General features: G+C 40.4%; 2 protein-coding genes across 3 annotated transcripts; one reads left to right on the forward strand and one right to left on the reverse strand.

Annotated features, from left to right (window-relative positions):
- Nucleotides 1-18,463: 18,463 nt before the first annotated feature.
- On the reverse strand, nt 18,464-91,731 carry LOC121319097 (guanine deaminase-like). Of its 2 annotated transcripts, XM_041256293.1 has the most exons (14): nt 91,472-91,731; nt 70,820-70,908; nt 69,679-69,850; nt 68,967-69,054; nt 68,101-68,206; nt 67,656-67,683; nt 66,492-66,599; nt 58,906-59,013; nt 58,354-58,451; nt 45,164-45,231; nt 44,622-44,768; nt 23,602-23,720; nt 19,720-19,747; nt 18,464-18,786 (listed from the first exon to the last, which is right to left on the reverse strand). In XM_041256293.1, exons 1-14 carry the CDS (start codon nt 91,598-91,600, stop codon nt 18,722-18,724), a joined length of 1,353 nt encoding a protein of 450 aa, XP_041112227.1. In that variant the 5' UTR covers nt 91,601-91,731; the 3' UTR covers nt 18,464-18,721. The 2 variants fall into 2 exon arrangements, with proteins under 2 accessions (XP_041112227.1, XP_041112230.1); XM_041256296.1 differs by lacking the exons at nt 18,464-18,786; nt 19,720-19,747; nt 23,602-23,720 and adding an exon at nt 25,217-25,257 and having other exon boundaries at nt 91,472-91,730.
- A 37,225-nt stretch (nt 91,732-128,956) lies between these two features.
- Nucleotides 128,957-129,376, forward strand: LOC121320378 (deoxyuridine 5'-triphosphate nucleotidohydrolase, mitochondrial-like). Its single transcript, XM_041258683.1, has one exon. It carries the CDS (start codon nt 128,957-128,959, stop codon nt 129,374-129,376), a length of 420 nt encoding a protein of 139 aa, XP_041114617.1.
- The last annotated feature ends 14,803 nt before the right edge of the window (nt 129,377-144,179 follow it).

Consider the following 144,179-nt stretch of genomic DNA (forward strand, 5'->3'; position numbering starts at 1 on the left):
TTTGACTTTTAACAGGTGCAAGCATCACGTTTCATGTTTTCCTCAGCAAGAGGCAAGCACAAGCCTTCTCATCACTCTAGAAGGGGTGGTCCTTGGTTCATTCTCACAAATTTGATTCACCGCCCTATAGCACTATTGATGTTTTAACCTCTATAAAGTTAGTCAACAACACAGAGACTCTGGCTTCAGAGTCCCTGCAGTTATTACATATTCTCAATATATAATCAGATTAAAAGTAACCAACCCACCTAAGAGCTATCTTTTTAAGTTTTAAAAGGATTGAAAGTCAGATGGCATTACATGTACCCATTAATACTGTACAACAAAAAGTTTGTAATTGGAAATCCTATTACTGTGTTTTCAGTTGCTTTGTTGTTATTTTGTCCAGTTTAAATGTATTTAGTTAGCAAAGTAATTGTGAGTTATTTTTATGTATCCAGTGTTCTATAGATTTAACTAGCCCTTACAGAAATTAAATACATTGAATTTTAGAATTGAGACATAGGGGCACATGTAAGTATAAGCGTAGTGCAAATAATTGTGGAAGCAAAATTCAAATTGCATTGCGGCCAGGCTATTATTTTGCACTGTGCCCTATGTAACCTTAAGAGCAATGCAAATTACTCAACACACACAAATAATGATCCACAGTTATGATAATGAGGGTCTCAATGAGAACATCGGTCTATATAGCGGTTGCACTTGCAGAGTTAGGAGTACAGAGATCAGTAGGCGCTGTATGACATTTGTGGAGCACTAAAATACAATCCAAAAAAAAATTAAAAATCAGTATGACATCCAAAAATTTGTTAGCACTCTGGAAAAGGTGGATTGGGCTATCCCTCCAGACATTCCAACTGTGGTCTGAAAGGAACCAGAGGCTATAGTGCAGAGAACACAGCACTTTCACATGTGCAGGGATAGCGGTCTCTAGCTCCTCCCTCAATTCAGCTATTAGGTCTAGGATGACCTGCAGAGTGAGACTACAACGCTTTAGCACAGCATCCTCCGGCATCCCAAACAAAGTGACCCTAGGCTTGAATATGCAGGGTCTGGCTAAGTATCACTGCATCAGGAAGTGTACCACAGCAGCCACCCTGAAGCCAGTGACAGGTTTCTGCAGGTGTGTGCTTTTATACTGGCTTTTACCATGGCAATGGAAGTAATTATAAGCGCATCAAAATGGGTAGTGGGAGGAGAGCGCTTGGCTTCTGGAATGCGACTATCACCAATTCGAGCATACATGGATGACGTGACAACAATGACTACAGCAGTAGCCTGCACTAATCGGTTATTGGGCAAATTAACCAATAACATTGAATGGGCACGAATGTAATTCAAGCCCATGAAATCAAGGAGCATCTCCATAATTAAAGTAGCAGATAAAAGGTTCTACATCAATGGTGAGACAATACCAACAGTGTCCGAGAAGCCAGTGAAAAGTCTAGGGAGATGGTAAGACGGGGATCTAAAGGACACAGTTCGTGTGGGAGAAGTTAGACAACAAGCAGTGGAAGGGTTGAAAAACATAGACAGCAGTGCTTTACCAGGCAAACTGAAACTCTGGTGCTTTCAGTTTGGTCTACTGCCAAGACTGCTGTGGCCACTGACTGTGTACAAGGTTTCCTCAGCTTTAATCAGTTCATACGTCAGGAAATGGTTGGGAGTTCCACGCTGCCTCAGCAGAGTGGGACTTTATGGTAAAGGAATACTGCAGCGACCAATCTCTGCTCTAATCAAGGAGTTTAAGTGTGCCAAAGTCTGACTGGAAATGACATTAGTAGATTGACGTGACAAATGCGTAAGGGAGGCAGTTCCTGTGTTGAAAACTGGAAGAAAATGGACGGCCTGTGGAAGATGCTAAGGCTGCCCTTCGAATCGGAGATATTATGGGGCAAGTTCAGCAAGGAAAAGGAGGTTCTGGTCTCAGTTCAGCTCCTCCTACATGGCACAAGGCAACCCCAGCTCAACGGGGGAAGCTGGCAGTCAATGAGGTGCAAAAGCAGGAGGAGAGGATCAGGTGTGCAAAGGCCATTTCCCAGGCCAAGCAGGGAGAATGGATGAGGTGGGTGAGTGTGGAACAATGCAAGATCGGCTGGCAAGACCTATGGATAAAGGAACAGAGCAGGATCAGTTTCCTCATCAGATCAGCATATGATGTTCTCCCATCACCACGGAACCTAAACCTCTAGGTGGGTGAGGATCCCTCATGTCCTTTGTGTTCATTACCAGCAACTTTAAGACACATTTTGACAGGATGTAAGGTGGGTCTTAGCCAAGGATGGTTTACTTGGCGCCATGACCAGGTGCTGCGATGTTTGGCCTTAGCATTGGAAGACAAGAGTAACCTGACCATTAAGTTGCCACCAGTTCCATCAAAGCATTACACACAAAAGACAATATTCCTCCATCCAGGAGAGCAACCACCAAGAAAAGGTGTTAAAACCAAGCCTCGCTCAGGACAACTGGAAGCCGCTAGAGACTGGAAGATGCTGGCAGATGTTGGTCAACAGCTAATATTTCCACCTGAGGTTGCCACCACTAACCTTCGACCAGACATTGTCTTGTGGTCTGGATCAGCTCGCCTTGTTTATCTGGTAGAGATAACAGTGCCATGGGAAGATGCTGTGGATGAAGTTGATCCCCGGAGCCAGCATTGCAGCCGTTGTGAGTGCTGATGCGCTGGGGAGGCAAAATGAGCTGATCCCTGGAGCCAGTATCACACTTCAGTAATCAACACCAGACAGAAGTATACCTAAAAAAACAGATGGAAAACAACGCAAATGGATGGAGATGCAGATGGATCACACTAGTTTACTGCAAAGCTAAGTCTTAGTTGGTGCTTATCTTGGCGAGAGCCGAGTTCAAATCAGCATGAAGTTCAACATCTACTCTTATGTAATGGAAATCAATCTTACAGCTCTTAATTACTCACTTCTGCAATTGTTTGCACTTTATAAGAAGAGGTGTACATTTTTTGGAGGGTCAGTAATTGCCTAAGTGTAAGGCAAAATCCTTACATCACATTATAATGTTAATGCCAGCTTAGTATCCAGATCCTGCTCAATTCCATGCTCTTTGAATGCATTTCAATATAACTTTAATGGATTCATGATGGGAAAGTGCAAATTTGATAGCAGGTGCAGAACACCGGGTGAACACCATTCTTTACATAACATTTTTGTCAGTTTTGGAAAACTGCAAAACTGTATGTAATTTAATATGTTATCATTATTCAGCAGGTTTCATTTAACTTTATGAAGCAAAATGTGTTAATTCTGTTGGGTGATGCAAGCTTTTGGCCTTAGCTGTCCTATACTGTATTTTAAAGAGTAAGTAACGGGGTTATGAAAAATATAGTGTTACACATCCCCACCCGGAATTATTATTATTATTATTTGTGTATTTAGCACACGCCTTTATTCAAGGTGACTTACAGAGACTAGGGTGTGTGAACTGTGCATCAGCTGCAGAGCCACTTACAACAACGTCTCATCTAAAAGACAGAGCACAAGGAGGTTAAATGACTTTCTCAAGGTCAAACAGTGAGTCAATGATTGAGCTGGGATTTGAACTGGGGACCTCTTGGTTACAAGGCCTTTTCTTTAACCCCAGGACCACCTCAAATGTTGGTTATACAGTTATAGGAGTTATATATATAGTTCAGAAAATATAGCATTATACATCCCCTCCACAGCTGCTACAACTATTCTAATAACTTACCTGTACTTTATCTTTTCAGTGTTAACATCCTGACAACTTTTTAGATATAACTTTAAATAATTTTATAAAACTCTTTTCAAAATGTGCACTCTAGTGGACAGACAGTGTAAGGATTATTGCTCACATTGTCAAACAGGTAACATAGGTAACAACGATCTATGATGTGGTACAGAACAGAAAAGCCAGAGCACTTGTTATGCTTTGTTTGTTTTTTAAATCGCTCTTTCTGCAGTGATTTAGAGCAGTGGTTTTCAACCTGTGGTACACGTATCATTACTGATATGCGACAGGCATTCCACTGGTACGCTCCGACAGCTTTTTTAGGATATGATTCCTCAAAAAACAATGCTCCCTCAGTCACACCATAGTAATGTATTAATCAGTTTGTAACACTGAATCCTAGAGAAATTAAAAAGAATGATAAACAGCTCCAGAACGCAACTAAAATGGTTACAAATGCAAAAGCAATTAAAAAAACATTTTGACAGCTGTTTTTTAAGGGTTAGGCACAAAAATGCTGCATCTCCCTTTAAGTGCCAATATTTACCAATGACATCAGTCTGTATAAAAACAAAAAACACATATCACATGTTTAAATAAACCGAAGTTTGAGAAGGATGGTAACAGTTTGATCGAATACAAATGCTTTTAAGTACAGAGAAGCTGCATTAACACCAGCAGATTATGGGAACCCCAGCTGCTTGCAGCTTTTTTAGGGGTTAGGCACAAAAATGCTGCACTCCCTTTAAGTGCCAATATTTACCAATGACATCAGTCTGTATAAAAACAAAAAACACATATCACATGTTTAAATAAACCGAAGTTTGAGAAGGATGGTAACAGTTTGATCGAATACAAATGCTTTTAAGTACAGAGAAGCTGCATTAACACCAGCAGATTATGGGAACCCCAGCTGCTTGCAAAAAGTTTTGATGCTGACCAAACCTGTGTGAGTACTGCTGTGTAAAAATGTAGCTTAAAATGAACAGCTGCATTTAAGAAATGTAGTACAAGAACAGCAACAAATACAAATACACTTAAAGTTTGTCTATTGCACACGTGCCATTAAAAAATGCCCTGGAAACTTAAAGAAAATAATTAATGAAGGGCTGTATGCAGCAAAAAGTGCAAGAATGAAAAAATCAAGGAAGTGAAAAGGTTACCGTACCAAGCTGAAAAAAGTTATCTTTGTGAACTCCAAGAAAACTGCATTATCTTTCACCAGTCAAATCGTAGAGCTTCAACGCGAGTGGATTTTTTTTGTCTGTTGCGTCTTTCATCCCAGATATAACAGATTCAGTTCCCTTTCAATTTGAAGATGACCACCAATGACATTATGTATGGGATATGCCTGCCCATTGGGTAGGTATCTCTAAGCTCTATATCAGAGCCCCTTCCTGGGATGACGAACTCGATCCTGCCCACCGAGGAATTAAAACCATCATAATGAGGAAGCCATTTCTCCTTTTCTTTCTCAAGATGGTATGGTAAGGACCTCTGTGTTCAGCTGAACATGTTGATAGAAAAGAGCTTCTTGAGTCGAATCAAGTTGATTGTATTTTGCTTGCATTCGTGCTGAAAGCTGGCTCGCCGCTTTCCCAGAATCAACAACTCTGAAAAAGATAGAGCCCTTTGCCTTTCTGTCTTTCAGCGGCCTCCTCGCTTGCGTTGTAGGCCGCTCTTTGTTCTTGGTCTGTCGTGTGTGAGCAACTGCCTGTGCAGCCACCCTCGCGAGTGGTTGTCTAGTTCTTCTTGGGAGAGCACAGTTCCTCCACAGGGCTAGGCCTTGCCGCATTCCAGCTGTCGAGTGACCCTTCCAGCCATGTGTTTCCTCCATGGTGCTAGGCCTTGCTGCATCCCTGCTGTCGAGTAGACCTTGCCGACATAGGCCCGTCCACCTTGGTGAGTCAGGCCTTGTAAACAAACAGTGTGCTTTGCCTATTTATATATTTCTACTGTGTTTTTTATTGCTGTCTGCTTCAACTCGCCCGCTGCGGCTTCAGCCCTTGTGCCTCCCTGGTTTATGTTACGCGCTGACCAGGTGTGTGACCATGCGGTTAGGATAGACACCATTGCATCGCAACCCCACCTCCCCTCCCTCCCCCCCAGTGCTTTGGTACCACGGTGCTCGCATAGCCCTAGGTACTTGGCATGAAGGGTACAAAACCACTTCATAGACATTGAACATCCCTCGGAGCTCAGTGCAGTCCATAGTACAGAAGTGGGAAAAATACGAAACTACCACCATACTGCCTAGATCAGGCCGCCCCTCTAAACTTAGTTGCCAGACAAGAAGGACACTTCTTAGTGAAGCTACTATGAGGCCAACTGTGACTCTGAATGAGTTAGAGAAGTCAATGGCTGAGATGGACGATGATGTTCATGTATCAACAATCTCTAAGGCATTCCACAAAAAGGGCCTTTATGGGAGAGTGGCAAGGAAGAAGCCCTGGCTGAAAAAAAGAGTTCGCAAAAAGTCACCTAGAAGATACTGCAGTTATGTGGCAGAACATCTTGATGAGACTAAAGTGGAACTTTTTGGCCTGAATGCTAAGCAGTATGTGTGGCGCAAATCAAACACTGCACACCAGCCAGATAACACCATCCCCACCGTAACGTATGGTGGTGGTAGCATCATGTTATGGGGATGCTTTTCAGCAGCAGGGACTGGCAATATTGTCAGGATTGATGGGAGGATGAATAGCGCACAATACAGAGAAATCCTGGATAAAAACCTGCTCCCCTCTGCCAAAAAACTCAAACTGCAGAAGAAGTTTGTCTTTCAACAGGACAATGATCCAAAGCACACTGCTAGAGCAACACTGGAGTGGCTTAAAATGAAGAAAATAGATGTCCTTGAGTGGCCTAGTCAGAGTCCTGACCTTAGTCCCATCGAAAATCTGTGGCAAGACCTCAAAATTGCTGTCCATCACCGTTCCCCATCTAACTTGACACAGCTTGAGCAATTTTTCAAGGAGGAATGGACAAATATTGCTCCATCATGGTGTGCAAAGTTAGTAGAGACTTATCCGAAAAGACTACTGGCTGTAATAGCTGCCAGAGGTGGTTCAACCAAGTATTGACCCAGGGGGATGAATACTTAAAAAATGATGGCATTTCAGTTTTTTAATTTTTATTATTTTATTCTTTACTATTTTCTTTCTTTTTTTTTTGGGGGGGGGGGGGGGGGGCTCTGAAGACGAATGTGTGACTCAAATAAAAATTCCAATCTAATGCATCAAAATCCCAGGCTGTGAGACTCTTAAATGTGAAAAAAGGGATGGGGGCTGAATACTTTTTCAAAGCATTGTTTTTTGAAATGCACAAATGATAATTATTGTTGATAAAAAATATATTGTCAAAATACATTTTTAAAAATATAAGTATTTCACAATATGCATATATACATGTATTAAACTGTTATAAAATCCTTAAAACACCATTAAGTGGCATGTTATACTTTGCACTGTAGATTTATAGTTTTTTTAGACAGTTAATAGTTTTTCAAACATACTGTACCCCTGTATATTTTTCAATATATTGCAATATATTTAATTTCCATAAGGGCTAAACAGGTTTTAATGATTTGGTGAAAGAGAAAACCACACTACATAATGATGCACATCTGTACACATGTTTTACATTGAACTTAATATCTGAACCATGTATTTATACACAAGTGCTCGACACAAGGAAACATGGACAGAAATGTTTCATCCAGGGAACTTGGTTGATTAAGTCTTCTTTACAAGGGGACATGAAAGAAGGAAACAGAGCTCTCCATTATGAAACATAACGACAGATACTGATTGCTTTTTAATAAACCTCCTGGGGTACAACTGAAGCATGTTCTTAAGTAAAGCTATGATCTACTGTAGGACAGTCGTAATCTCAGAGCAGTTCACAGAGACAATCAGTGGTGTAGTTGAGGGTATACGCAGGTAAACGACATTTACCCACATTGAATTTGGGGAATATATATCTTTTACGCACTTGTCATACAAGGGATTGAGACAGAAGCCCAATGAACCTTGGTTGTAAATCTCCCTCCCGACCTATGAGGGTACTAAGCGAGGGCAGAGTTCTTTGGATGGGCTGGCTTGACAGTTATTTCCCCGGGTCGGGAAGTCGGTCAGTCTGAAAAAAGGCGAGACTCTGTTACAAGAACATATTGACTTAGAAGGGAAACAATGTAGCAGCTGCAAATTGTAAAGGCAGCTGCATTCGTTTACCAAGGGGTCATGCGTGATTATATATAAGGAGGACAGAGAACTATAATCTGTTCTTTTGCATTTGGTTGGTAGTGAGTAAAAGCCAGAAGTACAGTAAAAGTGTATTGTTGCCAGAAATCATGAATGTTGTGTTTTTGTTTGTTTGTAATTGTCTCATTTTGTCTTGTACGTTAACAGACATTTAACACAGTTCCGAAGATGTTGCCAGGGGCCAGCACGAAACCGGACAACACTGCACCTGTGTCACAAATAAAACTGTATCTGCACCAATAGCACTAATTCACTCAATATCAGACTTGTGTATGTGTTTTGTGTTTTGGGTGGGTGTATAATAAAAACAAGATTATTATTTGCGGGGCAACACAGGGATTATAAATTAATTAATACACGCTGCTGTATTACTCACCTCCATTATTATTTACTGTTTGTTTTGCCGTTAAAAATAAATAAAACAAACCTTTTCACCTGGCTTACAATTGTCTGTCTGTTCTTTAATCACCTGCACTTGCACACTATCAACCACTTTGCCAAACACCCATAAGCAAAAAATCAATTTACTGATATTACACACCTAAATGTAGATTTCATTTATCTAAGCTAGGGAGGTATGCTTAAAATGTGGTCATTCCTCAAGGATTTTTTACAGACTTTTTTTTTTTAACATGCAACACAAAAGAAAAATTATTTAGATGTTGTTTTTATTGCTGTTGGGTTACAGTAAGCTGCAGGCTGGTAATAATAGTAATTATTTATAACTGAAAAATGTAGGTGGGAAGCCAAACCTTTTATCATAGCAGATTTTTTTAATAAATCAGTTGTTTTTCACATAAACAATTGTTCTTCCTCTCTTTTCTTCCCACTCTTTCTAGAAATATATGTGAAATGCATTCATAATTGAAACAAGTTTTATGTTAAATTCCATGTGGATGTCAAACGGGTCCCTTCCTGTAATTCCACCAGGACCTGGATGAATGTAGGCTTGCGAGCACATCTTATTAAAGGGGTAATAACCAAGACTTTCAAAACCCTTCTCTTACCATTTTGCTGAACTTTAGATAAAGCTAATATCCTACTATTGGGTTGACTCTGTAAGTCATGGTTTATTAATGAATTGAATATTTGAAGTCTTGTCCCAGCTTAATAGTTTAAACAAATGAGGACAGTTTAATTAAGTTTATGTCAGATCTTTCTGTCTACCAGTGATTTTCTGAAATTTAAACAATTACTTGTATGTAATTTACTCAACCATTCAAAATTAATGGCTTTGTTCCATTTGCCTTTCAGTTTTTTTACATTTTATCTGAAACTCATTTTACCACTGAAAACATTGAGAAATGCTTTGTCAAAATGTCAAAAAGAATTTACTCAGTTATTTTTAGCCTTATTATGTTTCACTGACACTGATCCTCCCTGGCTCCCTTTCAAGTAGTACCGGACCAAACAACTAAGGAACAACTTGAAATGGACATTCATCAGATATTTAATTTTAGATATATAGGCGACTCTTTTGAAAGTTTTAATCACACATCATGAGTCATAAATCAACTGGGCAACACATTTCTCAGCATGTACGCTGGAGTGTTCGACAGGACAAAATAAATGTAATCTAAGGATCGCAGGGTATCCAGATCACGCTCTCTCCTGCAACAACGCTGGTTCCCACAATACACCACTCATTTCAATCAGAGACAGCATTGTTGCGGAAGGGAGCATGAACAGGATGCACTGCAATGTTTAAAAGAACATTTATTTCCCCAAGTAAAAGTTGAAAAAAATATAATTCCCTCGTTCATGTGTGAATATCAAAATATAAATACCATCAGTAATATGTTAAAAAAAAAAAAAATGACTGCAATCTGGACAACACAGAATACATTAACGGTGATGTGTTTCCTGTAAACACTGCAGGGGATTCTGTAACTCTTTGAATCTGCCTTTATTTTCCACCTCAAAAACAAAGAAAAATGAAAACCTTTTGAAACTGCACAATTTTAATATCGACCCACGGACTCTGCGATCACTAAGTGCGTTAATTAAATGCTTTCATACATCAAGGTTAAGGAGCCACAGGGTGATAGTACAGTCAAATCACCTTTACCCTTTACTTCCCAAATGAATAAAACAAATTATAAAAGCTTGACTCAAACCGTTCATTCAGCTTTCACGTACACTAGGTCACAAATGCTTAAAGTAAAAGTAGATGCTTTTCTGGAAAAACTAGAGTGATTTGACATAATTACACATAAAGGTAAGTAGCCCTTGACACATGATGTCATATGATTTATGAGAGATTGTGAAAAGAAAGGGGACATCACCCACAACAATAACATTCAGCAGTATTCCCAGGGAAAGTTCCTGGCGCGTTGCCTTTTGCCTATGACATCAATTACTGGCACCCTGTGAGAGCAGTGCTGTACTTATGTAGAGTATCAGTTGCTTAGTATATCAAGCACTGTTTACTCACATTAGCGTTATCTTAGTATCCCTCTAAATTGGCACAAGCAGTGCCCTTGCTCTTTAATTTAGGAGAAAGTGCCAGTATTATTATTATTATTATTATTATTATTATTATTATTATTATTATTATTAGCGGTAGTAGCAGTTGTAGTATTAGTAGTATCATTATATCACAGTTTTGTATTGTGGTAACAAATACATGCTTACCTGTATATAGCTTTTTTTTATTATCATTATTCTGATATCTTGTGGTGATGACAGGAAGGACTTTATATCAGAATTTGAATTCATTTCCAGATAAATAATTTCACGTGTGACGTACAGTGTACAATACACTCTACCAGTATATTACTCTTTTTTCTTTCATAACAAGGGATCAGCATATTTCACATGAATTCAATGGATATGTTGACACATAAGGTTAATGTTAGTTTTAGGTAAATCAATGTAAATCACCTGGAGATACAGTAAAAACCAGTCTTTATAAAGACCCCAGAGTGGGTGATATAAGCATATTTGCATTATATGTATATAAATTAGATTTTAAGGATGAAGATGCCTTCTTGAGGCTACGTAAGTAATTGATTAAATCTATTTATCAAGCAGTGATACATCTTAATATATCTTTCACTAGCTTCATTGAGTCTATATATATATATATATAAACTGGTTTCCAGTGTCATGTATTGTTGGTTGTGTTTTTAGGAACTCTTTTTAACACCCAGCTTTGTGTACTGAAGCAACATGTTCCTGTATGCATTCTGGATTGCAGTTGCATAATGATTTGTGCATGTGTCAATGAGGTATGTGCTATGTACCCTATAAGTGATCAAGCTTACACATGGCCTGGTACTTGTAGGGACAAAAATAGATTTGTTTTTAGTCATGGCTGTACTTTTTAAAATAGCAAATTCAACATTTCAATGCAAATTATGCAGTAACCATGGATGCTATATTTGAGAAAAGGCTGAAATGCTGATCACAGAGACTTGACAAGAACAATTAGCTGTTATGCAACACAGTTATTCGATTCTAATTGTCTTTCATCGGATCCAGAACGTTAAATGAGTCCTTCACTAAATTTAGAAGACATATACAGAAAGACCAAATAAATAATTGATGACAATTTGAAAGAGAGTTATGAGGTAGCATTAATAAGTGGAGTTGGTCCATGTAGAAAAACATCATAGCTCCAATATATATATATATATAGTGTGTGTGTGTGTGTGTGTGTGTGTGTGTGTGTGTGTGTGTTTATATATATATATATATATATATATATATATATATATATATATATATATATCTTATGTTATTTTTTGCTCTAAAGAACCAACTTACCAACGTTTTGTTATGTTTAACAAACCTTTGTCAAGAGAAAGTGTGTTTGTAAACAATAGTAGTGGTATGAATAGGCTTTTTTATGTCACGGTAACCACAAGCACTTATTTCTATTTAAATCTGTGTTTGTAATGTAATTTACTACATCGTTAATGATGTAATGATCCACAATTCATTTCTATTTAAACCTTCAGGCATCGTGGTATCAAGTCTATTTATCCATTTACTCTTTCTTTATTATCTTTGTATTGTACATTATTTAATTGTATTTCTTCTAAAACTACAAAATGTTCCAACTGTTGATATTGTTTCATTAACTTTTTTTTATTTTTTATGTTTGATAGGTGATTCTGTATTATTCTTTTTAATGCCATACCTGTCTCTCCTAAAGATTTTATTTTGTAAATTTTTTGGCAAAATATACCATAAAACAAGGTTGCTAGTTTTGCACATCTATTTTCTCTATTCTTGATTACACTTTTATCTTTACAAATATATTTGCATACTTTAGAACCTGTAAGAGCACATGTAATGTCCTTTAATGTGTCTATGATCCGTTTGTGTTTTTACTGCAGAACAAAATGTCAGCTACTGCCACTTTTGAAAATATGTTTTCCATTTTTTTATTCAGTATACGTAAATGCTTCCAAACTATGTAATCAAGAATAGAGAAAATAGATGTGCAAAACTAGCAACCTTGTTTTATGGTATATTTTGCCAACAAATTTTCAAAATAAAATCTGTAGGAGAGACAGGTATGGCATTAAAAAGAATAATACAGAATCACCTATCAAACAGAAAAAATAAAAAAATTAATGAAACAATATCAACAATTGGAACATTTTGTGTCATCTATTTTGTAACATGCCCCTCGGGATCTCACATATATCATGACATAAAATTGTTGTTGTGCAATACCCACTTTCAACTTTTCACCTTGGAAAAGAGAGCAGCAGAAAATGTTTAGTACATTACTATATATCCAAGCCATACAGTAACAAAAGAATGCCCTTTATTTGTTGAATAAAATAAAATTAAACATTTTTTTTTTTCTGTATAATATTTATTTAAAGGGAAAACAAGCTGCTCATCGACAAGGAATTTACATGAGGGGTGTCAGCTGTCTTTCTCCATGCACTGTGAAACAGCTGAGATTGCATAACCAATGCTCTGTAAGAAAGATTTAGAACAGAGTTACACAAGTTGATGTTGTCTGGAAAATGTTATCCAGATCATCCCGCTGTAACTGGTTTATTCTACATATTGCTGGTAGTGTACCAGCACTCTGTGAGATAGCTGTTGTACTTAGTATAATTTGTTAAGTATTTCAAGCTCTGTTTTTGACCTCACCTTTGGCTTGGGGCGCATAACGCCAGTTGCAGTCAACTCCCACACAGTAGAGCCTTCATCAACAGGCAGTATCACTTGAGTTGTCTCTATTTCTTTCATGTGTGAAACGTCTTAACAAAGGGGAACATTTTAATGTGTGGTGTGGATAGTCAATGGGATGTGACTGCCTGATTTAACAGAGAACATCCTAATCGGCACAATAGATAATATTGCCTATGATGTCTGACATGGGTATTTCTGTAGTGGAGGGAATTTAAAAGGAAATTCAACATTATCTCTTTGCAGTTTCAAAAACATTCACTCTCCTTTGCTACAGTTTGCTATGCTTTCTTCATAACATTCTGCTGTCAGATTTTTTATGAAGATGGACCTCTGGTTATTCCACAAGACATGTATGTGTTCTTTCACAGATAGATTCCTATTGGCCTGTCTGAGTTTAGACAAATTATTCTCAAAGAAACAGTTTTCTCAAATGGACACCTACGCCAATTTTCAGCACAATTGGATGGCTCTAGATGCATACTGTAATAAGCTTCTGTAAAATATCCCTTTTGATAAAAAGTGTCATGAAAAGATTGCGCCATTTCTCGTCATGGGTAATCCTTCTAGGTACTGCTGGGAGTGAAGCCGATAACAATTTCTTAGCTTTACTCAGCACTTGGTTAATTCCAACAAAGGTCTACACTTGTATGCTTGAGACTCTATTGGTTCTCAGATGAGGCTGCATTTGAGTTCATCACCATACCCAGTAATATAACATAGTTAGTGAAAATCTACTTTGTGAACTTGCAATTCAGTTTTTTTTTTTCAACTCCAGTTTACCACTACTTGTCAGTTTCTCAAGGTCGGAATCATGAAAAGTTGCACCATTTCTCCACTGGCCTTCACCTCGGCAATGGAAGTCATTATTAGAGCCTCAAAATGGGTAGTGGGAGGAGAAAGGCTGGCTTCTGGCATGTGGCTGCCACTACTTACGAGCATGCATTGACGACATGACCACCATGACAACTGTAGATAGCACCCGTAGTGAGAACTGGGATAAAGTGGGCAGCAAAGGAGGTGGAAGATACATATCTGTGATATCATGTGGCAAGTTGGTAGTTACTAAATTCAAAAACAGGAGGAGAGGATGTGTGTCAGGGCGGTGTTCTAGGTTCAGCAAGGAGAATGAATGAGATGAGAGAACGTGGAATCAGGTCCATATATGGTGTTCTTCCATCACCGCAGAACCTGAATGTGTGGGTAGGAGAGAACCATGCATGTTCTTTGTGTTAATCACCTTCTACTCTGAAGCACGTTCTTACAGGATGTAAGGAGACCCTGATCCTCGGATCGCTTCACTTGGTGTCATGACCAGGTACTGCGATGATTGGCATTAGCACTGGAAGAATGTCAAAATAAGATTAGCAGCTTGCTGACAATATAATCAATAGCTGCACACAGAGAACAACATTCCTCCATCCAGGAGAGCAACCAACTGGAAAGGTTATTAGAACTAAAATTCACCTGGGACAATTGAAGACTGCTAGAGATTGGAGATTGCAGGCAGATGCTAACAGTGCCATGGGAGGATTCCTGTAGTGTCTACATATAGCCTGTGTAAAGACTAATTGATAGACAACTGAAAAACAATATTAGTGAAGTCAAAACTATGTTTATTGCTATAATACAAGAATATAACTATTTGAAGAAAGCACAGTGGATGAAATCTGTGCCACAGAAAATGGCTTTAATCACTTTTGAATAACATAGGACACACCCCTATAATGACATCATTTAAGACCCCTCCCCACTATACCTGGGTATGTGGCAAATTTCCAATCCTCATAAACATTCCTTTGCATCTGTTATCTCTGAGATTCTCCCATCTCCCCATGCAACCAAGCAGAGCAGTACCAAGGACCCCCTTCACCAATGCCCATAAATGGTCATATTTGCTCTCCCTCTAGTCAATCTACAATTTATTGAATTTATTCCAAAATACCCCACCTAAACTCTGTACTCAATATCTCTCCAAATATTCTAACAATATGAATATGAACTATCACATTTCCTTACAGTCGTGAACTCAAAAACCCTAAATACCACTCCCGGCTTCTTTGTTCAATTTGTAACAGAAAATAACAAAAGAATAATCAGTTCTAATACAAAAACTATTACAACATTCCTTACACCTGACTTGGTTTTCCAGGTGGAATTTCTTATTCAAGGATCCCATCTATCACTTGTATACTAGCCTGTACCTGTTGTTTGGCAGAACTATAAAGTACCCCTTTATAAACCCCTGATGCAGGACATGTTTGTAATTAGAGATCAGTACTGTTAAAACGATTCACTGACTATTGAGCAACACTTTTAACTTATAAGTTCCCAGTGTGACTTTTGCTACCTTTAAGAACAGGAACACATTTATTTGTTTATCTCGAATTCTATCTTACAGCACCTGATTTAGTCTGTAAGGTGTGGCTGGACTTACAGCTAAACAGTGCCAGACGTGGTAGAGAGGTGGTGGAACTAGATGAAAACAGGCTATAATATGTGACTAGTATAAAATGAAGCCACAAAAAATCACAAAAGCCACGTGGAGATAAACAAAGAGCAGCACAAATGTTTTATATATGCTTTACCAGAAAACTCCATACTTCATCCTTTAAAAAATGCTGCCAAAGCTACATTTCAACACTCCTGCTTTTTATCTACACTCCAGCGTCTAAGGAAAACAGGAAGTCCTGGAGAGCGTCGTCCTCTCCGGTGCATCGACTCAAGAAAAAAAAAAAGGAAGAGACTCAAAACAAGCTGCACCACTGAGCAAACTAGTCCACCTACTGGACAATCTGTAAAATTGTGCAACCAGCCATTTGTTTTAGTGAAATGAGCATTTAATGGCACAGTTCAATTAATCAATTAATGAATTACTGGAAATTATTATTTTTTTATTTATTTATTTAATTTATTAAGACTATTTTTCAGTTTAGTAATAGTTACATTGGAACTGTTTTTTGCAATGTAGTAATATATTGAAAAAATAAGTATATTTAATTTGAAATTAAAAAAATGTGTGTAGGGCCTATATCTTTATTTGAAAAAAATAGTAACCCATTTTATAAGTGCAGTAAGGCACTCCTGCGGCAGCCTTGTGCTTCACCCCTGGGTATGCAGTTATCTCAACACAACCAACACCAACTCGTGTCTTATTGCTCACGTAATCCTTGCCGGCACTGTGTAGGTCAGCGGTCTCCAATCCTGGTCCCGGAGGGCCAGTGTCCCTCTTGGTTTTTGTTTCAACTGTACCCTAAATTACTTAATTGGACTAATTGAATGCTTATTAGAAGCTTAATTGGTCCAATTAATTAATTTGTGTACAGTTAGAACAAAAACCAGGACAACGGTCTATAGTCTTTGTAGCCATTTACATCTTGATAAATGCCTACCAGATTCCCAGTGAAATTCAGCATCCTACACGTGAGGCTTAAGGTCTGTTATATTTACCAAATCTTACTCCTACACTTATTGTGGAAACAAAACATGACTTAAAAAAGGAGCAAAGCTTTAAATTTCTCCAGTATATCACATTTCAGGCCTCTGTCAGTAGTTCCATTGTAATAACTTCTAACATTTGTTTTTATTCTTTTTTTATTTTTAAAAAGTGAGGGTCAACACATTAGGCCTTTGGGAGTAGAGAAAAATGTATTGTACTGTCATTAATAGTTTGTTGAGGAATATGGTAATTGCAAAAGTTTTTTTTTTTTAGGAAAACCTGTACCAATGGGGTGCTTGAATGAGGAATGAAACCTAAATCTGGGTGTGTAGAGAAGGGTCCTGTTAGCTTTTTTTGTCCAGGCCCCCAAGGAAGCTCTTGGAAGTTCTTAAAATATATTTAAAGCTGCATAAATTCTGTGTTTAACTGCTGGCCCTTTTTTTCATGGGTTACAATCCCTTCAGGACCTAAACAGACTGCTGGCACTCATATAGATCATTACATTGTAAGACGGTGTGTAATTAAATACTGTGCATTGAGCTAAAGAGCCTGTTTCTGCCACAAGACCTTTACTGTACAGAAAAAAAAACTTAAGCTTTTTGTGGTCAGAACTAATCAATGTGAATAGGATTCACATGCACATTAAGTGAGCTTGGTGATAGTTAATTTAGCATTATTAACGATGTGATAACATGTATTGATCAAAATTCAGATTCTTCCGGTTTGTACTAATGCTTAGCACTGCTGGAGATAAAATGTCATTCTGCCTGCTTATAGTGCAATAGGCTATATGAAAATCTTAATACTGTATATTCCCTGGATATTCTTTAGACAAAAGCCTGCAAAGCAGTGCAGTACATTAGACACTCACAAAGGTGTTCAATGCACAGTCAGGAAAAATCATGTGATAGAGAATATATATTAAAGCTTAAAGAACAAATACTATTTTATATTATTTATTTTTTAGCAGATGCCCTTATATGTCTTTTCATTAAATCTTTGGCCTTGCCCTTCAATGTAACCCTCCCCAATTTAGTTTGCTGATAGTGGAGATTGAATGAGGTACTAGCCATTTGACTGCCGAATGTTCTGGTAATGAGTGTCTAACATGCTTGATGTTTACGATCTTAAATTATGGATTATACCGCCACCATGTGGATATTATGTATATAATTTGCAGTATGATCAGGGGACCGGCTGATTATCAGTCATTTAGATATACTTTCAGGAAGTGTCCTATTGCTTGTGCTTTGCATTTATTACCAGTGTTGTAATAAAAAAAAGATGACATAAATAACATAATGGATGCTCGGGATTAAGGGCACTGAAGACAGATGTCATCTACTTATGCAAATAGCATGTATAGCAGAAAGAGGCAGTGTAAGCAATCCCCATTGTGCCTTGTGTGTAGTAAAATTATGAATTGAGATTATGTAAATACTGTATTTATCTTTAGCCATGAATATGTCATGATGCAGTATTGGGCATTATTTTACTAATGATTACCGGTACATGGACTTCAGAACCTGGGACGCCAGTTTATATGATTTACATTTTCCTAATGTTTAATTTCTTCCTTGTTCATAGCCGATTGTGAGGCAGTAATGATACACAGTAGCATTGTTTGAGGCAACATTAACACTGGTAAGGTGATTCTTTCTAGTTTCCTTAATTATTTGTTTATTCTGCAGACATCTTTATCAAGGCGACTTACAGAGATTAGGTTGTGTGAACTATGCATCAGCTGCAGAGTCACTTACAACAACGTTTCACCTGAAAGCACAAGCTTAAATGACTTGCTCAGGGTCACACAATGAGTCTGATTTGAACCAAGGACCTCCTGGTTACAAGCCCTTTTCTTTAACCACACAGACTACTTACATTGGTGGAAAACATACTTTATTGGAACAAAAAGTAAGGCAATCTGGAGCACAAAACAAACTGAACAAGTGCATTGTATTATATTTCTAATAATTAGAGCTTTGTCTGTAAAAATGCAGCAGTAAGATTATAAAAGATAAACAGAAGAGCCCTTAAAAGCAGTTTAAAATATTAATCAGCACATGATAAAATACAGTTTATACTTGTAATGAAGGTTTTTATATAGCAAGTTTCATGTACAGTGAGTCAAAAGGACTCGTCACTCCTTAAAAGGAACCACCTTCTTGCCAGCAACATAAACTTCCACCATATTCCGGTCATCGCCTAAAAAAAAAAATATATATATATATATATATATATATATATATATATATATATATATATATATATATATATATATATGAGAAGTGAATGTAAATAATTTCACAATAGAGGGGGTTACTAAAATAATGACAGCATAGACAAAACAGATTTCTTTATTTCACAGGCTTTGGGATTTTATATTAATAAGAGTATAATAGTTTGTAAAATAGTGATGATTACTTGATACACAATTAATAAATAATTTCTAAGATTACATTTGAGTTTCCACAACTCGCCACAAGTATAATGTATCCTACTGTAGTTAATTATACACAAGCACAATATTTTTTTCCAGAGAAAAGAACAAATTGATCAAGGCAAAGTTAAGATGTGCTTCTAAAACACATGTATACTGTATTTTGCAACAAAATATCCTTTCACAAATTCAGATGACTCAGCAGAGAATTCATACAGCAGGTCAATGACTGCCAAAATTACTGTTGATCTTTCTGTCAGCATGTTAGCCAAATATATATTTCTGGGAATGATACACCCAAAAGAATATAGAGAAGTTGACTGTTTCTTATAAAAAGAGCTATATATTAATTCTGAAACAATGCATTAAACTCTATATTTCTTAAAATATTAATATCTCTGAAGTAACTCTTTCAATACTAAGTAACTTTGCAAACAGACAACTCTACAATAACTAATGAAACAGATTATTATATAGAAAGAAGCCTATAAAAAGTATACAAGTGCATACCCAAGACTGAAGTTGGATGACTGGTCTTATGTGTTTTGTGGTTTATTTTTTCTGAACTGAACTAGCAGTAGTCCTAGAACTTGGAATTCAGCAGCATTTAAAAAAGTTACCTGCAGTGACCCTATGGGCACAAAGTGAATAAATGAGAAAAATGTGTGCGCCAATCTTAGGAATTAAATCATACTCACCCAAGTTTAAGAACTTTTCAACAACAACCTGAAAGGTAAACACATTGCAATTAATCAATAGTAGACACACATTTGCCTCTATATATATATATATATATATATATATATATATATATATATATATATATATATATATATATATATATATATATACATACAGTGCCTTGCAAAAGTATTCAGACCCCTGACCAATTCTCTCATATTACCAAATTACAAATGGTACATTGAAATTTCGTTCTGTTTGATATTTTATTTTTAAACACTGAAACTCAGAATCAATTATTGTAAGGTGACACTGGTTTTATGCTGGGAAATATTTTTAAGAAAAATAAAAAACTGAAATATCTTGCTTGCATAAGTATTCAACCCCTGTGCTGTGGAAGCTCCCAGTTTGCACCGATGAAAGAAATTGCCCTAACAAGGACACAATTGCCTTACCATTGGCCTCCACCTGTGAACCATTAAAGTTGCTGTCACATTTTCTGGATAAAAACCACACTGTTGAAGGATCATTGGTAAGGCTGTGAATCTGAAGGAAAATGAAGACCAAAGAGCATTCTACAGAAGTTAGAGATAAAGTAATGCAAATGAATAGATTAGGGAAAGGGTACAAAATAATATCCAAGTGTATGGATATCCCAGTGAGCACAGTTGGATCAATAATTAGGAAGTGGAAGTTGCATCACACCACCCAGGCACTGCCAAGAAAAGGCAGTCTCTCAAAACTCAGCGCTCAAACAAGAAGGAGACTTGTGAGAGAAGCCACAGAGAGGCCAACAATCACTTTGAAGGAGCTACAGAGTTCAGTGGCTGGGAGTGGAGTAATGGTGACCCGGTCAACATTATCAAGAGCTCTGCATAACAATGGCATGTATGGGAGGGTGGCAAGAAAGAAGCCATTACTCAAAAAGTACCATCTGAAAGCACGTCTGGAGTTTGCCAGAAAGCATGAGAGTGACCCAGCTGCGATGTGGGAAAAGGTTTTGTGGTCAGATGAGACCAAGATAGAGGTTTTTGGCCAAAACTCAAAGCGCTGTGTGTGGCGCAAACCTAACACTGCCCATGCTTCAAGACACAGCATCCTTACAGTGAAGTATGGTAGTGGCAGCATCATGCTGTGGGGATGCTTCTCATCAGCAGGGACTGGGCATCTTGTTACAATTGAAGGAATAATGGATGGCGCAAAATACAGGAAAATACTGCAAGAGAATCTGCTTCAGTCTGCTAAAAAACTGAAGCTTGGGAGGAAATTCACCTTTCAGCAGGACAATGATCCCAAGCACAAGGCCAAAGCAACATAGGAGTGGCTCAAGAACAAAAAGGTGAATGTCCTACAGTAGCCCAGTCAAAGTATTGATCTCAATCCCATTGAGAATCTGTAGCACTATTTGAAAATTGCGGTCCACAAGCGTCGTCCAACCAACCTGAACAACCTGGAGCAAATCTGCTAAGAAGAATAGGCCAAAATCACTCCATCACTGTGTGCAAAGCTGGTACATACTTACCCCAAAAGACTTAAAGCTGTTATTGCAGCGAAAGGTGGCTCTACCAAATATTAATGTGTGGGGGTCGATACTTATGCAAACAAGATATTTCAGTTTTTTATTTTTCTTAAAAATATTTCCCAACATAAAACCAATGTCACCTTACAATAATTGATTCTGAGTTTAATTATTTTAAAATAAAATATTGAAAGGAACGAAATTTCTATGTACCATTTGTAATTCAGTAATATGAGAGAATTGGTCAGGGGTCTGAATACTTTTGCAAGGCACTGTGTGTATGTATATATATATATATATATATATATATATATATATATATATATATACACACACACACACACACACACACACACTGTGCAAAAGTTTTAGGCAGGTGTGAAAAAATGCTGTAAAGTAAGAATGCTTTCAAAAATAGACATGTTAATAGTTTAGATTTATCAATTAACAAAATGCAAAGAGAGTGAACAGAAGAAAAATCTACAACAAATCAATATTTGGTGTGACCACCCTTTGCCTTCAAAACAGCATCAATTCTTCTAGGTACACTTGCACACAGTTTTTGAAGGAACTCAGCAGGTAGGTTGGCCCAAACATCTTGGAGAACTAACCACAGTTCTTCTGTGGATTTAGGCATCCTCAGTTGCTTCTCTCTCTTCATGTAATCCCAGACAGATTCGATGATATTGAGATCAGGGCTCTGTGGGGGCCATACCATCACTTCCAGGACTCCTTGTTCTTCTTTATGCTGAAGATAGTTCTTAATGACTTTCGCTGTATGTTTGGCTCGTTGTCATGCTGCAGAATAAATTTGGGGCCAATCAGATGCCTCCCTGATGGTATTGCATGATGGATAAGTATCAGCCTGTACTTCTCAGCACTGAGGAGACCAGTAATTCTGACCAAATCCCCAACTCCATTTGCAGAAATGCAGCCCCAAACTTGCAAGGAACCTCCACCATGCTTCACTGTTGCCTGCAGACACTCATTCGTGTACCGCTCTCCAGCCCTTCGGCGAACAAACTGTCTTCTGCTACAGCCAAATATTTCAAATTTTGACTCATCAGTCCAGAGCACCTGCTGCCATTTTTCTGCACCCCAGTTCCTGTGTTTTTGTGCATAGTTGAGTCTCTTGGCCTTGTTTCCACGTCGGAGGTATGGCTTTTTGGCCACAAGTCTTCCATGAAGGCCACTTCTGACCAGGCTTCTCCGGACAGTAGATGGGTGTACCAGGGTCCCACTGTTTTCTGCCAATTCTGAGCTGATGGCATTGCTGGACATCTTCCGATTGTGAAGGAAAGTAAGCATGATGTGTCTTTCATCAGCTGCATTAAGTTTCCTTGGCCGACCACTGCGTCTACGGACCTTGCTGATGCAGTATAACTACCTTGTATCTTGTTGCTGTGCTCAGTCTTGCCATGGTGTATGACTTTTGACAGTAAACTGTCTTCAGCAACCTCACCTTGTTAACTGAATTTGGCCTTCTTCACCCAGTTTTATTCCTCCTACACAGCTATTTCTGTTTCAGTTAGTAATTGTGTTTCAGCCTACATATTGAATTGATGATCATTAGCACCTGTTTGGTATAATTGTTTAATCATACACCTGACAATATGCCTACAAAATCCCTGACTTTGTGCAAGTGTACCTAGAAGAATTGATGCTGTTTTGAAGGCAAAGGATGGTCACACCAAATATGGATTTGATTTAAATTTTTCTTCTGTTGACTCACTTTGCATTTAGTTAATTGATAAATATAATCTATTAACATGTTTGTTTTTGAAAACATTCTTACTTTACAGCATTTTTTTTTTTCACACCTGCCTGAAACTTTTGCACAGTACTGCAAACTGTAAGGCCATTTTTACCACTTTACACATCCCTTTTGACACCATGGTACAAATGTGTAGGGATAGATTATATATATATATATATATATCTAATATATATATATATATTGATAATATTATATATATATATATATTATTATAACTTTTTACTTTAAAGATACATTTCTATGTAACATTAAGTATTATATCTCTTAACCAGTCCCCAGGACTCTGAAAACGTTCCGTGACATATATGCCATACGTATCAATATATATATATATATATATATATATATATATATATATATATATATATATATATTAATTGTACTGTAGAAGAAGCTGCCAAATTCAGCTAACAAGGTGAGGTTGCTGAAGACAGTTTACTGTCAAAAGTCATACACCATGGCAAGACTGAGCACAACAACATTAGGACCTAATAACCTACAGCAGAAACAGCAATTCAGTTATGTTGCTTGATAAATAGCAATGGATTGTTTGACTGTTAATCAATGTGAATAGATGTAAATGATTGATCAATCAATAAATACCTCAAAAGGTTCACCAGCAAAAACATCAAAAGGCCCATCTGGGATTGAAGGATTTACAAGCACTGCATCAAAGTCCTTGCCCACTTCAAAGTTTCCAATGGTGTCTTCCAAAGCCAATGCTGTTAAAACACATATTCTGTATTTAATGCATTAATTTCAGCAAAATGTGTTCTTAATCAAGGATACACATTAATCCCTATTATGAGTTATAGGAAAGGTCATTAAAAGGTTACATTTGATTATTTTATTTTTTATGCAAGGCTTGGTTTAGCAATATTTTTTACTTCGAAAAATTAACTGTTTCACCTTCTAGAATACTGTACATTCTTTTGGGGGAGGTCAACTAAAAATGTTAACCACTGTGGCATACTCAGCAATAAAGCATTGATAATAACTTGCTAATCCCAGTAGCGACCTCAATCTTGGTTTTGGGTATCGCTGTGTCTACCAAATCCGTTTTCACCAAAGATTTAGGTGACAATGGATTTCACCCTTCCATTCTCCATAAAAAAATCCCAAATATTGAGTCTCTGATTTGGCAAACACACATTTTCGCAAGTTAGCGGTCGACCAGGCTACCCTTAGAGACTGAAGGACGGCTGTAACCCTAGCCAAATACTCTTGCCAGGTGGAGCTGTAAATCACCAACCACATCATCAATATACGCTGCTGCATAGTCATGATGTGGGTGTAAAACCTAGTCCGTCAGTCTCTGAAAGGCAGCGGGTGCATCATGTAGCCCAAATGGCATGGTTTTGAAGTGAAACAGTCTTTCTGGTGTTGAAAATGCAGTTTTCTCTCTAGAGCTGCAGTTAAGGGGTTCTGAGATAAACTTTGCCTTTCCCAGTCTAACTAGAAGTTCGTTGACCCGAGGCATAGGGTGCGCATTGAACTTGGCAATAACGTTTACTTTCCGGAAGTCTACACAGAAGCGATTGGTGCCTTCTTTCTTGGACAATATGACAGTTGGACTGCACAGGCTCAATCATCCCAAGTTCAAGCATGTCCCATACCTCTTTGTGAACGCCACTTCGTCGACTTTCTGGGATCTGGTTATTTAAAATGATCACTAAACTATGAGATTTTAATTATATTATCACTTGCACGCTATGTTTGTTGTATGGTACAAGGCAATAAAGGCCTGCACAGTTTAACAAGCCTCCAACCAATGAAAACACGTACAAGTTGGAAATGGTTCTTTATTGGCTGATCTCTACAGATCAACAAAAATTATGTGGGAGGGAGCATGGAGCATGATGGAGGGAGTTTCAGAGGAGGGCGCACATGACGACTCCTTTTTGCCTGATGTACAAAGACGTCCTAATATGGACACCATATCAATGGAACTTTCACTGACTGCACCTGACTCTTCATTGCTGGTAGATTCTGTGCTTGCTTAAATGACCTAAGAAATCATTGATTTTGCTACTTTTCCGTTCATGTCATAACTTTCATTTGCTTGAAATGTAATTGTGAGGCGAGAGTGTATTAAATGGAATGTCCAGACAGTAATTTATGTGTACAGAAATAAAATAATTTATTTTTATTATCTATACACAACAAAATAATTAAATAACAAAAGAAAACAAAATGGTGTGAGGGAAGGAGTGCAGGGGTGAAATCCAAAACAGACCGTGATAACACGTCTTTAATCATCTTCGTGGCGAACCATACATAAACAAAAAAAGACAAAAGAAATGTTAGTGTTTTTTTTAAAAAATCCCGCCGCACCAACCTAGTCTCTCTCTCCACCCGTTACTCCTCCTATTTGACTTTCGGCCCAACCCCGAACACAGTAGTACGTTCCCTTTAGTATGTAATGTTCCGCCTCTGTAGTCAGTGGAACACCAATCCCCAACTGACAAGTGTCCTTATCCTTGACTTGACTCCAGTGGCTGGAATTTACATACTCGTACTTCCGCCCCTCACCAAGGTGCCGCCCCTCAAAAGATGACCTTTGCCATGGTCACGAGATCTTGGTAAGGGAAGTCCCGAGTTGGTTTGATGCCATCTACTGTCGGGAGGCTGAATCACAGACCGAAATCCCTTTGACTCATCACAGTAATGTTTAACATTAAAATGAACTACATGGAAGTAAATTTATAAAAAAGTAAATTATGTAATTTAATATAAAATGTGATTAATACAACTTAATTTAATATAAAATCTCATAAAACTAACCAAAAATATTTAACTTAAACCTCTACTGCTGATGAAGTACATAAAAGAAAAACTTAACAACTTGAAATACATAATTATTTTTCAGCTGGAGGATTTAATGATCAACAGTTTTGGTTGCTTCCTCTCTACTTCTGCCCTTTTATTTGGTGCTTTGCGCTTCCAAGCACCTGACGGGCATAAGTGACCACTCATTGTACACCTTTCTAGCCAAATACCAGAGAGCAGACAGACAGAGAATAAAGACATATGAGACACATTATAATAATCATGCACTTCTCAAAACATTATAATTTGCAATGCATTTGAATCAACAGTTGATCCACTAAATGTAACAGACATTTGAAAGTTAAAGAACTCCATACAGATTCAGGGACTCTTTCCTAAAGGGACCTCTATTGCAATAACTATTTGATTCATCTTACCAATTTTTCAGAAAGTTTTATGAACTTAATAACTATTTGTGTTAAATAAGATGTTGCATTGTATACAATGTTTTAAAGTCACTGCTGCAATATTTTGGACAGTTAGTATTATTGATCTAATATAATCGCAGTCTCCAATCTCTAAGCTAAACACTTACTGCCAAGTTCGCAAAACACATCATAAACACCTGAACAGAATTATTAGTGAAACGTACCTTTCTTTTCAGCTTTTTTAATACAAAGTACTGTTACCTGCTACCATTAATTTTGAACTGCAACAAATGCAAATTATTGTGACAACTTGAGAGAAGCTGAACAATTTAAAAAACATAGTAGCACTGTTGCTTTTGACAAAAAAAAAAAGAGAATGTTTCATTCAACAATGTTATAGGTCAGGCTAGTCGCTGCACTTTTGATGTCCCGAAGCAGGAATACTTTCTTTTAAGCCTTTCAACTTCTCACAGAAACTGGCGTTTTGGACCTTGCCCCCACACACACAAATGAAGGTGGTTGAAGTCACGACACCTACTCCAAAAAACCTGCGACTCTCAACCAAATCAAACCCAATTCTGCTTATTATAAAAATAATCTAAAATATTCACTAAAAACTACATCTCCCAGAATAACATGTCGTCAGTTAGTTTTATTCAACGGTTGCTCTAACGGTTAGCCTCTGTGCTCACTGAACTGTTGTTAAAGTCAATAGGTGGAGCTCAACTAATGAAAGGTTACGGACGTAACCCTGGTTCCCTGAAAGAGAAGATGACCGCCAAAATGATACTTTTGGGATATGTATGCTTGGCATCAAAGCTGCCGCTAGGCCCCTCAGTGGAGTGATTTCCTCGGTCCATCTGTCATCACCACTTAATGGTAATCACACTCATCCTTACACCTTCACTCAAGTGAGGGGCTTGCCTCCACCAGCTTAATGTTTTCCAGCATAAGCGAGACACTGTCAGCCAATGGTGTCTGTTGTGCTTAGGGTGTAGCCAAAAGGTACTGAGCCACACTTGAAGCGGGCACATAGGAAGTAACCCCAGTTGGATGGCTGATGACGCTGCAGCCATCAGACCCAGTAACTTTTGGCACAACGCGAATTGTACTATGGACCCTTGATCAACAGGGACAGACAAGTGCGAATGGCAGCTACTCTATCGTCTGACAGGTAGGCTTGCATCATAAGGGAATCCAGCCGGAGACCTGAGTAGATTGTACTTTGCACCGGTATTAACTGGCATTTTGCATCGTGTTTGGTGAGACCCGGCCTCAACAGATGTTCCGTCACAATCGCTGTGTGGACCACTGCTCCTTCCTGGGATGGTAAGAAATCAACCAGTCATCCAAGTAAACAAAATTGTATCATGGTCCTCATCAGCAATGCTGACATCCGGTTCTGTAACATCTGGGGCAACCACCAAGGCAGGCGGGGTCAGATCCGTGGCCGGCGTTTTTGGCTGAGCTGGGGCCAGGGTAAGGGCTTGAACCTGCTGCCTGGCCAGGGGCACACAATGCAGCGTATGGTTCAGCCATGCTTGCAGGAGACATTGTGCACATAAGAACATAAGAAAGGTTACAAACGAGAGGAGGCCATTCGGGCCATCTTGCTCGTTTGGTTGTCAGTAGTTTATTGATCCCAGACTCTCATCAAGCAGCTTCTTAAAGGATCCCAGGGTGTCGGCTTCAACAACATTACTGGAGAGTTGATTCCAGACCCTCACGATTCTCTGTGTAAAAAAGTGCCTCCTATTTTCTGTTCTGATTGCCTCTTTGTCTATTCTCCATTTATGACCCCTGGTCCTTGTTTCTTTTTTCTGGTTGAAAAAGTCCCTTGGGTCGACATTGTCAGTACCTTTTAAAATTTTGAATGCTTGAATTAGGTCGCCGCGTAGTCTTCTTTGTTCAAGACTGAATAGATTCAGTTCTTTTAGCCTGTCTGCATATGACATGCCTTTTAAACCCAGAATAATTCAGGTCGCTCTTCTTTGCTCTCTTTCTAGAGCAGCAATATCCTTTTCGTAGCGAGGTGACCAGAACTGAACACAATATTCAAGATGAGGTTATACTTACTAATGCATTGTACAGTTTTAACATTACTTCCCTTGATTTAAATTCAACACTTTTCACAACGTATCCGAGCACCTTGTTGGCCTTTTTTTATAGCTTCCCCACATTGCCTAGATGAAGACATTTCTGAGTCAACAAAAACTCCTAGGTCTTTTTCATAGAGTCTTTCTTTAATTTTAGTATCTCCCATATGATATTTATAAAGCACATTTTTATTTCCAGCATGCAGTACCTTACACTTTTCTCTATTAAATGCTATTTGCCATGTGTCTGCCCAGTTCTGAATCTTGTCTAGATCATTTTGAATGACGTTTGCTGCTGAAAAAGTGTTTGCCACTCCTCCTATTTTTGTGTTGTCTGCGAATTTAACAAGTTTGCTTACTATACCAGAATCTACGTCATTAATGTAGATTAGGAATAGCAGAGGACCTAATACTGATCCCTGTGGTACTCCACTGGTTACCACACTCCATTCTGAGGTTTCTCCTCTAATCAGTACTTTCTGTTTTTACATGATAACCACTCCCTAATCCATGTACATGAGTTTCCTTGAATCCCTACTGAGTTCAGTTTGAGAATTAATCTTTTATGCAGGACTGTCAAAAGCTTTCTGGAAATCTAAATAAACCATGTCATATGCTTTGCAATTATCCATTATCGATGTTGCATCCTCAAAAAAATCAAGCAGGTTAGTTAGACATGATCTCCTTTTCCTAAAACCATGTTGACTGTCTCCCAGGATACTGTTACCATATAGGTAATTTTCCATTTTGGATCTTATTATAGTTTCCATAAGTTTTCATATAATAGAAGTCAGGCTTATTGGTCTGTAGTTACCTGGTATGGGGCATGACATATAAACATGGAATTTAGCCATGCTTGATGTCTGCACAGCCCCAAGGGTGTTGTTAAAATACCGGAGGGTGTAGAGTAGACCTGTGTAGTGGGGCACTCAGGCACCAAGGGTGCAGAAGCACCGAGGACACTGAGGCCCAGATTTATAAAAGGATTGCACATGTTTTACATTCGTAAAACGGACGCTGAGGGTCCTGAATTCTTGGATGGGATTTATAAAACACACGCAATGGCATAAATATTTAATATGTGATTTGCAGGGCCAATGTCTATGTGTCAATGGCTATGTGCTTTAGCCCTTTATGCATATGCAATTCTGTATATGCATATGTAAATCTGGGGCGTTTCTGAACAAAACCGTTAAAATTGGGAGGGGATTCTGCAAATGAGGTTGGATTAAATATTGATTTTAAGAAGGCATTAATTTGCTGCAGTCAAACCGTAGGCTATTTAAAAGGCAAGGTGATGTGGGAGACGTGTCTGCAGCAAAAAGAAGACATCGTTTTCAAGTACAAAAACATTTGATAACATTTTGCAAAGAGCTCATTTTTTAACCCTTCTGATCAAGTCAATTTGTAAATTATGTTTTACAATACCGGTCTGGTATTGTTTTGCAAACTCCAATTTTTAAAACATGTTTCATAGCTTACATGACAAAACAAAAAGTCTGCAAATAGGGAATATATAATCTATGTAAAAAAAAAAGGTTCTTAGAAGCACCTAAAAGGGTGTCCCCACAGTGGCAATTAAAAGAATGGCGGAGGAGATTAAGAAAAGATGATATTCCGAGGTGCATGAAAAAAAAAAGAGGATACAATGAGGATCCTCCACTATTTTTTCTGGTCCAGGCAGTATTGTTAATTTTCGAGTTGGAAAGAAGGTGGTAAAGAAAAAAAAAAGGACAGAGGGCAGATGACGCAGTTAGTTTATAGCTAGAGGAAGTACAGTTTTTCAACCATATATAATATACACAGAGTAAGAAATACAGACAAACATATGAAATAGGAGAGTTGTAACTGCACTACACTAAGAAGGTATAAGTTGTAGTTAAACTGAAGACTGTTTGTACGCAGCTGTATTGTTGCTGAACATATTGCTGTACAACAATGAAAGGATTATCCATCTGTTTGACTGCCATGGATGTAAATAAATAAAACTTATTGTTTCTGAAGTTTGAAAAGTCTATATCCCTGGAATTACTCTACACAAAATAAGAAAATGAACAAATATACGAAGCACAATAACTAGATGATGTGTCTTAATGTATAAGCAACCTACTACAAACTCTGAAATGGTTCATTTGTCCTGGTGATGTATTACGAGCTTGTAACAAATCTTCATGTGTTACAAGTACTGCTTATACAAAAATCTCCAATTCCATACTGATAAATTTTAGTTTTCACTTCTGAGCATCCTCATCACCATGGCTAGTAACAGGCTGAGATATTTGTGTGCCATTCATTTTCTTTTGGAATGTGTAGCCTACACACACAGGATAGACCCAAACCTGCTATTTACTGTAAGAGGTGTGTAATTCTCCATTGATAATTGCGGGGAGAGGTATTTAAATTGGTTGATTGCGGAATCACCTTCTTTACCTAATTAGTCTTATAAAATAGGTCGTAATTTGGCGATGAGTGAGGCAGTACTGAACACGCACAGTATGTGGCTTTGCGGTCAGTTTTTTCCTTTTATAACTTTGGGCCTGAGTGAGGTAGAATACAGTACTGGTGCGCCGAAGAATCGGGGCACCGAGTGCAGGTGTTATTGACATGCTGTGGTGCTAAGCACTGAGGGCACCGAAGCACCGAGGTCTTGACCACTTGAAATCAACACAACCCGGGGTAGTGCATATCATATATTGGGGTGGACACGAGTGGCTGTGGTAGGCAATCAGGAGAGCAGTACAGGGGAACGCATAGTGTTGCATGGCGATAACCTGGCACTGGACCACATGCAGTCACACAACAGGGCAGAGCGAAGTTTATGTCGGAGTAGAGCACAGGCTCAAGGAGTTGTGGTGTGTTAGACAAAAAGTATTTATTTATTTATTTTACTGCAAAAGGCAAGAGGAAAAAATAGAGGCTTACACACGCAGCAATTCAGCTATGGGAGAAATACATTCACCATGCCAGGTGGGTGACCAAGCTTGCCGAGTACAGGGGGCTGAAACAAGCCGGCTGACTCAACTCAACAGTGGGTCCCGGTGGAGGAATCACGCTTGTATTATTCTTTATTTATTTATTTAAATTGCATGGCAATAAAGAAAAAAATACATTCACACCACATCAAGCTGTGAGGGTAAAAATATAGTCACCATGGCAACACTGGTAACTGATTTTGTTTGGTTTGTTTTTATCAGCCTGGTAAGTAGACGGGCTGAAACAATCCAGCGGATTCACCTCAACAGGGGGGCACAGCAGAGCTGGGTCCCGGTGGAAGAATCACACCGTTATTATTTTTATTTTTATTTTTATTTTTTAAAACTGCAAGGCAGTAAAAGAAAACACATACACGCACACAATAGCAAAGCAGTGAGGGTAAATAGAACAGTCACGACGCCGGGTGAACTGAATTTCTAAGTGCACTGAGAGGACTGGCCAAGACAATCCAGCAGAGTCAATTGATTCCAGGGAAATGGCAAGCCGTCTTCCAGTAATAAAATTGCAGGGGAACTCCAGAAAACTCGAGAGAGATTTTAAACAGGCTAGCTCCCAGCAACTGGACAAGGGTGTCTAGCCTGGACTGCGTGCCGTCACACAAAGGGGACAGCACAAAGCCTACTGCGGAGTGGAGCACTGTCTACAGGCAGAGGGTATCAAGGTGCCGGGGTATTGGCAAGGGTGCCTAGTCTGGATCACATGCAGTCACATGACCGGGGCAGCGCGTAGCTTGCAATGATGTGGGGCAATGCCCACAGATAGGCAGCAGTGAGGGCACCGATGCAGTGTGTTTAAGCATTGAAGGATAGGCACCAAGGCTCTGAGGCTTCAGGAGCATCAAAAGAGGATGCCAAATCACCGAGGCAATGGAGCACCGTGGGGCACGAAGGCCACCGATGCAGGGGAGCACTTGAGCAGCTAGGCTGTAGGTCACCGAGGACTTAAGGGTACCAAGGGCAACGAGGCAGAGACATTGGGGTGCCGAAGCACTGAGCACCAAGTACTGAGGGCTTCAAGCACCGAGAGTACTGAGCTGTGTGTCTAGTCTGTGGCTTATGCAAATCACACAACCAGAACAGTGCGTAGCATGCAAAGTTGTGGTGCCTACAGACAGTGCAGTGCATGCAGTCACACAGCCGGTGCACTGATGTTTGATAGTGATTTTTATTTTTTATTTTTTAAACTACAAGGCAGTAGCACGCAGACACTCAACAGCAAGCTGGAGTGTAAGGGTCTTCTTTTTTCTGTAAGCAGTAATGAAAAAACAATAGTAACAAATAAACAACCTGTCGGGGCTCTAGGCCGCACACAGTGAGTGGGAGTGCCGAGGTCTCCCACAGTCTTCCAGTCCACAGCGGTGCGCAGCCAAGCTGGGTCTCGCTGGAGGATAACATTCTCCTTTCTCAATTTTACTTTCAAAACAGCTAACAGGAAAAGATAGAAACACATGCAGCAAGCTGCAAGGTTGCAACAGACTTCAAATAGCCAAGCAATGTAGGCCGTTAAATTGTCAACCTACCAAATTCCATTAATTTAGGAACTTTTCAGCCTTTAAATTAAGTATTCAAATTATACAGTAAAGAAGTTAAGTTGATGCTATTTTTATGATCTTATTTAATACAATGAAAATATTCATATTCATTCATATTTAAAAAAAAAAAAAAAAAACACAATGCGTGCACACACACACTAGACTATGAATTCCGAGCTTTGTTTATTTTTTCAACAGATACCAGTACTGCAGTATAAGAACTATATTATTATATAGTGTTTTTTATGTAAAACATCTCAGAGCCCTTCACATAACTAAATATTGTACATAAATACGTAAAAAAAAACTAAAATAAATTACATTTGAGCAATTCTAGTACTATCGCCATATTTAATGTCACCAAACTGTTTTAATCCAACCACCGGTGGATGTACTTCCAGTTCACCGATAAATCTGCAGCAATGAATAAAACAACGCGCCCTTACTAAGCAATAGTACATGAGAAAACTCCACCTAACAAACCTTTATCCAGTCTATGATTTGCCTTGTTATCTTACAGACAATCAGAGTAAGAATTAACATTTGAAAGCTAGGCTGCGTTGTTTTATTTATCAGTGCACTGAATCGCTGAATTGGATTTGACATCACTTGGTGCTCATCGGTGTGGGGGACTTAACAACAGTTTGGTGAAGCAACATGGCTGATATTGCTGCCTCTGCTGCTTGCAATGCTGTAGTTGACTTGTATGAGGATGATCCCATGCTATTAGACTATAGGGAAGGTGATGATGGAGTTGATATGCCAAATGACAAAGTATATTGAAATTAAATTGTGCAAGAAATCGAAAGGCCTAATCATTTTTACAGCAGACAGGAGGAAAGAGACCCCATTGGGGCTGGCAAGGGTTAGCTACCCTAGTCGGCAGTATCCAGCTCTATGTTTTCAAAGGTAAACAGGATGCTGGAGCCACCCACCCAAGGCTTTTAAGAATTTAAAGAGAAAAACACCCCTAGAGTCTTAAGATGACTCAATGTTGGACAACACGATTAACGACTTAGGAACAGAAACGGATATGAGAATGGAGAGTACTTCACAAAAGACTAGTTCAAGATCTGTAGTTAGCAAAGACTTGGAACTCCAGGTTTGTGTCTGTGGCTGGAGCAAGGAGACAACAGTCAGGGGGTTGAAGATTCCTCAAGGGAGAATGAAATGCTTGAGGGAGAAGGGACAACAGCCTCGAATTGATCAGTACATCTTACGAAGTCAGTCAAATGAAATTCAGTGACAGGAAGCAAAACACAGTTCGCAGGATGTAAGAAAGAAAAGAACCTCAACGGGCACAAGCCTGGAGTTAAATGGCCAAGAGCTTGTGAGAAAACTGTGTGGAACACAGTAAACACATATTTTTGTTTTGCATTGGAAAGGTTAAGTGGAACAGTTGAAAAGAAGCTGGATAAATTTGGGTACATCATCTATGCTTATGGAAGTGAGAGATTTGGAGTTGAAAAAAAGAAAGAAAAAGTACAAACTATTCCTGGAAAGTCTAGATGGCAGCAGGAGATTGAATGCTTAGTTAGAGAAAGGAGGCAGCTGAGGAAGCAATAGAGCAGAGCAGAAGAAAGTGAGGAGGGACTCAGAACTGAACACCTAGAAACACTACAAAAAGGAGTGTGCGAGAACTAACTTTTATAAAGATCTACTGCTATTCAAAAGCAATGGCTTCATCATCTCCAGGGCCTAATGGAGTTTCGTACAGAGTCTACAAGAGTGCTCCTGGAGTTCTACTAATCTTGTGGAAATTGATGAAAGTGGCATGGGGGAAAAACAGGTTGTACCAAAAGCATGGCGCCGAGCAGGTGGAGTCTTTATATCAAAAGAAAGATTGTACAAGCATCAGTCTGTTTTCCCCTATTTCCCTATTAAACGTAGAAGGTAAGATTTTCTTAAGTACTATTGCTCAGAGATTGTCAACTCACCTATTAAAGAACTGCTTCATTCATTCTGGCAATAAATTCAATCAGCAAAAAAGGAGAGGAAGGGAGCTCCATGTGACATTCCTGGATTTGGCTAATGCATATGGTTCAGTGCCACATGAACTTCTTTGGGCAGCATTCAATTTTTTCAGTGTACCGATAACAACAACAAATTTAGTGAAAGCCTAATTTGGAGATTTACAATTTTGTTTTTCAACTTCAGAATTCACCACTACATGGCAATGCCTAGAGGTTGGAATAAATGAGAAGTCAGCGAAAATATTTAAGAGATGGTACAACAGAGATATAAAGGACACAGTTTGTGTGGGAGAAGTTAGACAACAAACAGTGGAAGGATTGAAGAGCATAGACAGCAGAGTTTTACAGGGCAAACTGAAAGTGCTTTCAGTTTGGTCTACTGCCAAGGCTGCTGTGGCCACTGACTGTGTACAAGGTTTCTTTGACAACAGTTGAGAAGCTGGAAGCTTAATCAGTTCATACGTCAGGAAATCGTTGGAGCCGTTGTGTGTTAATGAGCTGGGGAGGCAAAATAAGCTGATACCTGGAGCCAGCATTGGACTTCAGCCATCAACACCAGGCAGAAGGATAATTACTTCCTCAGATGGAAAGAAATTAAAATGGATGGAAATGCTATATATTAGTTGGTGCTTATCTAGACGAGAGCCGAGTTCAAATCAGCATGAAGTTTTAACATCTACTCATGTAATGGAAATCATTTTATACTGTTTTTAATTGTTTGTAAAAATGCCTGTGAAATGTTATGTGTTATTAATAAATGCTTGCAAAAATAGCATTAATGTGTTACTTTTTTGGTACCACTCATCCTTAACCCTTATACTGGCTCATCAATTGACAGACCACTGCTCTCTAACTGACCTGGCTCACTTGATGTGCTGCTCTTTCTGCAGCTGCTTGTGCAAAATATCTATGTGAAGTAAATCATTGTTAATGTGTAAATCTAGTTTCTTTAAAAAAAAAAAGTGTCATTTTTTCTACATTTCCGCGACCGACTTATACCCAGCACCAGGGGCAACAGCGTTGGAGACACAGAGCTGCTGCTTCACAGACCATTGTGTGCACTGTCCTGGTGGCTGCTCCACCTGGGCCAAGCAGGCAGTAACCCCGCAACCGACCCTCGGCAGCAATGGGCAGTACCTGGCAGAGATCCCAGCAGCAAGAAGTAAACAGTCTGTTTTGTAATGGATGCATAAATTTAAAACTGTAAATAAATATAAAGTTATGGTCACATGCTGTAGTATTTTTATTATGTTAAAGATAGGACTGTTAAATGCTTATTCTCATAGTTTTTCTATCTCTGCACAGTTATTTTTTTTAATTATTATTATTAATTTAATTATTATTATAAATATTACAATTACTATTAAAATAAAACATGACATAGACTACCTCGAATGTTACTCGCTCCATCCGAAAATGAGCTTAAATGCAACATCAGTCTAGTAGGCTATATCACAACATTCTCATCGTAATTTTCTAACCTCAACAGACTATTTGAGTTCTCTGATGTCACAGCCACTAACACTGCAATATTCGTTGCTGAATATACTGTCATGTAGGCATGATGCTGTCTATCTTCCAGAAACTCCTGCAAAACTAACCTCAAAGCAACTTTGTCAACCATTTTTAAAACATTCGCTAACATGCCATTCTCTTTCAATCTCGAAATGTCAACCATTACGAGTTGGGAAATGACCTTCATGTCACATGACCTGAGCACATATTTTAAAAGCTGCCCAATAGGCACGGTGTGGCCACGTGTCTGGTACCCCATGCCCTATGCATTACCTGGTGCATAGCTCCGGTACACTCAGCACCCCTGTGCATTCTACTACTGTACATAGCACCCTCGGTACCCCGTGCACATACCTGGATTAACCCTGTGCACAGCTCCTCCGTGCATAGCCCCAGTACACATAGCACTCCCGTGCATCCCTGTGCACTTCCACAGTATCCCGTGCCCGGTACACCTCGGTACTTAGCACCCCCATGCATAGCACCAGTGTCTTACCCTGTGCTCGGTACAGCAATGTCTTTTCACGATTGTGTGAGATGTGGGGCCAGCCTCCCCCCAGAGGATGGCCATAATTTCTGTGTCCAATGCCTGGGTGCCGATCATGCCCGGCGAGCGCTGGCAGAACCCATCTTTTGTGCTGTGTGCACCAGATTTTAAAAGCGGTCCAGGGCTAAGAGGGCAGACCGTGCTGAAGATCATTTCACCTCCTCTAGCTAGCCGTGGATTTTGCTGACACTCTCGAGGAGCCCCTCGCATGAACCATCTGCAAACCGCAGTGCTCAGTCTGTGTCTCGTTCTACGGAACACAAGACCAAGAAAGCTAAGAAGTGCAGTCACTCACCCAATGAAGATGTGTCAGCCTTACGGGCACAAATGATGCAGCTAGCAAGCACTGTTGCAAATCTCCTGCAGTCTCAGTTGATTGAGGAGGAGAAGGACGATGTTTTGTCCCTGGTCGCCTCTATGGAAGAAGGCAAATTCGAAGGGGGAAAGGAGGACCCCTCCTGTTTAGAGGGCTCCCCGTCTGAGACATATATGGCTCCTAGCGGTTCACTGGTGGACCAGCTAGCAGCCCTTGTGAGCAGAGCTACTGCCTGGGTAATGATCCCTTGGACTCGTGAGACCCAGGTCCGCCGATTGGTTTGGAAGCTGGGGCTCCAGCATTTCCCACCTGTTGATTCTGCTGTGGCTGCCTTAGTGCAGACACTGGCTATTTCAATGCTCTCCCGTGAATTCTCCTGCCCAAATAAACAGTGTAGGGTCACGGAGCCGCACTTAAAAAGGTCATACTGCGTGGGGGAACTGGCAGCAAGACTAGCAAACATCACGGGTCTGCTGACTGTGTACCAATCGCAGCTGTTGCTCAGCCTTCTCCTCATATTAATGAGCTGAAGCTGGTGAATGACCAGCTGCTCCGTATAGCTCGGCACAGTGGTCAAGCTATCGGAGGTAACCTGGGAGCCCTTGTGTTAGCGTGACGCCAGGGTCCTGGACGCGGACAAAGCATCCCTGCTCAATGTGCCAATCTACACCTTCTGGCCAGCCGTGGAAGAGATGCTGCAACGGTCTCACCGCGTGAGGGAGTCAAAGCAGCTCAGAGCTGCTTCCATGACCCACTCATACCCAGCACCAGGGACAACAGCAATGGACACCCAGAGCTGGTGCTCCACAGACCATTGTGCACACTGTCCTGGTGGCTACTCCACCTGGGCCAAGCAGACAGTACCCCCGCAACCAACCCTCAGCAATAGCGTTCAGTGCCCGGCAGAGACCCCAGCAGTGCCCTCACCAGAGGCAGCGCCAGCCGAACACAGTCCGGCAGGCTCAGCAGAAGCAGCAGCAACCCTGATGTGCTCCGGGCCCTGGCCCTACACCCATTCAGCCAGCACCACCTTCTAACATGGAGGCAATACACCACTGACATGTGGGTGCTTGCAACTGTCCACACCGGGCTACTCAATCTAGTTTCGAGCCAGACCTCCTCCCTTCCAAGGGCTCATGAAGGACCCCACACAGGCTTCTGTTCTCACGCAAGAATTGAACGCTTTACTCACAAAGCATGCAATTCACCTTGTAGAACCCCCCATGTCAACAGGAGGGTATTTTCTGGTACCAAAGCAGGACGGCAGACTCAGTTCCATTTTGAATCTCATAGGCCTAAACTTATTCCTGAAGGAGATGGAAGTAAATGCTAACTACCCGTCACATTCTCCAGTCTGTCAGGCCGAGCGACTGGTTTGCGACCGTGGACGTCCTCGCCACAGAAAGTACCTCTGCTTTGCCTTTCAGGGCATGTACAAGTTCTGTGTTCTGCCATTCGGTCTGTCTCTTGCTCCCAGGACTTTCTCAAAGTGCATGGAGGCAGTTCTGGCACCCCTGTAGCTGCAGGGGGTCAGGGTCCTCAATTACTTAGATGACTGGCTCATCTGTGGCCATTCGGGGAAGCAAGCCGTGTCTCACACGGCTTTAGTGACGGAGCATCTTACCCGGCTCGGGCTCACACTCAATCTGGAGAAGAGCTCCCTGCTGCTGGCGCAAGTGATGGTTTTCCTGGGGACCTGGCTAGATTCCTGCTCCATGCTCGCTTCCCTGTCGGCCGACAGGGTAAGCACATTGCAAGCCTGTCTGTCCCTTTTCCATCTCAGACAGTCACTGCAGCTGGTGCTGTGCCAACGGTTGCTAGGTCTGTTGGCCGCAGCCTCCTCTGTCCTCCCTCTCAGTCTCCTCCATATGCGCCCCTTGCAGGCATGGCTCCTTCACCCAGCTCGAGACAGACAATGCCGGCTGGCAGTGTCTCAGTCAAACTGGTGGAAGAATCCTTGCCACCTCAGCGAGGGAGTAGCTATGGATGTAATATACGGAAGAGAGGTGCTGACCACGGACACTTCCAGCCTCGGTTGGGGGGCAATTTGGAATGGCAGGGGGCTGTCCACCCACATCAATGCTCTGAAATTGAGCGCAGTGCATCTAGCTCTGCTTCATTTTCAATCAGTGCTGCAGGGCAGGCATGTACTACTGAGCACGGACAATATCACTGTCATGGCATATGCCCAGTTGCTTACCTGGGCACAACAGCTTTTTCTGTCCCTCAGGGCAGTCCACATGCCGGGGGTTTCGAACCAGGCAGCAGACCTGCTGTCAAGGGGGGTTCATCAACACAGTGAGTGGCACCTGCATCCCCAAGTGGTAGTCATGATTTGGCACAAGTTCGGCAGCGCGACAGCCGACCTCTTTGCCTCAGAGGAGTCCACACATTTCCCCCTGTGGTTCTCGAAGCAGGGACCCTCTGGCCTCAGGGCTTGCTGTATGCATTACCCCCGCTAGAGCTGATCCCATCCTTCTTGGAGAAAGTACAGAACGAGGGCACTAGGGTCCTCCTCGTTGCGTCGTACTGGCCCAGGAGGATATGGTTTACCGCTCTGAGCCAGCTCATTCATGGACAGTCGTGGCGGATCCCACTGCACAGGGACCTTCTCAGTCAGGCTCAGAGCTGTCTGTGGCACCCGGACCCCGGGTCAGTCCAGCTGTGGGTCTGGCCCCTGAACAGGAGCATCTGAGTGCCCTCGGACTCTCAGACGCCGTTATAGCCACAGTACAGAATGCTAGAGCCTTTTCAATGAGGTCTCAGTATTCTTATAGGATTTTCCAAGAGTGGTGCTTGGAGAGAGACCATGACCCCACCTCCTGCCCTGTGTCGGTTATTTTACAGTTTCTGCAGGACCTCCTAGAGGAGGGTAAATCCCCCTCTACGCTGAAGGTGTACCTGGCTGTTATATCTGTGTGCCATGTCAAAATTGTCTCTGTGTCTCCCGGAGCTCATTTTTTGGCAGTGCAGTTTTTAAAAGGGGCTAATCAGCTCCACCCTTCCCTTAGACCAATGGTTCCTTACATGTGTCTGGACTTAGTTCTAGAGGCTCTTACGAAGGCTCCCTTCGAGCCTTTGCGTTAGTGGATCCTAAATACTTGTCTTTTAAGACAGCCTTTCTTCTGGCTGTCACATCAGCCAAATGTGTCAGTGAGTTACAGGTCCATTCCATAGAGGGTTCCTGTTTGTGCTTTGCCAGCAGAGGTGATAACATTACTTTACACACTAACACGGCTTTCCTGCCTAAGGTTGTTTCAGTTTCACCTGAACCAGTTGTTGAATTGAGGCGTTCCACCCACCCCCCTTCTCTTCTGAAGCAGATCAAAGACTTAAAACACTCTGCCCTGTAAGGGCGCTGAGGTGTTACATTGATAGGTCTCAATCATGGCATCAAATAACCCAGTTTTTGGTGTGTTATGTGTCACGTACTAAAGGTCAGGCACTTTCCAAGCAGCGTTTTTAGCATTGGATAGTGGATACGATCTAGCTGGTTTATGAGCTGGCTAACCTACCCTTTTCAAGTGATGTGACGGCTCACTCCACTTGGGCAGTGTTTCATGGGGCATCCCTACCTGACATGTAACGCTGCGGCATGGACCACGCCGCATATGTTTATAAGGTTTTACCGACTGAATGTGGCTACTTCAGCGGCGCCTTCTGTGGGATCAACAGTCCGTGATGCAGCTTGCCCTCTTGCACAGCAGCTTTCCAGTTAGGCTCATGGCAGGGCAAGGCTTGTTGCTGCTTTGCCTCACTGCGACAGCTTGGGTACTCATTTCCCAACTCATAATGGTTGACATTTCGAGATTGAAAGGGAACGTTAGGTTACTTACCGTAATCCTGGTTCCCTGAAAATGAAATGTCAACCATTAAATTTGCGAGGGTCGCTAGCTCGCCTTCATTGCCATACGGAATCAAATGGCGAAGGTTGCTGTGTGAGGTAACGTCTTGTTCCAGAATGCAACAGAGACATGGTCACACTGGGCCTATCAGGCAGCTTTTTAAATATGTGCTCAGGTCATGTGACACGAGGGTCATTTCCCAACTCGTAATGTGACACCAGGGTTACGGTAAGTAACCTAACACTCAATAAGACCTAACTTTCGCAATAAGACCTAAGCACAACAAAAAACCACTCTACTTATTGAACGCAGCCCTGGTGAATTTAACAATGGCTTGGTGAATCTGCTTTACATCGGTGCATGCAGCAGTGAATAAAACAACGCGGCCCTATTCGCATTGTCAGTGCTGACAGCATTTAGTTTAACTAGCTCAAAGACTTGTTTGAGAAGCAAATGAAACTGGACCCATGACCCGTACCTACTGCAATAAGAAAGGTGCCTATACTATTAAACTAAACTGTGTTATAAGATATATATTTTCGAATTTATGCATTTCCTTATTTTATTTCGCTGTATTGTGAACTTGTAATCTATATGTTGTACATTTAAACAGGTTAACTGACATGAAGAATGAAATGTTAAATACAGGACCCACGTAACGTAATTTCCAGAGTCGGTGTCAAACCTCAAAAATGTACCGCCGAGCTGATAAAGAACCTTGTGCTGAACACACACACACACACGGTTGAAAGGAGCCCAGCTGCTTTATGTGGTTTGTATTAATGCTTATGAATGTATGCAAGGAAAAGAGGCTGATAAAAAAAATGCTGAAGATGATATACCAGTATAAAGGTAAATATTTATTAAATTTGTCTAGTTTCGTTTCCAATGCAGAGACCAAACTTTCTCCTTTAACATAGGACAGCATGTTACTGTGTGACGGTTAACGAAGAGCACATGTTCTCTATTGCTTGGAAATAAGTAAACATGTTAATTGAAAAAAAAAAAAGAATGCTATTTGAAAAACAATAAACAGATGAATGTATTGTCTTGGAAAACTGCATTGCTGTAATGTGCACGCAGAGTTTGAAAACTATTTGTTCGATGTGTTTCTGGTGAGTATTGAGTTACTGGAGATGAAACGGCACCTGGATTCATGGTATTTAGACACTTACATTGCATTCAAATGTAACACTGTCACGATAATACAATGTTCCCTATGATTTACATGTAAATAACACTGTAGTTTTTAAACAAGCCTTACCCTTTACTTCTTTTTTCAGGCACTGTAGAAACAGATTTATTGAAGTGTGCATTTTGGCAAAATATGTCATTTGGTTTTGCTGAGCCCCCTGAAATGTATTTGCATGTAGACTTTAGAATACTGTACATGTCAAATGTTCAGGCTAAGTTTTGAAAGGAGGGTATGTTAAATAATAAAAAATAAAAATAAAAAAGACAAACTTTAAAAGACTAATAAATGCAGGCTAATTCAGTTTAATATTTAAAACAATTGTTCATATAAATAGATTTAACTTAAAGAGCTATGGCTTGCCCATTCTTGACAATGTGGATGCCCCTTGAGTGCGTTTAAAAGAAAGGCATGGATGGATAATGTTCTATTTCAGACTGCAGTGTTTTTAGAGACGTTCTGGTTATCTGTAAGGTGAAACTATTTTAAAAGTGTATTTCATTGCATTGATTAGATTTTATTGTACACATTACAGTAAGTAATAGAGCTAGGTAGGGCTGCAAGTGACGGGTACATTTTGACCTTCGATGGTACTAATTTGCATAATTTACTGCTGACGTCGTCATAGCTACTTATTTACATTTGATTGAAAAGCCTACTTTACAGGTAAACATTGTTATGTAATTTAAAAATATGTTATATAGAACAGTAATCATGTTTATCATTTAAATAAATACACGCAATTTGCATGTAATTGATGCTGCTTGCGAGTCAGCTTGCATTGTAGCAGCACTAACTGCAGCAGACTTGGGCAAAAAAAGTTAATTTAACAGTCACCGTTCCAAGCAGGTATCAGTCACAGTTACATTTTACTACTACTATCACTACGACTACTACGACTAATATTAATAATAATAATATAATAATAATAATAATAATAATAATAATAATAATAATAATAATAATATGAACTTACGATTGTAAAGTGACCACAGATGTGCCTCAACGATACATCAACAAATGCTTACATAGTTTGCATTCAACTTTTTATTTTGGTTGCCTGGGCATTTCACAAAAAAAAAAAAAAACAGCTAGCAGAGGGGTTTCGACACATTTCTTTCAATACAGCTTACTCTATACAGCGCTTTGCTGTCGAGATGGTCAATGAAGAAATTTGCCTCTGGTTAACACGAGCTGTTAGTGTTAGCGTATATTTTGTATGTTTCAAAAATATTCTACCATAGCACTTCTCTTACACTGTCTTGAACACTAGGTTCAATACATATTTTACTAAAGCACTACAACCACTATAGGTACCCCCCACCCTACCCCATCAAAAGATTGAATGTTGCATGCGAGACATTTAACGTGTGATTTATAGTATTCTCACATTGTCAAACGGTTTCTGCTGAGAAAAAAACAAAAAAAACATACAGTCCGTGAATGGGGAAGGACGAACCTAAAAACAGCACTTAAAACAATCTTCCAATTTCCGGTGAACAAACCTAATACAGCCCTAGAGCTACATATCATACAGAAATATGTTTGTCTAGTAAACATCCAGGCGACATTTCATCCCTGAAGATGTATTTCATTATATTGTGTATGTGACAGTCTCCCTGTGTGTGTGCTGGATTAGGGTTAATTAAAAAAAAAAAAATTCCAAAAACACACACAGCCCCCCACGCTGGTCTGTCTGCCACTAATTATGGTTTGAAACAAACAAATTTAATGGTTACCATGCACAGTGGCACAGGCATGATGGAAAATACTGTAAAGTGACTGCATCTGTATTTGTCGCCTTCTCTTTTTGAATTGTCTGTGCAAACTACATGGACGGACATGTTTAATAAAACAATGCTCAGTTCTTCTCAGTGCTGTAAAAGAGCGGGCTAGAAATGTCTGCTCTGCTCCAGCAACTACCTCGCTCCGCTCCCCTGCTCCATGTACTGTTGGCTCGCCCTGCTCACTCTGTCCCCGACCATTCGCCATAATATGCATAGAGCCCCCCAAATATAGGTTACCGTAGGGCCCCCACATCCTTTAATCCTGCCCTGAAAAGGGTAGTACTGCAAAAACAACTTTCCGTAGAATACGGAACTGGTGAAGAGACTGTTAGTGATTTAAATAAAGAAACTATAAAGTAAGTACAGTATGCCATATATGTTTTTTTTATAGGTTTTGCATTATCCATGTTTTTGTTTTATCCAGGGCACCCCTCTCTTCCATTACCCCAGATAAAACTGAGAGTTGACTGTATCTGCTTTTTGTGTTCACTTATATTGTCCCCAATTTTCTTACCAACTTTACACCCAGGAACTAGTGAGCAGATGTCGGTGAGCCGAGAATTCCAGTTTAGGTGGATATTAATTGTTGTTTCCTCAGACTGCAAGGTTTGGTACTGTTTAAATACCCACCTTGGCTTCCTCCGAGGGTAGCTAAGCGGAAGACTTCCTTGTAGGTCAGCGTCTCATACCCGGAGTTTTGAATAGTAAGAGCCTTGGAGGTGTCCAGAGCTCTCCTCATAGCATCAAGCATGGAAGGAGAATACCCACCAGCAACATCTAGCCAAAAAAAACCCCAAAAAACACTTTAGCAAATATTTCATGTTCACATTTTAACCGAATTTAAACAAAAATATGTTATATTTTCAATTACAAAGGCTTATTTTCTGGGTGGAATTAAATAATGAAATGGTATAATGCTAACAACAAACAGCTTGCTTGCAGGAGTGAGTGGTTTTGTGCAAGCAAAAAACGCCTTTGTACTTGTTTCAGACCAACATGGGTTTCTACATGTTTCTCATATTTAAAGTATAAGAAAGAATCAAAGAAGATTTTAATAGTCACACTAGTTTTTTTTTTTTTGTTTGTTTGTTTTTTTAAAGACCAAAACTGAATTTTTGAATGCAACTGAAAAGTAGCAGAATTATTATACCACTTTCATAAACAAAACTCACCTGTGCCCAGCCCAATTTTCACTTTGTGCTTTAAAACATTACGTACATCCAGCAACCCACTGCAAAGCCTAAATAAACCAGAATATACAAGTAAAGATCTTTTTGGGAAAAAAAAAAAAAAAAAAACAGCAAAAAACTATGAACTCCAAATGCAGGTTTTCAGAGAATCATGACAAGGAGTAATATGGGCTTTAAATATTATCACAGAGGCTTGTGTTGTAATGGATATTGAACTGTAGAAGTCATACTGTACTTTATATACTGAGAAAGTGACACCACAAAAACGACACCACAATATGTAAAATGATGTACAGCCAAAACAGGGCCAGTGGTGACAACACTCACTGATGGGGTTTTCATGGAAAAAAAAAAAGAAAGTCTTACCTTTTTCTCATGGTATTTTTGGTATGGTATGGTACAGTTCATGTAATTTGGCTTTCTATGTAGTTTTCTTATAGGAAGAAAGATACCCCTTCCGAATGTAAATAACCTAATTCATACTAAAATATGGGAGGGTGTATTTAAATGTTTCTGTGCGAGTTCCAGTTTCGCTCGACTATTAATAATTCTGCACCTTTCTTAAACTGGGTTTTCACAAACATTTTAGTTTGTGTTGAAGCACTGCAAGTGCAGACAGTTTCATGTGACCACCAAAAAAATATTTAAAAAAAAAGCGCAGGAAAACAAAAACCCAGGACATGGCATTACACACATAAAAAACAAATTCCATAAGAAAGCGTTGTGTACTATCTTGTATTATTTGCTAAACATCTGACTGTAGTCATTGTGGTAGTGAGGGGTAAAATAATCGATAGAAGGTACGTTAGCTCAGGAGTTCAGCAAGGCATGTTTCTCTTGAAATCTGGGTAGAGGGAAATTTAGTCCTGATTTTAAACTGGGGGTACATCATTTCCCATCAGGCATTACGCAGACTCTGGGCTGTTCAATTACCAGCACCTGTATACACTTAGCCTCTGTATAAAAGGAAGGGAAACCCTGCACACAAGTGGGTTGTTGGAGAACATGAATTAACCATTAAATAAGTATTGTGTAGCAGTTTTCTATGCGTCTGGACTGGCAGAGCTGTACTCGTGTAATTTTCTGAAAAGCGATTGACAGAGTATGGTAAACTGTTAGTTCAGTAGGAGATAGCAATACTACTAGACTAGCAGGACCCCAAGTAGGGAAAAGAATGACAGATGATTCACTTTACAGTGATAACAGAGCTTGGGCCAGAAGGAGACAAGGCTACAGCAGGCAGTAAAAGGATAACAGGGCCCCCATTACTTTACAGACAACTGAATAAGAGGCCTGTCTAAAACCATAATTTATGTAGACTGACCAGTCAAAAAAGTTATTGTGAGTTCAGAGTTAGACGCACACAAACTTTGGTACCCAGTAACGAGGCATAGCCACAGGACGTTGTCTCTTTATCATTGATTACGTGCCAGAAATAGGGGAGGGAAACTACTTTAAGAGGTATTTAACATCTTGTAAAGTTGTAAGAACTTTGGAAAATCTGTCTGTTCTGTAGTTGGGACTGGATATACCCCTGCATTTATTTTAACAAACAGTTAATGATTGAAGAAAAGGACTTTGTGCATTTTCTTGAATCTACATACTCACTGACGAACATTCTTAAAAAAAAAAAAACAACAAAAAAAAACACTACATCAGGTGAGCCAACGAAACCTGAAGGTACTCGACAACTTTAACCTTGTACTTTGTGGTGGATTGGTAAACAGCTTAGCCACCCGACTATTAGCTTGGACTAATTATTGTTTAGTTTAGTGTAGTTAATGCTCAAGAGTGAGCTAGGTTTTTGTTTTGTGTTTTGATTTGTTGACAAGGTGTATAGGCACCTTCCTATTTTCAAACCCCTGCAAAGCTATTGTCTACACTAAAAGACAGTAATCAGACCTCGGTAAAAGTGAGGAGTGCCATAAAAACACCACACACTCTATATTTATCATAACCCTATTATACTGTGGCACCTGCCGCATAAATTAAATTAAATATTTTATATGGTGTAATAACCATGTGTTGTTGCTTAATTGGACAGCACTAAAACCTGGCCAGGTTTCCGTTTCCTATTTTTCTATTCATCCGTTCTCAATAATTCAGATAATTATTCCGCATCTCTTCAATTGGAGATTTCGTTTGTTTCTTCCTATAAATGGTTGCGCCAGAAAGGGAGCTCATTACTTTTTTCCATGGCGTTTCCGCAGGCTCTTTGACGAGCTACACACCCGTGCACTCTATGGTCTTTGTGAGCATTTGTTATGCTGTGAGCGTAACAGAGAGGGAGACCTTGCTCAAATTAGTAAAACTTATTCTTTTTTGTTCTGTTTTGCTAAAGTCAGGATGTTTATCACCAGCACCAATCTGTTGGCTCATTTTACTACCAAACTCAATGCATTCGAATGAATGCAAATGTTTGGATGTGATTGAATAAATGGTCTGACAAAAGTTTCGGGTATCATTCTCACGCACCTCGGGATCAAGGATCTACAAGCAAACGGGTACCCAGGAATAGTGAAATCGTTTCAATTTATTCTTATTTTTTATTTTTATTTTATTTGTTACCTTATTTTGAAGCAGAGGTTTTGTTTATTTGTGCTTTCACTCTGTTCAGGACATGGCCTTACTGGCTGAATTTGTATGTTTATTTTGACTGGGACTGAAGCGCTCATTGTCTGTGTGGACATACTTTTTGTGCATTTGCATATGAAGAATCAGTAAATTTATTGTCTGGTTTAAATAATTGGTGCATCTCTCTACTATTTTTTCAGTAATTATAACTTAAAAAGGATCCTGCGTCTTTCCCCCTTTATTAAATGTTTTTATGCAATTGGTTGAGGGAGGTAACACTTCTTTAGAGTTTGGCGTTTCCACTAAAGGTGGTTGTTATAATACACGTTATGGCAAAGTGGGCATGCTTTGCCACTTTCAGGACCTTCATCACTGTCATCACAAAAGAAAAGTCTAACTCAACCAAGAAGCATTATTTAAACTTTTACATTGTAACTAATAATCGGACGTCTAAGCCGTTTACAAAACACTTGCATACAGTACAATACCAAACCAGAGGCAGACAGACCTCAACCCACATTTCAGACCTGTTTCTATCTGCCTGCTTAATTACAGGCAGGTACATCTCATTATATTAGAGCCAGGTGATTCTGCTACTGGCTATAATTCCAACCCAAACTATTCTATCTCCAGGACTATATTTCCATTTGCCTCCCCCTACTCTGTCACAGCGTACATATTATATATACAAATTTTCCTACAGAACCATAGCTTGAGCTGTTCTGATTCTCATGGAGCTGAAATACCAGTACTTTAGATTATTGATATATGCAGAGGTGGAGTTTATTCAGGAACAAGAAAACAAAGGACATTTCAACTTTGCAATGAATGTTTATAAAAACAAACAATAATAATACTTCTAAAGCTTTACAACATTTGTGTTGTGTGCGGTCAATTACAACTCTCCATATATAATAAAGAATTAAATATAGTTTTGTGTGTGTAATCAAGCCTGCAAGGGGTTCTTGGGGTTCTGATGGCCTGCACCCCCTCAAAGCACTTACACATACCTATAGTTAATACTCTATTATAATAAATGAATCTGAATTTCACAGGGCCAGTGCAAGGCTCTTGCCAGAAACAGTCTATAGTTTCTTTTACGGGATTGTAACTCTACAAAAGTTAATTTTGTATACTAAAAATATTTTTTGTAGTCTTAGTTAAAACATGCCACTGTTAAACACACGACTTAAAGAACATAAGAACTGAAATATATTTCTTGCATAAGTATTCAACCCCTGTGGAAGCTTTACAAAAATTGCCCTAGAGGAGGCCATTCGGCCATTCGGCCCATCTTGCTCGTTTGGTTGTTAGTAGCTTATTGATCCCAAAATCTCATCAAGCAGCTTCTTGAAGGATCCCAGGGTGTCAGCTTCAACAACATTACTGGGGAGTTGATTCCAGACCCTCACAATTCTCTGTGTAAAAAAGTGTCTCCTATTTTCTGTTCTGAATGCCCCTTTTTCTAAACTCCATTTGTGACCCCTGGTCCTTGTTTCTTTTTTCAGGCTGAAAAAGTCCCTTGGGTCGACACTGTCAATACCTTTTAGAATTTTGAATGCTTGAATTAGGTCGCCACGTAGTCTTCTTTGTTCAAGACTGAACAGATTCAATTCTTTTAGCCTGTCTGCATATGACATGCCTTTTAAGCCCGGAATAATTCTGGTCGCTCTTCTTTGCACTCTTTCTAGAGCAGCAATATCTTTTTTATAGCGAGGTGACCAGAACTGCACACAATATTCAAGATGAGGTCTTACAAGTGCATTGTACAGTTTTAACATTACTTCCCTTGATTTAAATTCAACACTTTTCACAATGTATCCGAGTATCTTGTTAGCCTTTTTTATAGCTTCCCCACATTGCCTAGATGAAGACATTTCTGAGTCAACAAAAACTCCTAGGTCTTTTTCATAGATTCCTTCTCCAATTTCAATATCTCCCATATGATATTTATAATGTACATTTTTATTTCCTGCGTGCAGTACCTTACACTTTTCTCTATTAAATGTCATTTGCCATGTATCTGCCCAGTTCTGAATCTTGTCTAGATCATTTTGAATGACCTTTGCTGCTGCAACAGTGTTACCATTGGCCTCTACCTGTGAACCATTAAAGCTGCTGTCATATTTTCTGGATAAAAACCCCACTGTTGAAGGATCATTGGTAAGGCTGTGAATCTGAAGGAAAATGAAGACCAAAGAGCATTCTACAGAAGTTAGAGATAAAGCAATACAAATGCATAGATTAGGGAAAGGGTACAAAATAATATCTAAGTGTTTAGATATCCCAGTGAGCACAGTTGGATCAATAATCAGGAAGTGGAAGGTGCATCACACCACCCAGGCACTGTCAAGGAAAGGCCGTCCCTCAAAACTCAACGCTCAAACATGAAGGAGACTTGTGAGAGAAGCCACAGAGGTCAACAATCACTTTGAAGGAACTACAGAGTTTAGTGGCTATGAGTGGAGTAATGGTGCACCAGTCAACCATATCAAGAGCTCTGCATAACACTGGCCTGTATGGGAGGGTGGCAAGAAAGAAGCCGTTACTCAAAAAGTATCATCTGAAAGCACGTCTGGAGTTTGCCAGAAAGCATGAGAGCGACCCAGCTGCAATGTGGGAAAAGGTTTTGTGGTCAGATGAGACCAAGATAGAGCTTTTTGGTCAAAACTCAAAGCGCTATGTGCGGCGCAAACCTAACATTGCCCATGCCTCAAGACACAGCATCCCTACAGAGAAGTATGGTGGTGGCAGCATGATGCTGTGGGGATGCTTCTCATCAGTATGTGAACCTTTAGATTCAGTAACTGGTGGCACCCGCTGAGCAGCAATGACTTCAACTAAGCATTTCCTATAACTGTTGGTCAGTCTCTCACATCAGTTTTGAGGAATTTTGGCCCATTCCTCCTTACAGAAATGCTTCAACTCGGTGACAGTTGAGGTTTCCTTGAATGGCTACCTCGGTTCAGGTCCTGCCACAACATTTCAATGGGGTTTAGGTCCGGACTTTGACTAGGCCATTCTAAAATGCGAAATTTCCTCTTCTGCAGCCATTCTTTTGTAGCTCTGCTTGTATGTTTAGGATCATTGTTTGGCTGCATGACCCACTTACGGTTCAGCTTCAGCTCACAGACAGATGGTCTTACATTCTCCTCTAGAATCTTCTGATACAATGCAGAATTCATGGTTGTGTCAGTGGTGGCAAGCCATCCAGGTCATGAGGCAGTAAAGCAGCCCCAAACCATTACACTCCCACCACCATGCTTGACGGTTGGGATGAAGTTCTTCTGTTCGAACGCAGTGTTTGGTTTTTGCCAAATACAACGTTTCTCATCGAGGCCAAAAGGTGCTACTTTTGAGTCATCGGTCCAGAGAACATTGTTCCAGAAGTCTTGTGGATCATTTATGTGCTCTTTGGCGAACTTGTGATGGGCAGCAATGTTCTTTTTAGAGAGCAGTGGTTTCCTCATAGCTATCCTTCCATGAACACCATTCTTGTTCAGTCTTTTTCTGAAAGTTGATTCATGAACACTCACATTAGCCGAGACGTGAGTGGCCTGCAGATCCTTGGATGTTACTCGGGGGTTCTTTGTGACTTCCTTGATGATTTTCCGGTTTGTTCTTGGACTATCTGTCTAACAGTGGATTGGTGAAGCCACAAATCTTTATAAATGGTTTTGTAACCCTTTTTAGACTGATGAGCATCAATAATTGTTTTTTCTGCGGTCCTCAGAGATTTCTTTTGATCACTGCATTATGTGTTTCCACACACCTGTATGGTGAAGACCAAACTCAAAAAGTTTCTGATCTTTATATAGGGTGTGGCCTCCCCAAATCACCCTAATTACCTAATTATTTAAACACCTGAATCTAATTGTCCCCTTAACTGGGCTGATAAAACCAGGCATTCACTTACTTTTTTACCTACCCTGAATCTTAATTACTCATTGTTTGTGTGATTCATACATCATTTTGTTTCAAAACACACGGAATTGGTTAATATAAATATTTTGATTCAAGAAGGCTATCATGGTAAAGCTATGGAATTTCCAGAATTATCATTGGGGTTCACAGACTTTCCCAGCACTGTATAACCAATGCAGGTGATTAAGGAAAAAAAGTGGTTGTGTTAACGCAAAATTGTGTCCTAGGCACAAAATTAATTAATTGGAAGGAAAAACATTTTGTCTTGCGATCACAAGATGCATAAAATGGGAAAGGGATGCAGACATGGATATAACCAATCCAAGTGATTAAGAAAAAAAAAAACACAGAAAAACAAAATATATAAAAGTTGATTTTCAAAAAAAAAAAACTCCAGTAGCAGAAAAAAAGAGTAAATTGTTTTGATCTCATGAGCTTTCAGGAAACGATACAGCAGCAAAATCAACCTGGTTTGGAAATGTCCGTCCAACAAATAATCCATATTATGGACATACAAATGGACATAAAGACTTCAATAAATCTCTATTAATTTGCTGAAGCAAAGTTTAAACTCAGCTAAAGAAGTTAATTGTAGCACTGATTCCGCTTTTTGATATAAACTTTTTCCTAAGTGTTTTTTTTTTTATTCTTCAAAAGTAGTAGTTAGAAAACACTTTTTCTAACAAATACAGGCAGCCACCACACCCTTCTCTCTCCCCTCTACACAAAAACTGACTCCCTCTTAACCAGGTGCCTGAAATAAAGAAATTGCCAAGTGGCTTAGTGAGACAAAGATAATCAATTAAAGTTGAACCAGGCCATGGCTATAATGACACTTAAAAACAATTAACTAGATAAATAGGAGAACTGATGCAGGGATAATAATTAATATGTTATATATGGAAAACAGAATATATGAAGATTTCAATAACTTTCAACATTTACCAGGAAACCTCTGAAAAAAATACATTTGTGGTTTTAATATATACATTTTTATAAGCTTTCATTACATTTTGATAATCTGGCCAGGTTTTCTGCCATCCAATTAAGTAGAGCAGGTAGCAAACTGCTTATTGGTGCATGAATTAGGATAGTAAGTTTTAAATTACAAATTAGCATTTGTTACAATAAGTAAATTGAAAACACAAATTGAAAAATTAAAAATGAGGAGGGTAACATTTCAGGCATGGATGTTATGGGAACAAGAGGTTACACAATCGATCTCAGAGCTAGAATGATCTACAAAGATTTCAACTCTGCAGCAGCAGAGTGAGTTGGGTGCATCAGCTGAAAGACAGAAGCAGCAACAGAGTAACAAGTACTTCTGATGTGGTTTAGAATATACACGTTGGTGTCAGATCCCTTGGAACATTAGGATACAAGACGTTTTATATTTATCACAGTTAATGTTTTACGGAGTTTCTTGTGAGTTTGTTTTTCAGCCGGTCAAATACAGTATCTGCATACATAACAGAGGTGATGCCAACTAGATAGATGTGACGATTGAACCATAAATAAGATTGGAAATGAAATAGGTGTTAGTGCAAGGGACTAACAGGGCAATACAGAATAGACGCTGAGTTAATGGCAACACCAGGGCGGTAAGTCAAAGGGTGGCCAAAGTGGGGCCAAGCAATGCTCTAATTATGGTTGTAGAGGACATGCAAAAGGAACTTGCTGGACTAAGGGAGGCGATGCTGCGGGAAAAATAATTTTAAGATATTAAATGTTGTAAGATGTTGGTTTTTATGCTGCAGTAATGAGTTCTTTTGTAGCAAAATGTGTTGAAGGGTAGGATAATTTCATTTACCAGTGTATTGCAGTACCTCCTTTTGCAAGAGCTGCATACCGCAGAGAAAGAGACAATGCTTATTGTCACTGATTGGCTACTGGCACATCAGGAGTTACTTTTATTAATCTAATATAACATATTCTGCTTTCAATATGATTAAGTGTTTTTTATAAAACTAAAATATCTTTGTAAACTTCAGGTTGATATTATGTCTAGATACAAATGACAGTTATGACTTGAATAACGTTGACTGATCATGCTTGTTAATATCATAAGGGTATAATGCTTTTGCTAATTTGTCTTTGTACAATGCTATGCTAAGCTATAACCAGGCTGTGAAAGTAGGAGTGCATGAGCAGATTTGGTTCCTCTCCCTGTACTGTGGGTGTATATCCTTTCAGGGTCGGGGTGAGCAGAATTCTGCTTAACGTGCAAAATTATGACATGGACACAGAATGGTACAGTGTTTTATAACCATGAGGTAAGCAACTCATTTATGGCTGTTTGCCAAAGGGTGCGGTCTTTCTTTATTGGATATTAACCCTTTGCGGTGCTGTGTTGGAACAGGTTCGACATTACAATTTTCCCTTTCCAGTCCAATGTCAGACCTTGTCCGACATCATCAAAAAGACATAACGCACAGGTCTCTAGTTGTTTTTTCTCTGGAAAAAAGCTGAGAAAACCTTTCAATGGCCGAGTGAGACCTATAGGAGCCGAATGAAACCGAAAAAAAGGGCGTATCTCATAGCCCCAATACTTTCTCCAGTTCTTGAGCATAGAGTTTTGCAGCGGTAGGGTAACATGGTTTAAGATGAGATACATGTACGGTCCTTGAGTCTTCATCTGTCTTTTCCATAACAACTTGATAATTTACTGTATAGGTCCCATCTGCTGCACAATGTGACATGGGTCTGTGACAGACAGAATGATTCTTGATGATAAATCTTCCTGCCGGTCGGTGAGGTTGCAGTATAAAGAGAACAGAGTGCCCTGGACTGGATGGCCCGGCAAATCATTCGCAGGTTTAGGTGGAAGTAGGCCATCTAGAAAGGGGGCACAACCTTGGTACATTAAGTCATTTCCCCAGAGGGAAAGCGATGTGGCAACTGTGGATTGGAGGCGAAACGATTGCACTTGCTAACCAAGGGGGCGTGACTGAAGGTACAAATAGTGGATGTGGCTAGATGATCTGTTCCCTTGTTTATGGTTAAGAGAACGCTAAAGAATGAGCAAAATATAACTGAGTGTTTAGTGCTTGTTTTGTCGAGTATAATTGTACTGTTTGTTATTTATTAAGGAGGCTAACACAATCCGAAGCTGTCGCTTAAGACGGCGCAAACCCAGACAACTCTGCATCAATGTTCACAAATTCATTGCATATTCACCACTTGCACCTTAGCACTCACTGTAACCTTGTGATCATGTGTCTTTTATGTGTTTAATAACTGTGTTTATTATTTTGGGACTTTAACCCGTAGATAAAGCTGTATTGCTTCTTATCAAGAAGAATGTGTATCGCCTTGTTGGGTTGAACTTTTCCCTCTTCATAAAGCTACTGCAAAAGTCATTTCTCATCTTTTAACCTGTTAAACCCCCAGACTTCCACAGGCAATTTCCGCCAGGAGGGCTATGGCCTTAAATAAATCACATTATCTTCCAAAGTATAGACAGCACAGGCATGGTTCAGGGTTTTAATTCAAAGTAACACCCTGGACTACTTATATCAAATCTGAGGTTTTAGTCCTAATGAGAACAGTAATTGTAAGTGCCTATGTATATAGCAGCTAAGGCATATGCAGTTAAACAGTAAAAATGGGGAGACAACTCCACGACCGCAATATATCCGAATCCGCAGCATATCGAGGAGCGAAATAATGAGGGGTGTGTCTATTACTATTGTATAAACTGTACTCCTTTATGCTGAATTGGATTAAGACATCAGGCAAATACATTAAAAATAATGATAATAAAACATAACGTTCACTAATGTTGGTGTTGATTAATCAATAAATTAATGTTTGTTGTATGAAAATTTATTTAAAATGAATTTGGAATATTTAGTCACTTATGTCCATTTCTATTTAGTTCTGGTGGTGGAAGTATTCACATTTGAATTTAGTTTTTCAATAAAAAGCAAAAAATGATTTGAATGTTCATCTATTAAACAGTAATAATGTTAACTTCTTAAACAGTTTGTTAGTTACCCCAGAAATAGATTCACTGAAACTGATTTTCCAGTCATTTTTTTTAAGGGTTTTGTTTAGGTATAGTAAAAAGTTGCATGGGGTTGCATTGCAAACAGGATCTTCACTGTTGAAATCTCTGGAACATAAGATACGGCTTTCAGACATATTTCCATGCAAAAAAAACAAGACAGATGAAATTGAAATGGTGGAAATGAAAAATGACTGCTTCCTAACACAATTTGTCAAGGCACCGACTAGAGGGGAGGCATGCCTTGATTTAGTCTTTTCAAATAATGAAGACAGAATAACTAAAACAGAGGTCAGAGAACCACTAGCAAACTCAAACCACAACATTGGCTCATTTGAAGTGTTTTTTAAAACCCCAAAAGTAAGGACTAAAGCTAAGGTTTACAATTTTAGAAAAGCAAACTATGAAGGTATGAAACTATAATATTGGAAAATATTGGAGTAAAATAGAGAAAGCATCCACAGAAAAAGGATGGCTGTTCTTCAAAAATGTAGTACTAGAGGCGCAAAACAATTACATCCCTAAAGTAGACAAATCTAAATGTAAAACTAAATTGCCAAAATGGTTTAATAGATAAATTAAAAAAAAAATATTCAGCGAGAAAAGGCACTTTACAGAGCATTAAAAAGGGACCAAAAAGAAAGTACACAGAAAGAGTTCATGGAACTGCAAACGCAAATCAAAAAGGAAGTTAGAAAGGCCAAGAGAGAAATAGAAATGAACATTGCTAAGGGGTCTAAAACCAATTCCAAAATGTTTTTCCAACACTACAACAGCAAGAGAACATTCAAAGAGGAGGTTAAATGTTTAAGAGATACAAATGGCAAAATCGTAGATGAAGAAAAAAAAAAAAAAAGCAAATATATTAAATGATTACTTTTCACAAGTTTTTACAAAGGAAGATACGGACAACATGCCCCACATGTCATCCAGTTCCTATCCAGTTTTAAATAACTTTAGCATAACTGAGGCAGAAGTGTTAAAGGGACTAGGAGCTCTTAAAATAAATAAATCCCCTGGGCCGGATGAGATCCTCCCAATAGTACTCAAAGAAATGAAAGAAGTTATTTACAAACCACTAACCAAGATCATGCAGCAGTCTCTTGACACAGGGGTGGTACCGACAGACTGGAAAATTGCAAACGTAATACCGATCCACAAAAAGGGAAACAAAACTGAACCAGGTAACTACAGACCAGTAAGCCTGACTTCTATTATATGCAAACTTATGGAAACTATAATAAGATCCAAAATGGAAAATTACCTATATGGTAACAGGGTCCTGGGAAACAGTCAACATGGTTTTAGGAAAGGGAGATCGTGTCTAACTAACTTGCTTGATTTTTTTGAGGATGCAACATCGATAATGGATAATTGCAAAGCATATGACATGGTTTATGCAGATTTCCGGAAAGCTTTTGTGTCCCGCACAAAAGATTAATTCTCAAACTGAACGCAGTTGGGATTCAAGGAAACACATGTACATGGATTAGGGAGTGGTTAACAGGTAGAAAACAGAAAGTACTGATTAGAGGAAAAACCTCAGAATGGAGTGTGGTAACCAGTGGTGTACCACAGGGATCAGTATTAGGTCCTCTGCTATTCCTAATCTACATTAATGATTTAGATTCTGGTATAGTAAGCAAACTTGTTAAATTTGCAGACGACACAAAAGTAGGAGGAGTGGCAAACACTGTTGCAGCAGCAAAGGTCATTCAAAATGATCTAGACAAGATTCAGAACTGGGCAGACACATGGAAAATGACATTTAATAGAGAAAAATGTAAGGTACTGCACGCAGGAAATAAAAATGTACATTATAAATATCAAATGGGAGATACTGAAATTGGAGAAGGAATCTATGAAAAAGACCTAGGAGTTTTTGTTGACTCAGAAATGTCTTCATCTAGACAATGTGGGGAAGCTATAAAAAAGGCTAACAAGATGCTCAGCTACATTGTGAAAAGTGTTGAATTTATATCAAGGGAAGTAATGTTAAAACTGTACAATGCACTAGTAAGACCTCATCTTGAATATTGTGTTCAGTTCTGGTCACCTCGCTATAAAAAAGATATTGCTGCTCTAGAAAGAGTGCAAAGAAGAGCGACCAGAATTATTCCGGGCTTAAAAGGCATGTCATATGCAGACAGGCTAAAAGAATTGAATCTGTTCAGTTTTGAACAAAGAAGACTACGCGGCGACCTAATTCAAGCATTCAAATTCTAAAAAGTATTGACAATGTCGACCCAAGGGGCTTTTTCGACCTGAAAAAAGAAACAAGGACCAGGGGTCACAAATGGAGATTAGAGAAAGGGGCATTCAGAACAGAAAATAGGAGGCACTTTTTTACACAGAGAATTGTGAGGGTCTGGAATCAACTTCCCAGTAATGTTGTTGAAACTGACACCCTGGGATCCTTCAAGAAGCTGCTTGATGAGATTCTGGGATCAATAAGCTACTAACAATCAAACGAGCAAGATGGGCCGAATGGCCTCCTCTCGTTTGTAAACTTTCTTATGTTCTTATGTTCTTATTAAAGGCTATTTGTTAGCACAGGTATAACGATGATTGTTCTCTTGTGATTGACACAAACCTGCCCAAAGAGATTCTTTCACAGAATTCCAACATGATGTAACAGGTTTAAATTACCAATAACAGCTATACTCACGAGAGGTTTGAATTAGGGCAGTGAGAGATTGCAGCACCTCTCTGATTGAAAATGTCCAGTTCTTTATCAGTGAGATGGCAACCATGTGCCATCACAGTCTGTAAAAAATATATTGATATTTAGAAAAGATACAGTACTGGAAAAAAAAAAAAAAAATTGAATCAACAAATGATTTCCAACTATGGTTAGGGATTTTAATGCCCATTTCCTTCTTACTCAGACCTTTACATTAGACAGAATAATTAACTTTATTTGTATTATTAAAAAGCTTAATCATTTATTTAAAAACTCAACAGAGCTACATTTTTTTGAAACTGTTACCTGTTTAATAAGGACATTGAGAGCTGGTTACATAGAGCCATATTAGCACTAATCTTTAACCAAAGTAATATTGCAACTAGGACTACATTAACCAAGCTAAAATTACATAGTTGAAGATTAGTGATAATAGGTGTCAAGTAAAACCAGCCATCACTTACAACAAACTCAAAATGTGCAGAACAGGGAGAGAGAAAGGGAAGCACATTTTAGATAGTGCTTTAGTCTGCTTACCTTGTTAGTCAGAAGGTTGCATTTGTTATATACATCTGTGTAAGACTTGCAGTCGGGAAACATTTCCTTTACAAGTTGCACCTCCTCTGTGTTTTCACTTATGTGGCTCTAAGTAAAATACAATCAAACATCATATTTAAAATTCATATGTTTAGAAAATTGCACTACAGTTTCTATACAGCGTTCTTTATTAAACACATTGGGGGTTCAATGGTGGTAGGGGCCGTTACCATCACGATGCACTTTTTTCCTATTCATAAATAGGGTTTACTGTCATGGTAGTTACATTATCATGACGGAAGGCAGTACCGTCAAAACCGCCCCTTTTCCTCATTTGCATACACTTAAACTGATTCATAAAACAATTTGATGATGGTAAATGGCTTTTACTGGCATGAAAAATACCACACACTCAATTGCTGGCAATAACAATAGAGGCTTATCAATGGGAAAAGTTTAATGTTTTATTCTGTTTTCATTTGCTTGATGTTCTGGTGTCTGACATGATAATTTTGTTTATCAATGTTCATTTAATCTGAAACAAAAGCACATTGGAAATGTGAAAAAACGGTAAGTTATCAATAATGCCCAGCCATTTAAATTAGAGATATCAAAAACACCTTGCCCAGCACAAAGCAAATAGACACAACTGTCAAAGTAGTGGGGGCCAAGGTTGCCCCAATTGTTTCTTGAAACTTGGCTTATGTCTTTCAGGCACAATAAAAGTGGATCAAACTTGCATCAAAAACACAAGCCAAGTTAGTAGAAACAATTGGGGACCCCCATCAGTTTTACAGTTGTGCCTATTTGCTTTGTGTTGGGCAAGGTTGCCCTAATGTTTTCTTGAAACTTGGTTTGTGTTTTTGATATCTCTACTTCAAGTGATTGGGTACTTTTGATAACTTTTTTTCACATTTTCAATGTGTTTTTGTTTCAGATATCACTTCTTTTTTCACATAATACATGATTTTGACTTTGGTTCAAAAGTATAAAAGCATAGCAATGGGATAAAAAGAATGTACATTTCCCAAAATATTTATTTATATACCTGGCTACAAACTTATGGAGTCAATCATCCATATGCACAACAATCATAAAGTGAATGACATGAACATGTCAATGCTAGAAATTATGTATTTTTTTCCTTTTAATCTTCTGATTTTCTCAACTTACTCCAATGTACTCCAATCGTAAATCATTAGATCTGTTGATAAAAGGCCACATACACAACCTTTGCATTTTTTGGCCATGGTTTCAGTTCAATAAGAGTGTCATTTGCATGCACCCATTTTGTAGTGTCAGGCACTGAGAGGACACACACGTATCGTGAACAGACATCTGGATAGCCAATAAACAGCGAAAAACACCAGAAAAACTATGGAAATGGATAATCAATTCACATTGCCGTTACCCTTTTTCCATTAAAAAATAAACCTACTACAAAAATAATAATAAATACATTTCCTGGTGCTGCTAGGCAATGTCCCGCCTTCCTGACTTGCATCTATCATTGATTCGTTCTGAATATTTTAAACCCGCCCCAACTACTGAGTGACAGCACATTCCTACATTTCTATTGGAGACTCAACTTGCGAGATTTAAAATGAAATTACAATCAGGATTTAAAGCTGTATTACAGTTAAGATATAGAAGATTTAAAATAGAATTGTGGCGAAATGTACAAAAATGCATACACACAAAAACCCCAGAAGAATGTGCCCTTGACCATAGAGATTTTGTTGTGGAAGACAGCAAAGAAAAGAAAGTACCACTTAACACTAGCACCACCACAGCCGCTTTTTGAATGGCTTTTGCAGCGAAGAATGTTGTGGATATACGGGATCAAATGGCACAGCTGTATTCTGTCAAAGGTGATACTTGCAGGTGGCCTCGGAGGGACTTCATTTTGCAGCTAGCTCTGGAGCTACGGCAGAAACATTTTAATAAGAGAAACGAAAGCCGGCTAGCAAATGTCCCTCAACCTTCAGCTAGCACTGCACCCACTGGCACAAGGAATAAAAGACAATACCAGGTTGCTAAATGCAATAAAAACAGAACTTTTGATGTCTGCGCCCGTTGTGAGAAGGCAGTCTGTGGCAAATTCACTGGTACAGTTAAAAAGCGTGTTTTCTGCATCGATTGTACTAGGAAAGCTGTGATAGAACTCTGAACAGACAGACAGAGCCTTTGAACTTCACTCAAAGCGCTTTCACGTTGCATAAGGTATATGTTTGTTTTATGCTATTTTTATATTAGTTATTTACGTTTTACAATTTTATATGTGCATACAGCTTTCTACACCTGTTTACACAGAGGTTTATTGTGTATTATTTTATTACTAGTTTTTCATGTTTATGTATTTGTGCTTGTTTTGTAAAAAGTTTGATTTTCAATTTAAATATGGTGTTTTTGCTCTGAAAATGTTATGTATGATGTTCATAAATAAAAATACTAAGTTGTATGTGATTGTTTGTTTTTCATTTTTATATCAAAGCCGTTTTAAAATGGAGCCACACATTTTGTGGGTGTGGCTATTCTATGTAGTCCGAAATCTCAGCAGTTCTAGTGTAAATGTGTAAGTACTGTAAAGTTAAAAATAAGCACCGAAAATTACAATTAATAAAACCTGAAAAACAGAAGCCCTAGTTATATGCAACAGTAAGTTATCGCTTTCAGCACCTGACTGTAAATTTACTTGTATTAAATTATAGTTGATCTTAAATGCAACAGAGTCACTTCCAATGGGACCTTTTTTTTTTTTTTTTTTTTAAATAAATTTAGTAGTCAGCAATTGATTTTACCCGTTTTACTCCCAATTTGAAATAGCCAATTGTATTTTAGGCTCAGCTCACTGCTATCACCCCCTCGCTAACTCGGGAGCGACAAAGACAAACACACAATGTCGTCTGAAACGTGTGCCGTCAGCTGACCGCTTCTTTTCACTCTTCAGGCCTGTCACGCAGCTAACCCAGAGCTACAGCGTCAGAGGACAACGCAGCTCTGGGCAGTTTATAGGCAAGCCCGCAGGCACCCGGCCAGTCTACACATGTTGGTGGTGCACGGTGAACCGAGGACTCCCTAGCCGACCTAAGCCCTCCCCCTGGGTGGTGCTCGGCCAATTGTGCACCGCCCCGAACTGCCGACCTCCAGGCTATAGGGTGCCACCCTGCACTCCAGATGGATTGCCTTTACCGGATACACCACCTGGGAGCAGAACTTCATTTGTTTTATGTCTCATCCAAAGGACAGAGCACAAGGAGGTTCAATGAGTTGCTGAGCTGCACCAACTATACATAAGTTCATTCCTAAGTTAGAACGTAAAGTATCTACTCAGTATTTAGTTGTTACTAATTACTTTATAACTAAGCATCTCTTATACACTATGTGTATGTGTGTGTCTTTTTGTCTGTCTGCGTGTGTGTGTGGCTTATCTTTCTCATTATCAGTGACACTGTGTGTGTGTGTGTGTGTGTGTGTGTCATGACAGTCAAGCTGACAAAACAGCCATGACAGTTCACATCAGATTAGAAATTATTCCTATAAGATTTTTATTATCGTATTAAATCCTATAAGAAAGTTTAGAATCTAATATGATTTAAAAGGATGTCCTATAATTAGCAAGAGGTATGTGGCCCTGAAGGATTCGATGACAACGAAAACTATGAACAAAATCATCTTCAAAGAGAAGCTCACGTAGCAAATGTTGTCGTTTCCCCTTGTATTTTATTCTATGAAGAGTTTACACCTCCCTAAAGGTATGAGTAAATTTTAAGCAACAACTAGTCTTACCTTATAACTGTCATAGTTGGTGTAACTTGTGAAAAGGTAGTAATGTGTAAAATCAACATTAAAGACTTACGTTTTAACTAAGCTATAAGTATAACAATAAGTGTAACAATTTACACACAGCTGGTGCAACGTGACCCTGGAGCACATACAATGTGGCTGAGCCGGGCTCCTGGTATAAAGCCCCTTTCTTTAAGCACTGTCCCTCGATGTTACAGAATGTTTAACAAAATGTTTTATAAAATGACATTGCCATAACAGATTAGAATGCAGCAAAGTAAAAAGTTATGATTAATTGTACAAAGTACAAAGAGAGAAGGGACTTAATAAACAATGTGAAATGAAGAAGCAATGGGCTGTTCTAACACGTTACTGATAACACTGTGTAACAAATATATATATATTTTTTTTGTTCCTGGGTAGTAAGTGTTATTTCCTAATTGCTTATGCCTCAAAAGTATAGAAAAATGGCTATTATTCCCCACAAACTTTGTTTTTTCAAAATATCACTGTTTCCAATGAGAAAACGGGCGAATTTGTGTCTTTTCGTTCACATAAAGTCAGAAAAAAACAACATATGAATCCAAATTAACATGTATTTATACTAAAGTAATACAAAAATGACTACAAAAGATTTAGAAGTCAGTAGTTTTTCGAGATTTACGATTATGTAAATGTAATATATTATATATATATATATATATATATATATATATATATATATATATATATATATACTGTGCAAAAGTTTTAGGCAGGTGTGAAAAAATGCTATAAAGTAAGAATGCTTTATATATATAGACATGTTAATAGTTTATATTTATCAATTAACTAAATGCAAAGTGAGTGAACAGAAGAAAAATCTAAATCAAATCCATATTTGGTGTGACCACCCTTTGCCTTCAAAACAGCATCAATTCTTCTAGGTACACTTGCACAAAGTCAGGGATTTTGTAGGCATATAGTCAGGTGTATGATTAAACAATTATACCAAACAGGTGCTAATGATCATCAATTCAATATGTAGGTTGAAACACAATCATTAACTGAAACAGAAACAGCTGTGTAGGAGGAATAAAACTGGGTGAGGAACAGCCAAACTCAGCTAACAAGGTGAGGTTGCTGAAGACAGTTTACTGTCAAAAGTCATACACCATGGCAAGACTGAGCACAGCAACAAGACACAAGGTAGTTATACTGCATCAGCAAGGTCTCTCCCAGGAAGAAATTTCAAGGCAGACAGGGGTTTCCAGATGTGCTGTCCAAGCTCTTTTGAAGAAGCACAAAGAAACGGGCAACGTTGAGGACCGTAGACGCAGTGGTCGGCCAAGGAAACTTAATGCAGCAGATGAAAGACACATCATGCTTACTTCCCTTCGCAATCGGAAGATTTCCAGCAATGCCATCAGCTCAGAATTGGCAGAAAACAGTGGGACCCTGGTACACCCATCTACTGTCCGGAGAAGTCTGGTCAGAAGTGGCCTTCATGGAAGACTTGCGGCCAAAAAGCCATACCTCCGACGTGGAAACAAGGCCAAGAGACTCAACTATGCACAAAAACACAGGAACTGGGGTGCAGAAAAATGGCACCAGGTGCTCTGGACTGATGAGTCAAAATTTGAAATATTTGGCTGTAGCAGAAGACAGTTTGTTCGCCGAAGGGCTGGAGAGCGGTACACAAATGAGTGTCTGCAGGCAACAGTGAAGCATGGTGGAGGTTCCTTGCAAGTTTGGGGCTGCATTTCTGCAAATGGAGTTGGGGATTTGGTCAGAATTAATGGTCTCCTCAATGCTGAGAAGTACAGGCAGATACTTATCCATCATGCAATACCATCAGGGAGGCATCTGATTGGCCCCAAATTTATTCTGCAGCATGACAATGAGCCAAACATACAGCGAAAGTCATTAAGAACTATCTTCAGCGTAAAGAACAACAAGGAGTCCTGGAAGTGATGGTATGGCCCCCACAGAGCCCTGATCTCAATATCATCGAGTCTGTCTGGGATTACATGAAGAGAGAGAAGCAACTGAGGCTGCCTAAATCCACAGAAGAACTGTGGTTAGTTCTCTAAGATGTTTGGGCCAACCTACCTGCCGAGTTCCTTCAAAAACTGTGTGCAAGTGTACCTAGAAGAATTGATGCTGTTTTGAAGGCAAAGGGTGGTCACACCAGATACTGATTTGATGTAGATTTTTCTTCTGTTCACTCACTTTGCATTTTGTTAATTGATAAATCTAAACTATTAACATGTCTATTTTTGAAAGCATACTTACTTTACAGCATTTTTTCACACCTGCCTAAAACTTTTGCACAGTACTTACTCTGCTGGAGCCACTGCTCGCTTCCCTCACTGCTGCTGCTGTGAGGGGAGGGGGGCATGGAGCATTGGGGAGCGTTCTCCTGGTTCACTCTGACTGTCAGCTAAGATCAGCCCGAGCGTTGTTGTTCACTCTATTTGCTAAAAAAAAATAGCTTTCTATTTTGGAAGTTGCACGTTTGGATTCTTACCAACGCTACACTCAGGTTTCGTTTCTGTCTGTAATATTATGCAATATACATATAATACCTGCAAAACTTGTATATTAAATCTATGTTTTCTTTTTCTTTCAGGATGCAATCCTAGCAATCCTAAAAACAGTGAGTAAATATTGTTTATATTGTACAACGCAGTCGTTTTAATGTGTGTTTTATTTGAAGTGTTTATTCAAGTTAAAAACCAATGCTATTACTTTACAAAAAAGCATCTAAGACCACTTTGTTTATTGCCAAGACAATGGCAGTGATTATTAAAAAAATTAAATTAAAGTGTTTTTGCTTGGAATACACACACAATTTAACTACTGTATTGCTTTTTTTGTTTTGTAGTTAATTCACGAGAGTAAAGTAAGGCCCCTCTTAATTCTGGAATATATATATATATATATATATATATATATATATATATATATATATATATATATATATATATATATAGATATATATATATAATGGCTTTGATAACGTTTTTAAAACTAATATCCAAACAAAATATAAATAGATACTGATCCATTTTTTTTTTTAGAGCAAAGATAAAGGCAAAGAACTTTAGTGACTGCTACTACTGCTCCTGATACCTGGAATCTTTGCTTGAACCAGCACAACAACATCTGGATCAAATAACTGGTCTGGAAATACTTGTTTGTCTGTTTTCATGAATAACGCCTATAGTGGTGTTTTTAATCCAAAAACACAGCACAGGAACAGCACATGAGCTTCTGACGCTTTTGCTAATTCAGTGTCTTTCTATGTCTTCAAGTTTGATTGAATGGCACCATAATAAAGGGAAGTATAGCGTAAGGTCGTAAGTGCTGTATTTTTATTTATTTTTGTCTTTCCCATAGTAAGAAATAAATTAAACTCTACAGCTTAAGACCATTAACATGTATATCACAGAGCTAAACCACTTAAAACATATGTAATTACATTTGCTATTTTATAACAGTATTGTTATTAAATAAATATTATATATATATATATATAATAATATATATATCTATATATCTATATATATAATATATATATAGTAATAAAATTTCAGAACTTCTTATCTCAAGATGTCTTAAAGCTGCTAAATACACTTAAGCTTTAGTCCCCCTGTACAACAAAATATAAAGATAATAAGATGGTCATGCCCATAATAAAGAATAAGGGTAGTAATTACAATGTGTAATAATGTACATAGCTAGGTAGCTGTAAGGAGACAAAACTAAGGTAATAAAACAAAAACATTGTCGTCAGTTAAGGAATCTACTTCACATACCTGAATGTGCAGATCATTCTTTTTTGCAATAAAACCTAGCTCTTTTAACAGCTTCTCAGAGCAGGACAGCACAAATCGTGGTGTTATGATGGGTTTTACCTGCGGATACTGAAAAGGGAATCAATGAGCAGCTGTTGTTACAGGCTAACATGCAATTATTGCAAACATTTTATTTAACTGTAATTATAGATATACCATACGTGTATAGTAACAATGTAATTACTTTTTAGTTACACATTAATTTACAAAATGACATTTTTTAAAGTTGTTAATGCTTCTTGTAATTGAAAATGTAATTACTAATATAGTTATGTAACTTATTACACCCACATTCAGTTTACAACCAGTGATGTAGTCGCGCCGGTAAACCGTTCCGGTACTTATCTCTATAGGCAGAACCTTGAATTAAGAATTAACTTAAGAATCTTTACCAGTTTATTATAAAATTGCTTATATGGCACCTGGCCGCTCTATTTTCGGTCCCTGGGCACCAACATCTCTTTTCAGTCTTTCTGCGCAATAACTGTTATACATTTCTTTAAAAAAAAAACACAGGTAAGTAACAATGTTATAAACTATTAATTTATTTCTCTGCTTTTCTTGGTTTTTTTAATTCTCACAATTAACATTACCAGAACCACTGTTTCTTGTCTGATGAGCTCAATGCTTTCTAAACAAGACAAATTTGCTGGAAAAAACGCTAATCTGGCAGCACTGATCAAAGGGGAGTAGCCTAAAAGCTGCATGCGAAATGCATGAATGGACTATTGAATGTTACCTTAAGTTCAGTGTACAAATATAATGCAAATTCATATAATTTGTTTAAGAAAAATCAATATTTTAATTGCCGTTCCCATACTTTCATATTTAGGACTACACCACTGTTTGCAACATCTAATACCTTTCCTGTCCAACTGTACATTTAAGGTTTTTAAAATCTCTCATTAACAGTCTGTTGAAGATATTTTGGTTCTTTCCCTGTTTTTTTTTTTTTTCATGTAATTTAAATAATTTTTTATTATTCATTAAAACTTCTTTGTAATTTTGTTTTAGGATTCTGTCAGAAATTGTTCATCAAAATGACACACTGGAACTAAAATAAAAAAGTGATTTCTGTTTCCAGTTTTATTTGGAAAGCATGTGTTTCTAACGTTGGAAACCTACCTTTCTTTGTAAAAGTGTTGAAATAAACCTGCAAGTGGAACATAGTCACAATAAGTCACAATAAGATATAAGGCTGTCAATTGCTTTTTTTTATATCAGTTGAACAGATGAGCTGTGCAAAATAAACAAGGTTATAGATAAATTGGCCAGTGTCACGGATTTAATTGAAACACAGACATCAATATGTCCCTGTACATTGTTGTTAAATTATGTACTAAATTATGCAACAGGCACATTCAAGAAACAAAATCAGCTATGTAGAAACTTTGTTGAAACAGTCTTGGAAACAGTGGTGTCATGGCTCCCCAAGGTTGCTCTATTGATGGTGTTATGGCTAATTTGTTGTCCAACGTGTGTACATATAATACTTACAGTACTTACAGTCTCTCCCTCTTGCCTAAAATGATGGAAGAAGGTTTCCTGCTGCAGCAGGTCCTAGTTATACCTTTTAGTTTCCTTAATAGATTCCTCTGTGGTTTCTTTGTACTTCTCTATAGCATCATTCATATCCATACACACTTTTCCAACCAAAGCCCGCTGTCCAATCTTATCTGAAAAAATGACACCTACAATTACTCCTTAATGCTGAGTCTTTCACACTAAGTCCTGTCAAAGTCTGTGCTGTTTGAGATTAACTTTGAGTCAAGATTAAATGGTCTTATAGTAAAAATATTAATTTAGCATCAAATACATATTTAAGTATAGCATAGTAATTGAATAAGACACGCCATGTGTAATTTATTTGATTTTTGCTTGTAGTATCTTCTCTACTGATCTCAAAACTGCCTCGAAAAATGTGTCAGCACCACGTGGCACAAAGTTTTTAGTTGCTACCCTTATTCAAGCTCCATATCTAGCTGTCTTTGTCTACTTTCATTTATGGCTAGTAATAAAAAGCAAAAGTCCAAGCTTGCTGCCTGTGTAGGCCCTAGTACGTAGGACATAGAAAGGGGGTAAAACGCATTTCCTTCCTTTACTCTGAGATTTCAAAATCTAAACCAATTAGGGCCGATGGAAGCATAAAGTCTGCCTGGTAGAAAAAAGTAGCTGAATTTGGTTTTATAGCTACATTTTACATGATTAAAACACATTTTTGGGCATTTTGATTTCACATATGTTTAAGTCTGGTAAAAACTAAATGTAATAATCTATTTTGTAGTTTGTTTCTTGAAATCAAAGATGTTGTTTGACCGCCCTACCTGTAGGGAATTAGAACAAAGTTAGTGCTACACAGCAGACACCACAGAATGCTAGACTGCAGAAGAACACAGTAAACAGACTAACACAGTATTTGACACTGCAGCTACCTACCTGCAATTTCTCCAAGTAACAAAGTAGAATCTGTGTGAATCGTTGCAAAGTAGCATGCAGTAGTTGTGCCATTTTTTAATGTTCTTTTCTAAATTTAAGAAAAGTTGTTAGTTCATTATGTATTATAATTAAATTCACCACATTGATAAAGGAGACCAAGGCTTTTATAATGCAGGTTGTTGTCACAAGTTTTCTATATAAAAAGGTATTGAAACAGCAGGAAAATACAGCAATTGTTTAAGTACATGAGATGAGTGGGTGTTGCCTACAAACACTTGTGTCAGAGAGACACGAGTGGTATAATTGTTACATACAATATACACATCATAGGTACACACTGTGACAACCTGACTCAGTACTGCTTGTGAATAAAAACATCCTGTTAATGGAAATATTGAGCCAAGCAAGTCTATTGTTAACATGTCACACTAATTCTGTACAAAATGAATCAACTATCTGGTGACACAAAGAAACAGATTTCAAAAATACAAAAAGGCTGGTATTTTGGTATAAAATCTGCAGCGTGCTTTTTGATTGTTACACTTGACATAACCTTTTCTAAATGGATATACTTAATGAAGTATTCATCTTGTAACCATTATGCAATATTACTGAAACAAAATGTTAATGAGGACAAGTCACAAAATGTAGTTTAATTGTTTCTTTACAAGTTTTGTAGGGGCTTTTCTACTTTTCTGGTAAAAATGCTTACCACAACTTTGTTGTAGACCTCTTCCGCAAACTCAGTTTTTTTGTACTTCAGTTCAGCTGGGAATGTGTATGTGTTTAACCACTGTAGAAGGGACATATCAAGACCTGTTCCCATATAGCTGTACTGGGATGCATGGATATGAGTATCAACCATACCCGGGATGAAAAATTCCCTGCAAGAAAGAATACATACTGTACAGTCCACCTTGGTTAACTCAACTGGTGGATAACTCGACGCCTTCGCTAAATTCGACAGCCAGTCTTGGTCCCGAATTTGCTCCATATAAAATATATGCATCCTGCCTCTTTCAATTCAACACCATGCTTTACTCGTAACTTGACACTTATTACCAGTACCGAAGGGATAAAAACTGTTAAAAAGATTAGTGGATAACTGAACACTGTCATTTCATGTGACTGACTGGAAATGGATCATTCATTCATTCGCAACTACCAAGTGCAGCTGGTTACAGTATCAGTTCAAAACAAGTGGGAAGTGAAAAAAAAAAGATTGTTCAGTTGGCTTTAAAGCTCAGGTTATCTGGGGTAACAGGTTTGTCAGGAGAACTTTCAAAGCGCATGTTTTTGAGTACGAAACAATCGACAATACTTGATTTCTCTGTGAAACTGTAAGTTGATTATTATTGTTTCTGTTTACAGAGTTAATTCTATATAATGTAAATTTGTTAACTTTTGCTATTTATGGCAAGCTGTCAAATTAGACACTACAAGCCAATAACTAAAAGTACAGTCAACTGTTTGTGCACAGTTTGTGGTTGGATTGTTTTCGTAAAAATAACACAGTAGTTATTTTATTAATTCTTATTTCAATCAAACTATATGAGTTGTACTGAGTTTGTACAGTACTGTATACTGTAATTGATTCATTCACTGCAGTTCTTTCAACCGTTTTCATAAGAACAATTAACTAAATAAACATGTAAATACTGTAATACTGTGACCGTGTGAGTTCTGTTACTTACATGCATGTTAATGTCATGGCTCATGTGCACCCGTGGTTAACTCGACACCTTGGATAAATCGACTCTAAATGGCATCCCCTTGGGTTATCGAGTTAACCAAGGTTGAATCAAAATGTATTTTAACATGCAAATTAAGCTGAACTGAAAATAATTACTGACCAGTCTTTCAGGTGTCTGATGTCTGTATTTCTGAATCCCCACATCTTGGCAAGATTCTCCTGCTCATGAGCATCTTCAATAAACACAATCTGAAAACAGAGTGAACAGAACAATAAAGACTAGAACAAGCAATGTGCTGGATTGTTTCAAGGCACTGACAGAAATGTCCTATATGAAGACTCCACATCCAATAAATGATCCATTTAGAATAAGTGTCCAATAACTAGCAAAACAACCCATTCGTCCTTCAATTATAAGATTGTGCTGTATTGCATTTCTTGATTTTGCTGTATACACAGCAAACGGAATTTCAATGGGAGACTGCAGGTTGGTTTCTATGACAATAGCTTAAATTAATTTCTATTTTGCCACTCTATATAGAACAAGATATTATATTTAAAATATGTTACTCATAGGGCTGTCAATGAGTTCCAGTATCACACACAAGTACATCTAGTGTGCTGCGTGATGAACGCGCCTTCACTTCTCAAAATACACCAGCAGCTCTTCCACTACAGATAACACCAATACAATAACAAATGAAACCCATCAGTTTAGACGAAAATTCAGGATTGCCACAAGCCCATAAATCAAGCTAAATAAAATAATATAAGGCCAGGGGCATACCCAGTTGGCACACAGGCCCACCCAAATCTGTGCCTATGTGATTGCCAAGTTTAAGTAAATTTACATATTTATTATTATTATTATTATTATTATTATTATTATTATTATTATTATTATTATTATTATTATTATTTAAACTGTGCACCACAAAGGCGGGAGCTCAAGTTTAGGACAAAAAGACATTTTAAAATGTCACAAGCTTTAGCCAATCAAAGAAAAGTAGTCATTGTGATGCTATGTTTATGTGGGATCTTCCTCTCAAACAACGAATTATGTGCAATACGCATTTCATTGACAGTTTGTGAGGCAGATGGAGCAAATCTTTTGAAAGTCCCAGACGCTTACATATTCCAACTTGTTTTACAGCGATGGAGGAAAACACAGCTCTGAGGAGCTTACAGGCAAGCCCGCAGGCACCCATTTTGAAACAAAATGTTAATGAGGACAATTCACAAAATGTAGTTTAATTGTTTCTTTACAAGTTTTTTGGGGGCATACACCTTCACTACTTTAAGACACAAATTAGAAACAGTTAACAAACAGCCCTTCCATGTGGTCTCCCCTCTCCCAGGCAATTTCCTCCCAATGGAGCTGTGTAGCTCCCTTATATACCCCAATTTCCTCCCAATGGAGCTGTGTAGCTCATATGGCCAGGGTTGATTGACAATGAATCATTCAGTCAACACCTGGACACATTTTCACATGTATCTGGCAGGGGCTCCTCCCCTTCTGGCTGTGAAGGCGGCAGGGGCTCCTCCCCTTCTGGCTGTGAGGCAGCAGGGGCTCCTCCCCTTCTGGCTGTGAGGCAGCAGGGGCTCCTCCCCTTCTGGCTGCGAAGGCAGCTGGGCCTCCTCCTCAGTGGCTGGAGACTGGTGCAGCGCACCATTTGTCGCAATCAACGCCTCGCCACATTTTCACATATATCTGGCAGGGATTGGAATTAACCTCATCCCTACCAACCACCACCACAAACACACCCAAAACAATATTATTTACAGGCAGGGGCCTGCACTGCCACACCCTTATACAAGCTGAACCTACATTTGCACAGTAAGTTTACAGTTTATCGCCCCTTTCCCATGATTATACTATGCATTTACAATGCTTTATTTTTTGCCGATTGACAATGTGGCTTTACCATGCTTCTCTGTTTACCATGCTTCTCAGTTTACCGTGCTTTCCTTTGCATTACCATGCTTCTTTGTTTACCGTGCTTCTCTATTTACTCTGCTTTCCTTTGCGTTACCATGCTTCTCTTTATCATGCTTCTTTTTACCATGCTTCTCTGTTTACCATGCTTCTCTTTTTACCATGCTTCTGTTTACTATGCTTCTGTTACCGTGCTTCTGTTTACCATGCTTCTCTGTTTACCATGCTTCCCTGCTTACCATGCTTCTGTTTACCATGCTTCTGTTTACCATGCTTCTCTGCTTACCATGCTTCTGTGTTTACCATGCTTCTCTGCTTACCATGCTTCTCTGTTTACCATGCTTCTGTTTACCATGCTTCTTTGTTTACCATGCTTCTGTTTACCAAGCTTCTGTTTTTACCATGCTTCTGTTTACCATACTATTCTGTTTACCATCCTTCTGTTTACCATGCTTCTGTTTACCATGCTTCTGTTTACCATGCTTCTCTGCTTACCATGCTTCTCTGTTTACCATGCTTCTGTTTACCATGCTTCTGTGTTTACCATGATTCTGTTTACCATGCTTCTGTTTAGCAATCTTCTCTGTTTACCGTGATTCTGTTTACCGTGCTTCTCTGTTTACCATGCTTCTCTGTTTACCAAGCTTCTCTTTTTACCGTGCTTTCCTTTGATTTACCATGCTTCTCTTTGCTTTAGCATGATTTTCTGTGCTTTTACTAATGCTTCGCCACACTTTTTCATACAACAAAGTTGTTGATCTTTGAAGTTTCCACATGTATGGGCATTTACTAAACATGACTATTGTGACCCTGTCATGCCACTATCCAGTTTTAAATAACTTTAGCATAACTGAGGCAGAAGTGTTAAAGGGACTAGGAGCTCTTAAAATAAACAAATCCCCTGGGCCGGATGTGATCCTCCCAGTAGTACTCAAAGAAATGAAAGAAGTAATTTACAAACTGCTAACCAAGATCATGCAGCAGTCTCATGACATAGGGGTGGTACCAACAGACTGGAAAATTGCAAACGTAATACCAATCCACAAAAAGGACAACAAAACTGAACCAGGTAACTACAGACCAGTAAGCCTGACTTCTATTATATGCAAACTTATGGAAACTATAATAAGATCCAAAATGGAAAATTACCTATATGGTAACAGGGTCCTGGGAGACAGTCAACATGGTTTTAGGAAAGGGAGATCGTGTCTAACTAACTTGCTTGATTTATTTGAGGATGCAACATCGATAATGGATAATTGCAAAGCATATGACATGGTTTATTTAGATTTCCAGAAAGCTTTTGACAAAGCCCCGCACAAAAGATTAATTCTCAAACTGAACGCAGTTGGGATTCAAGGAAACACATGTACATGGATTAGGGAGTGGTTAACAGGTAGAAAACAGAAAGTACTGATTAGAGGAAAAACCTCAGAATGGAGTGTGGTAACCAATGGTGTACCACAGGGATCAGTATTAGGTCCTCTGCTATTCCTAATCTACATTAATGATTTAGATTCTGGTATAGTAAGCAAACTTGTTAAATTTGCAGACGACACAAAAGTAGGAGGAGTGGCAAACACTGTTGCAGCAGCAAAGGTCATTCAAAATGATCTAGACAAGATTCAGAACTGGGCAGACACATGGCAAATGACATTTAATAGAGAAAAGTGTAAGGTACTGCATGCAGAAAATAAAAATGTAAATTATAAATATCATATGGGAGATACTGAAATTGGAGAAGGAATCTATGAAAAAGACCTAGGAGTTTTTGTTGACTCAGAAATGTCTTCATCTAGACAATGTGGGGAAGCTATAAAAAAGGCTAACAAGATGCTCGGATACATTGTGAAAAGTGTTGAATTTAAATCAAGGGAAGTAATGTTAAAACTGTACAATGCACTAGTAAGACCTCATCTTGAATATTGTGTGCAGTTCTGGTCACCTTGCTATAAAAAAGATATTGCTGCTCTAGAAAGAGTGCAAAGAAGAGCGACCAGAATTATTCCGGGCTTAAAAGGCATGTCATATGCAGACAGGCTAAAAGAATTGAATCTGTTCAGTCTTGAACAAAAAAGACTACACGGAGACCTAATTCAAGCATTCAAAATTCTAAAAGGTATTGACAATGTCGACCCAAGAGACTTTTTTGACCTGAAAAAAGAAACAAGGACCAGGGGTCACAAATGGAGATTAGACAAAGGGGCATTCAGAACAGAAAATAGGAGGCACTTTTTTACACAGAGAATTGTGAGGGTCTGGAATCAACTCTCCAGTAATGTTGTTGAAGCTGACACCCTGGGATCCTTCAAGAAGCTGCTTGATGAGATTTTGGGATCAATAAGCTACTAACAACCAAACGAGCAAGATGGGCCGAATGGCCTCCTCTCGTTTGTAAACTTTCTTATGTTCTTATGTTCTTATAAAAAATATAAAATGTAGAATAACGTTATTATCCTTATGAAAATATAACGTGGTACATGCATACATTGCTTGTCATTTTATCACTGTCTTCGCCTCACAAAGCTAATATAATTCATACCATGAAGGTCCTTACATATAGCTAGAAACTAGATAAGCTCAACAAACGTTTTTACTCGGCTTCTTTGGTGTATGAAAAAGACAAAAGTGGAATTTTATTTATTTTTTGTTTGTCTTTTTATCATGGGACTGTTGAAAGCTATACAATTTCTTTACACATTTTACTAGAAATTCTGTAACTGTACATCACTGCAGTTAGGTGTTTGTTTTTGTACTTTATAAAATTGTATCATTGATTGATTACCATATTGTACATCCCTGCAGTTGTACTTTATAAAATAAAATGTGTTATTGATTATGATAATTACCATATTGTACATCAGTGTAGTTGTTGTTGTATAAAATGTAATGTATTATTATTGATGATTGTTATTTCACACCTGTCTATAACTGTTTCCCTTTGTTGTACAGCTGGAATTTGCAGTGCACAGTCAGGTATCTCATGGAAGAAGAGGTAGAGGTCGTGGTAGGGCAAGTAAGAGAGGGAGAGTTGCATCCTCCAACTCCCGCGTAGTGTTGTACATGACACCTGGTGCTCCGATGAAAAGCAGCCCTATGCGTTCCCATTCACTGGTGTTCCTGCATCAATAAGAGAACAAGGCAGGATGCTATGGAACTGGAATGTTTAAAGCTGTTTCTGACCGATGATGTTATGGATAACATTCAGAAAAAGACAAATACATTTTCCCAGGAGCAAATAGAGAAAATACCAGCTGCCAAACCCCAAGCAAGAATGAGGAGCTGGAAAAATGTCACTTTAGATGGCCTGTGGCAGCTTTGGGGGCTTTCATTTTTGGTGGGGATAGTGAAAAAGCCATGTGTGAGGCGAGAGTGTATTAATGGAATGTCCAGACAGTAATTTGTGTGTAAAGAAATAAATTGATTTATTATTATTTTCTCTACACAAATAAAACAAATAACAAAGAAAACAAAACAGCATGAGGGAGGCGGTGCTAGAGTAATAATCCCAAAGAAAGGTAGTGAAAACGTCCTAAATCGTCTTCTCGGCGTCCCCCGGACATAAACCAAAGAAAGACAAAAAATATTAGTAAAAATTTCACTTCCTATCTCCACACTAATTCAAAAACCCCGCTGCTAAAATCTCGTCTCTCCCTCCGCCCGTTACTCTGCCTATTTTACCTTCGGACCAACCCCAAACACAGTAGTATGTTCCCTTTAGTATGTAACGTCCCACATCTGTAGTCAGTGGAACACCAATCCCCAACCGACAAGTGTCCTTATCCTTCACTTGACTCCAATGGCTGGAATTTACATACTCGTACTTCCGCCCGTAATAAAGATGACTTTCGTCATGGTCACGAGATCTTGGTAAGGGAAGTCCCGAGTTGGTTTGATGCCATCTACTGTCGGGAGGCTGAATCACAGACCGAAACCCCTTTGACTCATCACACCATGTCTCAACAGTTACTGGTCTGGGGACCTGTCACAGAGACGGCCGAAGTGGGCGGCGTCAGAACCAGGAAAGGTAATGCAATACACAAAACACAGGACGGATGAAATGAAGTGATGAAGACGCCTGTTGGCGCCGGTTTAATACCAAATAAAAGGTTTACACAAACACGAAAAACACAGGACACGGCACTCTACGCCAAAATAAATAGACAAACGAAAACAGACTAAACTTAACAAAACGGTGCACGCACAGACACTGACAAACACGGTGAGCGGATACTTTCTCCTCTTATCATTACTACTACTACTACTGCTGCTTATTTCCTCCGTCTCCAATCCCGTTCTCCGCTCACCGAACACCCAACCCCAGTATGTGACAACGTGCATCTATATATACTATTGTGCTGGGATTCAATTACCAATTAATTATTCACTTGAATCCCAGCACGTGAATTAATAAAGTGCAATTCCCCGTGCTCACATATTACTACATTTTACTTGCACGTGAAGTGCTGTGCAATCCTCGTGCCTAAATACACATATACATTTTTTAAACACTCGTGTTACACAGACCCGTTTATATCCCGTGTACCAATGTCTATACACCAACATTTAAACACACCACACGCAACACATAACAGATAATATACACAGGGGTGGGCACTTTGTTACAGGACCCCACCATCAACACTCCCTTCTTTGGTAGCATCATGATGCGTAATCGCTACATGCAGATTCTTCAGACACTGCACTTCCAGGACAACAAAGCTGGCAGGACTGAAAATGATCGCCTTTGGAGAATCCGCCCTTTTTGACATTTTTTTCTGCAACTCTGTACTATTTTACAGTTGACATTTTGACGTTCTGAATACTATAAATAATTTGAAAATAATTTTCTTCATATTCTAAGCTTTTAAATTATATATTGGATTTCATGGTAATTTAACAAGATTTGAATGAATTAAACAAGTATAGTGAATTTTCTTTCAGAATTCCAAAAATAAATCTGGCTCAGATTCCAGCTAGAAGTCTAAACTCGGCTAGTCATATGAAGAAAAAAATACTACTGTATCTCTTGTGAGGACATTCCTTTATTTGTAGGATCATGTTTTGGGACCTCAAACACTGGAATGGGGCTGTAGGATGATACAATGTTATTGGGTAAACTGGGTAAAAAAAAAAGATAACCTTTTTTAACCTTTTTTCTGCCAATCTGTACCATCTTACATTTTAAAAACAGTACAGACTGGCAGAATTCTTGTTCTGAATTCTGTAAATAGTTTGAAATATTATTATTCATGTTTTAAGCTTTTAAATTATATATGATTTTATGGTAATTTAATAACAATTACTATTTCGAGACCAACCAGTGGATTACAATAAAGCAATACACTCCATCTGTATTGCTTGTTACCATTATTATTTACTGTGTTTGTGTGTCATCAGACCATTGGATTAAAAAAAAAAATAACATTGCACCTGAATTATCGTTCTGTTCATTGATCACTGCTGCATTCCTGCACCTGTACACTGTTAACCACTTTGCCACAGTCAGTTACTGACTTTCATTTTATTTAATAATTGCATAAAAATGTAATATTAGTGTGTTAAGTAAATTTATTTTTTGTATACTGCAAACATTTTAAATGGATTTACAGAGGAAATATTTGAAGTTTTCAGGGTTTTGATTGATTTCAATCCATTTTAAATGTAAACTATTTCCTATGACGTCAGACCTTTGGTCATTGTCCGTCCAATTTATATTGGGACCCACCCAAATTTCCAAGCCTGGTTATGCCACTGGAGTAGGCTGCGTTCCATCTTTTTTTTTTCTTTTTTTTTTTTTTTGCGCGTAGTATGGAAAGCCTACCAATTTTTCTTGTTAGTTTGCAATTTTTGGATATGATGACAAACTTTTTTATGTTATCTTCACAATTAACAGTTCATTTAATAGAACTGCACACTGTAGCTGCATAGAAGTCATGCTCAAAAGCAATTCATCCCACTGTTTTGTACCATATGACAGTATAAGTTCTCTGGTCTAAAAATACACCACTTCCAACTGTCCCTGTCGACAACAGATGTCACTGGCCCCAGGAAGCTAAACATTTTATTTTATTATTAATGTATGACTTTTTTGGCTGTATAAGTACAAGTGTCTGTCTGTGCCCTGCACCGGGTCACTCTTGTAATAAATAAACAAAAAGCTGATTTTGATCTTTAGTCCTGACAACGTCTTTGTGGGGTTTTGTAGTGGCAGTAGAATTTGTACTGGTACCATGTGACAGAAATACAGTAAGTTTTGGTTGTAAATCTCCCTCTTAACCTTTTAGTAGTTTAAAAAAGAGGGGAGGGAGAGAATGGAGTTACTAACACCATGGCAAGTGTAGGTTATTTAAAAATAGCTCTTTTGTTTGTTTCTTGAAGATAGTTGGCAACAATTTGTCTGATAATTATACAGGCAGAAGGAGAAAGTCTTTGAGATTATTTTTTTTACTTTTCAAGCTCTGTGTAAAAGATGGAAGTCAAATATTACTGAAGCAGCAATTCTTAAACTTCTTCACAAGAATGTTAATCCTTTGCTGTCCATGTATTCCGCGCTCGTCAAGCATGTCAGGTCCAATTTATTTTCACATGCACTGTTTATTTTACACATGCTGTTTAAAATATTTTTTTACGGAGTAAAACAGGTTCAAAAGGCACTGAATCACAAAAAAACACGTAGTACTGTATCTACAGCCAAGCCCCACCCCTTGTCCACTGTATTTTTAGATGAGATGTTTAAAAGTAATTTTTTTCACAGTAAAACAGGTTTAAAAGGCACTACATATCACCAGGACATGCAGTACTGCATTTCCAGCCCCACCACACCCTTGTTTGCTGTATTTATCACATACCTCTTTATAGATGTGCATACTGATAAATCCTCTCCTGATCACTCGTTTTATCACCAAACTCCTCAATCCAATGTGATCCAAGTCATTATTTTATTACTATAACATCTCAAAAAGCTCTGCAAATGTCTATGATATTCTCTGAGTGCTGGATGCAGAAGCAGCTACCTACATTGTTATATCCGTGTGTCATTCGGCTCCTATCGGTCTCACTCGGCTATTGAATGGTTTTCTCGGCTTTTCCCATAGAAAAAACGACTAGAGACCTGTGCTTTACGTCTTTTTGATGATGTCAGACAGGGGTCGACATCGGACTGGAAAGGGATAATTGTAATGTCGGACCTGGTCTGACATAGGACTGCAAAGGGTTAATCCCCATCTGACCAGCCCACTGAGAAGCAGAGTGAACACAATTGATGAAATGGTGAGCCTTGGAAGGCAACTTGAAAATGTTAACAAAAGCACCATTAAAGGGTCCAGACGCTGGAATGGGTCCTCATTCAAGTATGCCAGCAGGGAAGTAGAATATATCTTTCTTTAAACGTAACTTTGATGTATTTTGTTGGAGGTGTAATGGAACACATCCACCTCAATCATGTCCACAGTACAGAGGGCCGTCAAAAAATGTGCACCAAGGACCATATAGTTCAACCCAAGGTGCCGTTGCAAGCAAGGCAGATGAAAGAGTCAATGTAAGAACTAAAGAAGAGAACATTGTCACAGTTGTTTCTAGTAATCTTTCCCAAGGTAAAACAGAAACTGTACCTGACTCTGATAGTAATAGATCTTTACAGCGAATAAAATCAACTGAATTTGCTCTTCGGCAATTGGTTGTACCAGTCAGTATCAGATATTACACTGGAAAAGCAATAGTAGACACTGGATCAACACTTACTTTGATTCATGAGCACTTATGGAATATGATCAAAGTCCACAAGGAAAAGCTGACACCTTGGACTGGTGAACCCCTCTATCTTGCAAATGGATTTATCCAATGGTAATGGTGAACCTTGAGTTGAGGTTGCACGGTCAAAGATGGGAGATCGTTACTGTGGTATTACCATCTGATAAATTAGCATTTGCATTAGTTCTTGGACTTGACTTCATATTTTAAGTTTTTCAACCAGGAGCTGTGCATGTAGCATCAAGGACTTCCGAACAACTGAATACACAAGATGAAATGTAAAATGGTGCTTCCTTGTACAGATCAGTTTCCCCAATAACAACTGCCAAATGGTTGATGTTACTGTAGAACAGAAAAGAAGGGATGTGATTGGAAAAGCTGTTGAGGAAAGGAGTTTACCTGCAAGTCCAGAGGATACTCTGCAAGCCTTGTTGGAAAACAACACTGAGGTCTGTACACCAGATATAGGGCGCACATCTATTTTGAGGCACAAGATCATAACTTGTAATGCGATTCCAATAAAACAAAGGCCATATAGAATGTCTTTTCATAAGCAACATATCATGAAGGAACAAATTGAAGAAATGTTGAGACATAGTGTAATTGAACCATTGCATTCTCCATAGTGAGTGTTCCTAAAAAGGATGGCACACAGATATTCTGTGTTGACTATTGAAGACTCAGTGCCTTGACTGAGAGTGATGCTTATCCATTGCCAACAACTGGTGAGATACTTGCATCAGTCTTAACAACTTTAGACCTCAACAGTGGATATTGGCAGGGTGAAACAGAAAAAACAAGCAAGAAGAAAACTGCTTCTCTTTCACCTTTTAGTTTGTACAATTTTAATGTCATGCCTCTTGGACAAAAAAATGCACCACCTACATTCCAGAGATTAATGGAGATCTGTGACAGAGAGCAAATGAATCCAAGTGAACAATCTCACTTCCGATTGTATAACAGGAACAGTGTGCCCCGTAGTGGACTGTTTGGCAGATCATTCCAGGGTCAGTCGGAAGCCGGCCATCCAGCAAGGGGATGGTCACAATACCAGAAGTCATCACCCCAATGCAGTACGTGATGTGTCAGTCATGGATTGGAGGATACGTGATTGAACTGGCTATCACAGGGGGTGTGACTAAGGGTATTTCAGGGGATGTGACAAGGCAATCTGTTCCTTTTGTTATGGTTATTGAAAGGACCCATAAGGAAACTGAAGTAAAAACAGATCGTGAGTGTTTAGTGTTTTGTTTGTTTGTCTGTCGAACTGTTACTGTTTACTCTTGTTAGGCAGCTAATACGTACTGGGATCTGTCGCTACAGGCCAGCACTAAGCCTAGACTACACTGCACTGCTGCACCACTATTGTTGTCTTTCACCACACCTGCACAAGAGCACACACTGTCTGGCGACGTGGCTGTGTCCATGTTGTGTGTAAAGCCAGTATTATTATTTAACGGTGCCAACCAGTGTTATGGAAAATTAAAGAACTGTTTGGACCGATAACTTTGATGTCTGCATCTCCTACACAGTTCAACAAGAAAGAGACTTTATGATGAAATCTTGGGTGCTGTAGAATGAACTGGCCATTGACTCTCCAGTTTTGTGATTTTGGAGGACAAAGTTTAGAAAGGTTAAATTATCAGGAGAAGGCTACAAATACCAGGTTTTTATGTTGTTTTTATGATGTTTTGTTAGCATATCACAATAACAATGATGTCTACCTAGGAGTTCAATGGGAAATACTCAAATTTTAGTTGTTGTAGACTACCTCACAAAATGGGTAGAACTATTCCTCCTTCATTTGGCTAAAGCTAAGACCATTGCTCGTATTTTGAAGAGAGAAGTTTTTACAAGATGGGGGTACTCCCGAATTCATTTTAACAGATCATGGACCTCAGTTTGTTTCTGAACTCATACAGCAAGTACTGTATGTCGGCAATGGCAGGTAGTGAGAAAACTGAAAACAGCTTCCACAGAATTATCAACAGACTAATTTTACAGAAAGAATCAATAAGATTCTGAAACCCTTGATTACTTCCTATCTTGCTGACCAACATTGGGATAAATATTTGTTAGAGTTCAACTCAGCCAAACAATAGTCCTTAGGACTTACTCCAGCCGAGCTCAATTTGGGGCATCTGTTAAGACTGCCTATGAAACAGTGACCCAGTTGAAAGACATGCAGGTGAAAATACAGGAAAATCTGGGAAAGCAAGAACACATCAACAAAGCAATTACAACAAAAATCATAGAGAAGTAGCACACCAGCTAAAAGACTGAGTGTGGGTGAGAACACACCCTTTATTCAAAAGTCAAGAGTGCTATACAGCCAAATTTGCCACATGCTGGAATGGACCATACAGGAATGTGAAGCAACTTAGTCCCCTGAATTACCACATTGTCTTGGAAGAAACAGGCCAATCATTCATGTGGCAAATTTGAAGCCATTTCTTCCTACAGCCTCTGAACTTGATAGCTATGAAAGAAAAAAAGTACTGGATTTTATTCAGGATGATGGATCTGATGAAAATTGCAAAGTGTAAACCTCTGTACTGTCTGTAGTGTATTGCACTGTAAACAATCGAGAAAGTATATTTGTAGGTGCAGTTTTGCTTTCATTCAATTGCATATTGTATTCCCACCTGTCAACATTCCATCCATTTTTTTAATTGAAAGAAAACTTCCTTCTGGTGGCAGAGGATGCCTCTTCACAGAACAACAGGAGACTGCAATTGTAGACATGGGCATTGCAAACAATGCCGTCCATCTAAAAGACATTCAGAGCAGAATCATTCAGGACATTTCCAAATATTAACCGTGTTTGTTTGGCCAAAACAACAGGGCCACAATTGGGAGAAGCCAGCATCCTGGAGCATGTGGTCGTTGCCGAGACCCAAGGATGGATACGACGCCAAAATCCAGCCACCCTGGGAGGCCATCGTCAAACTGGCAGAGGATTTTGAGGACGCCCAGGTATCCATAAAGATCGGACTGCTGACACGTCTCGTCACACCAGCCAACCGCAGACCAGTGCCACCACCTCTCCACATGGGAACTAGACATCCTAGATCACTGACCCCAATGGGCCGGCCCACCTCCTTACCATGGAGGCAGCAGATGGCCCCCAGCTGGAGTAGATTTACTACCCCCAACCCGCTGCTTTATTGTCTGTTTTAGGTGCCAAGAACCTGGATACATCGCCCACTTGTGCCGCTCAGCAATGGAGTGTAACGTGGTGATGTGCAATCTGGCACCTAAGGCAGGTAAGCAATGAGGAAATGGTCGGGAGAGGCCTTGAATCATTGATGTAGTGGTTGGTAATGTGAGTACCCAGGTTGTAGTGGAGTCAGGGTGTGCCCTGGCTTTAATTCGATCAGCTCTCTTAGGCAGTGTGTCATGGCAACCACAAGGCAAGGTGGCGATCTCCTGTATCCACTGAGATACAGCGACATACCCCACACTGAAAGCATACATGTCAATAAATCAGACACAGCGCACAGTGGGGGGTGATAGAAAGGCTGCCGCACCCTGTAATTCCGGGCCGGGACTGACCACAGTATTGGCAATTAATACAAAAGGCAGTCCTGACCGCACACATAACCATGACAGACAGAGCAGGGGAAATAATTAGTGAGATCTCCCCCCTGCAAGCTGACCTATTTTCATCCCTTTTTTGTCCTAAGAAAACAAAGAGAGACGGATCGAAAAATGGGAAGGTGTATCACTGAAACGAGGCTGTGGACTGGTGGGAGAGTGTGGATGGTATCAAACGCCACTCAAAGGGAGTCGTTATGCAGTGTGACCGAGAGGGCGAGGTTACTGGGCCATCCAGGGCAGATGTCACTACGGCCCCTCTAGTGGGCCCTTTGCTACCTTCTGATTCCGGGTATATGCATATATTATTAGTGGTGGATTAAGCAACGCGATACCCAGAGGCAGGTCCATTGAGGTCCACTAGTGCCACTGCAATAGCCAAAGAACTAGTGCAGATTATGTTGAGAGTAGGGATCCTCAAAGAAATACTGACTGATCATGGGACAAACTTTCTGTCTCAAACGCTACAGCAGGTGTATGAAATATTAAAACAAAAACATCCCACCCAGACATCTATTTATCATCCACGAGCATTCAAGAGCAGAAACATTGGGCAGTGCTCCTTCCCTACCCTTTTGCAGTGATAGAGGTGCCGCAGAGTTCAACAGGGTTCTCCCCCTTTGAACTCTTATACGTCCAATAGCGTCACGGCATCCTCAATCTGTTGAGAGAGGGGTAGGAAGAGCATAAAGTCTCGTCCAAAAATATAGTGCAGCGTGTGCTCCTACTCCATGATTGCCTGGATTTGGTCGATTGTTTGGCCCAGGACAATCTAAAATCAGCTCAGCACTGGCAACAGCAGCATTACAACCAAAATGCACGAATTCTGACCTTTCGACCAGGAGACAAGGTAATGATACTTCTTCCCACATCGGAATCCAAGCTATATGCTAAATGGCAGGGGCTGTATGAGGTGAGTAGGGCTATAGGGAAAGTTAATTATGAAATTCTGCAGCCCTATCACCGCAATGAATTGGAAATTTACCATATCAATTTATTAAAGCCCTGGCAGGCAAGGTAGAGGATGACTTTGGACCCTGTATAGAGGCCCCTAGCATACAGAACATTCCGATGTGGGAACAGTTACTCAAAGATCAGCAGAGAGATCTGCACAAGGTAATTGAGGAGTTCAAGGCTGTTTTTTTCTGAAGTGCCCGGCAAAACTAATCTTGTTGAATATGACAATATCTCTCCCCCAGGTATCACAGTTCGGGGTGATTGAGCCTTCCAGGAATGAGTGGTGTAGTCCTATTTTGATAGTCACCAAAAAGGATGGCACCAACAGCTTCTTCATTGATTTCCGCAGTGTAAATGCTATTGCCAAGTTTAATGCATATCCCATAACTTGGGTCGGCAAGCTTCTCGACAGACTGGGAATGGCGAGGTTCATCTCAACTTTGGACCTGACAATGGGGTACTGGAAGATCCCATTAACCTGCAGATCACCTGAGAAAACTGCATTTTCTACCCCTGATGGTCTGTTTCACAATCATGCCATTTGGGCTACATGGTGCGCCCGCTGCCTTTCAGAGACTAATGGACCAGGTTTTATGCCCACATCATGAATATGCAGCAGCTTATATTGATGATGTGGTTATCTACAGCTCCAACTGGCGAGAGCATTTGGCTAGGGTCACAGCCGACTTGCAGCCTCTGAGGGTAGCCCGGCTGACAGCCAACTTTGGTAAATGTGCATCTGTCAAAGAAGAAACCCAATATTTAGGATTTATTATGGGACATGGGCAGGTGAAACCCGTCGCCACCAGAATCCAGGCTTTGTCCCAGTCCCAGATGAGGTCTCTCTTGGGGTTGGCCGGTTATTACTGCAATTCATCCCCGGGTACGCCACAGTGGTCAACCCTCTAGTGAACCTCACTAAAAAAAGCACACCAAATGCAATTTAATGGACAGGAGAATGTCAGGGGGCGTTTGATTCCATTAAGCAACGGCTCTGCCGTGCCCTCGCCCTGATCAAACCAGATTTTGCTAAGAAATTCCTCCTTCACATGATGCTTTGGATGTTGGTCTGGGGGTGGTCTTGTCCCAGCAGGTCAATGGAGTAGAGTACCCTATCCTGTATATAAGCAAGAAAATGCCCCCTCAGGAGCGCAACTACTAGAAAAGGCCATTAAATGAGCAGCTCAGACCTTACGCTACTACCTCTTGGGACATTCATTCATTCTCGTCACTGACCACACCCCACTCAGAAGGTTAAGCATGATGAAGGATAGCAACTCCCGGATAACTAGGTGGTATCTGGTGCTGCAACTCTTCATGTATTTCATGACACACCGTGTAGGGAAAGATCACCAAAATTCTGATTACTTTTCCCGGGAGGAGGTATAATGAATAAGGTAGATTCAGCTGAATGTTCCTTCGGCTCCACTCTGAGCAGTGGGATATGTGACAGAGAGCGAATGAATCCACAATCAACAATCATCCTCTTGATCTGTGAGGGCACTGTCAACAGGACCTGTGTGCCTCGTACTGAATGGTTAGGCAACTCATTTCAGTGTCAGTTGGAAGCCAGCCATTCAGGAAGGGGGTGGCGTCATGGTACCAGGAGTCCTCGCCCTAGTACGGTGAGCGAAGTTTCAGCCATGAATTGGAGATGTGATTGAACTAGCTATCGGAGGGGGCAGGGCTTAGGGTACTTTAGGGGGGGCGTGATGTCGTAATCGGTTCCTTTGTTATAGTAAATGGGAGGAAGCAAGGACGATTAAACTGTGAGTGAAGTGTCGCTTATTCTAAAACTGTGTGTGTTTATCTCCACCAGATGGCTAAATATGGATCTGGGAGCTGCCGCTTTACGCCAGTGATAGACCCAGACTGCACTGCTCCTGAACACACAGCAGCACCACTGTTTCCAGCACCGCACCTCACCTGCACTGAAAGCACACACTGTCCGGAGACGTGTCTGTGTTTGTGCTTCGTATCTGTGTTTGCTATTATTATTTTGGGACTGCAACCCCTTGGTTTTGACGCTGGCAATACATATACAGTGCTTATAGAAAGTCTACAACCCCTTGAACTTTTTTCACATTTTGTTGTGTCAGTGCCTCAGAATTTCATGCATTAAAATGAGGGGTTTTCTATACTTGTCTACACACCATACTCCACACTGTTAAAAGTTTTTATTGAGAAAAAAATTATATATTAAAAAAACTGAAAACAAAACTGAAAGATCATAATTGGATAAGTCTCTATGTCCAATTACAGTTGTAAGTCTGTGGGGCTAGGTCTCTACCAACTTTGAACATTTGGCAATATTTGACCATTCTTCTTTACAAAACTGTTTAAGCTCTGTCAAGTTCCTTGGGGAGCGTTGATGGACAGCAATGTTCAAGTCATGCCACAAATTTTCAATTGGATTTAGGTCGGACCTCTGACTGGGCCACTCAAAGACATTTACCTTTTTGTTCCTTAGCCACTCCAGTGTAGCTTTGGCTGTGTGCTTTGGCTCGTTCTCATGCTAAAGGATGAACTTCCGTCCTAGTTTCAGCTTTCTTGCAGAGGGCAGCAGGTTTTCCTCAATGACTTCTCTGTAATTTGCTCCATTCACTAACCCTTCTATCCTGACAAGTGCCCCAGTCCCTGCCAATGAGAAACATCCCCATAACATAATGCTGCCAACACCATGCTTTACAGTAGGGATGGTGTTCTTTGGGTGATGCACTGTGTTGGGTTTGCGCCAAACATAATGCTTTGCATTTCGGCCAAAATGTTCCATTTTAGTTTTGTCAGACCACAAAACTTTTTGCCACATGGCTACAGAATCACCTGGGTGTTTTTTTGCATAATTCAAATGGGAATCAAGGTGGACTTTCTTGAGTAATGGCTTCCTTCTTGCCACCCTACCGTACCGGCCAGATTTGTGGAGTATTTGGGATATTCTTGTACATTGCACAGTTTGATCAATCTTGGCCATAAAAGCCTGTAGCTCTTGTAAAGTTGCCATTGGCCTCTTGGTAGCCTGTCTGATAAGTCTACTTCTTGCTCAGTCATCCAGTTTGGAGGGACAGCCTGATACTGATGAGCTGATGAGGGTCTTTGGTGCCATACACCTTCCACTTCTTAACAATCGTCTTGACTGTGCTCAAGGGATATTCAAGGCCTTTGATATTTTTTTATACCCATCCCCTGATCTGTACCTTTCAACAACTTTGTCCCAGAATTCTTTTGAAAGCGCCTTGGTGTGCATGGTTGAGTCTTTGCTTTGAAATGCCCAGCAGAGGGAACCTACAAGAACTGCTGAATTTATCCTGAAATCATGTGAATCACTACAATTTAACACAGGTGGAGGCCACTTAACTTGGTGTGTGATTTTGAAGGTGATTGGTTACACCTGAGCAAATTTAGGATTGCTATTACAAGGGGGGTGGACACTTATCCAACTAATTAATTTTCTACAAATTTCGATAATATTTTTTTCACTTGGAAGTTGTGCAGTAGGATGTGTAGACAAATGAAAAAACTATTTTAATGCATTTTAATTCCAAGCTATAAGGCAATAAAAGGTGAACATTTTGAAAGGAGGTGTAGACTTTCTGTAGGCACTGCATTTGGGTATTTAAACGGTCAAGGAGACCCAAAAAGAAAATAAAAGAACTTCAACTGTGAACTTGCCATTGTCTGGAGCACCTGAATCACCCTTTCACCTACGCAGTGCAACCCACACGTTCACATGTATATATTAGGGTAAGCTAGAAATTCACAGACATCGAAGCCAGATTTTTTTGAGCTACAAAAAAACAAGTCAAATGTTGTCCAACTAAAATAGTAGTTTTTAACCTCTAGTATTACTATAAACAAACTTGTTTATGGTAAACATGATACTTTCCGTTGCGATACCAATTATAACACTGACAGAAATATACCACGGCCAACCAACTTATAACACTAGTAGTACACTACTCTTTCAAATAAACTTGTTATGATTTTGAATGTGAGGTTCTTAAGAACAGTATTGTCACATTTCTACCCCTGCACCTCTCTCTGTGCAAACTAAGAACTGCTAAATTTCATACATTTTTATTAAATTATAGCTTTGCAGGACAAATTCAATTTTATGCATGCCTATTATAAAAAAAAAAAAAAAAAAAAAAGTAAAAAAGATATTTATGTTTAAAACATAAAAAAGGCCTGGAACAGAAAGATGGTTCAACAGATGTAATACTAATAGTCTTCTTGATGCACTTTGCAATACAGAATTATCATAAAATGCAGGAGACTCTGCTTGCACTGGCATAAAGTTCAGTTAATGGCTGCTTTTACAGCAGAACAAATAGCCATACCTTCATCTCGATGCCATATCTTTATGTTTTCTATAATACAATAAGGTACTATCATGAATAAACTACAGTACCTATTTTGTTTTAAAAAATGTAATGCAGTATTTCTACGGATAAATGAATACAATATAACAAATATGTCAAATATTTAGGTTATATATTTATAGTCTACTGGTCATTTAAAGTTTGCAACTACAATAACAACACTCTATGACTAGAGTCGACTACTGCAAACTGCGACTGCAAAGCATTTGTGAAAATGATGTTATCAGCGTTGGGTTTGTTTAGTACATTTCACACTACACTTCCGACTGGTTTGCATGTGGTTTAAATTGCAAAAAAAAAAAAAAGCTTTCATATTCAATGTGATTGCCGTTGCGCTTTATAATTCATTATGAAGGGAAAAATATTTATTCTACCAATTATGGAGCTGCCATATAAAAGTGTGAGACACATCATAAAGCTCATTTCATACCAATCATATGCAACGTTTGAAATAGTTGAGTCACAGAAATATGTTAATTGAACGATTTCCAAAAAGGATCAAAGGAGGAATTTGTAAAGAAACACAATTCACACACACACACCCACACTGAAACTTTAATTAAACCCCCTGGCTTTTATTTACACTATTTGCCAGTAGCAACTGCGCCTAGGAGACCAGCGACTATTTAAGGCTTGGTGTTTATTATGTAAAATCACTAATATATGCAGATACTTGAATCAAAATCAAAAAGCTGCCTGAACACAACCTTATATAAGAGACATAACGATACTTTCCAGCAACGTCCTTAAAGGTTGTGCCAGTGGTAATCACAGTTTGTATTGTACCACCAAGTATAAACGAAGGTCCATCATTGTTAATAATAATAATAATAATAATAATAATAATAATAATAATAATAATAATAATAATAATAACAGTAAAATCCACTAAAGACAACCTGTAAATATCAGAACACAAGTGTGTATTAAGGTAGGCTTCCAGCACAAAAAAAAGAAAAAAAACCAAAAAAAAAAAAACATGGTTTTAAAATTAATAAAAGCAATAAGTAGCATGTCTATTAACACATATTGTATTTATTGTTCACCCTCAAAACGTGTACATTTGAAAGTAAAAGATTCAACTCTGAATCACCACGAGTCACTGCATTCCTTTTCAATATGATATTAGATTAAACATTGCCAAAGTGAAAATAAAAACATGATACCTTCCCCATAGCTTGTTATTATATAGCTTCCCTATATATAGTTATTCGCAATATCGCCATACTGTCCAAGTTAAGAGACTTAAAAACCGGGTCACCATACTCATAGACATGTCTTCTTTTCTTTTTTTTCTTTTTTTCAAGCATGTCATTTGTGGCTTACTATTTTTTTTTAAACCATTCAGGTACGTATTTTTTTTTTTTTTTTTTTAATTAACTTGGTTACAGTATTTAAAACTAAAATTGATTCTTATCAATAAATTATTATGATACAGATGTGCTTCTGTAACTCGCAATCTCCAAAATCTTTTCTTAATATACTGTCCTACTCTTTTTATTTTCTTTTACCGTTAGATTTATAAGAGCTGAATCTCTAGGAATATATAAAACAATACATTTAAAATAAAATCCATTACTGCATTATCTCAAAGCTGACGGCAGGTTTGCTGTTATTTAAAAAGCAGTTATTCGGTTGCGTAATTTAATTTCTGTAAAACGTGGCAGAACATTTACGCCTGGTTTCACAAACCAATATGATCACTAATCTAGATTACTTTACCTAAAGTAACATGTACTGCTAACACTGTGTAACAATTATTTGGTTTTGTTCCTGGGTAGTAAGTGTTATTTCTTAATTGCTTATGCCTCAAAAGTACAGAACATGGCTATTATTCCCCACAGACTTTGCTTTTGTGACCAGGACAGTGATATTTCAAAATATCACTATTTCCAATGGGAAAATGGGCAAATGTGTGTCTTTTCGTTCACATAAAGCCAGAAAAAAACAACATATGAATCCAAATTAACATGTATTTATACTAAAGTAATACAAAGATGACTACAAAAGATTTAGAAGTGAGTAGTTTTTCGAGATTTACAATTATACTGTAAATACTACCCAGGAACTACCCAGGAACAAAAATTGTGTTACATAGTGTAATCAGTGTCTGTGAAGCAGCCATTAAAACGTCAAGTAAATAGGTAATTAATATATTTAGAAGAATAATTACTTCAACACTGAAACTCACCTTTCCAGCTTCACTAACTCCCAAAATAAAATTTTCCAAAATTTCCAGCGGGGAAGTGTGTGTGGAGTGAATAAATGCACCCTTAAACACGCTGGTCACACGTATAATAGACTCGTTGCAGCTTGTCATCTTGAAAGCAGTCTGACAATATTGTGGAGGAAATAAATCCTTTATACCAAGCTGCAACTCAGGAAAGCAAGGTATTCTCCTTTTGCGTGTGGACGACGACAGCCTTAGTTTTCCACAAGAGGACGTTGGGCTGCACCAGCCTAATGAGTTCTACCCAATGGTACTGCACTGTTACACAAACGAGGTTAGATTTTCGCAATTCAAATTTCAAAATGACAATGTGGAAGTGACACCAAAGTCTGTGGATTAAATATTAATCTAACAATGTTATACAGTAGTTGTTTATTGTTAGCTATCACATCACTATATTGTAAATCATTTCTTCTGTCGATCTCTAGTTTATAATAAACTAGTTTATAATAACAGATGGAATTTTTCTTAAACTGTTTTATTTGGGCATTTTTTTAAGGTAACTGTGAATCAAACCATATTTTATTTGTCCATAAACTTTTGTCATCTGTTGATCAATCTTTACAGAGCATAGGTTTAATATTTATGTTGGGTCAGTTGTGCAGTGGTATGAAATGGTTTACAAGCAATATCATACAATAACTAACTTTATTGTGGAAACAGCAGGCAGGGGAATGTTAGTTTACCTACCATAAACCTGGTTCCCTGAAAGAGAAGATGGCCACCAAAACATTGTTATGGGATACACTCCCGCTATTGGTAGGTGTCACTGATCTCTTTCTATCAAAGCTGCCGATAGGCCCTCTCCGCTCGGTGACCCCCTCGGTCCCACCTCCCGAGGGTACTTAACCGTCACGCAGGGGAGATTAATTCTCTTTCGCGACAAAAGCGACCTTACGGTTGGTGGCCATCTTCTCTTTCAGGCAACCAGGCTTACGGTAGGTAAACTAATGTTCCCTTTTAATTCGAAGATGGCCACCAAAACATCGTTATGGGAAACGTGTACCAGAGCCGTCGCAAGGGAGGGAAGAATGGCAGCATATGAGGGACGCTAAGTCATGCCTGACCAAGGTCAGCGGCATAAGTGTGCAACCTCGAGGACCCTAGTGCCCACAGAGGGCAATGAGGTATCTACCACATTCAGGTGATAGAACCTGTAAAAGGTATGCAGGGTAGCCCAGCTAGCCGAATCACTAATCTCAGCCATGGAAGCACCTCGAAAGAGGGCCCATGATGTAGTCACACCTCTCGTGGAATGTGCGGCCACCCGCACCAGCAGGGGTAAGCCAGCACCATCATATGCAGTCAAGATTGTGTCAGCAATCCAATGTGACAGTCGCTGCTTCAAAACGGGCTCTCCCAGGGTCCATGGCAGACTAAGAGCTGGTCAGATTGACGCAGCGCTCTTGTCCTATCCACATAACATCTCAATGCCCGTATCGGGCAGAGAAGGTTCAACTTCTTATCCTTCTTTGTGGCAAATGGTGGAGGAGGAAAGGACTCCAATTCCACAGACTTTCAAGTGGAAAGCTATAACCACCTTGGGGAGAAAAGCTGGGTTTGCACGCAGTGACACTCTGCTAATATGCATACAGGAGCTATGCACAGACAGCGCCTGCAGCTCACTAACCCGCTTCTCGGAGGTGATAGCCAAGAGGAAGGCTGTCTTCATGGACAGGTGCTTCAACTCGATGGAGTATGTAGGCTCAAATGGGGCCAGCATGAGAGCCTCCAGTACAATCTCAAGGCTCCATTCGGGGAGAGTGGCCCTCCTAGGAGAGCGCAATCGCCGAGCGCCTCGGAGAAACCAGGTAGCTAAAAAATGCGACGATAACCTGGTCCTGGACCACGTGCAGTCACACCACATGGCAGTGCATAGCATATGCCAGAGTGGAGCTGCGGAGTGTTATGCAGGAACAAAGTGACACATTCCCCATGCGGGTGACCAAGCATGTCAGTAGGCGGGCTAAAATAAGCCTGCTGATTCAACTCAACAGCAGGACCCTGGAGAGCTGGGTCCCGTTAGAGGAATCACGTTGCTACTACTTTTTCTTTTCAAACTGCAAGGCAGTAAAGAAAAACACATATACACACACAATAGCAGTTGTGAGGGTAAAATAACATTCACCAGAGTAGCACGTCGAGTAGGTGTGCTTAAACAAGCTGGCGGATTCAACTCAACAGCGGGAACACAGCAGAGCTGGGTCCCAGTAGAGGAGTCACGCTGCTACTTTTTCTTTCAAACTGCAAGGCAGTAAAGAAAAAGACATATACCCAACAACAATTGAGAGTGTAAAATAACAGTCACCATGGCAGCGCATGCAACTGTTTTGTTTTTATAACCAGCATGCCAAGGAGGCAGGCTGAAAACAAGCTGATGGATTCAAATCAAGAGCAAGACACAGCAGAGCTGAGTCCCCATGGAGGAATCACACTTTTTATTACCTATTTCTAACTGTATTCAACACAACAACGGGGCACAGCAGAGCTGGATCCCAGTAGAAATCATACAACATTTTCTCTTTAAACTGCAAGGCAGTAAAGAAAACACATATACACACCCAATTAAAAACGGCGCACCAAGTAGGCTGCTGAGGCAGTCCAGCAGAGTCAACTCTACAGCGGAGCACAGCAGAGCCGGGGTCCAATGGAGGATGACGCGTCTCTTTCTTTTAAACTGCAATAGCAGAGGAAAACACAAAACAGCGAGCACTGTAAAGTTTAAGCAAACTGCAATAGCAAAGCGATGCAGGCAAGTCAAGTATTCACTGAGCATTTTATATCAAAGATGTTGATAGGCCCCTCCGCGGAATGACGTCCTCGTACCTGCCTCACCGATGTAATAACAGACAGGTAGGTAAGATTGACTCTTTTAGAGTTTTTTTGGAGTTCCCTTGCAGTTATTTGTTGGAAATAGGCTTGCCAACTTCCCTGAAATCAGAAACTTTTTGTTTATATATATATATATATATATATATATATATATATATATATATATATATATATATATATATATATATATATATATATACTCTTTCTTCAAGAGCCTACATCACGTAGCATTTGTAGTCTGCTTACTAACCTCTGCAACTTGCTGCATGTTCTTTCTATAATTTTCCTCTGCTTTTTGCAGCTGTAAAAAAAAAAAGAGAGAAGGAATGTGTGACTGCACTACAACTGTCTGCAGGCTACGCTCCACACCGTTGCAAGCTATGCGCTGGTTGTATGACTGTAAGCAGCCCAGACACAGACACGCAGTCCACTTGCTTTGCCCTCTGTGCTTCGGCGTCCTCATGTCTAGGCCTCGACTCCCACGGTACCCTCGGGTCCTCAGTGCCTCAGTGCTTCGATGCCCTTGGTGCACTAAAGCCTTAACGTCTCGTTTCCTCACTTCCCTCAGTGATCAAGCTCTTCCCGACATCAGTGGCTTCGTGCCTAGGCGCGCCATAGCATCAGTGCCTTGGTGCTTCAACATCCTTGATGCCTAGAGAGCTACACACCTTGGCACTTCGACACCTCAAGGCCTTACGAGCCATGTGCAGTGGTGCCTTTGGTGCCACGCTGCCCCACAGTCTCAGTACTTTCGTGTCTCGACACCCACTGTGCCTCGAGGATCATAAGCCTCAGCTCTTCGACGCTTCAAGGCTTTTAAGCCTTGTGCCCCTCTATCCTCGAGACCCTTGGGTCCCTGGTACACCATAGCCTCAGTACCCCAGTGCTTCAACACCCTCGGTGCCACGAGAACTCCTCGCCTCAGTGCTTCGACACCTGCAGCGTTTCACCCAGCACACTCGATCCCCTCAGGGCTTTTCGTTGCCTCCGTGATCTATAGCCTCGGTGCTTCGGCCCGGTCAACTCTCTCCACCTCGATTGAGGATGTCTAACTTCCATTCGCACATGTCCTGCAGGCGGAAATTACCTCTGCAGGATAAACACACCCTGTGTGTGAAGTGTTTGGGCATTGAGCACGCCTCTGCTGCCTTGGCAGACAGGTCGTCCTGCCCTATTTGTGGCGGGTCCAAGGAGAAGACCCAGAAAAGCAGGATGACGCACTTCTCAGATGAGACCCTTACAGCCAGCCTGGGAGAAACATCATCGGTCTTGGGATCCCAGAACTCCCCTACCCGCCCTTTGATCATGGAAGCCCATCTTAACCCTTTGCCATCGGACTGTTTTAAGTGCATTTTTGACATGCCCTGTGTTCTGTGATGTCTCACAGCAATAATAAGCTGTGTGGTAATCAAACCAGTCTTTCTGAAACTTGTTATTGAGTAAACCTAGGCTCTAGAAACAAAAACCCATGTTTCCCTCTGTGTATTTTTAATGATACACTTCAAGAAAGTCGTGTACAGAAAATGCGATCGGCAGCGCCGACTTTGAAACCGAGTTACATAGAAAGTTCGAGATATGCCATGTAAACACAGCATGAAGACAACGCAGACATCACATCTACGACTGTTTTTGAAGGTAATTATCTTATGAACTCACTGACTGCAATAACTTTATTGCATTTTAAATGCGAAATTGATTTGTATTTACTTTGTATTACATGTATTGCTTTATCATCACAGAGTTATTTTTTTCTATCAACTGTGTTTTTTTATCTGCTGAATATATACGTTTTCTTTATTTTCACAACATGTTGGCTGTGTTATTCTGCTTTACATAAATAGCTTGTTTTCATACTTGTTTTTACTATTTGTGGTTGTATTGCTCTTTTTTTCTATAACGTTTGTATATAATAATATAGTAATACGATTAGTGTTTGCTGCATGCTTATTTATTTTAGTGTATGCTGAAAATAAAAGGAATGTGTTTATCGTGGATTTTAGGAAATATAAGAAAATTAATAATTATAATAAAAATAAAAAAAACAACTGCATTTTCACTTGTCTGTATTTGTATATTTTCAGTGTAAAAGGTTTTGCAAAAGACTTGCAAAGTACTTATGATATTTTGTTTAGTTCGGCCAACTTCCATTGTACTATGTACGTGGCTTACATATTAATTTTTTTATATTCCACTAGTTAACAAATTATATCATTGGAAACAGCTACTTCAGACCTTTCTAGTAATATATTGGGTTTTAAATTCTGATTTAAGGTTACCAAACAACAAGCAATAAAACACAACATGTTCATGTGCATGTCCAAATATGGAAATTCTGATTAGGTGGCAAAGGGTTAAGAAGTCTTACATGGCTGAAGCACAGTTAACATGGCTGGTGAACACAGGAGGCCTCTTAACAGCCTACCTCGATGGAATGTTGCGCTCCGTAACCCTCCCCAAGCCGCCAGCATCAGAACTACGCGCGGTCTTGAGCACTCAATTACAGATCTCAGGTTTCCAAGGGCAAGCCCTGGACAGAAGCCTGGCAGGCTTGGTGGTGGCACCCAGACAGCTGTGGCCGTCTCAAGCAAGTGTCCTGCATGCGGACAAGTCCGCATTACTAGAAGCACCTATCTTCCCTGGCCATACCTTTGGAGCAGAAGTAGAGGAAATCTTGTAACGCTATCACAGAGAGTGAGAGGTGTCACAGCTGATAGCTGCGATGTTCCCCTCCCATGCCTCAGCACAAGGAATGGGGAGGCAATGGCACCACCTCCAGGCCTCCGTGGCAAGGAGCCAACAACAAGGATGGGGGAATGCTGGTTGTGGGGCCCCTGCGCACCAGTACCCAGGGAGACAGTTCCAGCAGAACCACCGCAGGCAGCCTCCAAGGAAGCCTCCACCCTAGCCTCAGCAGCCCCAACAGGGGCCCTGAAAGCTTGCCCACCCATCTGCAATACTGGCACAATTGCACTTCAGACTCCTGGGTGCTCGCCACCATACACACCAGCTACACACTGCAATTCCACTCGGGACCTCCTCCCTTTCAAGGGATCACAGTCACATCTGTAAATGACCCTCTCAAGGTCTTGGCTGTCAAACAAGAGGTAGAAACACTACTTCAAAAACAAGCCATCCATTTCATAGAACACACTTCTCAAAAAGAGGGGTTCTACTCAAGATACTTTTCTTGGTGCCAAAAAAGGATGGCAGCCTTCGCTCCATCCTAGACCTGAGACACCTCAACGTGTTTTTGAGGGAGAGGAGAGTCCAGATGAGCACATCTCCACGTCCTCTAGTCTGTCCGGACAGGCGACTGGTTTACAACAGTGGACCTGAAGAATGTATATTTTCACGTTCCGATCCATCCAGTGCACAGGAAATATCTCCGCTTTGCCTTTCAGAGAAGAGTCTTCGAGTTCTCCGTGCTGCCATGCACATTTTCAAAGTGCATGGACGCCATCCTAGCTCCCTTGCAGCTGCAAGGAATCAGGGTTATGAACTTCCTGGATGACTGGTTGATTTGTTCACAGTCCCAGAAGGGGGCAGTGACCCACACAGTGATTGTGACAGAGCATCTGTCGAGGCTGGGTCTCACCAATTAACACCAGTGCAGAGTATGGTCTACTTGGGTCTCCAGCTGGATTCCCTCATGATCCGAGCCTACCTGTCGGATGACAGAGGAGATGCCATTCGCAATTGTCTGGCCCTGTTTCAACAAGGGTCCACAGTACAATTGGGGTTGTGCCAAAAATGACTGGATCTGATGGCCGCAGCTTCCTTACTTTTGGCTACACCCCAAGCGTGACAGACACCATCGACTGACAGTGTCTCACCTATGTTGAAAAGCGCTACTTTGGTGGAGGCAAGCCCCTCACCTGAGCGAAGGCATAAGGATGGGAGTGATTTACAACCATCAAGTGGTGACGACAGACACATCCACCTCCAGTTGGGGGGCGGTCTGGGAAGGCAGAGGAGCCTGGTCGGGTCACTGGACATCCCTGCACATAAACGTGCAAGAGCTGAAAGTGGTTCATCTTGCACTACAACATTTTCTCCCTGTGCTCTGCAACCAGCATGTCCTTGTCCGCACGGACAATGTGTCAGTAGTTGCATATGTGAAGCACCAGGGAGGGCTTCGGTACCCTCTGACACCCAGAACTCGGCAGACTGCAGCTGTGCGGCTTAGAGCTCTCAGACGTTGTAGTCAGTACAGCGCAGAACGCTAGGCCTTCTTCCACAAGAGCAATGAATGCCTACAAGTGAAAATGTTTTCAAAATTGGTGCATGGCCAGAGGCCATGATCCCGTCTATTGCCCTATAGCAGTTATTTTAAAGTTTGTGCAAGATTAAATCCTCCTCTATGTTGAAAGTCTACCTAGCAGCCTTATCTGTTTGCCATGTTCCCATCGACTCAGTATCCCCTGGCGCTCATATACTGGCAACCCATTTTCTAAAGGGTCCTCGGCGGGTACGTTCTCCTATAAAGGACGTCCTCCCCGAATGCAGTCTAGACGTGATACTTGAGGCTCTCACTGAGGCCCCTTTTGAACCCATACATTCCATAGAGCTGAAGTGTCTCTCTACGAAGACAGCCTTTCTATTAGCTATCACCTCCACTAAGCGTGTCAGTGAGCTACAGGCACTGTCAGTGCACAGTTCCTGTATGCATATTTGGGACATTGGAAACAGAGGGTCATTGCCTGCAAACCCTGCTTTCCTCCCTAAGGTGATTACAGCTTTTCACTTGAATCAGTCTGTGGAACTGGAGACTTTCCACCCCCCTCCCTTAGTGGAGGAGATGGATAGGAGAAACTCCTTCTGCCCGGTTCAGACATTGAGATGCTATGTGGATAGGACGAGAGCACTGCATCAGTCTGACCAGCTCTTTGTTTGCCATGGAGAACGAACCCGTGGTCAAGCCCTCTCTAAGCAGCAACTGTCCCATTGGATTGTGGACATGGTTTCGACTGCGTATGATAATGCCGGCCTACCCCCACCTGAGAGGGTGGCCACGCACTCTACCAGAGGTGTGGCTATGTCATGGGCCCTCTTTAGAGTGGGCCCACGTCACCTTTGGAAATGGTGTGGGGCCCACTTGAGTGGGACAGCACGTGCCCCCTACCGAATTCCCAGCATACCTGTCAGTAACCAACCACCGTACATTCGGTGGAGTTGGGCTCCAGTCCCCCCAGAAGCAGCTGACAATGCTGCATCATACTGCGCAGTGCCGCTGCAAAAGTTATTTCTAGCTAGGGGAGCCCGACAGTACAGATGGGGGAGTGTGCTTCTGGGCTGGTGACGTTCAACCCCCTGATCGACACAGGGTCAAACATCACCCTGGTAAGCGCCTACAACAGGCCGCCCAGGGACCCATCCAGCTGATGTCAGTGACAGTGCAGCTGCAGACTGTGACTGGGTAGCTGGCGCCGATGCAAGGGTGTGGAACAATGGTCATCCAGGTGAGTGATCAGATCTTCCACCATCCTGTATGGGTTGCCCCCATCCAGGACTCCTTTATCCTGTGCCTGGATTTCCTGTGCAGCACCGCCAGTCAGCTTAACCTTCAAAGGAGGCTCCTTTGCTTCCATGGGGGATCGGCTCTTGACATGGCCCAACCAGGAAAACCTGCTAGCCCTCCAGGGTAGTCTGGCAGGAGTCAGAACCACCTTGCTAGGTGACTACAACCAAGTACAGCTTTTGTGGGGAACTAGCTCACCCACTGGAATGACTCTGAAAGGGCCGACGGACTCCTCCGACCAGCTGCTTCTCCAGACCAGCTCAGCCCAAATCCAGGTATTAGCCAGCACCGCCCATGGTCCAGCCAGTCCAGCTCAGGCTGAACAGTGGACAGTCTATAGCCCCAGCCAAGCCTCAGTCACCTGCCAGTGAAGCTGCCCTGGCACTACTGTTTTGCCACTCAACCCAAGAAAGTGGGCACACACACCTGGTGCAACATGATATTGACACAGGGGAGGCAGTGCCAGTCAAGCTGAGTACCCGTTAATTGCCTCTGGCCAGACAGAAGGCGGCTGAACGGATATCGAAGGAAATGAGGGAAGCGGAACAAATCGATCCATCAGACAACCCCTGGGCATCGCAGTAGTGATGGTCCCAAAGAAGGATGGGGAGTGGCAGTTCTGTAGCTGGCTCCTCCTGGTTCTCCTCCCTCGACCTCAAGAGTGGATATTGGCAGGTGGCCCTCACTCCTGCAGACCGACCCAAGACTGCCTCTGTCCATTCAAGGTGATGTCCTTTGGACTGTGCAATGCTCTGGCCACCTTTGCGTGGCTCATGGGGAAGTTCCTGGGCAGCATTCCCCCGCAGAGCTGCCTTGTCTACTTGGATGACCTCCTTGTCCATTGGCCGACGTTCCAGATGGCCTCCTCAACTCGCTGCGTTACAGCGACTGGCGATTGCTGGGCTCATGCTGCACCCTGGCAAGTGCCTTTGCTACTGAGGGAGGTCACCTTTCTGGGGCATCGGGTTGGCAGAGAGGGAATCAGCACCAAGCTGGCAAAGATCAACACGGTTCGGGACTGGCCTGACCCCACTGACCAACGGCAGCGAAGAGGTTTCCTGGGGCTCGCCTCATACTACTGCTGGTTAGTGTCCAACTTCACCAGTATAGCAGCCCCCCTGCGCCAGTTGCTGCACAAGGGAGAGCTGTTCAACTGGACTCCGGAGTGTCAGACCACCTTCGAAAAGCTGCAGGGAGCACTGACTCAGTCCCCAGTGCTCTCCCCACCTGATGTCAACCTCCCGCTCATTCTTCACCCGCTCTTTCAACAAGGTGGAGCCACTGCTACTACGTTACCCGGAGGGAGCTGCTGGCAGTAGTAGCGGCAGTCCACCACATCCATCACTACCTTTGGGCTCCCATCACCGTCTGGACCGACCATGCTGCTCTGCAGTGGTTGCTAACATTCCGAGAGCTGGAGGGACAGATGATTTACCTTCAGGTCTTGTTGTTTTATAGTTACGTTCTCTCTAACCTCAGCAACAGCTGGGCTGCATGTACCATACACATATATAGAACTAGACTGCCAATCAGATGACTTCACAGTGCAGTCGAGTGAGACTTCCATCTGCCATCTTGGGTGATAATAATACAGCCACTGAGAGTGCTGTAAATATGAAGATACATGCAGCATTTTCAGGGTTTAATTTATTTAGCTTCAATAAAAGGGTATTGTTAAAGTTTGATAATATACTATAAAATTACTGTCCAACTCTTGATCTGTCTAGTTAAGGCAGTGAGGCGGTATGGTCCAGTGATTAAAGTCCAGGGCTTGTAACCAGAAGGTCAAAAGTTTAGATCCCATCTGACTCATTATGTGACCCTGAGCAAGTCACTTAACCTCCTTGTTCTCCATCCTGCGGATGAAATGTTAAATCAATGTCCTATTAGGCGCATTTACACTGCCATTTCTAATTCGGATCAAATGTATCGTGCATTTTTTTCAAGATCAGTGGTGTTGCGTTACACAGCCATTTGAGCAGGATCAACTTCCATGCAGCCTGAGCGCTTTACATGCACACTTAGGCCGTAAGAGTTTAAGATATTTTACCTGTATTATGTATAGTTCATTGGGGGAAAAAAAATATTTTTTTGGGGGGTAGCTGCAAAGTTCTGTAGGTAGTGTGACAGAGGCAGAATGATTCTTGGTGATAAATCTCCCTCCCGACCTGTGATGGCACTGTGTAAAGGGAACAGTGTGCCCTGAATTGGATAGCCAGACAATTCATTCCCATGGTTAGGTGGAAGTCGACCATCTAGACAGGGTGCGGAGGTACGATACACCAAGTCATCGATCTGGAAGGAAAACGATGTGGCAGCCGCGGATTGGAGGAGTGGTTACAATCATTAACCAAGGGGGCAGGATCGACAGTACATAAGGGGATGTAAAGAGGTGATCTGTTCCTTTGTATGGTTAACGCTGAACCGGAAGGAAAACCGTATTGTTATCATGAGTTTTTCGTTTGTTTTGTCGTGTCTAAAATCTACTTGTTTGTTCTTATTAAATGGCTAACACGATCCGGAGCTGTAGCTACAGGCCAGCACTAAACCCAGACAACACTGCACATGTTCATGGTTAATTGTATTTTCACCACGAGCACTCGCTTTGGACTTGTGACTATATTTGTGTTTATTGTGTGTGTTTGTGTATATTATTTCTGGACAGTACCAGTGGATTTAATCTGAGCAATATACATTGTGGTGTATTGCCTGATCTCTTTATTGTTTACTGTTGTCATCAGACTTTGGCTTATAAATAAACCATAATTTCACCAGTGCTTTGTTGTTTGTCCTTGTCTTGAGCACTGCATCACTGCTACACATGCACACTATAAAACACTTTGCCGCAGTAGTTATTCAAATTGTTGCAATTGTGTTGGCAGGATAATAAAACAAAAACGAGGTCCAGGAAAACTGAAAGATATGAAAGTATATGTTTTAAAAATACACAAACAAAACAATTACTCCCTGTGACAGAAATAAAATGATTCTTGGGCACTAAGCAGCAAGAACAGAGTTCCTTGCACGGGCTGGCCTGACAGTTCTTTCCCAGGGTTCAAGGGAAGTCGGTCAACCAGGAAGGGGGCGAGACTCCATTGCAATAACGCATTGACCTGGAAGGGAAACAACATAGCAGCCGTAGATTGGAGAGGTGGTTGCATTCGTTTACCAAGGGGTCATGTGGAAAAGCATAAAACGGGACAGAGAATTGTAATCTGTTCCTTCACTTTGTTTTGTGTAAATAAATTATGAAGGACTGTGAGAGACATTGCATGTAAAAAGTATGAATGTTTTGTTTGTTTGTGTTGTAATTGTCTTGTCTTGTTTTGTGGATTACTAGACGGCTAACACAGATCCAGAGCTGTCGCTAAGGGCCAGCACTAAACCGGACAGCACTTCACCATTGTCACAAATATAAACTGGTGTTATCACCACAATGCACTGTTATTGCTACCCCATGCAGTACACATTAGTGTGTATTGCCAGGGAATTATTGTTTGGTCACCAGACCTGAAAAATACAATAAAAACTTTTCCAAACCGGATTACAATTATCTCTGTCTGCTTCTTTCAATCACTGCATCACTCCTGCACCTGTTTCCACTCATCCACTTAGTCACACGTGGTGTTACAGTGGATCACAATGCACTGGAAGAGTTGCTGGAGGACCTGGACAGCAGACTGGTCACAGAGGAGAGAGGGAGGGAGGAGCGCTACAGTGCACTCATTGAACGGGTAAGGCTGGCAATTTCCACAGCACCAGCCCCTACAGGAACACCAGCCATGTCGGCACCGGAGGCTTGGGCGATGAAGATGTCAGCAGAGGATGTGGAGCAATTCTGGGTGAGCCAGCTGGGACCCTGCCTGGTCGGGGAGGCTCAGGCAGCCTACCAAGCTATGAGGGCCGCTGATGGTCAAGCTGGCCATCCTTCCTCGCCTAAACATTATGGCAGAGACTCACCGGGTACGGTTCAGGGAGTACCGAAGATCCCAGGAGACACGCAAAACCCTTGGTGACTACATGGTACACTGGCTGACTCCCAAGAAGAAAACCAACCTGCAAATGGGGGAGGCAAATGGTTGTGGAGCAATTCTGCCATGTGTTCGGGGCTGATACCCAAGCATGGATAAGGCGCCACAATCCCAAAACCCTGGGAGACGCCATTAAACTGGCCCAGAATTATGAGTACTCCAAATCTCTGCGGGAAATCAGTGTACTTGGTGATGCCAGAACATGCCGAGACTTGCCGGACCCCCCCCCCAAACTGCCCTTAAGAACAGCCGGCCCCTACCTCTCTCTCCTCCACACCACCACCACCATCAGTCCCGGGACCCAGACCTCCGAGACCGCCGACCCCAATGGGCCCCCTTGCCTCCCCTTCATGGAGACCAAGGTTGGCCCCCAGCTGGGGTAGAGGTGCTGCCCCTGCCCCATTGCCATACCAGCAGCGGGACAGATTTTTAACCTATGTTCCCTCTGTCCCCCCTGTCTGTTTTAGGTGCAACCAACCGGGACATATGGCCAGGTCATGCCCCGCTGCCATGGAGTGTGATGTGGCCGCATGTAATTCACATACCTTTAACTAATGAGTTAAAATGCTTAAAAAAACATAAAAAAAAAACCATCACCCCACAGTACACAGTTTAAAGGAAAAAATAAGTCTTCTTTTTAAATAAAAAAGTAGAAATTGTCAGTTCAAACAAATCCCAATGTTTTAAGAAATGTTTGTGAAATTATTGGCATTTAAATACACACTCTCCATGTCAATTCCTCTCATCTTGTCTTCCAGCCTTTGCTTTGTTGTGTGTCAATTATGACAAATTTCCACTGTGAACATAACGGTAAATTAAGAAGAAAAAAAAAAAAGATTAGAAAATCAACCCAACAAAACACAGTTAATTCGGAGAGAACCACTTGGTAGCCACGGTTTTGAAAAACTTTTAGTTGGGTGACATAACGCACTGTCAAAACTTTTGATTTTTAATGGTAACAAAAACGTCATCTCTCATTAAGGTAGAGAGTTTTATTTCTTTTTTTACATTTGCTGTTGGTAATACTCTCTTTTTTTTTTGTTATTTGCTTTATGAATTATGTGGCCCAGCTTCTGCTAGTGAAAGCAGCAGTCCCTTCCAGTGTGCCACGGCTGCAGAGATGCATTTCACTTTTTGCTGTCATATTTTAATAAAAACTTTACATGACTTTGCATAGCCACTTAGATTTGCATTATCTTCAGTGAATACAACTATATCCCAGAAGATCCTTCCCAGCATCATGTTCTCTCGTGGTTGCTGACGCTTTTGCAGGGGTACATGTCATCTCTCGTGGATTCTGGTGGGGCCTTAAAACTGAGAGCGGGAGGGTAGGATGGGGTGCTGCGGGATGGTTCGGGAATACAACTCTTTTTCCAGTGTAATGGCCGGGGCTGCAATCTCAATCATTTTCTAAGATTAGCGGATCAGCTCCCAGAGACTCTGAACCTGCGGTTCGATGAGGTTCAATCAACTCGGATTGATAGACCATTGGAAGATCAAGATGAGACCAATCATACTTATTTAAATTGCAAGCACCCCATCTAAAAGGTAAGGTGGTGACATTTCTTGTTATGCCAATTGACAGCTTGCGTTGCTACCCTAGAACTTCCTCTTTCTAGCCTAGTCAGAACCTTTCCATCCCTTACACCTGTCCTTCAGCAAGAAAGAGGAAGTATGTTCACAACAACTATCGATAATAACAATTATTATTATATTATACCTAAATCTTATAAACCTGCATAAACAGTCCATTAACATCAAAGTCAGATCAAATTATTCAATAAACACACATAACTGATACCCAAGCATGGATCCTAAGGACCGTGACAATCCTTAATTCACCTATGGAAAAACTGTTTATTTGTTGTATTCTAACCTGCAACTTAAATCCAGTAGATCCTTCCCAGATCATGTCTCTTCTCGTGGTTGACTGACAGGCTCTTGGCAGGGTAATGCTCACTCTCTCTGTCTGGCTCTTGAAACTGGGTCCATTAAACTGAGTGGCGGTAGGATGGTGTGCTGCGGGATGGTTCGGGAATACAACTCTAGTGCCTCATCGGGTGGCAAGCAAGGAGTCGTGGGTAGCGCAGTTCTGGGGGTTCTATATGTACAAGAATGCAGTGCGATGTGGGGAAAGCAGCATACGCTCTTACCTGAAGCAGTTGATGTCAGTCCAGCAAGAGGGATCCACGTGCGGTTTCTGGAGCACCAAACGCCTCTTCAAAGCCCTGGAGTAGCAGCCAGCTCTCTCCTCAGGTCAACATTCCAGCTGAAGGATCTTAGGTAAAGCGAACCATCTGTCAAGATCTTTATCTAGAATGGTCACCTGCCCTGACAGAGCTAAGTTGACAGCAGGATTGAACTGTTCTGGGTCAACTGGCAATGATCAAGCCCTTTAGACCGTCTACCAACCCAGCTTCACCGCGGATCAAATTTGGCTCCCAGCGAGCCCCCTAGGTTCGATAAACTTATGTAAGCGCACTATTCCTGGGGTCTTAGATCACCTAGGTGCAAGCCACGACAGAGGAAGTTGTTCACAAACAACTGGACAATTCTGGTGGAAGTTATTTGGACTTTAAACTTCCAGTGGGAAGATATCGAGATGCGTAGAACGACAAAGATTCGAGTAATAAGAGCCATCCAGTGCAAGGCGATTTAAAGACACTGCAGTTCGACAATGACAGGGTCCTTCAAAAGAAGATTTTCAGACCAGTACCTCGCATACCTTATAACCACAGTTATTATGAGCAATCACAGAACTTAAACTCATTATTATCGGCTACAACTTGAAGCCAATCATAACAATTTATGTGCAGCGACTTGTCTTAAGAAAGGCCATGGAAGCCGCTGCGGTTGCTAAAGAAATACAATGGTGCTAGTGTCCGTACACTCATAAGGGCCATAGAGGACTGCAGAATGGAATAGAGATGGCCGCACAAAACAACTACGAGTAGGCGGACAAAGTTGCCCCGTTTCAGGCTGGAGATGACTCATTAAGCCTACAAGGACATGGATAATAAAAACTGGGAAAGGAGCTGATCGGTCATAAACGGACTACAGAGGTTGTGAGCTAACTGTCACAGTTTCGGTCCCCCTGAAACATGAACCACTTCACAATGTCACCTGGGAGGCTGTCATGATGAGTAGATCCTTTAATCAGTTATGTTTGATCTATTATTGCACTTGAGAGGAAATGGAAACGGTCTGAACATAGGTCTGCAACCAGCAGTGGGTGGCGAGCACATCCCGCTTGTCCTAAAGGACCATTATAGCAACTTCGGGAGTCTTGTCCAAGAGGTCCGATGCAATGGGTGGGGCAGAAGTGAGGAGGTCTTTCTGCCGAACAGTCACTGGTCCCAGCTTATCACAGTCGAGAGGGGAATGCTGAGGTAATCACTGACCGTACCACATAGGGTTGGTACCCAGTCTGACAACGTAGTTTTTTGCAGTCTCGTGAAAGACGAGTGGGTAAGTAAGTCTTTCGGTCGAGGTATAAAAGTCAGAGTCTCCATGCAGCGACATTAAGACACCTTATGATTAAGACCTCAGGACAAGGCCAGGAACGGGGACAGTCCGACCTCGAGTGGGCATCAAATTGTTCTCGGCTGGAGATGACCTCAGAAAGCCACTCACAGGACATTAATACAAACTGGCAGTCACTTCGAGTAAGTGAGGGCGAATGTTCCTTTAAAGTGGACCTAACGAGCCCCACCCTCCTCGTACCATGTTGTAATTACTACACAGGAAAAGTGACAAACCTGGAAGAAAATGAAAGCACAAGATAATGTGGAAGCAATTCTCAAACCAATGAAAGGACTGACAAAAACTTTAAAATGTGAGTTTTTATACCTTTGTAAACAGAAAAAAATTGGGTTTGACCAAAGAGGTCCGATGTCCAATGAATTGCAGGGTTTCTGCCAATGCTGGTCATTGCTCAGGTACTGTAGTGAAAAAGATTAAGCTGACAAATGTTTTTTGATTCAAAAACACTTTATATACAAGAAAGGTATACCTCCAATACAATCATATAAGCACAGGTCGTTCTTTTAAACTGACTTCCAGACAAGGCCTCAGTACAGCTCAGTGCATATGTTTGTATCAGAAAGCACTGATATCCATGGAGTCAATTCGAAAGAGATGAAAAGACTGACAAAACTTTACAGGTATTTTGGATATTTATACCTTTGTAAACAGCTGTTGACTCCACTCCCATTTGTTTTACTTCTGTCCAATGATAGGGGTTTCCACTCTATCATTGCACATTCCATCTGCGGGGGAAAAAGTGGGGGCACGTTGTTCACCTAGCAGGTCTTATCCCTACTTTATGGTTTAAAGAGGGGTGGTTATTGCGTTAACTGACTTGGGGTGGGAGGGGTGGTGGGATCGGAACAGTTATTAGTTCTCAATACAACCCTTTAATGGACTGTCAATGTATTGAATTTAGTGTACATGGCCAATCTTAGGATGGGCATCTGGGGATAGTCAAAACCTGAGAATGAGTGATACAGTGGTTCTCTCCTTTTGAGTTAATTTATGGTAGGCACCCCAGGGGGATATTAGAAGAGATGTTGGCTGCAAGGGTGATTGAAGATTCTAAGAGCGAGTGGTCCAGACCCATAGTTATGGTCTCCAAACCGGATGGGTCATGGAGATTGTGTAAAGACTTCCGGAGAGTTAATGAAGTCTCAAAGTTCAGGTGGAAATTAGAAAAATTAGATACATTTCCACCCTAGATCTAGCCAAAGGTTACTGGCAGATTCCCTTAACTAAATGGGCCCAGGAAAAGACAGCTTTTGCCACCCCTGATGGCCTATTCCATACTCTGATGCCATTTGGGCTACACGGGGCCCCGGCCATGTTCCAGCAGTTAATGGATCAGATATTGAGGCCACATCGAGAGTACACAGCAGCCTATTTAGATGATGTTGTTGTTTATAGTGCTGACTGGGAGTCCCACTTAACCCTGGTGCAAGCTGTATTGGATGTGATAGACAGAGCAGGATTGACAGCCAATCCTGCAAAATGTCAGTTGGGACTAGATTAGGGTAAATATCTGGGATATGATGTGGAAAGATGGGTGGTGAAACCCCAGGTCTCCAAGGTAGAGGCTATCAGAGAATGGCCAAAACCCATTAACAAGAAATAGGTGAGGGCCTTTTTTGGGTTTAACATGATATTATCGGAGGTTCATTCCGAATTATGACGCCGATATGACAAAGGCCCAAGGCCATGTTATGGTGAAATGGGATGACACAGCGAACCAGGCCTTCAAAGCACTACAGGAAGCACTGTGTAATAATCCAGTACTGATAGTATCGGATTTCGATAAAGAATTTGTTGTCCAAACCAATGCATTACAGGTGGGCTTGGGAGCAGTACTATCACAGAAGGTAGAAGAACTGAACACCCAGTCCTATTTTTAAGTAGGAAGTTGGAAACCCGAGAAGTCAATTACTCTGTAGCCAAGAAAGAGGTTCTGGCAGTGAAATGGTCCCTAGAAAGCCTATGGTATTATCTACAGGGACGCCACTTCACTCTAATGACCCTGCTCAACTGACATGGATGCATAGAACCAAAGATAAAAATGCTAGGGTAATGAGGTGGTTCTTGAGCCTACAACCTTTTCATTTTGATCTGAAACATAGAGCTGGAAATACATGGGGAACTGTAACAGGATGGCGTGTATGGTGACATCAGACCCGGAAGAAATACTCAGTATTGCCGGGAGAAATGTGAATTGCGCTGTTGCACAGTTTAATCAATAAACAGCAAATAAAAGGTTGAACAAACGAAAAGCACTTTGTAAAATAAAACGGCATAGTAGCCAAAATGAACAGACAAACAAAACGTACTAACACTAAACATACAGACTAATGAGTGGACAAACAGACAAACATGGTGAGTTTAAATCAATTATTTACTTTAGGTTTTACTTTCTCCTTCTCCACACCCGTTCTCCACTCACCGAACACACAACTCCGAGTGAGTAAAAACATGCCGCTTTTATACAGCTGTACCGAGACTTGATTGCTAATCAATCATTCATTTGGAGTCTCAGTACAACTGCACGTTAATTAATAAAAGTGCAATTCCCTGTGCTCATATATTATTACATTTTACCTGCACGAGAAGTGCTGTGCAATCCTTGTGCCTAAATACAAATATACATTTTAAACACCCGTGTTACAAAGACCCATTTATATCCCATGTACCAATGACTATACACCAGCATTAACACACTACACGTAACATACAACACAAATAAATAGCCCAGGGGTGGGGCACTTTGCCACAGGAACGCAGATGGTTTATCACAAGTTCACGTTATTTTTCAGTGGTCGCTGGTGACCAATAACAGTAATAATAAACAATAATGGGTTTGCAGACCCAAACAATAACAATAACCCACACATATCCACCCCACAATTATACATACATGGTCACAAGTCCTGGGTGAGTGCAGTAGTGCTCGTGGTGGATGATACAGGTTATATTAGTGACAGTAGTGCAGTGGTGTTCCAGCTTTAGTGCTGGCCCATGGCAACAGCTCTGGAATCGTGTTAGCCTTCTAGTGTAGTGATACAAAGAAGACGATTACACACAGACAAACAAACAAAAAACACTCAGGATGCTGCTTTTTTTTTGTTAACAGGTCTCTCATGGTCCTTATCAGTTTCAATACAAAACCAAATGCGAAGGAACAGATTACGATTCTCTGTCCCCTTTTATGCTGTCACACATGACCCCCTGGTAAATGAGTGCAACCGCCTCTCCAACCTGCGGCTGCTACATTGTTTCCCTTCTGGGTCAATGTGTTATTGCAACACCCTTCCAGGCTGGCTGACTTCCCTTGAACCCAGGGAAAGAACTGTCAGACCAGCCTGTCCATGGAACTCACAGGTCAGGAGGGGGATTTACAACCAAGAATCATTGTATTTCTATCACAAGGGTTAAAGTCTATCTGCTTTGGAAAGCAACATTTTTCATGGGGCGAGAGCCCGGCTGAAGTGAAAGGTTGTTACTTGGAGAGATAGTTTGAGGAATGGACTCGGGGGATAGGATAGGAAATGAAAGAGGTTCCCGACCGGCGGGCGCCTTCTTGGCCAGAGGAGAGAGAGTGGTCTTGAAGGCAGGCTATTCAGCAGCCTCAGGCACCAGAAAACGTACAGTAAGATAGATTGGCTCGGCAGAGCCCACGATAGCCTCTGTGGAGCAGCAATCGTGAAGGAGGTGAAAACCTGAAGAACCGGGAAAAGGAATGATAGAATAGGGAGCTGTAAGTAGAGCCCAGTGTCAATTTGAATAAGATAAAGAGCAGGAGCTGCAAAAGGATAGAGTGTGTGGCTGGGGGTCTCCTCTGACTCATGCAGTGAGAATGCCCCCCCCCCCCTCGGCAGGTGCAGATGTTGGCGGTAATATAGGTTGGGGAAGTGAGCCTCACCCCCAAAGGTTGGACCGCCGGCTCCCTGCATAACCCCACACCCCTGGGACAAACAATAGATCACGTGCTAATGATAACATTAGGAGGAGGAAAAATGACCTATTAAACAAAAAAGATGAAAAGGGATTTTTTTGTTTGTTTAGTTTTTTTGTTTGAACAAAAGAATGGGTAGAGTGAAATTATCTGTTTACCTGCCGCACTGTGGAGAGGAAACAAACCCCATCCTATTAGGAGGGAAAACCTCTGGTGGACCCGGCTAATCAGGAAGCCCCCACTCCAGGCATGCTAATAATGTTTTGGTGAGCTGCAGCTACATCAGAAACAGATGTGTGTATGCAGATGTATCTAGACATGACGGTGTAGGGACATAATGGAGAATCTTCGACAGCAGTATAAATTGACTGACGAAGTTGATCTGTCTTAGAGATGCAGAGCATAATTAGGAAATGAGGATCTAGAACTAAAGAGATGATGTTTAAATGGATAAAGAGAAGGGAAGCTGGAAAGGGATGGGATCATCTGAGGAATCCAAAGAAATCAGTTAAGCACATGACTTCCATGAGGAGATCGAAGGGGGTAAAACAGCCTTTTCGCAGGATTGATATGAGCTACTGTAGAATATTTGAAGATATAGGAAGTCGAGATGGGGAAGTAGGAGGGGGGGCTGTTAGATATGCCATGGAGCATCAGGCGGATTGCTGGAATGGCCAGAAGAATCGGAGAGGACACTGACTGACGGAGATGTAAGATTTGATTGTAGAAGCGGAGAGGTGTAGAATGTCTTGTGCGTGGATGATGAAGGCTAGGATCCAGTCTTGATTAAATGGAACTGACTAAATTGTTTTTTTTGTTTTATTTGTGCAGAAGGAGGAGAAAGAAAACCAGCCTGTAGAGTAACTTGGAGAGGTGCGGGAGATGCTGTGGAAACCAACTGCTGAAATCTGGCAATCTGCAGGCGAGAAAGCATCAGCTTCATTATGTGAACCGGGAATGTTGCAAGCTTGAATGAAGAAATTAAAAGACACTGAAATCCAAATGAGGCAATGTAGTAACTGCATTATAAGGAGGAAGGAAGATCTTCCTTTATTGATGATATGGACTGTAGACTTATTGTCAATAAAGAACGTGATAGATTTTATTGGTCATCGGTGGCCCCAGATGTGAGTAGCTGTGACAATGGGATACAGTTCCAGAAGAGCAGTAACTTTGAGATGGAAAGAGCGATTCTGAATTTCAGGAGGTCATTCGCTAGAGAACCATTCAGTCCCTAGGTAACCCCCAAATCCTAAGAGTGAAGCATCACTAAAGAGATGAAGAACTGAAATCAGGTGTCGATAGAATAAGGACAGGTAGTTCCAATGACGAATTAAAGTAGCCCACATCTTAGTATCCTTTCTTGCTTCGTTGACAGCAGAGATCAGCTGAAGGAGTGATCTGTAACAGTGCGGTGGACTACCGCCAGTAGTGTGCAGTGGCCTGCTATAGAGAGCAGAAATCTGCTAAAGTGGAGATTGTAACAGTGTGCAGTGGATCGCTGTCAGTAGTGGGCAGTGGCCTGCTGTAGGGAGCAGAAATCTGCTGAAGTGAATGAAAAGAAACTCATTGTGAGGTATGAGCAAATTTAAGCTGCATGAAGTGCCTCCTTGGGATTGCAGGAGGTTGTTGCACAATTGTCTTCCAATCAGAATTTTGACAGGATGTCAAAGTTGGTCTTTAAGTGTTAATGTTTAGATGGAGTCCTGCTTTCAGGAGAGATGTAGAATGCATTGCTGTGAGATCACTGCAAAACCTACTGAATTGGTCAGGTGCAGTCTATGAGTGTATTGTCCATTGCAAGGTAGGAGGCTGTTTTAACTGAAACGCTGATAAATTGAAGGATATGGTTTCCGTACCTAACTGGCAGCTCACATCGAATTAAATATTAACCTGATTTGTAAATACATGACTTTTGCAGTGAAAGGACTAGATAAAATATAGAACTTGTGGTATTACACTGCCATTTGGACGCTATGAATAATAATAAAAACAAAAAAACTGTTGGCTTTAGAAAATACTGCAGGGTAGAATAGATTTGATTATTTTGATCAATAGTCCACGTGATTGAAATGTTTATCTTAAATGCTCTGATGCTATATCATGCCAACACCTGAAATCTGGCGATCTTCAATAATATTGCAGCCAATCTGTGTAGAAAGAGAATGACGGTGGATTGTATTTTGGACAGAGGAAAGTAGAATGGGCTGTGGATATGTAGTGTCCACAGGCGTTGACTCACAAACACTGAAAACACTGTTAAAAAAGGTTTAAATCAGGATAAGACTGATTGACAAAATGGTTATCTGCTGATTCGTATGCTTTATGGTGCTCATAGAACATAGTACCCCCGTATCTAACTGAGTGCTCCACGATGTAGAATTAAGTATCGCTCCAGCTCTTGATGTGGAAGTTAATGTCACGTGACTTGAGTGTAACATTGATATCTTTATCTTCAATTATTCAGTTTCTGATGCTAGGAGAATGAGAGTGACGCCTGATAGAAGGGACTGTTGAAATCACAGGCGGCTCGACAGCACAAGCAAGTGAGTCATGGCCTGCTGAGCGTCATCTATCTGACTATCTATGATGACATTTAGCATATTATTTATATATATATATATACACACACACACACACACACTACCGGTCAAAAGTTTTAGAACACCCCCATATATATATACGAGACACGCCTGCAGTTGATTTAAATCTCACGAATTCTCTCGTTGTGAAAACGCAGCGGCAGGAAGCTGGAAGATTGCAATACTGAGGCACAGAACTCACAGGCCTCATGAAACAGCCTAGTTACCATGGAAATGTAACACTCCCAGTAGTAGCTCAATGAGGGAGTTGCCATGGTAACCATGGCCTGTGAGGCACCAGTGGAAAGTTGCAACGCAGCAGTGTTGTTGTTTATGCTTTTTTTTTTTTTTTTTGCAATAGTTTGTTTTGAAAGGGATGTTATGCGAGTAGGCTTAACGGAATACATTAGAAAGCACAAAACTGGAACGAGAACAAAGCTGAGGCTCCAACGTTGAACTGGGAATTGAAACAAAATTAATATGCTTACCTGTCATGTTGTTTTTTTTTTTTTTGCGTAAATAGCAGTGAATTGCTAAACCAGGAACCCGCGTGGGGAACAGACGATGATTGACAGATCTTCTGTGGAGGCGGGAGTTGAGGGAGCAGAGACTGGCGTCTAGACAAGAGTGTAACAGAATTGTGCAATTCTGTTATCGAATGCCCAGGTGGGGAGGGAGAATACTGCTGGTTTAACATTGAACTGCTATGGAGTAGAAAATACCTTTACAAAAATAGTTTTCAAAATCTTGTTGATGTACGAATTATTAAAGAAAAGTCAGGGAGGGGCACCTGCTTGTAGTTGTTCACAGCTTTACAACCACATTTCAAAACTACGTGCAGAATATCACATAAAATTTACACTCAAAACCATAAACACTTTCACCTCTAACAGCATTGACAAAGATTAGCACATTTGACAAGCTTTCCTTATCTTCCATTGTCTATCTCGTGGGAAATCAGTCAAGAATACATTGCCTCTCCTTACTCTAAATTTTAACTGTCTAACTGTTCAAATAATTCAAACATATCATCTACCTCCTCCTTCACATAAACTTCAAAGCAGACAATATTTCACAGACAGGCAGCAATTCGGTGTAGCTAGAAACCCCAGGCATTTAAGAGGACTGTATAGCTAAGAGTGTGAAGACAGAGTATTAGGGATATGGGGTTCCTGCTAAAGTGTCCTCATGCAAAGAAAATCTCGAAAACAGGGTCAGGATAAGAAAGTTTAAAAATTATAATTCTCAACATTTCTCCCATAGACAGAAGGCAGAGGAATTTAGAGACTACGATTCTCAAAATTCCCTAACTAGTAAGAAGGAAAAGGATCTGATTGACTCCCAGACTGGTATAAAAAGGGACCAGTATTTCAGAGATGGGCTGGGTGTAGAGATGAGAAATGCAAACCAAACCAATGCAAGCATATGTAGAGAAGTGCAACATGAAAAGAAGACAGTGTTGCTTATGAATCTTTACAAACAAAGGAATCGATGTGTGTGTGTGGAACCTACTTACCAGAACAAAAGAACAGTGAGGCTCCTGCTGAAGTAGCTGAGAAAACACTACAGCCAAACAGTGAAAACACCTACGCTTGTGCTTTGTTTACTTGGTGTATTAAAGCTAGTGCATTAACTGAAAGAATGTTAATACTGCAGTGGATACTGTGCTTTATGATTACATGAGCTGTATTATTGATTACATGAGCTGTATTATTAATACTCAGTAGCATTCAGACCTGAAAGAACACGCGCTGGGATAAACAAACAGGCCTAGTTCTCTTTTAAACTGCACTTTTGTTATTGGTTATACTGGGAGGAAATAACATGTTTAATGCACGGTTAATACTTTGTGCGCATTCAATCGTGAATAATGAGTGAAGAAGGATTCACTTTGTTACTGTGATGTAAATTGATAAACCCAGCTCTGCAAGAACAGTGTACTGCCCTATAAAGGACTGTTATTACTGTGTTATTTTAAAAAGGGGACACTACAGCCAAAATACAAAAGAACGCTCTATTAACTAATATAATATGCACAAATAAGGCGAGGTAAATGATTCATTTGCCAGTCATCATAGCACACGAAATGCTGCACACGCTACACACCCTTTATTTTAGTATATGGGCACTCCAAACGACAGGTAGACCCGCTCTCACTTTGTCAAAATGACAGTGACCAAGGAGGCACCAGCCTGCACCAGCTACATCTTCAGTGGGTTTCCGTAGGATGAGGGGAGGCAGCCTTGTGTTATGCAGATATGCATCGCCATAGTATTCTGTATCCCCTTAGATTTGACGCCTGTGTAGATGAAGATTGCTATACATGTAATAAAATTAAAAAGAAAAAGAAAAATACAGTTTTATAAGGTTACTTTTAATCAAGAGTTTCGTGTATTGAGAAATGCAGGAGGCTGCACGTACTGTAGAAAATCAGTGGTGTTAAATGTGCTGTTTTATTTTGCTACAGAATTAGTTTGGTCATTTTCAATATTTGTCGCAAACTGCAGCAGAACTCAATGGCAGTGCTTGAGAACACAGCAGGACTCGGGCACAGGAATATCGCGCATCCACTTCTAGCTTTGAAAAACTGCATCTGTACAGGCATTGAATCATACGGGGGTACAGAATTCTGCGTAACACCTGGAATGTCTTGCTTTGAGACAGAATGCAGAGAAACAGAAAATAATTAATGAAAAACAAATATTTGTTTGTTCACCATTACCTCCCTCTGGTTTATTTTGAAGGTACTCCAGTACCAAAACATTGGCTAAATATAAATGTTTTTCTTTTCAGAAACTTTAACCTTCCAGCTACTTATTCGACGATTTTGACGTGCTGCACAGGCTAGTCACAATTTGTGCAGTATTCACTGACTTTTCCATGACAAAAATGCTAATATTTTCAGGGCCAAAATAATTCAGTATAATTCATGTGTTAAAAGAGCACAACTGTCTCTTGACATTTTCGGCAGTACAACGTCATAATGGAAAAAAATACAGTACACCATGGGATTTTATACAGCACTGTCTGTTCCTGCAAGGCATCTTGCATTGAGAAAGCAACATGATTGGAATCAGAATAAAGGAAATGATTATGTAATACAGTTCACGCACAGTCATCTTTTGGTAAGTTGTCTTTTCAGAATCATATCATTATGTACTGTATTGCAACAACATATGTTAAAATATTGTCCTCTTAATCCACAAAACCAACTAAATACATCCTATGTAGCCTTATGTTGACATTTTATGTGTAGTGTTCTGTGGAACACGGGCACTCATTTATCCTCGAAAAAATGAAATACAGTTTATCATGTTTCCCACACAGCACTACTTGTGGTCTGCTCTATTTATATTGCGATTTAGACAGACGCACCTTGTTTCAATAAGAGGTAAACTAACACACCCTGAGACACTAGGTAAGTTAGCACATTTAAGTAAATATGGTTTTTATATTAAGTCCCTCCCTTGCGGTATTAGGGAGAAAATTTGAAAAAGTTTCCATGGATTTCCATTATTAATTGTATGTAAATGACTCTCACGCGGTATCTTTTTCCACGCGATGCATTTCGTGTGCAAAGTCATTTGCCACTGGTTAGTGAATATAGCAGGTGTACAAAGCACACAGTATAACAGGCTTACTGTGTTGTAAACTGGTTACCGCTGTTCAGTGCATGAGGCCCTTTGAAGGGCTGTAGGGCCTAAGGACCAGAGGCCGCTGTCCTGTAAGTAAAGAAAATAGTAATTAGGAAAACGTGGAAAATAAATACTATTGTGCAGTAGTTAGTGATTCTTTCCTTGTGTGTGAGTGCATCCTCTTCAGGTCCTCTGGATCCGCTGTGTGGGAAACCCTAGTGGCCAACTCGGGAAACAGCAAAAGGCAATACCTGTGGAAAAAGAAAATCAAGCACCTGAGATGAGAACGGATCCCTGGAGAATACTTACCTGGAGAAGCATACTTGACCTCATCGCTCCAAAGAAGCTCAGGACTGAGATTCACTTGACTTCACCATAGAAATTCCCATTACCAGTCACCCTCACCCTACTGTTTGTCGTGTGTTGGACTTCTTTTTACCTGGTGAAGGATAGCTTTAGCAGAGGTAGACAGGGAAAAAGAAGAACAGTTTAGTTTAGTGCCCAGTGAGCTTTTGTTTTGATTTATTATTTTCAATTGCCAAACTGAACTGAACAGGATAACCAGGGTCAGCAAAGGCAAATTTATTTCCTTAACATGCCCAATAATGAGGTTAAAAAAGATTCAGGCTGGAAAAAGCAGCAAACTGTACCAGTACTGATGTCTCTTGCAATGGGTTCATGCTTCACTATTGGTTTAGTGCGTCGTTTTCACCTTAATCCATAATTTCTGAATCGACTTTGCTCCCTTTTTCTTCAGTTCTCCTCTCTCGTAGGCGGTCCATAGGTAACCACTATTTTAATTTATGCATGGAAATCCGACAGAAAAGGCTTTATGACTGTCCTATTTTCGAACTGCAAGTTTGATGAATTGTTCATGATTTCAGGAAATGGTGTAAACAAGGAATTGTCAGAAAAGATTTCTAAACAAGTTCTAAACACCGACACTTGATGAACAGAGCCCATTGTTTGTGACAGTTTTTGCAGCCTGCTTGTTACACGTATGGGAAACCTATTACAACACAAGCACTGACAAGAGACTCTGGGTGGTGTTGGAAGGGGTATTATGATTGCAAATGCAAAGCTATAAAACAGAGTGGTTTTAGCAGCTCAGAGATGATTTTTGACACGCAGCAGCAGCTAAAAACACTCTGAGGCAATAGAGAATAGTGCGCAAGATTTGTTTGTTTGACTGTTTTATACAAGTGTTTTCTGTTTACCCTTCTATTTTGTGCCTGAGTTCAGCTCTGTTAGCTATTCAATGGTAATTCCCATCTCCAGTTTTGCAATAGTTGGTTTGGTACACTCCCAGCTAACACAAAACATTTTCCTAACATTCCTGGAAGGTTCCCATTTGGTTGTGACAAACAACGCCGCTACAACGTTCTTAGAATGTTTCTGGTTAGGCGAAAAGTTGTAGGAACGTTAGTTAAGTGAAAGGGAAACGTTCTGTACATGTTGCATCTCAACCAACACACAACGTTGCTGCAAGGTTCTGGTTTGGTTGTGTTTTACACAACATTGTGGCACTGTTCTAAAAACGTGATATTTTTAAAGGTCAGAAGTATTGGTGAAATTATTTTCCAAATTGGGGTGAATGTTTTTAAAAAGCTTGTAAAGTTATTTAATTAAAAAAATCGGATAAATTCTTACCGTCTGTGGCACCTCTTTCTGTACGCATAGCACCTGAAAAACAGTCAACTTCATATGGGGGGATGGGTTGTGGGGAGGGGGGGGGTCTCCTATTAATGCGCTGCAAACTCAGAGCAGCACACTCAAGATTTCCTCCTAATTAAATAAATAAATAAATAAATAATCTACGGTAACGTTGTTTGTGACGTAATATGTTCGAGGAACACTGGGGTAACTGAAAGTGCTAAATAGATTAAATATATGATTAGATTAATTATAAATAGATTAAATATGATTGCCATCACTTTGTCAGACAGGAGGGGTGTATGATATCGATTTTTATTATTATTATTTTGTTATATATTTCCAATATTACAACAGCAAGCAAACATTCAAAGAGGAGATTAAATGTTTAAGAGATACAAATGGCAAAATCGTAGATGAAGAAAAAAATAGCAAATATATTAAATGATTACTTGTGATTCACAAGTTTTTACAAAGGAAGATACTGACAAGTATGATACTGACAACATGCCCCACATGTCATCCAGTTCCTATCCAGTTTTAAATAACTTTAGCATAACTGAGGCAGAAGTGTTAAAGGGACTAGGAGCTCTTAAAATAAACAAATCCCCTGGGCCAGATGAGATCCTCCCAGTAGTACTCAAAGAAATGGAAGAAGTAATTTACAAACCGCTAACCAAGATCATGCAGCAGTCTCTTGACACAGGGGTGGTACCGACAGACTGGAAAATTGCAAACGTAATACCGATCCACAAAAAGGACAACAAAACTGAACCAGGTAACTACAGACCAGTAAGCCTGACTTCTATTATATGCAAACTTATGGAAACTATAATAAGATCCAAAATGGAAAATTACCTATATGGTAACAGGGTCCTGGGAGACAGTCAACATGGTTTTAGGAAAGGGAGATCGTGTCTAACTAACTTGCTTGATTTATTTGAGGATGCAACATCGATAATGGATAATTGCAAAGCATATGACATGGTTTATTTAGATTTCCAGAAAGCTTTTGACAAAGTCCCGCACAAAAGATTAATTCTCAAACTGAACGCAGTTGGGATTCAAGGAAACACATGTACATGGATTAGGGAGTGGTTAACATGTAGAAAATAGAAAGTACTGATTAGAGGAAAAACCTCAGAATGGAGTGTGGTAACCAATGGTGTACCACAGGGATCAGTATTAGGTCCTCTGCTATTCCTAATCTACATTAATGATTTAGATTCTGGTATAGTAAGCAAACTTGTTAAATTTGCAGACGACACAAAAGTAGGAGGAGTGGCAAACACTGTTGCAGCAGCAAAGGTCATTCAAAATGATCTAGACAAGATTCAGAACTGGGCAGACACATGGCAAATGACATTTAATAGAGAAAAGTGTAAGGTACTGCACGCAGGAAATAAAAATGTAAATTATAAATATCATATGGGAGATACTGAAATTGGAGAAGGAATCTATGAAAAAGACCTAGGAGTTTTTGTTGACTCAGAAATGTCTTCATCTAGACAATGTGGGGAAGCTATAAAAAAGGCTAACAAGATGCTCGGATACATTGTGAAAAGTGTTGAATTTAAATCAAGGGAAGTAATGTTAAAACTGTACAATGCACTAGTAAGACCTCATCTTGAATATTGTGTGCAGTTCTGGTCACCTCGTTATAAAAAAGATATTGCTGCTCTAGAAAGAGTGCAAAGAAGAGCGACCAGAATTATTCCGGGCTTAAAAGGCATGTCATATGCAGACAGGCTAAAAGAATTGAATCTGTTCAGTCTTGAACAAAGAAGACTACGTGGCGACCTAATTCAAGCATTCAAAATTCTAAAAGGTATTGACAATGTCGACCCAAGGGACTTTTTCAGCCTGAAAAAAGAAACAAGGACCAGGGGTCACAAATGGAGATTAGACAAAGGGGCATTCAGAACAGAAAATAGGAGGCACTTTTTTACACAGAGAATTGTGAGGGTCTGGAATCAACTCCCCAGTAATGTTGTTGAAGCTGACACCCTGGGATCCTTCAAGAAGCTGCTTGATGAGATTTTGGGATCAATAAGCTACTAACAACCAAACGAGCAAGATGGGCCGAATGGCCTCCTCTCGTTTGTAAACTTTCTTATGTTCTTATGTTCTTATGTGACTATTAAGGTATTTTACAACTGTGCGTTGTGCTGTCAGAAATATAATTATTGTAACGGTGAGGCAATCATGGACAATATGTGGGACTCTGTGGCAAGGTGTTGGCGGGCAATGCTTGTTACAAATCTAGTGGATTGTTTGGAATGAATGCGTACCGAATGTGTGTGTGACTGCGGAGTACATCACTTTGGTGCTTTCCTACTGTTTTATTTCAATCGCTTTCTCTGGTGCCCTCTCCCTGGCTCTGTGTGTCGATTTCCCGTTTCGCTTTCAAGTGATTCGCTCCCGCTCGCTCTCTCGCTCTCAGTGTGTGAGGCTTTTTCTCAAAAGAGAATAGCAAGTGCAGCCTGTAGTTCATCTAGCCAATGAGACAACAAATTAATAATATCCACTGTTCTGTAGACAAAGTGGACTGGGCGTTCATGTGTCAGAGCTACCAGCTCAGTCTTAGCAAAAATCTTCTATGTAAATAGGATCTTTGGCCTTAGCCAATGAGACATTCATGGGTTTTCCATGCAAATTTTCTTTAACTCGAGACATTTACACAATGTCGTTCTGCTTTGAAATCAAAGTGAAACAAAATAATATTGAGACAATTTAAAGCCTATTTAGTAGTTTCACAGAAAAAAGTGGAAAATCAGAAGCCTGTTTAGTATGACTTGAGCTGTTGTTATCAGTAGCTAATTTTATTTTGGATACTTTATTTTCTTTGTTAATTTTATTGCTATGTGAGAATTAAATACGTTTTTCGTTACTTACGCTGACTATTCATTTGTCTCACATCCATTTACTGCAAAATTGTACTGTTCGTATTATCGGGTAACTCAATTGTGAACTGTAAACAACGTATTAATTTGCAACCATCTTGTGTAGTTTTTTTTTTTTTAATTTTTTGTTACTCTACTGTGTTTTAATCAGGGGCACCAATTGGGGGGTGGGCAACTGCCCCCCAAGCCTCAAAACATTAAAAAAATTAATCCAGGGGAGTTATTTACGAGCTTTTCTTTAGTATTTTTATTCTGCTGTCGGTTCACAAAACTAACAGTATCACTTCTTTCTTGAAACAACATATCAACCGTTTGTTTAGAACTCTGGTCAAAACCAACACAAAGAATAACAAGGGGGTGTTCCAGGACATTTCTGTCATTTTCTATTGGATGTTACATGCATTAATATGAAATGTAGATGTCTGCAACATTATGCACTTACACTTGTGAATTCTTAAAACCGTTTATTAACTACCTATGAGTCTATGTCTAAATTGGTGCTTGTGGATTTTATTTAAGAATACAGAATTGGATCAGATTTATTTTTGTTCATTTTATTAAACATTGGTGTTAGTGTGGTGTGGGGGGGAGTTGTTGTTACTGTTTTGTTATTCGCGTGTCATGTCTGAAGTGTTTACCGCATGTAGGTGCTTAAGATGAGCACAACATGAGTTGTTAGCACTGATTTCATTTCCAGACCGGTTTCATGACAATGAACACCAGTGATTAATTAACACTAGAACCGCCACGGTAGTCATTTCACTTTTAAAATTTGAATTGCTCTGCATGTGTTAAAGATCCGTGGTTGTCTGTTCTTGACTTTTCCTAAATACATGTATTAAATACCCTGATGGCGTTTGAAAGTCAAAGTTATAAGCACTTCTACCTAAAACTGCCAAAAGTACTCATTTCGATGACTTGTTACAATACATGCTTTTATTGTCAATATAACCTACAATATGCTATTCATTTTTTTAAGTCGTGGTAAGCAGGCTAATGTGAAAAAAAGCCTTTTGTGTTAGTTTTGTAAACAATTACTTTGTTTTTGCAATGTTGTATGTACACTGAACAAAAATATAAACGCAACATGTAAAGTGTTGGTCCCATGTTTCATGAGCTGAAATAAAAGATCCCAGAGATTTTCAATATGCACAAAAAGCTTATTTCTCTCAAATTTTGTGTACAAATTTGTTTACATCCCTGTTAGTGAGCATTTCTCCTTTGCCAAGATAATCCATTCACCTGACAGGTGTGGCATATCAAGATTAAACTGATTAAACAGCATTATCTGATTAAACAGCATGATCATTACACAGGTGCACCTTGTGCTGGGGACAATAAAAGGTCACTCTAAAATGTGCAGTTTTGTCACACAACACAATGCCACAGATGTCTCAAGTTTTGAGGGAGCGTGCAGTTGGCATGCTGACTGCAGGAATGACCACAAGAGCTGTTGCCAGAGAATTGAATGTTCATTTCTCTACCAAAAGCCACCTCCAACGCCGTTTTAGTGAATTTGGCAGTACGTCCAACCGGCCTCACAACCGCAGACCACGTGTAACCACGCCAGCCCAGGACCTTCGGGATGTCCTCACCAGTTCGGCGTCGTAACTGACTTCAGTGGGCAAATGCTCACCTTCGATGGCCACTGGCACGCTGGAGAAGTGTGCTCTTCATGGATGAATCCCAGTTTCAGCTGTGCTGGGCAGATGGCAGACAACACGTATGGCGTCGTGTGGGTGAGCGGTTTGCTGATGTCAAAGTTGTGAACAGAGTGCCCCATGGTCGCAGTGGGGTTATGGTATGGGCAGGCATAAGCTACGGACAATGAACACAATAGCATTTTATCGATGGCAATTTGAATGCACAGAGATACCATAATGAGATCCTGAGGCCCATTGTCATGCCATTCATCTGCCGCCATCACCTCATGTTTCAGCATGATAATGCACGGCCCCATGTCGCAAGGATCTGTACACAATCCCTGGAAGCTGAAAATGTCCCAGTGCTTCCTGCATACTCACCAGACATGTCACCCATTGAGCATGTTTGGGATGCTCTGGATCGACATGTACGACAGCACATTCCAGTTCCCCCCAATATCCAGCAACAACATTCCACAGGCCACAATCAACAGCCTGATCAACTCTATGCGAAGGAGATGTGTCACGCTGCATGACGCAAATGTTGGTCACACCAGACACTGACTGGTTTTCTGATCTACGCCCCTACCTTTTTTTTTTTTGAGGTATTTGTGACCAACAGATGCATATCTCTATTCCCAGTCATGTGAAATCCATAGATTAGGGCCTAATGAATTTATTACAATTGACTGATTTCCTTATATGAACAGTAACTCAGTAAAATCTTGTTGCATGTTGCATATATATTTTGTTGAGTGTACATATAACAGTTTACATCTGCTTACACAATATCTTCTTTTGAAATGTTTATTTTGTTAGTTTTTCATTTTCTTACGTCATGCATTATATGCGATTTTGAAAATAAAGCCTTTTGTTTCTTTTTTCATTTAAATAGTGTTTCTGCTATGCAAATGTTAGATATGATGTTCATAAATAAATCTTTTCAGTTGTATCTGACAGTTTGCGTTTCACTTTCATATCAAGACTGTTTAAAATGTACCCATCAACATGACTACCATTGGCTGTTCTAGTAGCATGATTTCCATCTCCAGATTGCAGTCAAGAGTCTAACTATACATTGTATTTTCAGCCAGGAACATGGGGGATGGCTGAGACCTGTGGCCTATTACAGTCGAAAGAAGACCCCTACAGAACTTGGCTATCCCACGTGGGAGACATTTTTGGGAGCTGTATGTTGGGCGATTGACATCACAGAACCACTGGTAGGATTCACACCATTAATTATACATACTAATCACACACCACTGAAGATGATGGTCCAAGGTATGCTAAGGGGGGTGGAACCAGTCACACAAGCTCGATGGAATCTAATACTGCAAAGAGACATCACGGTGGTAAGGGATAATCAGGTCTCTATGACTGATACAATGCCTGAAAATGGGGAGGAACATAAGTGTCAAGCGGGAGAAGAACAGAAGGGGTTAATACTGGAGACTTGTAGCCCCGGGGATATCCCTATTTACGTTGATGGCTCTCGGTATTGGAAGGACGGAGCGTTTGTTATAGGGTGGGCCACCTGGTCACCCACAGAAGGATCTAATGGGATTCTGTTAACAGGGAAATTGGATGGAAGGTGTTCAGTACAAGAGGCAGAGCTAATAGCTCTCCTTATGGCTCTACACCAAAACCAAGTCCAGAATGTGTGTCTTTACACTGACAGTAGGTATGCTTTCGGAGTAGCTCTTGATAGCATGGCTACATGGGCTCGCAGAGGATTTATAACCATTACTGGAAGCAATATAAAACATCAACACATTATTGAAGCTATCTGGGAACACGTTAACCGGAGACAGAAGGGGGTTAACAACAGCCATTCTGAAAGTAAAAGCATATCAAAAGAATGAGTGCAGTTTAGAGGAGGAGAATAATAACAAGTGTATGCTGCCGCAAAAGACGGGGAAATACACGAGAAGGAATGGGAAATGCACACAGTGGCCTGTGTAACCATAACCACGGTCGAGGGGGAGATAAAGGTGGAGCGGATCCAAAGGGAGATCTTGGACAACCCAGAACTAAAGACCCGATATGAAGGGTTTGGGTGTGTTGTTAATGAAGAGGGGGTCTATATGCATGGGGACCAATAGGTGGTGCCCCCGGCTTACGAAACAGAAGTAATCCGGATTTACCACAAATCAATGCATGCTGGGTACAAACCCACATTGAGATTGATTAAACAGATGGCCTGGCAGCCGGCGATGGCCTAGGCAATATATCAGTTTTGTACTAACTGTCTCCAATGTGCACAGGTGACTGTCGGAAGACCGGGAAAGTTGCGGTTGCACCGGCCGAGACCCCGAAGGGACCCTGCAAGAATCTACAAATTGATTTCATAGGTCCACTGCCTCCATCACAAGGTCTGGTAATGATAGACATTTTTACTAAATGGATCGAAATCTTCCTATTAAGAATTGCAGTGCACTAACGGTAGCCAAGATATTGGTTGAGAGGGTCCTCCCTCTCTGGGGAACCCCTTCCTGGATCAACTCTGATCAAGGAACACGCTTTACAGGAAAAGTGATTAAGGAAACTTTTAAGTTGCTAGGAGTACGACAGTGGTTTCACATCCCTTATCGCCCCCAATCATCAGGGATCATGGAAAGGGCTAACCAGACAATCAAAGAGGGCATCACCACAAAACTAACAGAACAGAGCCGAAACTGGATAGCAACCATACCATGGGTGTTGCTGAAAATGAGAGCAACCCCGCCTAGGGCTACAGGTGTCTCTCCTTAAGAACTTATGACAGGGAGAAGGATGAGGCTTCCCATGGACCCAATATTCATGAACGATGCAGCCATGACAATGGCTCGAGATGCAAAAATGAAGTTCCTCAGAGAACTAGGGCAGTGAAACTTCTGCAGGGGAAGGTGGTCTCCTGGCCTCTCCCCCCTTTATAGCCGGTAGCTCCCTCTGGGTGGACTCCAGCCCCCAGAACTCCTGCAGCGAAATTGCTGCATGGAAAAGTGGTCTCCTGACCTCTCCCCCCTTTTCATAGCCGGCAGCAACCTCTGGTGGGGCTCCAGCCACACTGACCCCTGCGGCCAAGCAGAGCTGACTGCTACCCCTGGCGAAGCAGTTCCAGCGACCCCAGGCGATGCGGAGTGGCTGGCAACCCCAGGCTATGCGGAGCGGCTAGCAACCCCAGGCGATGCGGAGCAACAGGCAACCCCAGGCGATGCGGAGCACCAGGCAACCCCAGGCAATGCGGAGCAGAAGGCAACCCCAGGCGATATGGAGCGGCAGGCAACCCCAGGTGAAGCGAGGCAGGCATCCTTGGGCGAAGCGAGGCAGGCATCCTTGGGCGAAGCGAGGCAGGCATCTTTGGGTGAAGCCAGGCAGGCATCCTTGGGTGAAGCGAGGCAGGCATCCTTGGGCAAAGCGAGGCAGGGAATCAGGACAAGCTGGGGTATGGGTGTTTGTCCTCTTCTCGGCCACTGCGGCCAGGCGTTTTTTCCCCATGCTTCCCTCAGCAGCCTATATAAGGGCTACTGAGGACTGTCAGCATCTATTTCTGGTCCTTCTGGTGCAGGGAGAGGCAGCTCCTGCTCTTCTCCCCCTGATGGTGATAGAGGCAGAGGCAGCTCCAGCTTCTCTCCTCGTGATAGTGGGGGAAGTGATACCAGCAGGCATTCTTCCTCTGCTGGTGAGGGAAGTGATACCAGCAGGCATTCATCCTCTGCTGGTGGACGGGGACCCAGCAGACATTCACCCTTTGCCGGTGGACGGGGACCCAGCAGGCATTCACCCTCTGCTGGTGGAGGTGGCGGAGGCAGAGGCAGCTCCTGCTGTTCTGCTCCTGCTGATGGAGGTGGTGGAGGCATGTTGTCTCCTGCCGGTGAAGGTGGCAGAGCCAGAGGTAGCTCCTGCTGCTCTGCTCCTGCCGATGGAGGTAGCGGACACGTGTAGTCTCCTGGCGACGGAGGTGGGAGCGGCGTGTAGTCTGCTGATGGTGGAGGTGGAAGCGCCGTGTAGTCTCCTGGCGGCGGAGGTGGCAGTGGTGTGTAGTCTACCCTTATTACAGGGGACTGTTGTGGCTCTCCCTCACTTGCAGGGGACTGGTGCGGCTCTCCCTCACTTGCAGGGTACTGGTGCGGCTCTCTCTCACTTGGAGAGGACTGGTGCGGCTCTCCTTCACTTGCAGGGGACTGGTGTGGCTCTCCTTCACTTGCAGGGGAAGGTGATGGAGGCAGAGGAAGCAACTGCTCCTCTCCTCCAGGGTGTGATGTTAGGGGAAGTGATACAAGCAGGCACTCACCCTCTGCTGGTGGAAGTGGGAACAGCTCCCTCTCGGGCTTTGGATCCCCACGGTCCCCCCCGTCTGGGCGCTGGACTCTCGCGGTCCCCCCTCCTGGGCACTGGAGACCCTGCTACCTGGGCTGCTGTTCTATTTATAGCTGCCTCCAGGTAGCAGAGGACAAACTCCACCCCTTCCTCCAGGGAGTTTGGGGTGTGTTCCCTCTTGTACGCCTCCCAGGAACCAGGAAATAAACAAAGAGAGGTGGAGTTTGGTGGAGCTGAGCGAATGGTCTCGCTCAGCATTTAATAGTGCACAGACAGACAGAAAATAAAAGGTTGCAAGACAAACAAAACACAGGACACGGCACTGGTAGCCAAAACAAAGAGATGAAACAAAATGGAGTAACACTAAACAAACACAGTGAGCTTCTATTTGAACTATTACTATTATTATTATTACAATTATTATTACCTCCGTCTCCAATCCCGTTCTCCACTCACCAAACACACAACCCCGGGTGAGTGAAAACATGCAGCTTTTATGCAGCTGTACTGAGACTTGATTGCTAATCAATCATTCAATTGGAGTTGCGATACAACTGCACATGAATTAATAAAGTGCAATTCCCTGTGCTCATATATTATTACTTTTTACTTGCAAGTGAAGTGATGTGCAATCCTTGTGCCTAAATACAAATATACATTTTAAACACTTGTGTTACACAGACCACTTTATATCCCGTGTACCAATGACTATACACCAACATTAACACACAACATACAATACAAAATACACACAAGGGCAGGCACTTTGCCACAGTGCACAAGACATAGACAAAGCTGTATCAAAATAAACAGGTACAATGTGCCAAATTGTCCCCTTTGACAAAAGGGGTGTGTGTATTGAAAGTAGTCAGAATGACACCACATGCACACCTACCCACTAGGGGATCAGAGCTGGCTGTGCGATATGACTTATATAGTGCATTCGCATATGAAGTTCCAGAAGGTGGTAGGCAAAAGGTGTTAACTGATCTCCAGGTAAGGGTACCCACGGGTGGGTACTATGCACGCATAGTGCCACGGTCAGGATTAGCCTCCAATCATGGAATCCAGATAGGGGCAGGAGTGGTGGATGAAGATTACACTGGTATCATTTGGGTAATTCTTTTTAACATGGGGAGTGAGGTTTTCTCCATTAAAGAAGGGGATAGGATTGCACAGCTAATATGCGAAAAGATTGGTCTTCCACAGGTGGAGGAAGTTGACGCGTTGGATCCAACTGAGTGCGGAAGTGGAGTAAACGGGTCAACAGGCTGTGGGGAAACAGGTAATTAATGCACTTACGTTTCTCTACACAGGACAATACAGGAGGAGGTGGAACCAATTCTACAATGGATTGGGATGTCCCGAGAATATCCATACGATAAAGACTGTACTAACACCCCCCTCAATGTTACTAACGAATCTCATAGCATGGCTGATGTTACTAACCACACATTGTTTGTGATGCGTTGTCTCTATTCGGAATGTCAGGGGGATGGGCGCAACATGAGCAAGTATGGGGGACTTACCCTATTTATACAAGCCAATTAGGTACCTATACAGTTACCAGTTCCTCAGATCCCAAATGCTTAGAGAATGTTGAGAAGCACAGAACCAAATGTCCATTTAGGAATGCCACATTGATGGGGCTAGCGGTATGGGGAAGGTGGAAGCATCGTCTTCGTCGGTGCTACTCATGTCCATATACACAAGCACCACCTGCTCATGGTCTAATTGAAGTAGGAGAACCATTAGGGCTAATAGAATATGTTGTATGGCACCATGTAACAGTACTATGTGATTACTCCTTAAGATTGTTCTTAACAAACTGCTCATTTCCCTCTCTATAGCCATTTTTCAGAAACAAATGGGGTCAGTATTAAAGAAGTATGTGCAACACAGCACCCCGCTAGTGGATGATCCCCCCACGAGGCGAAAAGGAGAAATACTATCCAAAGCCACGAGGTGGTTTGGTGCAGCTCATTCTACTATGAATAATATTAACAGTGAGTTTCAGCAGCAACAGAATGATGCTACAAACTGGTACAATGCCCAAGGTATCATGCACTATGCTACAGGGGTACATTATAATGCAAAGCCTATTCAATTGGTTGTAAAGTCGTTAAGGGTGATGATATTGGCTAGTATGACAGATGTAAATATTACTCAAAATGAGGAAAGATGTTATCGAATGGGAACTGCTATGGTATATCATTTTGAACGAGATATTAATGATTTTGTGTCGAACAGACTGCCTGTTTCGCATCACAAATCGTTACTGTTGGAAAACATGGATCGAGAATTGATTAGGGGTTTGCTACGCATGTGGACTGGCAGAGCTATACTGGTGTTCTTTTCTGAAAAGAGACTAATATTGCAGATAGCAGACTGTTTGGTTCAAATTGCATGTACTGCTTACAATTGATAGAGACGTTGCGTCTACAAGCTCTTGCCCAACATTGACTGCAAGCTAACGAGATAACAATGCTGTGGACTAGAAGGGAACAGGCTCTAAAGACTTCAGAGAGATCAAAAGAGATAATCCCACTGGCATCAAAGGGGGTCGCAAGGAGATAACAAAAGGCAGATGTATGGACCTTTTGTCTCCAGGAGTGTGAAGAATGCACTGAGTTCAGAGGTTGTCACACTAGACTACACACACAGACACACACACACACACACTCACACAATAAATTAAATTACCTGGACCATTGGTTAAGTGTCAGAGAAAGGGGAGGTGGACCATCTATACAGAAGGGTATTTAATGTCATGCAAACATTGTAATGTTGAGTATTGTGTTTGTCCTGTACCTGGGACCAGACTCCCTGCATATCTCAATAAACCTGGCAACTGATTGAAGAAAAGGACTCTGTGCATTTTCTTGAATCTACTTACTCACCATCTATTTTTTGTAAGTTACTTCATTGGCGAGCCACCTGCGGACTGTTTCTTGATACTTTTTTTTCCAAATACCGGGGGGTTGATACTTGATTACGGAGAAACCTTTTTTGCAAGCCTGTATCCCATGAAGAGGACCAGGACAAAGCAGACAGAAGGAGACTGTTTCTACTTTCAGCTCAGACGGTGTGGAGAATCTTTGAATCAGGACTTCAGATCGAACATATAACCACGTACATTGGTGAGTAGTTACTGGTTTTTTGTTTTATATGCAGTTTTTAGAATGTAGTGAGAATCAAGGGTAAAGTATGAAAGAGGACTTTTGACTACTTGATAATTCATGTACATTGAGGACACAATTAGTTAAGACTGCTTAATTAAAAGTGTATTGACTATTAGGACTTTAGGTATGAAAGAGAACCTCTGGAATCCTAAAAAAAAGTCATGAGTAAATCGTGTAGTGCTATGACGTGCCAGTAGAGTTTATTGGACTAGTTACACGGACTTGTATTGCTCAACAGGTATGGGCATACTCGGATTTATGTTTTATGTTTGTTTTTGAGAAGATTTGTTACACTTGTTTTGTCTTTGTTTGTACTGTTTGGTTTATAAGTCACGATAAGGGGGCAATAGGATAAGCCTCTTATTTAACTGTCCACATTAGGTGGTACAAATAAGGAACAATCAGACAATAAGTTCCAGTTAAGCCCAATAGCACATACAAAAGTGTAAATTAAATGTGCAATAAACCAAAATAAAATTTTGTGCATAGCTTTAAACACGGAACATTGGTAACAACAAGACAAAACTAAAAACTACGTACTAAGAACCAGCACGAATACTTATTGTCTTGCCTCGATCATAAGAGGGTTTGTTAAGGGAAAGAGATCCAGGTTAATTGATGAATTGTTTGACTGCAAAAGAATGGCTAACCTTTGGACTGAAACAGTAACACAAATATACAAAGGAACAATGAAAAAGTTTGTGTTGGATTATATTGATATACACAGAGCTTTTTGTTTTTCTAAGGGTTAACTAGAAAAGAAAGTGCAGAGAGGGAGCGAGAGAGAGATAATGTAGAGATTGCTGCTACATTGACTGCTTGAAAAAACACTTAGGAAGAAAACAAATGTTTTTGGAGATCAATAAATCTGAAACTAATTAAGTAAATCAACCTTGAAATATTTTATTAAAAATATTTTCATGAAGCAAGTTAAGTGTTTGTTTGTTTGTTTGTTTGTTTGTGAATTTTATGTTTAAGACACGGGTGAATTTTATGAATCACCTATGAATACATATTTGAAACCACAGATCACATGAGAATGAAATAGGAATGTTGGCGCAAGGGATTTTACAGTGCAGTATAGGACTGTAGGCTTGGTGGATGGTGGTACTGGATAATCAGCAGTACTGAATATGGAAAGTTTTTAGAAACTTATTTTTCAAGAATTAACAGATTTATTTGTAAATTCTTGAAAATGCATGGTGTGATATTAATCAAACTAACACGTTTTTGAAAAGGATTTTATAACTTGATTTAAAAAACAATAAAAACAGAGAAAGCAATCTGTTTGCTACAGGCACATAAACTAACACAGAGAGACTAAATAACTTACCTAATAGGCTACTGTTTTATCAGCTGCAAGAGGGTGGGTTATTAAATTGAAAATTGAATAAGCCAATACCAATAATTTTTTTTTTTTTTTTTTTTTTTTTTTTTTTTATTACAAATACAAGATATCACTGAGGGATAATGTATACTAAATGGACCAGCAACTAAGTGTAAAATCTTTGGTTGACATTAGGCTGTCTGTGTTAGTATACTATCACCCTACAGGGGTTTCTCTGTCAATTATAAGCACAAATCGAAGTAGTGCACAATTAGCATAGGACTAAGCCCCTACCTAAAGGGTTACAATTTCAAATTGGGGAACAAATGTTGCTTATGAAAAAAAAAAAATGGGGGATGGCTAGGGTGCCAATTGGGAAAGTTCCATATGAAACTATGGACAAACTTGTGCAAATCAATAAAGATTGTATAAAAGATATTAATTTGAAGTTTTTTTTGATTCTGGGTGATGTGCTCAGAAATAGCTGTTTTGTGATAAGACAAAAATAAAAAGACTTTGCACTTAAACACCAGTAGAGATCTTGTAAATAAATAAGCTTACAAAGGCTTAAACAGATCACTGGATTTAAGAAGCGAGTATTATATTTCTCTGTTACAAACTGCTTTAATAGCCTATACATTCCCAGATGAAATAAAGAAAATTCAAGGAGAGAATAACCCCATTGAAGGTTTAAATGAAATCAGATGTTATCAAAAGAATTAATATTGCACTTGATTTTTCTTCTAGGTTTGGAAAATAAATAATTCTGATGGAGATTCAAGTATTGGGACACAGGTGGAGACAACGGTGAAACAACTGATCATACAGCAGGGGCTGTGAATGGGATGAGACCATTGAAAACTCCTGTGCTACTGAAGAATATTGTCAGCTATACTGGACATTCATTTTCAAAAGAACGTGACATTTGAATGATTCAGTGTTGTATATGTCTAAAATGAATGAAGGGAAATTCATGTTAACATTATTTGTAATAGGTTAGCAGTAGAAGTGTTGTGCAAAATGATTATATTTGTGGGGGTATTGTATAGAGAATATCACAAGATATAATTAAGGTTTTTTATAACTATGAGAAAAGAAACACTTACCTACTAATGTGTTACATATCGATAGTTAAGCATTCACACGTTATTTTAGTACTTGTTCAATGTATAGTGATCATTTTTAAATCATAGTTTTAGTTTGTAATCAATCTTACGTGCATTTTAAGATTGAGATGGTCGAGCTAGAATATTGGATTCTAGAATGATGGAATGTTACATATGCAAGTTAAGAATAACAATGATTCACCTAAGTTTGTGAGGTCAGAGCAACATACCAATATCCAGAATTGGCTTCAAAGAGAAATAGGTAGTACAATAAAAGATTACAAAGAGACGAAGGCAAGGTAGATACCTACACATAATGGAGAGACTTAGAATGAAGGAACATACTTCACTATAATATATTATACAAACACATTACTTGATGTGACTACTCAGAACCAGCGAAGAGGACATCTGAGAGCTCGGGATCACGTGAGCAACTTATATTCTAAAAGTAGGATATGTTGGAAAACATGGATTGAGAATTGATTAGCAGTTTGCTACGCATGTGGACTGGCAGAGCTATACTGGTGTTTTTTTCTGAAAAGAGACTATTGCAGATAGCAGACTATTTGGTTCAAATTGCATGTACTGCTTACAATTGATAGAGACATTGCGTCTACAAGCTCTTGCCCAACATTGACTGCAAGCTAAAAAGATAACAATGCTGTGGACCAGAAGGGGTCAGGCTGTAAGACTTTGGAATGTAAAGCATAAAGGGGCTAAAAGGCTCCCAGGGATTGGCATTGGACCCAGAGGTTCTCAGAGAGATCGAAAGAGATCGTGCCACTGGGATCAAAGGGGCAGATTTATGGACCTTTTTTCTCCAGGAGTGTGAAGAATGCACTGAGTTCAGAAGTTGTCACACTAGACTACACACACACACACACACACACACACATACATACAGACACAGACAGACACACACACACACACACACACACTAAATTAACAGAATAATGTGTTGTACCTTGACCATTGGTTAAGTGTCGGAGAAAGGGGAGGTGGACCATCTATACAGAAGGGTATTTAATGTCATGCAAACATTCTAATGATGAGTATTCTGTTTGTCCTGTACCTGGGACCAGACTCCCTGCATATTTCAATAAACCTGGCAACTGATTGAAGAAAAGGACTCTGTGCATTTTCTTGAATCTACTTAATCACCGTCATTTTTTTTGTAAGTTACTTCAGTTACAAAAGACTCAGGTGGGGGATCTTGGCATTCAATGGGCTGCTGATGTATGGGACGTTGTACTCGCCCGCCCCTTCAGAAGTCTAGGACACACCACCAGTGTCACATACCAAACGTCACATACCTGTGGTGCCTTCTGCGGTACGACAGGTCAAGGCCTTAGGTATACCAAAAGGTAATCACGTATATACATTGAACAACATAGGCTGAGTGGGAAATGGCAGTCTGTTCTCTATTGATTGTTGTACACAGGTTAGAGGTGTTGTTGTATGTACATGTAATGCAAAAATGAATCTTGCTAATCTGTATCTTAGAGCTGTAGTTAGGCCTCTTATAGTCTTTGAGCAAATAGTGCAGCAGAATCAAACCCATTGGTGTGTGACATCTGATCAGAGTCACCTGTCTATGGGGGCCTGTCTTTGTCTACAAGTACCTCTTATTGCTTGTATGTAAATCACACTGTAACCTTAGGAAGTCGCACCATACATGTCCTTCCCCCGCTGTTTATTACACCAGAAACCCCTGAGGTAGCGTTCATGGAAACTGTGGACCTCGGTCCTTTACTGCAAACATTACAGAAGGCCAAACATGACGCAGTATTGGTTGAAGTCCACGCGATGATGGCTAAGGACATGGCAACGATTGTGAAATCTCAATCTTCTGAGAAAAGTTGGGCTTTCGGACCAAAGACCGATTGGTTTGGATGGTGGAACATTTCTGGTCATATCGCCTCACTGGGATCGTTCGTATGTTTGATCATGGTATTATTTATGTTTTGTCGAATAAGACGAAGCCTCAGACGGCAAAGACAAGGCCGTTGGATGACTCAGACTGCTTACACAGCCCTCCGGATTTAAAGAATAGGATGCCTACAGTCAAGTGCTGGAAACCTCTAACTTAGGGGTATAGAAGAGGATTCAAGGTCATGGACCATAAGGGGTGATTATTATACTAACTGATTTGGAATTTCTTAAGGAGTCTAATATATGATCTGTGTAATATAATCCAACATGGCTTAGAGTATGGAGGCAAAACACTAAGGATCCAACTGAGATGCATTATTTGCGATGCTCCTGCCAAGGCAATGGTGAAATCCATTAAACAATACTCAGGGTGTTATGGATGCGACAAATGCACACAAAAAGGTGTGTGGCTAAATAGAATTACTCATCAAGAGGTGGACAACCTAACGTTGAGAATGGATCAATCGTTCCAAAGCCAAATGCAGGAAGTCTGCAATTTATCGATTTACATGGTCATGCAATTCCCAACCGATTACATGCACCACAGTTGCCTGGGTGTCATGAAAAGACTAATACTTTTATGGCTGCGAGGAAACAGACAAACAAGAATGTCAGCTAGACAAATCAGTGAAGTCAGTCAGAAGCTACTTCAGCTGAAGACTTCACTGCCAAACTGTTTTGCACGCAAGCCAAGAGGATTGGACGAAATTGATCGCTGGAAAGTTACAGAACTGAGACAATTTGCGATCTACACAGGGAAGGTGGTTCTTAAGGGGGATACTTCAAGGTGATCTTTATGATCATTTCATGACCTTCAGTGTTGCCTTGTCTCTTTGTCCGCCCAGGACTTGCTCAAGACATTCTTTGTGGAACAAGGATGCAATTTGTATGGGCAAGAATTCTTAGTTTATAATGTGCATTCCATGGTCCATCTTGCATCTGATGCAGATGAGTATGGTAGCCTTGATAATTGCAGCGGTTTCCCATTTGAGAACTATCTACAGCAGCTGAAACGTCTGGTTCGCTCAGGGAAAAATCCTCTTGCACAAATTGTAAAAAGACTTGAAGAGCTTGTGAGTTTTCAAACTGTACAACCACAACACAAGCAAAAAATCCAAATTAAAAGGCCAAGCAATGCCTATGTCCTCAGCGACACTGCCTGCTGCGAAGTAACTGCTATTGCGCATGAAAAAGACGATGCTACAACGATGCTCTTATGTAGAGTCTTTGAAAGCTGTGTTACAAAGCTCATGTGAGAGATGCTCACATGAAGATTTGTTCTGCCAAAAGTTTTGTTAAAAGGCAATGATGATTGAAGAGGAGCAGGAGTCTCAAGTTGTTTTCTTTGCAATTCTTCATGCATTTTGATTACTAGTAAGTGTTTCAACATATGTTTTTCTGCATGTGTTTCATAATCACTGTAGCAGTTTTCAACTTAAGAGTAAATATTAAAGATAAATGTAATTTAAACACAAAAAAAAACTACATAATACAATCTAAATCATTATTTAATATGTTGTATTACTCCTTTAAGATGGCTGATTGCCGCGACGCAGTTGTTGGATTTCTTGAGGAGAATACAATGGAAGTGGTACAATTAACACGGTTGAAGAGGACCAAAGGTAATCTTTATCTAGCCCCAGGGGTGGCCAACCGGCATCTCCTGAGCCGCATTGCAGCTCTTTTTTGGTCAAAATGCGACTCTTCCAACTTCCCATATATTTAATTATACAATGAATAAGTTATTTTCTTTTTTTTATTATTTTTTTTTATATGTGCATTATTTGTACAATAAGTCTCCAAGTTTTTTTATTTATTTTTTTCATCACAAGCCAATCCATTTCTGACCTTAGCCAATCAGCAGCTTGGCAGCAACACTTTTTTGTTACATAGTAACTAACTAGCAAATCATATCCACCCATAATTTACTGTGCATTTGGGACTCGAGTTGCAGAAGCTTGGAAACCGTAAACTTTACTTTGAACAGGACCGGCTTCTGTTTTGTTCATAATGGCAGAAACAAATAGCGAAAAAGAAAATCTGAAGATGAATATCAAACTTTCTTACCAGAGTGGAAGAGTAATGTATTTTTTGTTGAATGCAATGGAAAACTTCTGTGCCTTATTTGCCTGTGCCCGGTTGCATAAAGCATCTCATTATTAAGTATTTCACTTAAGTGTGCCACTTAAGTGTATTTTTCACTTAGCTAAGGGAAAAACTTAAGGGTGTTGCACAAAACATCTTAACCGCTCTCCTTAGCTAAGGGAAAACACTTAATTATGCATGGACTAAAATTTCAACCAGCAGGTGAGTAGCTTACTGTACTCTGTAAATCCTGTCTCCACGGCAACATTTGGGCAGTTAAGGAAAACTACAGTATGGCTGATAAAATAAAGAAACCCAAACTTGACAGAGGAGGAAAACATAATACTTATGGAGGAATATAATAAAAGAAAGCAAATAATAACAGGCAAACTATGTCCGAATTTGACAAATGTCATGAAGTAGAAGAAATTGTCATTAACCATTAATCTCACTTAAGAGCTTATGCAACCGGCAAAATGTGTTTTTTTTTTTAAATATACATTTTTATAGTAATAAAAAGCCACCAGTTGTGAAAAAATGAAATGCTACCGCTGTATTTGAAGAACAGGGAGCAATGCGTGATTTCTTCTTGTTTGGGGTTGTTAATCTGCTTCCAGCATTATACAGACATTTAAAAGACAGTATTGTCAAATCAATAGTTTATTATTAATTGCTTGTCATCCATTATATCCAAAGGATTTTCTCTCTGCAGATCCTTCTGCTAAGTGTGGCTCTGGCCTCTTCAATTTCCAATAATGCTGCCATACCATTTTTTCGATTTAAGGGTCCTCAATAGGACATTTACGTATTTTCACTTAGCTATACCCTAAAGTCGTTTTGTGCAATGGTTAACTAACTAAGGGAAATACTTAAATACAAATATTACTTAAGTAGAACATTTTGGAAAACTAAGGGGGAAGCTTCACTTAAGGTGTTATGGAACTGGACACTTGACTTTATGTCTCAGTTCAGATCTTCAAATCTGCAGAATTATTTCACTACAAACCATGCCTGTATTGACAATAAATTTCCAAAAGATTCTGAACTTCTGTCTTTAAAAGTTAACGCTAGAACCGCCACGACAGTCATGCTTTATATGTGCTAATTTCCATTTAAATATGGTGTTTCTGCTGTGCAAATGTTAGATATTATGTTTGTGAATACATCTTTTGAGTTTTATCTGAAATTTATCTGTATTTCATTTTCATATCGGAGCTGATTAAACTGTACCGGTCAAAATGACTGCTGTCGGTAAAAAGCAAAAGGGTAAACAGACGCAAATGTTGACCAAATTTGCCAAACTATCTGAGGCCGTGACTTTAGCCTACTCCTAACAAGTGGCCTGGAACATTGCCCGTGCAAAAAAAAACCTACTCCGAAGGTGAGTTTGTGAAGATTTTGGGAAGTTATTGCTATCCTATGTCCAAACAACAATCAACTGCAAAAGCAAATTTCAGACCTGCAGCTCTCACATCACACGGTAGAACGTATCCATCTCAGGTCTAAATAGTGACATTGAACTACAGCTGCATTCAGATCAATGTGCGTAGTAAAAGAATGCCAAAGGTCACACTAAGTACAGATCCTCTCTGTATGTGATATAAGAAAATAAACAATAGTTAGCTACTCACCCAAATAAGAAACAAAAACAAAACTATGCTTGCAGGAACATATTGACCTGGAAGGTAAACTAGGTAGCAGCTGCAAGCAATACAAGCAGCTGCAATCGTTTATCAAGGGGTCATTCGTGCATAAAGGTGCTGGAGAATCATTTAATCTTTTCCTTCGTTTGATTTGAGATATGAGGAACTGGAAGGACCGGGAGATTGTCCCAAAATAAATATATAAAAGAGAAAGAGTTTGTGAGTGGTTTGTTTGTTTTTGTGTGTTAGTAACTGTGTCTTTTGTGATCACTAGGCAGATAGCACGTATCCAGAGCTGTCGCTGTGGATCAACACCAAACCGGATCATTACTGCACTTCACTCACTCTCTGTAATTATTATCACTCACCATGAGCACTGCAGCATACGCCCGGACTGGTTATTGTGGGGCTGTGGCAAAGTGGCTGGTGAAGGGGAACAGGTGTAGCAGTGATGTGGTGCAGGAGTGACAGGCAGACAATTATAATCCAGTGAAAAGTGCTTTATTTATATTCCAGGTCTGATGACTGTAAAATAATAAATCCCCGGCAATACACAACAATGTGTAAAGCGCGGGGATAACAAAACAGGGCACAGTCCCGAACAAAAAACAAACACACGCTCACCAGTCCTGGGTGAGTGCTGTTGTGCTGGTGCTCAGTGCAAACACAGGTACTTTTGTGACTGTAGTGCAGTGGTGATCCGGATCGTGCTGACCCTCGGAGACAGCTCCGGATGTGTGCTTTAACTATCTGGTGATGCAAAAACACGGACAATTACAACACAGACAAAACACAACATAAAACACGTAACACGTCTTCCTTTTTTTTAATTGAGAGCTCCTCTCTCAGTCCTTCTCTCCACCGAGCTTTACCCAAACGAAGGAAAAGATCAGCGTTACTCTGGCCCCTATATGTAATCCCCCATGATATCTTGGTAAACGGTTGCCTTATTACTTGCAGCTGCTCCTCGTTTACCTTTCAGGTCAATACGGTCTTACAACAGAGTCTCGCTTCTTTCCAGGCTGACCGACTTCCCGGTCCCGAAAACGAACTATCAGGCCAGCCCTTCCAGATACTTCTGTTATTTAGCGCCCTCACAGGTCGGGAGGGAGATTTATCACCAGAGCTCATTATCTTTCTGTCACAGGGGCAGATAAAAGAACGTGTATTATTATTAGGTTGTGCAGAACCATTTATAAAATTCCCTCTGTGCTTTACACATAAGTGTGTATTGCAGGAGGTTTATTGTTTGGTCGCCAGACAGAGAGTACAAAAAAATAAAGCCCTTTTCCTAACTGGATTATAATTGCCCGCCTATGGTTATTTCTGCACTGCATCACCTCTGCACCTGTACACAATCAGCAGCCACTCTGCCACACATACATTAGCTGCTTAAACAATGTCCACTATCTTATTAGAAACATACTACCAGATAGCAGACTGATAGATTCAATGTTGAAAAAAGGTTATCAACATCGTCAGTCATCGCCACTGTTGATACAGTGTTGAACCAATGTCGCTTTTTCAATGTATTGCTGCTCTACATCTGAGTTGTGAGGCAAAGGTAGTTTTAACATTGATTCAATGTCTTTTATAAGTATGTTTTTATATATTGTGCAAACCATAAACTTTGCCAATGCCAGGAGAATTACGACCACAAAGCGGCAGTCGGTTATTGTTACAAATAATACTAATATTGATCATGTCTCTTGTAAGTAATGTCAATGCATTTCCACAAATTTGCTGTAATCTTAACAAATTCCCTGTTCCTCTAAAAAAAATCATTTAAAGTTGAAAATGTAGTAACATTAAGGGTTGGCTGTCCAAGACCCAATGCCGGAAGTGTTCCGGAGGCACAACCGGATTTTGATGTGTGGCTGCTGTTGCTGGTCCAGTATTGTAAAGTTGATCCTGGATGAACATCCCCTTAACCAATCACTTTTCAGTTTACTGAGACCATGGTTATATGATGTCACTCAATACTCCCGCCTCCTTTATTGTTTAAAAAAGAGTGCCCGAGAAAGACGAACGAACACTGCTGGAGTTTTCAGATCGGAGGTAAACTAATTCGCATATTTCACCTGTAACAATTGTGAAATGTTTAAAAAAAGAGGGGGAAAAAATGCGATCCTTGCTTGCTGAATGAATATACATATAAAGTATTTACATTTGCAAACTCAACTGACGTTTACTCCAGAATGCTTTAATATAAGTTCACGGGGCGTGAGCTGGGTATGTAGGGATAGGACAGAGGATGCAGAAAGAGCTGTTATGGGTGTGACAGAAATACAATGAGTTCTGGTTATAAATATCCCTCTCGACCTGTGAGGGTGCTAAATAGCAAAAGGAAAAGTATCTGGACGGGCTGGCCTGACAGTTCGTTTCCAAGGTCGGGAAGTCGGTCAACCTGGATAGAAGTGAGACTGTTGCAGGAACGTATTGACCCGGAAAGTAAACGAGGTAGCAGCTGCAAGCTATAGATGCAGCTGAAATCGTTTACCAAGGGATCATGCAGGGTAGCATAATCTTTTCCTTCGCTTGGGGTTTTACATTGTGAAACTGGAAGGACTGAGAGAGCTGCAGTAGTGACCGCCGGAAAAAGAATAGAGAAATATTCGTGAGTTTTGTGTTTGTTTGTCTTGTCTGTTTAGTAACTGTCTGTGTTTATTAAACCACCAGACAGCTAACACGCATCCGGAGCTGTCGCCTTGGGCCAGCACAAGCCGGAGCATCACTGCACCAATACAGTCACGAAATATCATTGTTTATCACTCACCACGAGCACGACCACTAGCACCCAGGACTGGTGACAGTATGCCATATTATTGTCTGGGACTGTAACCCTGTTGTATTCTCCATGCAATACACATCGTTGTGTATTGCCATGGTTTATTATTTTGGTCGCCAGACCTGGATTATAATTAAAATACTTTTCCACTGGATTACAATTGTTGGTGATTCCTTTTGCACCGCATCAGCTCTACACCCGTTTCATAATCACCGGTCAAATTGTCACAGTGGGACACAGTGCCTCTGAAGGAACAGATTTAGTAGATTTACCCACGCTTAGTAGCTGGCCGATGATCCAGACTGGAAATTAGGATAGAAAGGTGGTTGCTGACTGAGAGTGGCATAGCCAACACATTCCAATGGCGAAGCCCAGCTACCGAAAAACACATACGTGGGTAAATACTTGAAGAGTCGACTCCAGGAAGAGGAAATCGGTCCTGGTCGCCAGGACACAAAATGGAAGTACGAGGGAGTCGCCCCTCGGGAGAGTATGGTACCCAGCATCTGAGGCTTCTGTGATTGACTGGATAAGACTCTGCAGCATGGGATCTGAAATAAAGAGAAAGCATGCAGGTTAGTATGGGACTCGAGCACTGGAAGCATAAAGCAGCCACGTCCAAAAGAGAGAAATAGATAGAACAGAGCCTCACTAGGTGAGGTAAGATAAGCACATTAGCTGTGATACGATAGAGTGTGGCTGGGGGTCCTCTCTGACTCATGGAGGAAGGTAGGTGGATGCCTGAACCTGAAGTCTGGGAAGTGAGATCACTTGCCCCCCAGAGTAAGGACCCCCGGCTCTCCGTGAAACACCTGCATCATGAGACAAAACAAAGAACACATGCCGACACATAAGTTATACAGAAGACTAGAGGGACAAACATGATGAACAAAGGTGGTTAGGAATTATTATTAGGTGTGACTATATGAATACCTGCCGCTCAGTGGAGAGAAAAAAAAACCCTTGAGGCCGATTAGGGGAAAACCGCTAATGGACCCAGTGGACAGGAAGCCCCCTCTCCAGGCATACTAGCAATTTTAGAATGGGTTGCAACTATATCAGAGGAGGATAAATGACTGTAAGACTCCACAGCAGAAGAGGACCAGCTCCCCATATTCTTTATCAGGTTGTGACTGATTCTGGCCCTTGCGGCGGAGGTGGCTGCACCTATAGTAGTTTGCAGAATTATTCACCCCTTGCAAAGTTTTCACATTTTGTTGGCACCTGAGCGTACTACACAAGGCTTTCAAATTAGACTTTACATGTAAAATCTACACAAACTACTCCACATTGATAAAGCTAAAAAATGCATATAGAATATAAATAAGATTTACAGAGAAAAACAGATTATTCCCAGTTGCATAAGTATTCAACCCCATTGCTACTGCAGCCCTAAATCAGCACAGGTGCTAATGATTTGTTTGAAAGATCACAAAATTAGTGAAATGGTTTCAGCCTGTGTGTACTCAAAGTGGTTTAATGTGTAGATAATTTCCCTCAGGTATATAAAGATTTTCAAGCTGCATCTCACATAGTGATCCAACAAATTAACCAGGAAGGCCAAGGAGCATTTCGAAAGAAGTCAGGGATAAAGTGGTAGAGAAGCACAGAGCAGGAGAAGGGCACAAATTGTCCCTCTCAGCACAGTGAAGTCTATCACTAAGAAGTGGAAAACGCATCATACTACCCAGACACTACCTAGATCAGGTCTCCCTCCCAAACTGAGCAGCAGGACAAGCAGGAAACTGGTTCCGGATGTCACTCTGAAGCCAACAATGACCTTGAGAGATCTGCAAAGTTCTGTGTCTGAGATGGGAATCAATGTTCACACATCAACAATAAGCCGGTCCATACACAAAGCTGGCGCATAGGGGTGAATACTTCTGCAAATCAATGTATACAGAATGAATGGGGGTATAGAGCTGAGGAGGGAGGGCTGCTCTGGAGATGAGGGTGGAGAGGTGGATGAAGGGAATCAATGAACAGAGGGACTCTGGGGGAGGGTTTCCTGCTGGGGAGATACCTTGTTG

Source organism: Polyodon spathula, chromosome 1 (genome assembly GCF_017654505.1).
Source record: "Polyodon spathula isolate WHYD16114869_AA chromosome 1, ASM1765450v1, whole genome shotgun sequence".
Classification (NCBI taxonomy): Eukaryota; Metazoa; Chordata; class Actinopteri; order Acipenseriformes; family Polyodontidae; genus Polyodon; species Polyodon spathula.

Excerpts from the sequence above, each read along its gene's own strand:
- LOC121319097 (XM_041256293.1), bottom strand. The coding sequence starts at position 91,600 with ATGACAAGCTGCAACGAGTCTATTATACGTGTGACCAGCGTGTTTAAG. Across the intron at positions 66,600-67,655 it reads CAACACTTTTACAAAGAAAG|TATCCGCAGGTAAAACCCAT; the intron begins GTAGGTTTCCAA and ends TTCCCTTTTCAG. Across the intron at positions 58,452-58,905 it reads GCAACCTTCTGACTAACAAG|ACTGTGATGGCACATGGTTG; the intron begins GTAAGCAGACTA and ends TATTTTTTACAG.
- LOC121320378 (XM_041258683.1), top strand. The coding sequence starts at position 128,957 with ATGACACCACATGCACACCTACCCACTAGGGGATCAGAGCTGGCTGTG.